Raw genomic sequence first — 133159 nt, 5'->3', positions numbered from 1 at the left:
TGAACTTGGCATTTCCCTCCAAAGTTCAGAAGTTCAGCCTTGTGTAGACCCTTGTCTGCTTCAGGAGCCAGTAACAAACCTGATGCCCAAAGTCAGTAGAAATGTTACAACCCATTTCCAAGACCTTAACTCCCATCCCTTCATCCATCAAATGATTTGTAAAGATATTAACACACATCTTTCCTCTCAGATTGATGTTTCCTGTGCTGGTGACAGTCTTTTAAACCCAGCCTTCAGCCTGACCTCTCTGCTGTTGTAGTTCCATGCACAGAGGTTGTTGTCTCTCAGCCCTTCCATGGGCAGGCCGGTGTTCAGCCGTCTCCAGGACAGCAGGGTCCCACCCCACTCGCTGTGCCCTGGGAAGACAAAAACCATCACTCCAAATGTCCCCCTTCCTCCTTCTTCCCAGGAATTTGGCCCTGCTAGTGGGGTTTGCTGCTGGGTGCTGTAGGAAAAAGAGACTGTGAGAATGCAGCTAGAGAGCAGAACTGTGAGCACTGCTCAGCTTGTCACAACCAACATGGATATGTTAGCCATAGTAGGCCGCAAGCCTTGGCAAGAGTAAGCGGGATTTTAAGAAGGAATGCAAGAGATAAGAAAGTGCTAGGTACAAGGTTCTGAACTTGCAATATTATGGAATATCACACAATGTACCTTGTCAACTTACAGCAAAGCATAGATTATTTAGTTACGAATAAGCAATATATCTTGGTAACGCAAATATTATTGGTGCGCTATTTTTAGCAATAGTTGAGAAAGGTATATAAACTTTGCTTTGTGTATCAATAAACAGCTTCATGCATGCAATTCATGAAGACCTTGTCTCTTCATTTCCACTGCTGTCAGGAGACCGCTGTCACACCGTGGGTCCCCATGGAACCAAACATCCATTGTGACACAGCAGGGCCACATGAAGCCAAGGAACCATTGTGACACTGCAGATCCAAGGAGACCATTGTGACACTGGGGTAACTCATGGAACCAAGTGTCTACTGTGACATTCTGGAGCCTCTTGAAACCTATGGGCCATTGTGACACTGCATGGCCTCTTGTAACCAAGGAGATCATGGTGACACTGTGGAGCCACATAGAACAAAGAATTCCATTTTGACACTGAAGAACCTCATAGTACCAAGGGTCCATTGTGACATTTGGAACTAAGGAGACCATTTTTGAGAGTACAGAACCTCATGGAACCAAAAGTCCATTGTGACAGATCAAGGCCTCATGGAACCAAAAAGAGCACTGTGACATTGTGGGGCCCCAGGGACCCAAATCTCCATTGTGACAGTACAGAACCTCATGGAACCAAGGGACCTTTGTAACACTGCAAGGCCTCAGGAAACCGAGGAGTCCAAAGGTCTCAAACATTCCTTGCAAGATTCTGCCTTTGGGAAGGGAAGCCTCCATGGTGGCACCTTATGCTGGCACACAATTAAGAAGTGTGTCTGTTTTCAATGGGGAAACTCAAGAATTTTAGATTGCTTCAAAAAAAAAAAAAAAAAAAAAAGAAAAGAAAAGAAAACCCCTGTTTGCCTGAGTGCAGCCAGTTCTCCAAGCAAAGCAGGTCCCAGGTGAGTGAGGACAGGCAGGATGGGGTTGGGGAATGTGGAGCAAGGCTGTCCATACCGGGTCAGACCTCAAGGCACAGCTTCTCTGAGCAGGCCGGATCTTCTGAGGAGAGACTCTGGATCAATATTGTTAAAAAACTGCAATATAATATTAGCTTTTGCATTTATGTATTAGCTTTTGCATGTTGGTATTGACCATGAATATCTGGATACAGTACAATGTATAACTCTATTTAGCTGTCTGTTAGTATAACATAATCAGTTTAAGTATGTAATGCCTAGCTTATAGAAGTGGTAGTATGATGAATATATCATACCATAGGCCTTAGCAAAACACTAAATTTTAAGATGCTTCCCCCACATCTGCTAACTGACCTCTCCAAGTGGTAACTGACACAAGCCACAGCACCAGAGGACAATTAGAAAATACCATGTTAAACTTGATGAGAACTTGTTAACTCTTTATCAGAGGATGTGGAACAACAGGATGGAGACACAAGAATAAATAAAACATCAACCTGATTCACAGGATGTCATGCAGATAAGTTAGAGTGTAAAAAAACAAACAAAAGAGTCCCTGAAACATTAAAAACTCACAAGAATGTTTGAATAATGTATAAAACACATGAATATGCATGTACCTCAGTAATATAACAGTATAGAGATAACACTAAATGTAGCCATCTATTCTTTGGCTAATCGCCAAAGGCACCTGTCCTAGTTTAGGGCAAATTTGGGAGGAAACCTCTGAATGAGGTCCCTCTAGGAAAAAATAAAAGATCTAAGCAGTCCCTCCCTGAGTTGTCTCGGGGAAAAAGAAATTCCTTGAAGAGAAGTGGAAAAAAGAAAAACTGTTTATTCAACAGGCAACACACCTCCCAGCACAAAAATGAACAATACCAAACAGCAAAACCTCTCACTGTTCTGAAGAGATGACAGATTTAGAAGAGTTCTTTCTGTGGGCTGCCCGGCTCACTCAGACTGTTCTCAGTCCCTCCGGTGCTGGGGAATGCCACGGCCCAGGCCAGGCCTGGTGGGCCACAGGTGTGAGCTCCCAGTGCTCTTCTGGGTTTTAGTCCAGAGCAGGTTCAAACAGTTCCAGGAAAAAAAAAAAAAAAGAGAAAAAGGAAATAAACAATCCAGGGGGCTTCTCTGCCTCAGCTAGCCAGAAAACTAACCAAGAGCAAAGGAGAGCTCTCTCCTGCTGTCCGCTGCAGACAACACAGTCTGTCTGCAGGAATGCGGGGGAGCCAGTGCAGTCTCTGATAACAAACTCTGTACTTCTTCTTTCCCCCCCTTCACTCCTGAAGCCAGTCTTAAAGTTGCAGAATTTAATATTCAACACCAACAGAACAGATGATTTGGGGATATAGGCATCATACAGTCACCCCAAGACATCACCCCAGAACTGGTTAATTGTTTTGTCCTTGTTTTATCCCTTATTAAACTTTTAAAAATTCCAAATTACGAATTTTCACAGCGGGAAAAGCCCCAGGCCAGCACCAACACAGGGAAGGCCTCGAGCATAAATGCAGAGTGCCATGGTGGGACCTGTGCCAGGGAGAGCCTGAGACATCCAAGACACTTTGGCGGCGGCAGCAGATCCCTGCAGGGCATGGCCAGAAGCCTCCCTTGGCAAGCCAGCCTGGTGGCCACCACTGCAGAGCTGCTGGGTCAGGGGATAATTTCTGGCTGGGCTCTGAAAAGCCACTTCTGCTCCAGGAGCCTGACTGGGAAGCAATTGGCCCCAGCACCTTGGGGACAAGTTATTAATGACAAAACTCTTCATCCCAGCAGAGACAGGACAGGGATAGAGGATGGGGGGAGCCAGGCCCAGGGTACAAGGCTGCAATGGTGATGGCTGTGAGGTCAGTGCCAATGCAGCAGCCTGGCTGGCCCTCAGCAGACATTCTGGCCAGAAGTGTTGTAAGGTCACCCAGCACATCAGAGAACCCACACAACAGGGATTCCATCCTTGGGGAGGGAAGGGGGTTTCACTATGTTGGGTTGCACAAAACTCCTGCTCTTGGAGCATTCCTAGCATGGGTCACCCACTTCCCTGGAAAAGCAGTTGCAGTTTTGTGTCACTCTCATTGTAAAATATTTCCTCCTTCTAACAAATCTAAATGCATCCTCATTCAATTTAAAGATATTGACCCTTGTTCTGTCACTGCAAGATTTGGGAGAAAAAAACTTTGACCAGTGTTTTCATTTTAACAGACCTTGGAGAGCACCCAAAAATCTCCCAAGATGGGGTTTGGAGGCCTCATCACATAAACAGCAGGCAGAGGCTGAGGGCCCTGGGCATGGTGGTTTGGAGATTGAGGACAGAACAGGAGTAGCCTGAGAGGGATTGAAGGGTGGTTCCAGAAAGGCTGGAGCTTTTCTTTATAGTGGGAATGAGCCTGAGGAAGAAATAATGGCACCAAGGGCAGCTGGGGATATCCAGAATGGACACAAGGAGAAAGGAATTTCCCTCCCAGGGCAGGGCTGGGGTGCGACACATCCCCCAGGAGGAGTCTGGAGCAGCCCAAGGCTCTGTGTGTCCAGGCAGAGGCAGGCAGGAGGCAGAGCTGTCAGCAAAGGAAGGGGCCAGCGAGGTGGGGCAGCCGGGGGATGATGACAGCCTGCAGGGACAGAGGCGCAGGGCATGGACACCGTAGGACAGCCTGGGCTGCAGAGGGCACAGGGATGGGCAGCAGCTGAAAGGCCCTGACAGAGACAACTCCTGCAGCACTTGGGCCATGCAGGCTGGCCCTGGGCCTGAGGCCAGCAGGGGACAAGTGAGCCTTGCTGTGCTGGGGCCTCATTGCCTCCTTGTCCCTGCTCAGCAGCCTGGCAGGGGCCGCCCCATGGTGCTGCCCTTGGCATTGCACATGCCCAGAGCCCAGTGGGCCGGGAAGAGCCCTGAGCAATGAGGGAGGGACAGGATCTGCCTTGCCAGGGGCTGGGGCTCAGGCCTTGGCCCTTTGCATTCCTGAAACACATCCAGGTTTGCTCAGCATCACAGACACCTTTACTTTGTTTGCCTCTCCCACCCTCACGCCCTCACTACATCCAATGTCCTGCTCTAACTGGAACGTGGGGCACTTTCTTAGTTTTGTCCCTCAGTGGGACACATTAAAACTTCAAGAAACTTCAGTGTTTCAATCTGACTTTGAGTTCTTGAGCAGTTTTTTTTTTGAAAACACTCTCTTAGGGACTCAGGGACTGAGTCTGACGTAAACAGCACCAAAGCCCTGAGAAGGTCATTAAAGTCCTTGTGCTGTGTCTGTGCTGCTGAGCTGGGCCGGGTTCCTGGTTCAGAGGCAGCTCCCAAGCTAAACCAAGAAGAGCTTCAAAAAGACATTTCTGCTGAGGAGCAGCTCCTGTCCCAGCCTAGCAGGGCTGAGAGCACTGTCTGCAGGCACTGAGGGGACAGGAGCCAGGCAGATTCAGGCTAAAGGCAATCAGAATTGGGAAGACATTGAGCTGAGAGTTCACTTGAGGAAAGATCTTCACAGTGCTTGACATGGTTGGGTGTGTGGGTGGGCCAGGCCAGGACATGTGCCACCTGGCAAGTGCAGCTCTCAGCCTGCCTAGGAGCTCCCCATGGATGATGGAGGGGAACTGTGGGTGTGACGAGTGACTCCTGCTAGGGCAGGTCCTGCTGCTATGCAGAGGGTGCTGTGTGGGCCAGGGCTGCTCACAGCTCCAGCTCATGCCCAGGTCATTTCCGAGAAGACTTTTCGTGGGGTCATTCAGGGCAGGGTTTTCCTGCTTGGGTCTCTGCTTTCCTGAATCTGTGCTCACACTTTTCCCAGGTTCAGCTTGGTGGCAATGGAAACTCCGCTATGCAGGGTAGAGCAGAGGCTGAAGCACTTAAACCATCACACTGTGATTTCCTGGGAACCTCAGCAGGTGCCTCCACCTCCCCAGCCTCCAGATCCATCCAGCATCACCTTTCCATGCTCTCTAGGCCTGGGGGAGCTGTTTTTTAATCTCTGAACACCGAGCAGCTGCAGGACAGAGCTGGCCCAGGGGCTGGGCTGGGCTCTGGCAGCTCTGGTAGGGACAGTTCCAGCAGCAGAGCCATGGGCAGGTGTAAGGGTCGGTCCGAAGTTCCCCTCGATTTTGCCTCCCGACCGTCGCAAGGAGACCTCGAGGACCCCCACCCAGGCTGACTCCCAACAATGGTTTACTGGCCGGGCCAGGTGGATGCTCATGACTGTGTGCTGGTGTATTGTGTTCACTGGACTGTGCTGTTGTGGCACCAACCAGAGGCTGTGTTGTATCAACTGAGGACTGCTTGTCCGTACCTGTGTCCTGCAGCACCACACAATGGTCCATAAATCTTCCCACCTTTTGGCCAGAAGCCACTTGCTTTGGAGAAGGACTATAAAAGAGCGACCCTCTGGAAAGAACCCTTTGAGATCTCTCCACTGATGAAGACCCCTGGAGAAGACCCCTGAGATCTCCCCACGGATGAAGACTCGTCTATCGGATGACCCGCTAGGACGCCCGTCTCGTCTGTTGGTAGCTATTCTCCCATCCCTTCCTTTCCTTCCCCTTTCCCTATCCTATACCTCTCCCCTTTACCGTAACTGAGTTGTTGGCATTTGATGAAATGCATTGCTGTTGTTGAATAAACTGATTTTCTGCTGTTGAATAAACTGATTTTGTCGCCTGCATTTTGCCTGTTTGCACCTTTGAGATCAAAAGAACCATCACAACCCCCGCTCTGCATTAATAGCGGATCGTGACAGCAGGGAAAGAGGGAAGCACTGCTGAGGGAAGCCCTGCTGCAGGGTAGATGTGGCACCTGCCGGCCCTGCCCTGCAGGGCTGACACTGCCTTGAGCAGCACAGCTCTTGTGTCCCCTCCCAGCCAGTACAGCCCTCAGCCCGGGGGCTCAGGCCCCTCAGTCCCCTCCTAGGCCAGCAGAGCAGCACCAGACATGAAGGGCATCTCTGCCATGTGCCCAATCCCTGCTGACCACGGCCTGAGGGCCTTTGTCTTGCCCTGGTGCTGCCTGGGAGGGGCTGGGCAGGGCTTTCAGGAAAAGGCTTTTCCTCAGGGCCCAGCTCTCTCTCCTTGCCTTGCCCAGATGCTCCTGGCATTGCTGACGGGCTCTCTGGGAATGGCAGTTTGAGCTGCAGGCTCAGGCCCAGCCCCTGGGCTCCTCCTGTACAGGCTGAGCACAGCAATGGGGTGTCCCAGCTCCGGGGAGCTCAGGGCAGGGCAGGCTGGGAGGCTGGGAATGAGCTGACTCTCTTCAAGCAGTGCCATGAACAGGACTCTTGGTGTGTCCTCGGGATGCCATCCAAACTGGGAGCTGCCTCCAGGGAACACTAGGGGACAGGAATGTCCTTGGACAGGAGTGGGGCTGAGATTCTGAGAAAGGCTGAGCCAGGTTGCTCTGCTGTGGGTCCTGCTCTCAGCTGTGTCAAGCTGATTTTCAGGGGAACACAGTGACTACCTGTTCTGGTTTTGGGCAAATTTGGGGGAAAACCTTTAGAAGGAGTCCCCAGACAGCAAATCTTACGACTTTTCCCCCCCCCACCCCACCGGGTTCGGGAAGAATTTCTTTGGAGAAGAGTGGGAGAAAAAACCTGTTTATTTAATAAGCAAGACACTTTTCAGCACAGGGAAAAAAGATAATACCAGCTGACAAAAAAACTTTTTTACCGTTTTGAAGGGATGATAAACTTAGTCTTTTTGGCGAGTGGTCGCTTAGTTATCAGTCTCTGGCGCTGGGGATGACTGCTGCCGGTGACAGAGTGTAGACTCCCGGTGTTTCTTGGGGTTTCTAGGTCCCCGTCCGTTCAGATGGTATCCAGGAGAGGGAGGGGACGGGGTGGAAGAGAAAACAGTTCAGGGAAAAAAGTTGGACTGCCTAGCTGAATTAACTAATAAGCAGAAAGCAAGGGTAAAGCGAAGGAAAGAAAAAGGCAGAAGCGAGCAAGCAGGCAAGCAAGCAGGCAAGCAAGCAAGCAAGCAAGCAAGCAAGCAAGCCGAGTTAAAACTTTTTTTAAACATAGACCATGGGGGAGGTGAGCCGGCTGATAACAAGACAAAACAAAGCTTTACTTTTAGACTTAGTCCTGGAAGCACAGGACATAATACAAAATATAATCAGGACACACGATTGGAGATAGAAACACCATAACATCACCTTAGGACATTTTACCCTTTATTTTCATATCGTGAACATACTAAACAGCATGTAAAAACTTCAGCAAGTAGAAATTTCTATTTTTCACTTATTTGGACACATTTCCTTTTGTTTCATGTTGTTTCACTTCACAATTAGATTTTCTTGAGGCACACATTGTGTTGTTTTATTTTTTTGCATTACTCACCATGTACAACTTGGTTTTTGAGTAAAGACAATTTTATGAATGGGTTTGTTTGTACTTGGGGCAGAATTGATTTAAACTGCTTTTCTTAACAAACTTTTGATATGTGCCACTGGGACTTTGTTTTTATTTACTATATTTAGGGACTCAGACTGGGCAGGGCCCGCTTGGTTGGTGGAATCTCGGGTGTTAACTAACTAAGTGGCCTTTGCTAAATGTTGTTCTCAGTTTTTGAATGATCCCCCACCCAATGCTTTTAAGGTGGTTTTTAACAGTTTATTGTACTTTTTTACCTTCCCTGCAGCACAGATACAGCAAAGATACAGGTATCTTTGTGCTACACTGTTTAGGACCTGTGCCCAGAGGCTGTGAGGGTTAGGCCTTTTTATCATTTTTTGGTCGATGACAGGATCATGTGACAGGGATCCCAAATGCCTGGCTTTAGTGCCATCCAGAATTGTAGCTTCGTCTGCAGCATCCCAAAGACGGACCAACCAACTAATTATAGACTTATCAGGTTGTCGGGTGTAATCCTTTCTTAGGCCACGGAGGTCTTTTAGGGAAAAAGACTTAATATTGGCCTCTGATTTTTTACCAGTTGCTTTGACTCCTGGTTTTATGTTAGGAGGCGTCGAGGGTTTTTCTCCTGCATCATTATCATCATCATTCACTGGTTGATCAGTCTTGTCTGTGTGCTTTCTACTTCTCGTGCTGGTAGCAACAGCCATTGGTTGAGGCTTACTGACAGGTTTAGCTGCTGGCTTAGGCTCACTGTCTGGTGTAGTTGTTGGCCTCGAGCCTGGGGTGTTGGCTGCAGCCTGAGTGACTGGGATAGTGGCTGATTTATCTGCCTGTTCCCCTTCCTTTGTCTGCTGCCCTACAGTATTTAGCAGGGTACGGTAAGCATATGCTAGGGCCTAGCTCACTGCAATGATTTTTTTCTCCTTAGAATTACCATGGCACTTCTCTTTTAGGTACTTTGCTACCTCAGCTGGGTTCTGAATTTGTTTACATGGAAAATCCCAGGATGTAGGGTCAGAAAATTCCTTTAAGATTTGGCCCATATCCTCCCATTTCCCACACCATTCAGGATTCCTCACGCCTGGCTTTACTCTGGGGTTAAGGGTCTCAGCCCCTCTAGAAATCTCAGCTCTCATTTTAGAGAAACTGCAGACTGTATAGAGAAAGCTTACTATATTAAACACCAGAAAGATGGTCTCTTTAACACTTAGGGGGAACTGAACATTCTTTAATAAGAATGTAACAAATTCAGAGGAGAAGAAGGAGAACAAAGGCTGAAAAGCCTCATCCCCTGCTTCTCTTTTAACAAACTGAGTGCACAACCACAACCAAGAACCATACATTCCTGGAACAGATTCCAGCACCTTTATAAATCTCCTGCAGGCCATTAAAACCAAGCCCAGCCCGATGGATATTTTGGTTAATGCTCCTTTGCTACAGAAACTACGCATTAGGGACAATACCGGAGCTATTTTTGGATAAGCAAATAAACCTAGGGACTACAAAGGTATTAAGACTTCAAAAAACCCTAGGGACCAAAATCCCATGCAGGCCTCCACCCTAAAAGACATGAATTCCAACAACATAGCCAATAACTGCTCTATACCAACGCAAAAGAATTTGAACCAAATTATTATTATTAGAACAGGGTTTTTTTTCCACTTTCTCGAGCCCCACGTTGGGCGCCAATTTATTTGTCCTGGTTTTGGGCAAATTTGGGGGAAAACCTTCAGAAGGAGCCCCCAGACAGCAAACCCCACGACTCCTCCCCCCCCCACCCCACCGGGTTCGGGAAGAATTTCCTTGGAGAAGAGTGGGAGAAAAAACCTGTTTATTTAATAAGCAAGACACTCCCCAGCACAGGGAAAAAAGACAACACCAGCTGACAAAAAAACTCTTTCACCGTTTTGAAGGGATGATAAACTCAGTCTCTCTGGATAGTGGTCGCGCAGTTATCAGTCTCTGGCGCTGGGGATGACTGCTGCCGGTGACAGAGTGTAGACTCCCGGTGTTTCTTGGGGTTCCCAGGTCCCCGTCCGTTCAGATGGTATCCAGGAGAGGGAGGGGACGGGGTGGAAGAGAAAACAGTCCAGGGAAAAAAGTTGGACTGCCTAGCTGAACTAACTAATAAGCAGAAAGCAAGGGCAAAGCGAAGGAAAGAAAAAGGCAGAAGCGAGCAAGCAGGCAAGCAAGCAGGCAAGCAAGCAAGCAAGCAAGCAAGCAAGCAAGCCGAGCTAAAACCTCTCCTAAACATAGACCATGGGGGAGGTGAGCCGGCTGATAACAAGACAAAACAAAGCTTCACTCTCAGACTCAGTCCTGGAAGCACAGGACTGTCGGAGAAGGGAGACGCGGACACCAATTCGGTCATCAGCAAAGTCTCGTTTATTGATACGCAGAGTGGCGATTAAATACAGTGCTTAATTAGCTCATGCATAGTGCAAAATCTGAGCTCATCATTGGTCTAGCTGTGCGGCTTAGCTAAGCACTTCGGCATTCATGTTTTTCTCAATTCTGCGTGTCTTCCTTATCTCAAGGACACTGTATCCGTGAGACTGAGGCCCACTTTGCTAGCTTTACTAAGTTGATCTGACTATGGCCTTTTTCTTCCAGCTATTCCTGCACCAGGCTCTCTACACTTCCCCCGTTTTCTTTTTGAGCTAGAAGAGTGGCATGCCAAGCTTTGCTGACAGTCTTTTGAATAAAATTTTGTAAGCAAGTTATCAAGCAAGGTAGCAATAAAGCTAAGCACAAGAATATATCTAACACCATAATAGCATACTTAATAACGGTTTGAATCCATCCCCTAAGACCTAGGCTTTTTAACCACTCGTCAATGCCTCAACCATCTTCTTCTTTTAGGTTGTGTAATTTCTGCTGCGTGTTTTGTATCTTTTTGTGGATGGACTCAGAGTGGTTAGATAAATTCATGCAGCACATTCCCTTGAACTTCTTGCAACCATACTGGCAACCTTACTAGGCAGGTTTTAAAAGGATTTTGTACTCCCCCTAGGCTTAAGCAGATTGATTCTTGTCTTGTTATGTTAGTGAATGTTACCCATACGTTTTCCCGAGGCGCATGCTGCATTGGAAAAGATTTTGTGTGAGCAAAGTTAGCAAGCATAAGCAGTGTAATGATCATCATTTTGATTTCTTTGGCGGCCTATTCTTTTTACGCCCTGTATTGCTCCCTGTTATCTGCAGTTGTTTTACCTCTTCTATACTTTGATTTAACACCTCCTCTGGGTCTGTACCGGGCCTAATTGGTCCTACCTGAGGCCAAGGCAGGTGTGGGACTTTATGTCTGCATCTTGCAGCGATAATGTACGAATTTGCATAGATGTGCTGCCTCTTAATCCAGTTGGTAAGTTCCCACCGGGCCCAAGCTAACAGGAGCTGTTCTGGTGTCTCGTATAGGTTTCGTACCTGGGCATATGGCACTCCTGCTTCTTTTTCTAGGGCCCGACCCCAATTTGAATTTCTTAGGTCGTCACTTTGACACCTCCAGCACCACAAATTAAACACTGTTCTCTGTTCCACCCACGAGCAGTCCCCACAGCCCCCGCACTTTAGGGCTACCCAGGCTTCACACCATGACCCCCCACACGCACAACAAGGACGGCTGCTGAGAGGCTGTTCTTTCTAGTACCCGTGTCTCCCGTGTTTTCTTTTGTAGCTGTGTGAGTGCACCGAGTAGGTGGTTGGCAGTACTCCAGATGGTAAGATCGATGGGCGAGGAGATATTTCGGCGGGAGACAAACCCCTCATCGATGCAGCGTATAATACCCTTGAGGGCTTCATGTTGTTGCAGGGTCACGGTTACGGGTGCGGTTGGGTCAGTTCCTTTAAGTAGTGGCCTGAGGGAGTCTAGCAAGGAGTTGGGTATCCCAACAATCGGCTTGAGCCATTGCAGATCTCCTAGCAGTCGCTGTGCCTCATTTAGAGTGGTGATCTTTGTTGCAAGCTGGAGCTCCTGCGGCCGTACGATTTGGCCTGTGATAGACCACCCCAAGTACCTCCATGGTGTGGATCGCTGTATTTTTTCTTGAGCTATTATGAGGGATGCCTTTGCTAGGGCACTTTGAATCTCCTGCATCTGAGTGTCTGTAAATGCTGATTCTTGAGCAAAGAGGATATCATCCATATAATGATAAATAATTGTGTTGGGCCACTGTATTCTTAATGGTTGTAATGCGGCATCAACATACAGTTGGCACAGGGTAGGCGAGTTTTTCATTCCTTGTGGAAGAACAGTCCATTCATACCGTTTATCAGGTTCTTCTTTGTTTATTGCTGGTAGGGTGAACGCAAATCTTTTAGTATCTTGAGGGTGTAAGGCTATAGTGAAGAAGCAGTCCTTTAGATCAATGATCAGAAGAGGCCAATGCTGTGGGAGCATTGCTGGGTTGGGGAGGCCTGGCTGTAATGCCTCCATCGCCTCTATTTGATCATTTACTGCTCTTAAATCGTGTAGAAGACGATATTTTCCTGACTTCTTTTTGATCACAAAAATTGGCGTGTTCCATGGGCTTGTCGAGAGTTTCAAATGTCCTTGTTGGAATTGTTCCTTTACGAGTTGATGTGCTTGTATTAGACTTTCCCTTTTTGGAGGCCATTGCTTAACCATTACCGGTTCATTGGTAGTCCAGGTGATTGGGGTTGGGAAAGTCCAAGCAATGGCAATTACCCCAAAGGGTGCTCGTTGGATAAAACGACCCCCATCTGAGCCAAGATGTCCCTTCCAATTAGGCAATGTACCGATGGTGGTAATGCAACTACGGACAACACAGTCACCAAATCTTGTCCATCTATAGTGACCCTTACTGGAGGAGTTTTTCTGGCAAGGGTGAATCCTCCGACGCCTGTCACGGTATCCGTGGTCTGCAGTGATGGCCAGTTGTGGGGCCATTTTTCTGGTGAGACAATGCTGGTATCTGCCCCAGTGTCTAGGAGTCCTATCATTTCTATTGTCTCTCCTGCATAGGTTAGTTTCACCTTCTTTTTGGGTCTGGTATGGAGATCCATTGTGAGCATAGCAATACCTGATGATCCGAATCTTTGGTCTCCGCGTGGGGTTTGTCTTTGTGGTTGAACACCCCGGCTCAACTGTGGAAGTGGAATAAATTGAGCAACACGCTGACCTGCTTTAATTGTCAGAGGAGGAAAAGGAGTATAAACCATTATTTGTATTTCTCCCGTGTAGTCTGCATCGATGACACCTGGTAGCACAAACAGTCCTACAATGGAGCTCGACGAGCGTCCCACTATTAGTCCCCCATGAGCTTGTCCTTTGATATTTATCGGGCCATAAACTCCAGTTGGGACTTTGACGGGGCGAGCTGTCATCAAAGATGTTTTTACTGCGGCTGCCAGGTCGAGTCCCAGGCTCTCTGTTGTGGCTGGTTGTAGACAGGAGATGGCGCTGATGTCACGGCGGCTACTTGTGACCGGGGCCAATATGGCGGCGGCCGGGGGCTGATCGGCGGCACCTGTCGGGCCGCGCCGCATCCACCCGCATCTGTAGCAGCGCGCCGAGGGAGGCCGGTGGTCGCTCGATGTGGCTGGGGCCGCCGTAGAAGCACGGAGCGGAGCAAGAGCGGCTAACACCTGTGACTGTGTGGACTCGGCTTGTTTCTGCAGCCCTAAGCCTAATTCTTTTAGTGCATTAACTAAGAAAACCTGCGCCCCTCTCATATACTCTGGGACTCCTGCCTTTTCAATAGCAGCAGCAGCCTTATCTACAAAGTCCCTAAAGGATTTATTTCTTCCCTGTTTTATCCCCATATACATGGGTATGCCTGAGCTATCTTTGACTTGATTGATGGCATTCCTTACTAGACGCATGGCTTCCCTAACTTTGTCGGGTCCCGAAATCATTTGAGCTTCTGTCCTGCGGTATTGTCTTAACCCCATTAGTTTGTCTATGGTAATTCCAGCTAACGGATCTCCCGGGCCCCTCTGTGTTGCAACTGACTCCTGAACAAGGGCTTGCCAGTGGGCGTTAAATAGCAACTGCTGATGTTGCGTGAAAATCAGTTTCACTATACTTCTCATATCATTTGGCAACAGCAGGTATGTATCGAACAAGAAATCTAGCATTTGCTTAGCTGGCTCACTCTGGAAACCAAACTGACTCACTGTCTGTCTTAGCTGGGCTAGCAGCTTCCAGTCGGGAGGCGAGTATGCTCCTACTTGGACGGCTTGTCCTTGCTGGTTTATTCCCTGTGTATACGTGACGGGGAAAGCCCAGGTTTTCGCTGCGTCAACAGCGCTCTCGTCCCCAGTCTCCAAGCCGTGTCTGGCTAGCATACTCCACGCCTCCCCCCGCCGTCTTGCCATCTCCTCCCACAGGTCGCTTTCCGCCCTAGGGACCGGAGCTGGCTCCACGGTGGGCTTAGGGGCGGTAGGCTCAGACTGGCAAGGGGATTTTTCGCCGCCGGTCTGGGGCCCTTCGCTGTCGGAAGGCGGGGTTACTCCGCCTTCTGCAATTGTCTCCGCCGCCGCGGCGGAATCCTCCTCGAGCTCTTCTAAGGGGGGTGCCGAGGGCCAAGCGCAGCTAGCCATGTCTGTCATTCCTGCCGCCTCCCCAGAGATAGGTATTTCTACTCTGGTCGTGCTGGGTGCTCGGGGCTCATTATCGCCATACTGAGCATTCCTTTTATATGCCTCTACTGCCTCCCGAGCCGCCCTTCTCTCTGCTTGCTGCTTTAGCAGCGCATTATGAACTACCCGCCAGATCTTTCCCAGCTTTTTTGCTGTTTTATCATCCTGTAATACCGCCTCCCACAGTGCATCCCCTAACTTACGCCACTCATTTAAATCATGCACGGTGTGAGGATTAGAGAATAAACCTTTAGCATAACCCCAGACTAACAACCCCGGTATATCCTTCCTGGGATTAATCTCTTTTAACCCTAACTTATCTATATGTGCTATAAATAAATCATATGCTGCTTGCCTGTCCATTTTTCGTCGTCAGCGCTGTTGCAACTCTCCGGCTTCGGCAGCACGTATGACCCAGGACCACCTTTATGGCTCCTGGGGGTGTCTTCCCTACGTCGTTTGACACCGACCCGGTTGCAGCAGGCCCCAACTCTACTTCACCGACCGTGGCGCGTTCTCCCCCGTTTTCTGAAACCGTTTTCTTTTCAGCGACGGAGGCACGTCGGGGTTCACCAAATGTCGGAGAAGGGAGACGCGGACACCAATTCGGTCATCAGCAAAGTCTCGTTTATTGATACGCAGAGTGGCGATTAAATACAGTGCTTAATTAGCTCATGCATAGTGCAAAATCTGAGCTCATCATTGGTCTAGCTGTGCGGCTTAGCTAAGCACTTCGGCATTCATGTTTTTCTCAATTCTGCGTGTCTTCCTTATCTCAAGGACACTGTATCCGTGAGACTGAGGCCCACTTTGCTAGCTTTACTAAGTTGATCTGACTATGGCCTTTTTCTTCCAGCTATTCCTGCACCAGGCTCTCTACACAGGACATAATACCAAACATAATCAGGACACACGATTGGAGATAGAAACACCATAACATCACCCTAGGACACTACCCTTGATCTCAGAAAGGGCAGCTGGGGAAAGATGGAGTGACAGAGCAGCTCCCATCACCCTCCACTGAGTTACAGCCAATGCTTCTGTATTGCACAGTTCTCTCTGTTCTCCCTGGGCAGAGCAAGAAATCCTCTCAAACTGCCTTTGGTCATCACCATTCCTTAGCCCTGGGACAGGAGATGCTGCCAAGCTCCTCTGCCTCAGGAGCAGTTTGGGCTGTTGAAGTCCAGCCCCAGGACTGGGCCCTGTCCCTGTTCCCATGACCCTACTGTGGCAGAGCAGAGCTGACCCCTTGGTGTCCATGGGCAGAGCCCCTGCTCGTCACAGCAACGGGGCCAGATCCCAGTAGAGCTCGAGGCACGGAGCTGAAGGAAAAGCTCAAAGAAAAGGAAAATGGAGTGGCACAGAGCAGCCGAGGCAGGGCTGGGAGAAGGGGTTTACATATTACTCAACAAAGTCTGCCCTGACTTTTCACTGTGCCCTCCTTCAACAGGACTCCTTGTCCATAGTGAAGAAATGTCCAACAGCAGCTCCATCAGCGACTTCCTCCTGCTGACATTGGCAGACACGCTGCAGCTGCAGCTCCTGCACTTCTGCCTCTTCCTGGCCATCTCCCTGGCTGCCCTCCTGGCCAACGGCCTCATCATCAGTGCCATAGCCTGTGGCCACCACCTGCACACCCCCATGTTCTTCTTCCTGCTCAACTTGGCCCTCAGTGACCTGGGCTCCATCTGCACCACTGTCCCCAAAGCCATGCACAATTCCCTCTGGGACACCAGGACCATCTCTTATGCAGGACGTGCTGCACAACTATTTTTGTTTCTGTTCTTCTTTCCTCCTGACCATCATGTACTGCAACAACTAAGTGTCCATTTGCAAACCCCTGCACTACAGGACCCTCCTGGGCAGCAGAGCTTGTTCCCACATGGCAGCAGCTGCCTGGGCCAGTGACTTTCTTAATGCTCTGCTGCTCACGGCCAGTACATTTTCCCTGCCTCTGTGCCAGGGCAATGCTCTGGGCCAGTTCTGTGAAATTCCACACATCCTCAAGTTCTCCTGCTCACACTCCAGCCTCAGGGAACTTGGACTTCTTGCTGTTGGTCTCTGCTTAACACTCGGCTGTTTTACGTTCATTGTTTTCTCCTATGTGCAGATCTTCAGGGCTGTGCTGAGGATCCCCTCTGAGCAGGGATGGCACAAAGCCTTTTCCACTTGCCTCCCTCACCTGGCCGTGCTCTCCCTGTTCCTTAGTAATGGTATACTTTCCTACATGAAGCCCCCTTCCATGTCCTCCTCATCCCTGGATCTGGCACTGTCAGTTCTGTACTCAATGGTGCCTCAAACCCTGAACCCCCTCATTACAGCCTGAGGAACCAGGAGCTCAAGGCTGCAGTGTGGATACCAATGACTGGATGGTTTCAGAAACATTAAATTGCTGGCAAATATCTACAAAACACTTACAATAAAAGTCATCTTTGATACTTCTTGTTGGTTTCATTTTGGAGCTTCTTTTACTTTGTTCTACTTTATTCATATTGTCCACAAAGAAACATCATTGTGAGGGGAAACCCCTAGAGTTTTGGCAGAGATCAGGCAGCACCCAGGGTTCCCTGGGCTGGGGGAAACGGAACCCACAGTGACCTCGGCTGGGGGTCCTGGGGGTTGGGGGGAATTTTGAGGGTCTTGTTTGGGCTCCAGGGGAATCCCTGGGTGGGCTTTGAGGAACATTGGGGTGGCACTGGGAGCTCCTGGAGGGTTTGAGGAGCTCTTGGACTGTCATGCGGGGATGTTGGGGGATCTTTTTGGGATCCTGGGGGAGTTTGGGGGGTGCCCCTCCCTGCAAGGCTTTGAGTTTTGTTGCTAAGACAGTCAGAGGCACGGGGGGGCGTTGGGGGCACTGTGGTGGTGCAGAAGTTCTGGGGAGTTCAGGGATGCTTGGAGTGTCTGGGGGGAAATCAGGGGTATGGTGGGAATTGGGGCTCCATGGGAATTTGGGGGTTTGATCTTTGGGTGGTTGGAGCTGCTTAGGTCCCAGGAAGGGTTCCCAGGGTCCCCACGGTCACCCCCTCCCCTTTTCCTTGCAGCTGCCAGGAAGCCCCGGGACAGGTCAGTGTGAGGCTCTGACTGGGACTCCCCTTTACCCCCTCCCCAGACACCATCCAGACCTCCCCTTATCCCTACAGGACCCCCTGGAGGAGGAGGCGGTGCTGGACCCCCATGCTGCTGGCTCCAAGTGGGCAGGGGGTGAGTACAGGGGGAGCAGGAACACATCACTCACGAGTGTCACCCCCACCCAGGTCCCCAACCCCAGAGTCTCTCTCAGGACCTCCCCCCGCCACATCCCCCCAGGTGACCACAAGGAGCTGCTGGGACCCCAGTGACAGCTACGAGAAACATGCTGTGACACTGGGAAAGAAGAGGCTGAAAAACACAATACCAAGATTGCAAGAACTAAGATAAAGAAGGGCTTGGAAGCACTGGACTGTAACCAATCCTATTTCCTACAAGGTGCAAGTAGAGCACGTGGACAAGATAGAGGCACCAATCATGTGGGGAATAAATTCCCAGATGCAAGTTTGTCTCTAGGAGGTTGTTGTCTTTTATGTTAACTGTTTGTTTGTTAATGCTTTATGTTTTTGTAAACTGTAAATGTCCCCAGCTGTCTGTCCTTTCCTTTTCCCGGTACCTACCTTGTATCCATGCCCAGCCATAATGCTCCTAGTTGTTTGTCCCTTCCCAGTTCCCGTACCTATACTTGGTATCCACGCCCACCTCCCCGAAACCAGTTAAACGAGATGCAACCGCACGTGTTCATGGGACACTATTCAGAGTTAAAAACCCCTAAAACAACGAGCCCAAATAACATCTGGAACTGAGAATACTGTTTCCAGGTCAGGAAATTAGTGCAGAGAACGAATTTACCATCCAAAGTTGTTTTGTTCCACCGCCATGACCTAAATAGCACCAACTAACATGACCTTCCTTGACTATGAGGGACACTTGTCTTCTTACAGACCCTGTGAGAATGGAAGGCCCAGCTCTGCCCAAAGACAAAGCTGCACTTCTGCTCCTTCGCGTCATCCGGGGGAAGAGCAGCGGTGTGCACAGCCCTTCGGGTTCCCCACCCAAACCTGACTTTTAATAAAGGCCTTAAAAAGGAGCAGGTCTCCTGCCCCATTCATTTCAAATCAAGTACTGGGTTTAGAATGTGTAAGTAATGCATAATGTAAACAATAAAGTGGCTTCTGCTTAATCCCACTGCTTAGCTGTTCAGAAGTCCTGAGTTCCTGCATGTTGGTGACTCCACGATGTGATTAACACGGTGATAATGAAGCAGAGCATCGGCCCCTTTGGACTCTGCAGGTGGCTCTGCAGGGTGAAAAGGCGGGGGCTCGGTCGGAGATCGCCGCTACAGGACCGTGCTGGGGGAGCCGGAGGGCGGCTCCAAGGAGTGCAGGAGAAAGAAGGCTCGGGAGAAAGGCTCCGGGAAAAATATGCACACTGCCCAGGGTACATCGGGAAAAGGTGAGCGGCAGGGGCTGGAAGGATGGGAAAGGCACTGTCAAAAGAAGAACAGGCCACGCTGAATGTCCTCCAGCTTATTCTCTCTAAGAGAGCAGTTAAGTATGACCCGCAGGTCTTCAAAAGACTGTTGTGATGGGCTCAGGAGAGAGGATTTTTTGCCACCCCAGGAGTGTTTTCGACAACCTCGAGTGGGAATTAACTGTGGGATGCATTAAGCGATGGGTCAAAAGAAAGCAAGGCACTCAGAAATGGAATATATAAAGTAGCGAAAGGCTACGGCTACAGCCAGCCACAGGACAGCAAGAAACAAGAAAAAGTCACGAACCGGAAAATATATCACGCCCTTGAGCGTGGGAGCACGGCCGAGCGAATCGTGGGGACAGCGGTCTCAAGAACCGTGGTGAGGGAACAGACGAGAGCCGGAAAAAAAAAAAATAAAAAGCGTCCAAGGCGACGCGAGGCACGGTCTGAAGAACCGGGGAACACATGAGCAAAGCAACCGCGGAGCCGCGATCTGGAATCGTGGGAGAGATAGGGCCAGCGAGCCGGGGAGACAGAGGCCATAGGGGATGACATGGCAGCCACAAAATCGCTACCTACATGGTATAAAAAAAGAAAAAATTACAGACGGCTTGCCGCTTGCCGCTGCGGCTCTCGACGCCCCCCCTAGGGTGCCGGGAAATTTTCGAACGGTGCCCCCCGTGTCTGTGGCTCTGTTTCTGTTCCCTTTGCCCACGAATGATGGAAAGATTACCTTCTAAGTCCCTTTGTCATGTTGAAAAAACTACTAGAAAATGTTATAGTCGCTTTTGAAACTGCTTTTAATCCAGCCACGTGAAGGTGCATGGAGAGGGACAAAGAAACCGGGATCCGAATTCCATTGCGTGCGCCTGCACAATAGCCGGGGCGCGGTTTAGTTGCCCCCGATAGCGCGGGGCAGCCGCTCCCGCCCTCTGGGGAGCCGCGGCCGTGGCGCAGCAGCGTCCGGGTGAGTCCTGTGCTCCAGAGCCCCCCGAAGCCCCGGCTGCGCCTGGCCGCGGCTTTGCGGGGAGTGTGCGGGCTCCGGAGCTGCGGGGGCCGGGCGGCATTTCCTGCGGCACGGCTCCTTTCCGGAGCTGGGGGCTCCGCTCGCATTCTCTCGTGGTCTCGGGGCGCGGCTTTTGGCGGAGCCGGCGGCTCTGCTGGGGCGGGGGGTGAGGGGTGGGGGGGCTTTGTGCCTTTTTAGCCTTGTTCTGCCTTCATTTCCCGGTGTTTTTCCCGCTCCTGTGTGCAGTTTTAGGGTTTGTTTTTACTGCCTTTTCCCCTCCTCTTTTTCCCCCGCGTGTCCTTGGGGGTGCAGCAGCCCCGGGGGGCTGTGCCGGGCTCGGTTCGGGCTCGGTGCCGTGGCGGGTCCGCACGGCTTCCAGCGCCACCTGCTCGTTCCAAATGTAGGGATGCAACCCCTACGAATATAGATGCCATACAGCAAAAGTTTTTTTTCCCTGTCCCCCTCTGCCCCCGCTCTCGGGGCGGCTCCGTTTTCCCCGCGGGGCCCGGAGCTGCCCCCCCGCCGTCTGCTGCCCGACTTCTGAGCTACCTCTCTTTACCACAGCCCACAGGCGACTGTGTCTGCAAATCCCTTCTATCAGAAAAAAAGAAAAAAAAAAAAGAAAAAAAAAAAGAAAAAAAAACCAAGAAAAAAAAACAAGAAAAAAAAGGGGGAAAGGAATTATTTTTATTGTTTTACTGGAGGAATTTAAAACTACGTGCACTGTGGCACATTATAATGGTATTGGCTTTTACTATAATAACTGGAAATTTATATACCCAACAATATTTACAGGCGGATAATGTTTCTGCCTCCTTAATTCGGGGGACTCTTTCTTCCCAAATGTTTTTAATTAAATGTTAGTAGAACAGCAATCAATATTTAAGCCCAGACTGAAAATCCTTATTGCCATAACAGATGTATCAACATTTTGATTATGTATACCTCTTCAGTAATTTACGAGTGATTAAAACTGTACTTGAAAAATCCTAATAAGAGCTATACCTAATAATTGCAATTATCATGATCCAAACGACATAGAATCACAAGATACTTATCACATCCATTTTAATCCCTCCAGTAAAATCATCCTGTTCGCAGATTGTTCGAACCTTTTAGTGCCTTTTTGTATTACTAGCATTAGAGTAAGTTATGTCTATAACTTGTAATAGATGTTGGTTTCTATTCCTGTCAAGGTCCAGTATTGTAATGTCCAGTTACGTTCTGTTAAGATTGACTAAGGCTAAGTTCTATTAGGTTCATTCTGTTAAGTTTCATTTCTGTAAGTTTCAGTATCACTAAATTTAGACATCGTTCTGTTCCAGTTTTATTTAGATTATGTTATGTTCGGTATTAATACTGATTCACTGAGTTGTCTTAAGTGTGCTTTTTGTTCTACTCAAGTGATAATTAAGAATAAACCGGGACCTTTTCATGTGTTAAACAAGAGTCTGTGTCTTGATTCATTTCTATCTCAAATCTAAGGTCTGCTGCAACACTATTGATTGCATGGTGTGAATTTACCGATTTTGTAAAAGGCATAATTCCTAAGATATTAATATCGGATTTATAGCTGGCTTTTTCATATGTTTTAACATCTCATGGTGTAATTCTCTATGAGACACGTGTCATTGTCAGGATCTTTTCTTTTTCTCCTCTAGTTGCATATGCATCTCCTTTATCCAGGCTACCTCTCTCTTGTCTCATGGTTGTCAGTCTTTTAAGAGTTCCAAGAAACAGTATCTGAGCTTTGTTGAAAACCTCCTCTAAACTGATGATCTTGTGGTTATTGTGAGAGAGGACAGAGCACAGATGCAATCCCAATTATTTCTTACAGAAGCACTCCAGCAGTTTGCTGCTTTTCTCATCTCTAGCCTGAGGAAATCTTTGGAGGGAACCACCTATTGGATGGGTTTGATTAGTCTTTCACCCCAAGACCTTTACTCAAAAATTCTCATCTTTTCAATTTGTTCTCAATTTTCAATATTCTGAATATTCTCATATTCTCAATGTACTCATAACTTCTACTCTTAAGAGTCCTGTTTTTTAAATTATATCAGGGAATTCTTTTCCAATTAGAGCCAGGACTCTGGCCATGCCCTGGCTCTACCTGGATGGGAAACTGCCAACACACTCAGATGTTTTCTGTATCAAAACAACACTCGAGTCACTTTGACTTGGCAATTTGACCCTATCAATATGAGAGCTGGACCTATTTTTCAAGTGAGCTTGGGAATCGTTTTCCAGAGATGATTATCCAGTTCTTCACTGATTTGAGGTTGTCCTGGTTTTGGGCAAATTTGGGGGAAAACCTCCAGAAGGAGCCCCCAGACAGCAAACCCCACGACTCCTCCCCCCCCCCACCCCACCGGGTTCGGGAAGAATTTCCTCGGAGAAGAGTGGGAGAAAAAACCTGTTTATTTAACAAGCAAGACACTCCCCAGCACAGGGAAAAAAGACAACACCAGCTGACAAAAAACTCTTTCACCGTTCTGAAGGGATGACAAACTCAGTCTCTCTGGCGAGTGGTCGCTCAGTTATCAGTCTCTGGCGCTGGGGATGACTGCTGCAGGTGACAAAGTGTAGCCTCCCGGTGTTTCTTGGGGTTCCCAGGTCCCCGTCCGTTCAGATGGTATCCAGGAGAGGGAGGGGACGGGGTGGAAGAGAAAACAGTCCAGGGAAAAAGTTGGACTGCCTAGCTGAACTAACTAATAAGCAGAAAGCAAGGGCAAAGCGAAGGAAAGAAAAAGGCAGAAGCGAGCAAGCAGGCAAGCAAGCAGGCAAGCAAGCAAGCAAGCAAGCAAGCAAGCCGAGCTAAAACCTCTCCTAAACATAGACCATGGGGGAGGTGAGCCGGCTGATAACAAGACAAAACAAAGCTTCACTCTCAGACTCAGTCCTGGAAGCACAGGACATAATACCAAACATAATCAGGACACACGATTGGAGATAGAAACACCATAACATCACCCTAGGACAGAGGTTTATCAGTTCTTGCAGACACTGGGATGATAGCACAATGTTTTAGTGCTTGGTAATCATCTAATTTCACATGTGTTATTAATTATGTCTGTTATTGGAAATGTTTTGGATTGTTATATCTGAATTATTCCTGACTGCTGTAAGTTTCTGGTCTCACTAGACATATTGCTTTGTTATTCTCTTCATGTTCTTAGCAAGAGTCATGCATACCGCTTTTAAAACAAAAAGAAAGGGGAATTAGCTTCTAAAGAAGTCTGAGTAATGCAAAATTTATATATAAAAAATTGTTAAACGATTTTTAGATAAATCCCCTCAATTGAATGTACAATGACAGGGCATAATTGATTCACTAATTTAAAGAGAAGATATGCATGTGTTTTCATCATCAGCAGGTTCAAAGTAGGGATCTATTCAATTGACGAGACATCACTTGGCACCAGGAAAATGAGGCCCAGTCAGAAGAGAAATTACCAAACCACCGTGCAGCTTTCATGACCTGAACAGGGGCAGGAGTGCCAAAACAGCCCTGTCTGGAAACTTACAAAAGGACTTATCAAGAAGCCTGCACGCACCCACCGCCTCTGCCGTGATTCCCGTGTTGCCCACAGCCAGGAGCTGCACAAGCCCTGCAGCACCAACCTGCAGCAGCCAGCCCATAGCCACCAGTGCTGCAGCAGCCAGCCCATGGCCACCCGTCCTGCATCACCAGCCCATGGCCACCAGTGCTGCATCACCAGCCCATGGCCACCCGTGCTGCATCACCAGCTCATGGCCACCAGTGCTGCATCACCAGCCCATGGCCACCAGTGCTGCATCACCAGCCCATGGCCACCCGTGCTGCATCACCAGCCCATAGCCACTAGTGCTGCATCACCAGCCCATGGCCACCAGTGCTGCATCACCAGCCCATAGCCACCCGTGCTGCATCACCAGCCCATAGCCACCCGTGCTGCATCACCAGCCCATGGCCTTCGTTGGCCAAACCACAGACACGCAGGTGCCACCGCTTGGAAATCGCACCCAGGCACTCACAAAAGCCACGTGGGCTCGCTGTGGATTTCAGCACTCACACTGCACCTGCCGAGCTGATGCCAACAGAGCACCTGGGGTTCTTGCAGTAACACTGTCCCCGTCTTCTGTTTCTCTCTCTGTCTCGCTTTTTCCCTCTCTGCTCTCTCATCTGTGCCCGTTGGTGAGAACACTTCCCCTCCTTTATCAATAAACACTTCTCAGATATGATATTGCCGCATTTGTGCTTCATTTTCATCTGAGAAATCGATCAGAAAGAATCCTCGCGACTCCCCCTTTGAGAGCGGGATGGGACAGGGGGTGTGGGAGGGGGGATGGGGAACCCCTGGGTGTACTGCGAGCACTGTGGCCAGAGAATGGGGAAGTCACTGAGGGTACTTGGAGCGCTCGGATGGGGGGTGGGGAGTCCCTGCAGGTACGGGCAAGGGGATGGGGGAGCCCCTGGGGGTACTGGGAGAGGAAATGGGGAGCACAGGGTGCCCTGTGTAGCCTCCTCCTGACTCATGACCACCTCCCTTGGAAGGACGGGCAACCACAGGAGCCATGGAGGGAGCACCCCGTGTCACCCAGTGCCTCTGGCTTCCCAGAGTGTCACAACTTTTGTTGTAGATTGTCATAGATGTCACTGGGATCCCATGGTTGCCCATGTGGCCCCTGTAGCTCCATGTAGGTCGCCTGAGGATCCTTCAGCGGGGGGCCCTGTGGGAGCAAGGGGGTGTGTGGAAGGGAATGGGAGGTCCTGGGGGTTTGGGGAAAACCCAAATCACGGTTGGAGCCTGCACTCACCTTTGCTGGTGCTTCCTGGCAGCTGCAAAGGAAAACTGGAGGGGTGACTTTGATTCCCCATCCACCCTCAGGAATCCTGAACTGCCACCAGAACCTCAATTCCCTTCAGGTCACCTCAGAATCCCTGAACCACACCACTTCCCCAACATCCTGAACTCCCAGAACCCCAAGCCTGGCAGGGAAGGGCACTCTGTGAATTCCCCAAAAAGCCCTGATAGGACCCCCAACATCCCTGTACGACCCTTCAGCACCTCCCCACACACCCCAGGGCCCTCAGCCAAGGTCACTGGGAGCTCAGCCCCTCCCAAGTGAGGGGCTGTGGGTGCCAACCCCCCCTTCTCTGAGCGCCTTCCCACCACTCTCCAGGACCCATGTCCCCCATTGTCACCCACGCATGTGGATCCACCAGTGAAAGGCCACAATGATGCCCATGAGCAGGACCAGGAACAACAAGGACCCAAGAACCACTGCAGCCACTGCAGGAAATAGAGGGGGACAGACTGGGGTCACCCCAGAGGTTTTTTACCAATCCCAGTGACCTCAGGAGTTCCCTTCCTGTGCCCTGTTCCATTTGTGTCACTGGCAGGGACAGAGCGAGGGGTGAACCTGGGTCATCAATGATCCGAGGGTCTCAGACCCAATTAGGACCCGTGTGACCCCACCTGTGTTCCGGTGCTGTCCAGTGGTTCCCTGTGGTGTCACCTCCAGGGCCAGCTCTGGGCTGAGTGCCCGGAACACGCGGTGCCCGTCCTGTCCCAGCTGGTTGGTGGCCACGCACTGGTAGGTGCCCGAATGTCCCACATCGACGGCCCCAAGCTCCAGGAGGGGACCCCGGGCCACCTCCTGCCCGTCACGCAGCCAGGTGAAGGTGACAGGGGCTGAGCCCACCTGCACCGAGCAGCGCAGGGTCACGGGGTCACCTGGGCGCACCTGGAGTGCCGGGGGACCGGGGGTGATGGTGGCATTGGCCACGGGCACTGCGGGGACACAGACAGGGCTGAGGCCGGGGGAGGGGCTGGCACCCACTAGGGGAGAGGACCCGAGGGGGGAATAAGGGTGGGATGGGTGGGATGTGAATGCTGTGGATGAGGTCACGCCCAGCCCGAGGGTCCTGCTCACCCAGGATGGTGACATTCAGGGGGACACTCTTGGCCATGTTGTCTCCACTGGTAGTGGCCACTGTCATTGTCCCCAACGTGCCACACCTCCACGTGGGAGCCAGTGCCCAGTGGTGTCCCCGAACCCCCCCGGTGCCAGGAGAAGAACAGGGGACCTGTCCCCATGGCCACCGCACAGCTCAGCACCAGGCAGTCCCCCAGTGCCACCTGTGCCCCGGGGGGCTGCACCGACAGCGACACCCCCGAGGGCGGGACCCCTGCGAGGGGACACAGGTGGGATTGGGGACATGGGAGGGGTGAAACATATGGGGAGTGGACCCCATTGAGGGAGAAGTGAACCCAGGGACGGGTGGAGTTGAGGCAGGCAGGGATGAGGGACACGAGATAGGACAGATGAGACCCCGGGGGGGATGTGGGGTGGCTCAGAGAGGGGCGGGAGGAGCCCAGGGAGGGACTGGAGGGAAGCAGGGAGGGGTGGAAGCAAGCTGGGTAGGGAAGGGAGAGTAGAGGATGGAGCTGGGAATTCGGGAGGGGTATAGGATGCCAGGTAGGGATGGGGGGTCCTGGAGAAGGACCCGGACAGAGATGGAGGGACCCGAGACAGACATGGGAAGGTCTGGGTGAGCCAGGGAGGGATGAGAGGAAGGCTGAGGGACCCAGGCACTGGTGCGTGAAAGCTGGGAGGATTTGGGGGTTTCCCGTCCCCATTCCCACATTCACCATGTACTGTCACTGTCACTGGGGCTGACTTCTCCCAGCACGGTGATGGCCCAGAGTTCACCCAGCCCCCACAGCGGTAGCGGCCACTGTGGTGCAGCTGCAGGGGGGACAGGGACAGCTGGGTCCCGCAGAGGGTCCTCCCCAGATCCCTGTCCCCATGGTAAAATCGTACTCCAGTGACTGTGCCATCGTGCCAGCCCCGGCAGCGCAGTGTCACCGTGTCCCCCTCCAGCAGCGCCCGTGCCGGCAGCTGCAGCACAAGACGCTCTGTGGGACAGGAAGGACCTGCCACATCTGGGGAGTCTGGGGGTTCCCAAAGGCCTTGGGAGGCACCAGGGGTCCCCCATTGCATTGAGGGGGTCTCAGTGCACTGGGATGCTCTGGGATGTCCCCCCATTGCATTGAGGGGGTCTCAGTGCACTGGGATGCTCTGGGATGTCTTCCCGGCCATCCCGCTGTCCCCGGCCATGGGCACTGGCTGTCACTCGCTGCTGTGGCCACCTGTCCCCTGGCTGGCGGCTCCTCTCATGAAGGGGAAGGAAGCGAGGTCAGGTCTCATCTCATTGTGTAGGTGGCCTGTGGTGGGGGCAGGGTGGCCACAAGCTGGGGACAGGCTGTGGGCAGAATGGGGACAAGGCTGGGTGGCACAAGGTGGGAGATGGAGTTCCCAGGAGTGGAGGCTCAGAGGGAGTGGGGAGCCAGGAATGGGTGTCTAGGGGAATGGGGGTCCTGAGGAGGGGGAGTCACCAGGGCCAGGGAGACTCAGGGATCAGAGTCCCAGGGGAATTTGGGCTCCAGGGATTTGGGGTCATGGATGGGGGTTCGAGGGATGATGGTGCTGGGAGAATGAGGGGGCCCCAGTGAAATGGAGGGTCCTGGGATAATCAAGGTTCTGCAGGAAGGGGGGTTGTAGGGGATGGAATTTTGGGGAGAGGGTTCCTTGGGAACGGGGAGTCCTGGGCCATGGAGATCCTGGGAAATGGCAGTCCTGGGATGGGGTCCCAGGGAGAAAGGACATAATGAAGGGGGTCCCTTGATTGGAGTGCCAGGGGAATGGAAGTGCCAGGGATGGGCAGTTGCTGGGCAGGCCCGTGGGTCACAGTTCCTTCCCTGGATGCCTCAGAGTTTGGGGTGACCCAAGCCCAGTGCTGTCTCCCGGGGTGCCCCTGGTTTGGGGGGTCACCTAAACCCCAACGGTGGATTCCATGGGTCTCTGGGTCTGTGCCTCCTTACCACCCAGGTGCCCCTCCCACCACTCAGGGGCTTCTTCCTGTCTTCAATTGAATTTCCTTATTTTAATTCCTCAATTTCACAACCCTCCAGTTCGTGACTTGATGATCTTGGAGGGCACCTCAGCAGGAAATGGGTTGGGGAAACCCCAGGCTGGGACAAAAGGGGGTAGGGGGTCTGCAGGGAGGGGTTGGGGGCTCTGGGGGATGGGGGTGTCCAGCTTTGTCCCCCAACACTTTCATTTTCTCTCTCCTGAAGCAGAAGGAAGTGATGCTGTCCTGGGGGATGGTGGCTCTGGGGGATTCCAGACTTCTCCATTCTTGCTCCTTCCCTGCAGGATCTGTGCCTGCAAGAGCAGCTGCCACCCCCAGAACTAGGACCTCCCTGGGACAAGACCCTGGGACAAGACCCAGGCATCCACCCCAGAGGAGCCCTTTTCTGTCAGAGCAGGATCCCTCTCTGGATGTGCCCTCCCAGGACAGAATCCATGTCCTGGCCTCAGCATAAACGGCCTCTTCCTTCTGCTCAGGAAAGAGAAAATTAATATATTGGGGGAACACAGCCAGAGAGCCCCAACCCTCACAGCCCCCCAGTCTCTGCTTGCACCCCCCAGCCCTCTTTTCCCCTTCCTGGGATCCCCCACCTGTTTTCTGCTCCGGTTTTCCCTGGGATGGCTGAGCCACGAAATGAGGGGATGGGAAAAAGCCCAGGGGTGTGTGAGGCAGAGAGCCACAGCCTCCCATGAAAAGCCTGGTGTTCCCTCCTGGCCATGAGCACCCTGTGGGAGCTATGCTGGGTTCTGAGTCCCCTCAAAATCTGAGACACCCCATGAAGGAGCTGTGACCTTGCTGCCCACCCAGCCACTGCCCATTGCTGGGATCCTCATTTCCCTGGGAACCCAACTATGGCACCCCCATTCCCCTGGGAGCCCAACCCTGGCATCCCTGGCATCCCCATTCCCATGGTCGCTCCTCCCTGGGGACCCCCATCTCAGCACTCCCATTGCCCAGCACCACCATTGCCTTGATCCCATCCCATGGGATGCTTCTACCCCAGAACCCCCATTCCTGAGGGTGCCTTTTTCCCCCCTGCACTCCCTACCCTGGGACCCACATGGCATGATCACAAATCCCTGGGCACCATGTTCCCAGAGGACCCCCATCCCTGAATCCCTGCTGGCATGGAGCTCTCAATTCCCCTGGACCCCCACTGTCCTGGACACCCATCCTTGGTTCCCCACATGCCCTGAGCCCCCAACTCCTGGGAACTCCATCCCCCACCATGTTGCCAGACTATCCCATCATGTCCCCAGCCTGTCCCCTGCTCCTTTCCTGTCTCCACCTTTCCCTCACCCTGACCCCACCAAGGGCCACCTACACGTGGGGACGAGACGTGACCTCGCTTCCTGTCCCTTCATGGGAAGAGCCGCCAGCCAGGGGACAGGTGGCCACAGCAGCGAGTGACAGCCAGTGCCCATGGCCGGGGACAGCGGGATGGCCGGGAAGGTGGCGCTGCTCCTGTGGGGTGAGTGCCCCGGGCACGGGCCTGACGGCCCGGGGATGGGCCCCGGTGAGGCAGAGAGCGGTGGGGAGGGGGCACAGGGGGGCTGCGGGGTCCCCTGAGGTCCCCAAGGCCAGCAGAGCCAGGGCATGGGCATGGACCCCAGTGTGACCAGAGTCGTGGCGTGGCCCTGGGGACAGGAAGAGGGGAACTGGGATGTGGGGATGGGAACAGGGGAATAGAGATGTGGGGATAAGGACGTGTCAAAAGGAACCTTGGGGCTGGGGCAGCTGTAGGGACAGGGACAGGGAGACAGGGATGCAGGGACAGGGACAAGGGCCACGTCCCATGCAGATGGGCCATGGGGACAGGGGCCATGGGAATGGGATCACGGGCACAGGGCCATGGGGATGTGGCCATGGGGACAGGTGCTGTAGTGCTGGGGGAGGTGACCTGTGCACACATGGGGTGTCCACAGTGTCCCCATGCCCTGCCTCAGGCCAGGGTGTCCGAGGTGACCTGTTCTTCAAAACCTGTGTGCTAGACCAGTGTTCCTGTGGGGACGGTGTCTTGGTTTGAAAGACAGGTGTCTGCCAAGAAAGGCAGGAGCCTCTTTTTTTAAAACAGAGAATGTAAATCCCCTCCCTCCAAATTATTTTGAAATTAAGGTGCTCTCATGCAAAGATATGGGAATAGGAATAACATTTCTTTACTAGGAAAATTAAAATAGAAATACAGTATTACAGGGAACAAACCCAAAACACTGACAGTCAGAATATAACTCTGACACCCCGTCAGTCAGGGTGTTGGTAGCAGTCCTATTAAATGGTGGCTGCAGCCCTGCTGGATGACAGATGTGGCTCAGTTGAAGCAGTGGTCCTGTAGAAGGTGCAGTTTTCCTCCGAAGGTCCAGTGATGATGTGGAAAGGACTGGTTTCTCCTCTGGGTTCCAGGGGAAGAAGGTTGCCTTGGTGTTCCAAATCTCAGTTTGTATCTAGGTAGGAAAGGCTTGGCTCCTGCCACTGGCTGGATCATCTCTCAATGGGATGATGTAATTTGATCAGTCATACAGTGGGACCCAATGGCCCATTAACAGACAATATTTTTTGGAAAAAGAATGAGTTGTGGAAAAGAAAAAGATGACAGTTCTACTGGGTTTTATGAGATGGCCTCTTAGCAAAGATTATCTCCCAGAGACATAAGGATACTACCTCAGCTGATTTTATCAGATGGTGATAGAATGCATACTTTTGGTTACATCCTGTATTGCAACCTAAGACAGACAGTTTGGGGACAAAGACCACACCTGGTTCCACAGCCAGTCCTGTCCCTTCTCCCTTCCAGCCCAGACCCTCCGGGGATGCCATGTCCCCAGCCCCGTGGTGGCCCTGGCAGGCTGGTGTCCCCTGTCACCCACTGGTGCCCAGACCCCCCAGCTCCTCGTGCAGCCCCCCTGGAGGCCGGCGGTGCTGTGGGACCGGGTGACACTGACCTGCCAGGGCTCGGGGACCGCCGGTGTCAGCATCTGGTACAAGGACGGGCAGTAGTGGGGACTGGAGCCACGGGACCACTTCCTTGTCACCGAGAGTGGCACCTAGCAGTGTCAGAGACCCGGCAGTGGGCTCAGACCCCCGTGATGGTGTCAGATGGTGAGGGGGATCTGAAATGCTCAGGGTGGCTCCCTGATAGGTCTGCGTGGGCTCCACTCCGTGGGTGGCCTCACAGCCCTCGTGTGGCCAGAGCCTGTTCCGTGGACACAGGGACATCCCAGTGCATCCCAGTGCATCCCAGTGTGGTGGGACTCCCGTGGGGGCAGCTGTGCCACGGGGCTGCTCCTGGTGTCCCTGGGATCCTCCCTCGCAGTGGACACTCCAGCCAGATGTCCCCGCTGCCATGGGCACCCACTTTGGAGCTGTCTCGGGACCCTCAGTGTGACGGGACCCTCCTGTCCCACAGAGCCGCTGGTGCTGCAGGTGCCAGCACGGGCGCTGCTGGAGGGGGACACGGTGACACTGCGCTGTCGGGGCTGGTAGAAGGAGCCAGTCCCTGCAGTGCGCTTCTACCGCGATGGGGAGCGTCTGTGGCGGCAGCACCGTGGGACCGAGCTGTCCCTGTCCCCCTGTGGCTTCAGAACAGCGGCCGCTACCTCTGAGAGGGCTGGGTGGGTTCAGGAGCGACACATTCAGCACCGGTGACAGTGACAGTGCACGGTGAGCACCCCCACGGCTGCAACTCCAATATCCTGACACCCCCAAAGCCTCTTCTCAGTGGACTCAGAGTCACAGTCCCCACCCCCATCTCCTTCCCAGAGCTCTTCTCGGTGCCGCTGCTGGAGGGTCCCCCCGAGCTCCCCGAGGGGTCCCCCCTCAATCTCAGCTGCCTCAGCACCCCCAGCCCCCTGCGGACCCCAGCCCCCCTCCTGTACCGCTTCTACCGGCACGGGCAGTTGGTGGGGGGCCCGCAGGGGTCCCCGCAGCTCCTGGTGCCCGCCGTGGGGGTCTCCCACTCGGGGAATTACAGCTGCGAGGTGCGCTCCGAGGGGGGGGCCGTGTGGAAGAGCAGCGCCCGGCTCGGCGTCACGGTGCGCAGTGAGTGCGGGGATGGGCACGGGGAGCCCCCACGGGACCCCCACCTGGCTACATCCCTGACCCCCAGAAATCTCTCCTGTGTCCCCCGCCTCTGCCCTGTGTCTCCTCATCGCTCTCTGTGTCCCTTCACCCCTCCATGGAGTGTCCCCATCCACCACATTTCCCCATCAAAACCATCTCTCCCGTCCCCCCCTCCCCCCATACCGGGTGCCAGCCCCTCCCCCCGGCCTCAGCCCTGTCTGTGTCCCCGCAGTGCCCGTGGCCAATGCCACCATCACCCCCGGTCCCCCGGCACTCCAGGTGCGCCCAGGTGACCCCGTGACCCTGAGCTGCTCGGTGCAGGTGGGCTCAGCCCCTGTCACCTTCACCTGACTGCGTGACGGGCAGGAGGTGGCCCGGGGTCCCCTCCTGGAGCTTGGGGCCGTCGATGTGGGACATTCGGGCACCTACCAGTGCGTGGCCACCAACCAGCTGGGACAGGACGGGCACCGCGTGTTCCGGGCACTCAGCCCAGAGCTGGCCCTGGAGGTGACACCACAGGGACACTGGATCACAGGTGGGGTCACACGGGCTCACCGGGCTGTTCAGGACCCCCGGGGCTCAGGGTGACCCCGCTGTGTCCCCCTCTGTCCCCGGCAGTGGCTGTGAATGTCGGCAGGACCCTCCTGTACCTGCTCCTGCTCCTGGCTGTCATCGGGGGCTGTCGCTGGTGGCACCGCCGGGGTGGGTGACAATGGGGGGACCTGGGGGTCCCAGGAATTGGGGTGAAGTCACCAGAGTGGGGGGGCCATTGGGTGTCAGCAACAGCTCCTGACTTGGGTGAAGCTGAGCCCCCAGACACCTCAGCTGGGGCTCCTGGGGGATTTGGGGATGTCCTGGAGGGTCGTGCAGGGATGGTGGGGGTTCTGTCAGGGGTTTTGGGGGAGTTTGGGGGCTCAGGGGGCAGTCAGGGGTCCCGAGGGTGTTCAAGGGCCCTGAGGTCCCCACAGTCACCCCTCCCCCCTTTCCTTTGCAGCCCTCAGGAAGGAGCAGGAAAGGTGAGTGGGGGTCTCCAGGTCTGACCCCCCATTTTACCCTCAGCGCAGGAAGCCCCGCACCCCCACAGACCCCCCCTTTTCCCCGCAGGCCTCCCCAGGAGCCCTCGGCCCCCCCGGAGGAGGGGGCGGTGCTGGACCCGCACATCGTGGGCACCGAGAGGGCAGGGGGTGAGTACAGGGGGGCACAGGGACACGTCACCCACGGGTGTCACCCCCACCCAGGTCCCCAACCCCGGAGCCTCACTCAGGACACTCCACAGCCCCAGGGGACCACGAGGAGCTGCCGGGACCCCACGGGCGACAGCGGCACCGCAGGGACAGCTACGAGAACGTGCAGTGACACTGGGGACACTGGGGACACTGGGGACACTGGGGACACTGGGGACAATGGAGTTCCCTAACCGAGGGCACACCCCTTGTGTCCCCACCCCCTCGGCTCCTGTGGTTGCCCACCGTGCCCGGGAGGTGGCCACGACTGGGGGGTCCCATGTGGGGCTGCCCAGAGCTCCCCGTTCCAGTGCTCCCAGTGCTCCCAGTACCCCCCCAGGGCTCCCCATTCCCTCCCCCAGTGCCAGGGGGCACAGGACCCTTGTCCCTCTTACTGGACACAAACGCAGCTTTTGGATTAAAGCGGCAGAAATGGTTTTGGTTTGTTCAGCTCTGCCTGCTCAGCTCAGGAAGGAGGAGGGTCCCGGTCAGGTCGTTGAGCAGATCCTTGTGGCATTTGCAGCAGTTCTGGGGCTCTCTCAGTGCCTCGGGCACAGGCACCAAATGATCAATTGCTGCATTTCCGCACTGGTTCCCTCGCAGCTGCCCCCGCAGAGGGGAAGGAGCTGCCGCTCGCTGTTTGTCCCCTCTCGGTGACACCGGCCAAGGGCTCGGGGACCTCGGGATGGCCGCGGGCACCGATCCCGCAGCTGCCGAGCCCCTGGGCCGATCTGGAGCCCCGAGCGCCCCGAAAGCCCCGGCACGGAGCCGGGGGTGGCCCCAAATCACCCCCAAGGCCGGGCCAGCTCCAGCCCTGCCCGGTGCCCGCCGGTGCCCAAAGCCCCGCATTCGGCGCTCCCCGAGCGGCGTCTGAGCCCCGGAGCTGCTGCGGAGCCTCCGCCGGGCGCGGCCCCGGGGCGCCGGGAGGGAGGTGCCGGGAGGGCGGAGGGGACCCGGGAGCCCGGGGAGGAGCCCCCGGCGCTGCGGGAGCGGAGTCCCGGGCTCGGGGCTCTGTCGCGATCGCGGCTGCCAGGGCCGGGACTGTCGCGGGCTGCGGGGACAGAGGGTGGCTGCGACGGCGTGTCCGAGGCCACTGTGGCCATCCAGCCGGGGTCACCTCCGCCAGCCCCGGCACGGCCGCGGGGCAGAGCCGCTGCTCGAGCTTTTCCGGCTCGTCCCCAGGACAGGAACCCCAGGATGTGTCACCCCGAGGACAGGGACACCCCAGAGAAGGGGGACAGGACCCCAGGATGTGTCACCCCGAGCACAGGGACACCCCAGAGAACGGGGACAGGACCCGAAGATGTGTCAGCTCCAGGACAGGGAGACCCAAGAGAACGGGGAGAGGAACCCCAGGATGTGTCACCCCGGGATTTCTCACCCGTGGATGTGTCAGCCCTGGATGTGTCACCACTGGATGTGCCATCCCCAGGACAGAACGAGCCCCCGTTTGACTCTCACGGGAGAATCAAAGTGAAAGAAGTTTCCTCTTTTCAGAGAAGGTGAAAGTGTTGGGGGGACACAGCCGGGCATCCCCATCCCCTGCAGCCCCCGTATTCCAACCCTGGGGTTCCCCCAACCCGTTCCCTGCTCAGGAGCCCCCAGGATCATCAAGGCACGAAATCGGGGGAGATGTGAAATTGAGGAATTAAAGGAAGGAAATGGAAAATGAAGAGAGGAAAAAGCCCAGGGGGAGGGGGAGGCACAGAGCCAGAGCCCCCCGGAATCAGCCAGGGGTGTCCCCCCGAACCAGCGGCAGAAATGGTTTTGGTTTGTTCAGCTCTGCCTGCTCAGCTCGGGAAGGAGGAGGGTCCTGGTCAGGTCGTTGAGCAGATCCTTGTGGCATTTGCAGCAGTTCTGGGGCTCTCTCAGTGCCTCGGGCACAGGCACCAAATGATCAATTGCTGCATTTCCGCACTGGTTCCCTCGCAGCTGCCCCTGCAGGGGGGGTTTCCAGCCAGCCCTGCTCTGAAAACCATCAAAGGCCCTCGCAGAGCCACTGCTTGGGCTCACCCTGGATTTTGTGCTTCTTGCAGGGCTGAGCAAACCACAGCCACGCCTTTTCCCCCCTTAGAATTCTCACCTTTGCAGCAGCTCGAGAGCTGCGAGAATCAAAGCCAAGGGGGCGGGGGGAGCCTCAGGTCCTGGCTGCCAGCTGGGGCTGGCCAGAGCAGGGCTGGCCAATGCCCATCCCTGTGCAGTGGCCAAGGTGAGAAGCTCCACAATACCTTGCCGGCAACCAAAAAAATTCTTGTTGGCAGAGCTGGGACCCTGTCATCCCCTAAATGTGTCCAGTGCTGCCACAGAAGCCCAAAATCCCCGGGAGGGGCAGCAGAGCCGAGTGTTTGTGCACAGGGATGGTTTAGCAGCACAGCTGAACTTCAGGACCCCCGGCCCAAATTCCAACAGCTCGTTAAGAGTCTGCTCCACCTCCCTCTCCTGGGGCTGCTGTATCGGGACCAGCAGTGGCCCAGGAAGAGCAGCAGCTCCAAACGAGCTCTGGAGCCCCTGAGGAGCCCTGGCAGTGTCAGCAAGGAGCACCTGCTTTCCTCAGCATCCCAGGGCAATTCAGCATTCCCAAAGCTGCTGTGCCAGGGCTGGAGGAGGAAAAGGCAGTGAAAGGCTGAGGGTTTTCAGGAGTTGTGCTGGAAAGGCCCGAGAGGTGCTGTTGTGGAGCTGAGAGCTGCCTGGGGTTGGGTGGTGCCTTCCTTGCGTTGGGGATCAGGGAGAGCGGTGGCGGGTGTTGCGCAGGGTGTGTGCCTGGCCCCGGGACACTGCTCCGCTGCCCCTGGGCACTGGGATCCAAGCTGCTGCCTTGGTCTCTTCTGCCCGGGCGCTGCCGGTGCTGGTGCCGGGAGCGATTGGTGCAAAGCGTGAGTTTGCAAAAGGAGCGATTTCCCCTGGTCCCTCCCGCCCGAGGCCGCCATGGCCCCTGAGGGGTTCGAGCGGCACCGGGGCGCCCCCTGCTGGCCGGGATTGCTCCCTGCAGCGCCCCCTGCTGGCCGGGATTGCTCCCTGCAGCGCCCCCTGCTGGCCGGGAGTGCTCCCTGCAGCGCCCCCTGCTGGCCGGGAGTGCTCCCTGCACCGCCCCCTGCTGGCCGGGAGTGCTCCCTGCACCGCCCCCTGCTGGCCGTGGCCAGAACTGCACCAAGGATGAACAAACAGCCCTGAGCGGGTTGGAAATTTCTGTTCTCGTGTTGTTTGCTCTGTTCTGTTCTATAAATTTCTAAGCAATGAACTGTTATTCCTTTTCTTACATTTTTGCCTGCAAGCCCCATAATTTTCACAGTTATAACAATTTGGAGGGACGGCTCCTATTTCCATTCCAGGAAGGTTCCTGCTTTCCTTGGCAGACGTTTCTCTTTTAAACCAAGACAGTTTCCAGCTCCTGGGATCCAGCGTGGATGGGGCAGACACTCCAAGAGCAGACAGGCTCAGACACTTGGCCACCTCATGCTCTGCCTTAGAAGCCCTTGGGCCACCAAGGTCCCTCTGCCAAGGTGGGACTCCTGGTCCCTCGGCCACTCAGGAGCTGGGTTTGGCAGAGCGTCACTCTGTCCCCAGAGTGCCATGGTTGACAGACTGACTGACACACGGGGCCCTGTGTCACCAACAGCAAGGCCTGACCCAGCCCTGCCACACACAGGTGTCCCAAAATGTCTCGAGACATCCAACTTTTCCTGTCCCTGACACCCCACCCTGTGCCATGGCCTGATCCCCAGTGCCCTGGGAAAGGGGGAGGCTGCGGAACCCCCCCAGGGCCTTTGTGACCTCATGGTGTGGGGAACAGGGCACAGGAGGGGTTTGAGACAGGGCAGGAGGGAATCCAGAGCTCTGGTTTTTAGTGGCAGCCCAAAATTGGAGAATCCCATTCCTAAAGCGCCACAGAGCTGAACAAAGAAACACCATCTCTGCCAGTTGAACCAAAAAGCTGCATTTTGGTGCCAAAAAGAGGGAAACGAGTCCTGTGTTCCCCGGGCAGTGGGAGGAGGGATGAGGAGCCGTGGGTGTACTGGGAGTGCTGAGAGGGGCATTGCAGAGGCACTGGGACTACAGGGAAACTGGGAGAGAGAATGGGAACCACCTGGATCGACTGGGAGCAATGGAGAGGCACTGGGAGGGGAAACAGGGAACCCTTGGGGGTACTGGGAGCACGGTGGGGAGGGAATGGGGAAATCTCTGAGGGTACTGGGAGCACTTGGATGTGGAATGGGGAGGCACTGGGGGCAGTGGAAGGGGGGTGGGGAGGCCCTTGGGGGTTCAGGGGCCATGGGGAGCTCTGGGTGCCCTGGTGACCCCTCACTTGTGCCCACCTACCCGTGAATGTTGGGAACCCACGGGAGCCGTGGGGGGGACACACACGGGTGGTTGCCCATGGGTGGGGTCCCCCAGTTCCCCCAGTTCCCCCAGTTCCCCCAGTTCCCCCAGTTCCCAGCCGTGCCCCGAGTGTCACAGCACATTCCCGTAGACGTCCCCGCATTCCCCAGGTCGCCCATGGGTGGCTGCCAGCTCTGCGTAGGTCACCTCGGGATCCTGGAGTGTGGTGGCACAGGGGGACACTGCGAGAGACACTGGCTGTGGCATCTGGGCACGGGGACACCCATGGGTGACGTGTCCCTGTGTCCCAGCCCGGACTCACCCCCCGTCTGCTTGGTGATCACGACGTGGGTGTACAGCACCTCCCCCTCCTCTGGGGGGGCCGGGGGCTCCGGGGGGGCCCTGAGGGAATCAAGGGGATGTGTGGGGGGGATGGGAGGTCTTGGGGGTTGGGGTGAAAGGGGAGAGTGTGGTTTGAGCCCCCCACTCACCTTTCCTGCTGCTTCCTGGAGGCTGCAAAGGAAAGAGGGGAGGGGTAACTGTGGGGTCCCCATGGCCCCGACCCCTCTCAGGAGTCCTCAAACCCCACTGCACCCTCAATTTCCCCCAGGACCCGTGAGCACCCCTGGAGCCCCCCAGAACCCCTGAACCACCCCAGTGCTCTGCACACCCTGAGCTCCCAGAAGCTCAAGCCTGACAGGGAGGGGGACCCTCCAAATTCCCCTGGGATCACTGAAGGAACCCCCAAAGTCCCTGCAAGACCCCCCAAACACCACCCCAAATCCTTCAGGACCCTGAGCAAAGGTCCTGAGCTCTCAGCACTGCCCAAGTCAGGAGCTCTGGGTGCCGCCCCATCACCCCCACATTTAGGTGTCCCCCCAGCTCCCGGGGTCCCCATTGTCCCCATTGTCCCCATTGTCACCCACCCCTGTTGTGGCACCGGTGCCAGCCCACAGCCCCAGCCAGGAGCAGGAGCAGGAAGAGGAGGGACCCGCCAAGGCCTGCGGCCACTGCTGGGGACAGAAGGGACACATCAGGGTCACCTGTCACTGCAGGGCTCCTGCAATCCCAGTGAGCCCGTGTGACCCCACCTGTGATCCAGTGTCCCTGTGGTGTCACCTCCAGGGCCAGCTCTGGGCTGAGTGCCCGGAACACGCGGTGCCCGTCCTGTCCCAGCTGGTTGGTGGCCACGCACTGGTAGGTGCCCGAATGTCCCACATCGACGGCCCCAAGCTCCAAGAGGGGACCCCGGGCCACCTCGTGCCCGTCACGCAGCCAGGTGAAGGTGACAGGGGCTGAGCCCACCTGCACCGAGCAGCGCAGGGTCACGGGGTCACCTGGGCGCACCTGGAGTGCCGGGGGACCGGGGGTGATGGTGGCATTGGCCACGGGCACTGCGGGGACACAGACAGGGCTGAGGCCGGGGGGAGGGGCCGGCACCCGGTGTGGGGGGAGGGGGGACGGGAGGGATGGGTTTGATGGGGAAATGTGGTGGATGGGGACACCCCATGGAGGGGTGAGGGGACACAGAGAGCGATGAGGGGACACAGGGCAGAGGCGGGGGGCACAGGAGAGATTTCTGGGGTCAGGGATGTAGCCAGGTGGGGGTCCCGTGGGGGCTGTGGGGGCTCCCCGTGCCCATCCCCGCACTCACTGCGCACCGTGACGCCGAGCCGGGCGCTGCTCTTCCACACGGCCCCCCCCCTCGGAGCGCACCTCGCAGCTGTAATTCCCCGAGTGGGAGACCCCCACGGCGGGCACCAGGAGCTGCGGGGACCCCTGCGGGCCCCCCACCAACTGCCCGTCCTGGTAGAAGCGGTACAGGAGGGGGGCTGGGGGCCGCAGGGGGCTGGGGGTGCTGAGACAGCTGAGATTGAGGGGGGACCCCTCGGGGAGCTCGGGGGGACCCTCCAGCATGGGCACCGAGAAGAGCTCTGGGAAGGAGATGGGAGGGGGATTTGTGACCCCGAGTGCCTGGGGAGGGGCTGTGCGGGTGTCGGGGTGGGGCTGTGGGGTGCTCACCCTGCACTGTCACTGTCACCTGCGCAGATTCCGTCCACCCCCAGCTTCCCACCCAGCCCCCGCAGTGGTAGCGGCCGCTGTGGTGCAGCTGCAGAGGGGACAGGGACAGCTCGGTGCCATCGCCGATAGTCCCCAGTTTGATCCGGTCGCGGTAGAAGGACACCGAGATGACCGAATTGTCCCGCCAGCCCCGGCAGCGCAGTGTCACCGTGTCCCCCTCCAGTAGCGCCGGCGCCGGCACCTGCAGCACCAGCCAGTCTGTGGGACAGGGGGGACCTGTCACAGCCGGTGTCACCCGGACCCCCCATTGGGTCACAGCTGGGGTCCCCCAATTCCAGCACGGGGATCCCCCTGCACTGGGATGCTCTGGGATGTCCCCAGAGCAGGGGACAGGCTCTGGTCACACCAGGGGTGACCCATGGAGCTGAGCCCACCCTGAGCCTTCGGAGTCCCCGCGGGTGCCAGGCTGGGGACACCCAACCCCCCCTCACCATTTGAGACTGTCACGGGGGGGCTGAGCCTCGTCCCGGGTCTCTCACACTGGTAGGTGCCACTCTCGGTGACACGGAAGCTGTCGCGTCTCTCCTGTCCCCATCTCTGCCCGTTCCTGTACCAGGTGGTGTCACCGGCGGTCCCCGAGCCCTGGCAGGTCAGTGTCACCCGGTCCCACAGCACCGCCGGCCTCCAGGGGGGCTCCACCAGGAGCTGGGGGCTCTGGGCACCTGCGGGTGACAGGGGACACCAGCCTGGCAGGGCCACCACGGGGCTGGGGACAGCGGGGCAGGGACATGGCATCCCCCGAGGACTCACCAGCGAGGCCGAGGGTCTGGGCTGGAAGGGAGAAGGGACAGGGCTGGCTGGGGGTGGCACCGTGGCGACAGCAGCACCTGGGGCACCTGGTGTGGTGTCTGTCCCCAAAGTGTCCCCACGGGAACACTGGTGTAGCACGGAGGGTTTGAGCACAGGGACACCTCGGTCACCCTGGCCTGAGGCAGGACATGGGGACACTGTGGACACCCCATGTGTGCACAGGTCACCTCTCCCAGCCCTACAGCACCTGTCCCCACGGCCACATCCCCATGGCCCTGTGCCCGTGACCCCATTCCCATGGCCCCTGTCCCCATGGCCCATCTGCATGGGACGTGGCCCTTGTCCCTGGCCCTGCATCCCTGTCTCCCTGTCCCTGTCCCCACAGCTGCCCCAGCCCCAAGGTTCCTTTTGCCACATCCTTGTCCCCCCATCTCGATCCCCCTGTTCCCATCCCCACATCCCAGTTCCCCTCTTCCTGTCCCCAGGGCCACCCCACGACTCTGCTCACACTGGGGTCCATGCCCATGCCCTGGCTCTGCTGGCCTTGGGGACCTCAGGGGACCCCGCAGCCCCCCTGTGCCCCCTCCCCACCGCTCTCTGCCTCACCGGGGCCCATCCCCGGGGCGTCAGGCCCGTGCCCGGGGCACTCACCCCACAGGAGCAGCGCCACCTTCCCGGCCATCCCGCTGTCCCCGGCCATGGGCACTGGCTGTCACTCGCTGCTGTGGCCACCTGTCCCCTCGCTGGTGGCTCTTCATATAAAGGGGAAGGAAGCGAGCTCAGATTTTATCTCATGGTGTTGCTGTCCCTGTGTGGGGGCAGGGTGGCCCCAAGCTGGGGACAGGCTGTGGGCAGGGTGGGGACAAGGCTGGGTGGCACAAGGTGGAGATGGAGCTCCCAGGAGTGGGGAGTCTCAGAGGGTTTGGGGAGTCAGGGATGGGGTCCAGGGGAATGGGGTTCCTGAGGAGGGGGAGTCACCAGGACTGGGGGGATTCAGGGATGGGAGTCCCAGGGCAATGGGGGCTCCTGGTATTTGGGTCAGGGATGTGGGTCCCAGGGATGAGGTTACCATGGGGGTCCTGGGACAATCAGGGTTCTGGGGGCAGGGGGTTGAAGGGAAGGGAATTTGGGGGAGAGGGTTCCTTGGGAATTGGGGTCCCGGGCCATGGAGATCCTGAGGAATGGCAGTCCTGGGATGCGGGTCCCAAAGAGGGGGGACATAAGGAATGGGGGTCCCATGGCTGGGTTCCCAGGGGAATGTGGGTCCCAGGGATGGGCAGTGTCTGGGCAGGCCCGTGGGTCACAGCTCCTTCCCTTGGTGCCTCCGATTTTGGGGAGACCCAGGGCCCAGCCCTGCCCGCCCAATGTGTTGGTGGCCTGGGGTCAGCCCAGGCAGATTCCGAGGGGTTCTGGGTCTGTGTCCCCCACACTGGGGAGGCTCTGGGGATCCTCGGAGCCCCTCCAGCCCTGGGACTCCCCCTCCTCAGGACCCCCATTGCCCTGGACCCCATCCCTGGCTCCCCACACCCTCTGAGACCCCACTGCTGGAAACTCCATGTCCCACCTTGTGCCACCCAGCCTTGTGGCCACCCTGCACACACCCTGTCCCGAGCTTGGGGCCACCCTGCCCTCACCGTGTGTCACCACCACAGTGCAATGAGATCTGAGCTCGCTTCCTTCCCCTTTTTCCACAGAGCCGCCAGCCAGGGGACAGGTGGCCACAGCAGCGAGTGACAGCCAGTGCCCATGGCCGGGGACAGCGGGATGGCCGGGAAGGTGGCGCTGCTCCTGTGGGGTGAGTGCCCCGGGCACGGGCCTGACGCCCCGGGGATGGGCCCCGGTGAGGCAGAGAGCGGTGGGGAGGGGGCACAGGGGGGCTGCGGGGTCCCCTGAGGTCCCCAAGGCCAGCAGAGCCAGGAGGGGACAGAGGCAGTGGCCCTCAGTGTGAGCGGGGTTGTGGGGTGGCCCTGGGGACAGGGACAAGGGAAAGGGATGGAACTGGGATGTGGGACAGGAATGTGGGGACGGCAACGACGGACAAGGGACGGGGAACTGGAATGGGGGACAGAAAGGAAGGACAGGAATGCGGGAATAGAGATTTGGGGACAAGGATGAGTACGGAGTTGTGGGACAGGAACAGGGACAGGGGGGCAGCGATTTGGGGACAGCGATGTGGGCTTTGGTCCCTCGGAGCTGGGAAAGCTGTGGGGACAGGGACATAGGGATAGGGATTTGGGGACAGGGACACGGGGACAAGCACCATGGGGATGAGGCCACGGAGACAGTGACATCAAAAGGGGACCGTGAGGACAGGGCCAGGGGGATGTGGCCGTGGGGTTGGCAGGGGTGAGGGCTCACAGCAGGAGACAGCCCCACTCCCTGCCCCGGGTCCCGCTGTCCCCATGGTGCCACCCCCAGCCAGCCCTGTCCCTTCTCCCTTCCAGCCCAGACCCTCGGCCTCGCTGGTGAGTCCTCGGGGGATGCCATGTCCCTGCCCCGCTGTCCCCAGCCCCGTGGTGGCCCTGCCAGGCTGGTGTCCCCTGTCACCCGCAGGTGCCCAGAGCCCCCAGCTCCTGGTGGAGCCCCCCTGGAGGCCGGCGGTGCTGTGGGACGGGGTGACACTGACCTGCCAGGGCTCGGGGACCGCCGGTGTCACCACCTGGTACAGGAACGGGCAGAGATGGGGACAGGACAGAGGCGACAGCTTCCGTGTCACCGAGAGTGGGAACTACACGTGTGACACATTCTGCAGTGGGCTCAGCCCCCCCGTGACAGTCTCAAATTGTGAGGGGGGTTTGGGTGTCCCCACCCTGGCACCCGCGGGGACCCCGAAGGCTCAGGGTGGGCTCAGCTCCATGGGTCACCCCTGGTGTGACCAGAGCCTGTCCCCTGCTCTGGGGACATCCCAGAGCATCCCAGTGCAGGGGGATCCCCGTGCTGGAATTGGGGACCCCTGCTGTGACCCAATGGGGGGTCCGGGACAGGTCCCCCCTGTCCCACAGACTGGCTGGTGCTGCAGGTGCCGGCGCGGGCGCTGCTGGAGGGGGACACGGTGACACTGCGCTGCCGGGGCTGGCGGGACAATTCGGTCACCTGGGTGTCCTTCTACCGCGACGGGAACAAACTGGGGACGCTCCGCGATGGCACCGAGCTCTCCCTGTCCCCTCTGCAGCTGAACCACAGCGGCCGCTACCACTGCGGGGGCCGGGTGGGAACCTGGGGGTGGATGGAATCTACGCAGGTGACAGTGACAGTGCAGGGTGAGCACCCCACAGCCCCACCCCGACACACCCACAGCCCCCACGGGACCCCTCAGCCCTCCCTGGGAACCCCCCTGCCAGTGCCGGGTCAGCGATGGTGACAGCGTGGCCGAGAGCCCCGCATTGAACGTCACTGTCCTGGGTGAGCGGGACCCTCGGGCTGAGGGTGACCCCACCCACGGCATCCCCAATTCCACACATTCCCATCCCACCTCATCCCCCCACTCCATCCCCAGCCCAGCCCAGCTCACAGCCCCCACCACTGGGTGTCACAGACCAGGGCAACTGGGACCGTCTGGCTCCAGGGATCCCCACCCAGCACATCCAAGCCCTGCATCCCTAAGCCCAGCTGTCACATCCCCCACTGCACACCAGGTCACATTCACCCTGCTGAGTGTGACCCTCCCAGGGCACGGGGACCCTTGGCATCGGGGTGACGCCCCCGTTGATGGCCTCATGGCACCCATCACATCCCACCCACGCCATTCCGGGCCCCCACCAGGTGACGGCCATCCCTGCCCTTGGACACAGCATCCCTCATCCCACCCTCACCTCACCCTCATCCCATCCTCATCCCCCACCCCTCACCCATCACATGCCCTCATCCCACACCACACGATGACCCCCAGCACCATGGGGTCACTGTCCTGGGTGAAGGAGACCCTCTGTCCCCAGGTGCCACCATGCAGACTCCCTCATCCCCCCACACCGGGTGCCAGCCCCTCCCCCCGGCCTCAGCCCTGTCTGTGTCCCCTCAGTGCCCGTGGCCAATGCCACCATCACCCCCGGTCCCCCGGCACTCCAGGTGCACCCAGGTGACCCCGTGACCCTGCGCTGCTCGGTGCAGGTGGGCTCAGCCCCTGTCACCTTCACCTGGCTGCGTGACGGGCACGAGGTGGCCCGGGGTCCCCTCCTGGAGCTTGGGGCCGTCGATGTGGGACATTCGGGCACCTACCAGTGCGTGGCCACCAACCAGCTGGGACAGGACGGGCACCGCGTGTTCCGGGCACTCAGCCCAGAGCTGGCCCTGGAGGTGACACCACAGGGACACTGGATCACAGGTGGGGTCACACGGGCTCACCGGGCTGTTCGGGACCCCCGGGGCTCAGGGTGACCCCGGTGTGTCCCCCTCTGTCCCCGGCAGTGGCTGTGAATGTCGGCAGGGCCCTCCTGTACCTGCTCCTGCTCCTGGCTGTCATCGGGGGCTGTCGCTGGTGGAACCGCCGGGGTGGGTGACAATGGGGGAACATGGGGGTCCCAGGGATTGGGGTGAAGCCCCCAGAGTGGGGGGGCCATAGGGTGTCACCAACAGCTCCTGACTTGGGTGAAGCTGAGCCCCCAGAGACCTCAGCTGGGGCTCCTGGGGGATTTGGGGAGGTCCTGGAGGGTCGTGCAGGGATGTTGGGGGTTCTGTCAGGGGTTTTGGGGAGTTTGGGGGCTCAGGGGGCAGTCAGGGGTCCCGAGGGTGTTCAAGGGCCCTGAGGCCCCCACAGTCACCCCTCCCCCCTCTTTCCTTTGCAGCCCTCAGGAAGGAGCAGGAAATGTGAGTGGGGGGGCTCCAGGTCTGACCCCCCATTTTACCCTCAGCGCAGGAAGCCCCGCACCCCCACAGACCCCCCCTTATCCCCGCAGGCCTCCCCAGGAGCCCTCGGCCCCCCCGGAGGAGGGGGCGGTGCTGGACCCGCACATCGTGGGCACCGAGAGGGCAGGGGGTGAGTACAGGGGGGCACAGGGACACGTCACCCACGGGTGTCACCCCCACCCAGGTCCCCAACCCCGGAGCCTCACTCAGGACACTCCACAGCCCCAGGGGACCACGAGGAGCTGCCGGGACCCCACGGGCGACAGCGGCACCGCAGGGACAGCTACGAGAACGAGCAGTGACACTGGGGACACTGGGGACACTGGGGACACTGGGGTCACTGGAGTTCCCTGCCCCAGGACACCCTACGTGTGCCCCCCGCACCCTCGGCTCCCATGGTTGCCCACCGTGCCCGGGAGGTGGCCACCACTGGGGGTCCCATGTGGGGCTGCCCAGAGCTCCCCGTTCCAGTGCTCCCAGTGCTCCCAGTACCCCCAGGGCTCCCCATTCCCTCCCCCAGTGCCAGGGGGCACAGGACCCTTGTCCCTCTTATTGGACACAAACGCAGCTTTTGGATTAAAGCAGCAGAAATGGTTTTGGTTTGTTCAGCTCTGCCTGCTCAGCTCAGGAAGGAGAAGGGTCCCGCTCAGGTCGTTGAGCAGATCCTTGTGGCATTTGCAGCAGTTCTGGGGCTCTCTCAGTACCTCGGGCACAGGCACCAAATGATCAATTGCTGCATTTCCGCACTGGTTCCCTCGCAGCTGCCCCTGCAGGGGGGGTTTCCAGCCAGCCCTGCTCTGAAAACCATCAAAGGCCCTCGCAGAGCCACTGCTTGGGCTCACCCTGGGTTTTGTGCTTCTTGCAGAGCTGAGCAAACCACAGCCACGCCTTTTTCCCCCCCAGAATTGTCACCTTTGCAGCAGCTCGAGAGCTGCGAGAATCAAAGCCAAGGGGGCGGGGGGAGCCTCAGGTCCTGGCTGCCAGCTGGGGCTGGCCAGAGCAGGGCTGGCCAATGCCCATCCCTGTGCAGTGGCCAAGGTGAGGAGCTCCACAAAACCTTCTCGGCAGCCAGAAAAACTTCTTGTGGGCAGAGCTGGGGGCATCTGACCCCTGAATGTGTCCAGTGCTGGCACAGCAGCTGGAGAGGCATCCCTGGGAGAGGCAGCTGAGCCGAGTGTTTGTGCACAGGGATGATTTAGCAGCACAGCTGAACTTCAGGACCCCCGGCCCAAATTCCAACAGCTCGTTAAGAGTCTGCTCCACCTCCCTCTCCTGGGGCTGCTGTATCGGGACCAGCAGTGGCCCAGGAAGAGCAGCAGCTCCAAACGAGCTGTGGAGCCCCTGAGGAGCCCTGGCAGTGTCAGCAAGGAGCACCTGCTTTCCTCAGCATCCCAGGGGAATTCAGCATTCCCAAAGCTGCTGTGCCAGGGCTGAAGGAGGAAAAGGCAGGGAAAGGCTGAGGGTTTTCAGGAGTTGTGCTGGAAAGGCCCGAGAGGTGCTGTTGTGGAGCTGAGAGCTGCCTGGGGTTGGGTGGTGCCTTCCTTGCGTTGGGGATCAGGGAGAGCGGTGGCGGGTGTTGCGCAGGGTGTGTGCCTGGCCCCGGGACACTGCTCCGCTGCCCCTGGGCACTGGGATCCAAGCTGCTGCCTTGGTCTCTTCTGCCCGGGCGCTGCCGGTGCTGGTGCCGGGAGCGATTGGTGCAAAGCGTGAGTTTGCAAAAGGAGCGATTTCCCCTGGTCCCTCCCGCCCGAGGCCGCCATGGCCCCTGAGGGGTTCGAGCGGCACCGGGGCGCCCCCTGCTGGCCGGGATTGCTCCCTGCAGCGCCCCCTGCTGGCCGTGGCCAGAACTGCACCAAGGATGAACAAACAGCCCTGAGCGGGTTGGAAATTTCTGTTCTCGTGTTGTTTGCTCTGTTCTGTTCTATAAATTTCCCAGCAATGAACTGTTATTCCTTTTCTTACAGTTTTGCCTGCAAGCCCCATCATTTTCACAGTTATAACAATTTGGAGGGATGGCTCCCCTTTCCATTCCAGGAAGGTTCCTGCTTTCCTTGGCAGACGTTTCTCTTTTAAACCAAGACAGTTTCCAGCTCCTGGGATCCAGCGTGGATGGGGCAGACACTCCAAGAGCAGACAGGCTCAGACACTTGGCCACCTCATGCTCTGCCTTTGAAGCCCTTGGGCCACCAAGGTCCCTCTGCCAAGCTGGGACTCCTGGTTCCTCGGCCACTCAGGAGCTGGGTTTGGCAGAGCGTCACTCTGTCCCCAGAGTGCCATGGCTGACAGACTGACTGACACACGGGGCCCTGTGTCACCAACAGCAAGGCCTGACCCAGCCCTGCCACACACAGGTGTCCCAAAATGTCTCGAGACATCCAACTTTTCCTGTCCCTGACACCCCACCCTGTGCCATGGCCTGATCCCCAGTGCCCTGGGAAAGGGGGAGGCTGCGGAACACCCCCAGGGCCTTTGTGACCTCATGGTGTGGGGAACACGGCACAGGAGGGGATTGAGACAGGGCAGAAGGGAATCCAGAGCTCTGGTTTTTAGTGGCAGCCCAAAATTGGAGAATCCCATTCCTAAAGCGCCACAGAGCTGAACAAAGAAACACCATCTCTGCCAGTTGAACCAAAAAGCTGCATTTTGGTGCCAAAAAGAGGGAAACGAGTCCTGTGTTCCCCTGGCACTGGGAGGAGGGATGAGGAGCCGTGGGTGTACTGGGAGTGCTGAGAGGGGCATTGCAGAGGCACTGGGACTACAGGGAAACTGGGAGAGAGAATGGGAACCACCTGGATCGACTGGGAGCAATGGAGAGGCACTGGGAGGGGAAACAGGGAGCTCTTGGGGGTACTGGGAGCACGGTGGGGAGGGAATGGGGAAATCTCTGAGGGTACTGGGAGCACTTGGATGTGGAATGGGGAGGCACTGGGGGCAGTGGAAGGGGGGTGGGGAGGCCCTTGGGGGTTCAGGGGCCATGGGGAGCTCTGGGTGCCCTGGTGACCCCTCACTTGTGCCCACCTACCCGTGAATGTTGGGAACCCACGGGAGCCGTGGGGGGGACACACACGGGTGGTTGCCCATGGGTGGGGTCCCCCAGTTCCCCCAGTTCCCCCAGTTCCCCCAGTTCCCCCAGTTCCCCCAGTTCCCAGCCGTGCCCCGAGTGTCACAGCACATTCCCGTAGATGTCCCCGCATTCCCGAGGTCGCCCATGGGTGGCTGCCACCTCTGCGTAGGTCACCTCGGGATCCTGGAGTGTGGTGGCACAGGGGGACACTGCGAGAGACACTGGCTGTGGCATCTGGGCACGGGGACACCCATGGGTGACGTGTCCCTGTGTCCCAGCCCGGACTCACCCCCCGTCTGCTTGGTGACCACGACGTGGGTGTACAGCACCTCCCCCTCCTCTGGGGGGGCCGGGGGCTCCGGGGGGGCCCTGAGGGAATCAAGGGGATGTGTGGGGGGGATGGGAGGTCTTGGGGGTTGGGGTGAAAGGGAGAGTGTGGTTTGAGCCCCCCACTCACCTTTCCTGCTGCTTCCTGGCAGCTGCAAAGGAAAGAGGGGAGGGGTAACTGTGGGGTCCCCATGGCCCCGACCCCTCTCAGGAATCCTCAACCCCACTGCACCCTCAATTTCCCCCAGGACCCCTGAGCATCCCTGGAGCCCCCCAGAACCCCTGAACCACCCCAGTGCTCTGCACACCCTGAGCTCCCAGAAGCTCAAGCCTGACAGGAAGGGGGACCCTCCAAATTCCCCTGGGATCACTGAAAGAACCCCCAAAATCCCTGCAAGACCCCCAAACACCACCCCAAATCCTTCAGGACCCTGAGCAAAGGTCCTGAGCTCTCAGCACTGCCCAAGTCAGGAGCTCTGGGTGCCGCCCCATCACCCCCACATTTAGGTGTCCCCCAGCCTCCCGGGGTCCCCATTGTCCCCATTGTCCCCATTGTCCCCATTGTCACCCACCCCTGTTGTGGCACCGGTGCCAGCCCACAGCTCCAGCCAGGAGCAGGAGCAGGAAGAGGAGGGACCCGCCAAGGCCTGCGGCCACTGCTGGGGACAGAAGGGACACATCAGGGTCACCTGTCACTGCAGGGCTCCTGCAATCCCAGTGAGCCCGTGTGACCCCACCTGTGATCCAGTGTCCCTGTGGTGTCACCTCCAGGGCCAGCTCTGGGCTGAGTGCCCGGAACACGCGGTGCCCGTCCTGTCCCAGCTGGTTGGTGGCCACGCACTGGTAGGTGCCCGAATGTCCCACATCGACGGCCCCAAGCTCCAGGAGGGGACCCCGGGCCACCTCGTGCCCGTCACGCAGCCAGGTGAAGGTGACAGGGGCTGAGCCCACCTGCACCGAGCAGCGCAGGGTCACGGGGTCACCTGGGCGCACCTGGAGTGCCGGGGGACCGGGGGTGATGGTGGCATTGGCCACGGGCACTGCGGGGACACAGACAGGGCTGAGGCCGGGGGGAGGGGCTGGCACCCGGTGTGGGGGGAGGGGGACGGGAGGGATGGGTTTGATGGGGAAATGTGGTGGATGGGGACACCCCATGGAGGGGTGAGGGGACACAGAGAGCGATGAGGGGACACAGGGCAGAGGCGGGGGGCACAGGAGAGATTTCTGGGGTCAGGGATGTAGCCAGGTGGGGGTCCCGTGGGGGCTGTGGGGGCTCCCCGTGCCCATCCCCGCACTCACTGCGCACCGTGACGCCGAGCCGGGCGCTGCTCTTCCACACGGCCCCCCCCTCGGAGCGCACCTCGCAGCTGTAATTCCCCGAGTGGGAGACCCCCACGGCGGGCACCAGGAGCTGCGGGGACCCCTGCGGGCCCCCCACCAACTGCCCGTGCCGGTAGAAGCGGTACAGGAGGGGGGCTGGGGGCCGCAGGGGGCTGGGGGTGCTGAGGCAGCTGAGATTGAGGGGGGACCCCTCGGGGAGCTCGGGGGGACCCTCCAGCATGGGCACCGAGAAGAGCTCTGGGAAGGAGATGGGAGGGGGATTTGTGACCCCGAGTGCCTGGGGAGGGGCTGTGCGGGTGTCGGGGTGGGGCTGTGGGGTGCTCACCCTGCACTGTCACTGTCACCTGCGCAGATTCAATCCACCCATAGATTCCCACCCGGCCCCGGCAGTGGTAGCGGCCGCTGTGGTTCAGCTGCAGAGGGGACAGGGACAGCTCGGTGCCATCGCGGAGCGTCCCCAGTTTGTTCCCATTGCGGTAGAAGGACACCGAGGTGACCGAATTGTCCCGCCAGCCCCGGCAGCGCAGTGTCACCGTGTCCCCCTCCAGCAGCGCCCGCGCCGGCACCTGCAGCACCAGCCAGTCTGTGGGACAGGGGGGACCTGTCACACCCGGTGTCACCCGGACCCCCCATTGGGTCACAGCAGGGGTCCCCAATTCCAGCACGGGGATCCCCCTGCACTGGGATGCTCTGGGATGTCCCCAGAGCAGGGGACAGGCTCTGGTCACACCAGGGGTGACCCATGGAGCTGAGCCCACCCTGAGCCTTCGGGGTCCCCGCGGGTGCCAGGCTGGGGACACCCAAACCCCCCTCACCATCTGAGACTGTCACGGGGGGGCTGAGACCACTGCCGAATGTGTCACACGTGTAGTTGCCACTCTCGGTGACACGGAAGCTGTCGCGTCTCTCCTGTCCCCAGCGCTGCCCGTCCTTGTACCAGGAGGTGTCACCGGCGGTCCCCGAGCCCTGGCAGGTCAGTGTCACCGGGTCCCACAGCACCGCCGGCCTCCAGGGGGGCTCCACCAGGAGCTGGGGGCTCTGGGCACCTGCGGGTGACAGGGGACACCAGCCTGGCAGGGCCACCACGGGGCTGGGGACAGCGGGGCAGGGACATGGCATCCCCCGAGGACTCACCAGCGAGGCCGAGGGTCTGGGCTGGAAGGGAGAAGGGACAGGGCTGGCTGGGGGTGGCACCGTGGGGACAGCAGCACCTGGGGCACCTGGTGTGGTGTCTGTCCCCAAAGTGTCCCCACGGGAACACTGGTGTAGCACGGAGGGTTTGAGCACAGGGACACCTCGGTCACCCTGGGCTGGGGCAGGACATGGGGACACTGTGGACACCCCATGTGTGCACAGGTCACCTCCCCCAGCCCTACTGCACCTGTCCCCACGGCCACATCCTCATGGCCCTGTGCCCGTGATCCCATTCCCATGGCCCCTGTCCCCATGGCCCATCTGCATGGGACGTGGCCCTTGTCCCTGGCCCTGCATCCCTGTCTCCCTGTCCCTGTCCCCACAGCTGCCCCAGCCCCAAGGTTCCTTTTGCCACATCCTTGTCCCCCCATCTCGATCCCCCTGTTCCCATCCCCACATCCCAGTTCCCCTCTTCCTGTCCCCAGGGCCACCCCACGACTCTGCTCACACTGGGGTCCCTGCCCATGCCCTGGCTCTGCTGGCCTTGGGGACCTCAGGGGACCCCGCAGCCCCCCTGTGCCCCCTCCCCACCGCTCTCTGCCTCACCGGGGCCCATCCCCGGGCCGTCAGGCCCGTGCCCGGGGCACTCACCCCACAGGAGCAGCGCCACCTTCCCGGCCATCCCGCTGTCCCCGGCCATGGGCACTGGCTGTCACTCGCTGCTCTGGCCACCTGTCCCCTGGCTGGCGGCTCTGTGGAAAAAGGGGAAGGAAGCGAGCTCAGATTTTATCTCATGGTGTTGCTGTCCCTGTGTGGGGGCAGGGTGGCCCCAAGCTGGGGACAGGGTGGGGACAGGCTGGGGACAAGGCTGGGTGGCACAATGTGGGACTCTGGGTTCCCAGGAGTGGGGGTCTCAGAGGGTTTGAGGAGTCAGGGATGGGGTCCAGGGGAATGGGGTTCCTGAGGAGGGGGAGTCACCAGGACTGGGGGGATTCAGGGATGGGAGTCCCAGGGCAATGGGGGCTCCTGGTATTTGGGTCAGGGATGTGGGTCCCAGGGATGAGGTTACCATGGGGGTCCTGGGACAATCAGGGTTCTGGGGGCAGGGGGTTGAAGGGAAGGGAATTTGGGGGAGAGGGTTCCTTGGGAATTGGGGTCCCAGGCCATGGAGATCCTGAGGAATGGCCGTCCTGAGATGGGGGTCCCAAAGAGGGGGGACATAAGGAATGGGGGTCCCATGTTCGGGTTCCCAGGGGAATGTGGGTCCCAGGGATGGGCAGTGTCTGGGCAGGCCCGTGGGTCACAGCTCCTTCCCTTGGTGCCTCCGATTTTGGGGTGACCCAGGGCCCAGCCCTGCCCGCCCAATGTGTTGGTGGCCTGGGGTCAGCCCAGGCAGATTCCGAGGGGCTCTGGGTCTGTGTCCCCCACACTGGGGAGGCTCTGGGGATCCTCTGAGGCCCCCCAGCCCTGGGACTCCCCCTCCTCAGGACCCCCATTACCCTGGACCCCATCCCTGGCTCCCCACACCCTCTGAGACCCCACTGCTGGAAACTCCATGTCCCACCTTGTGCCACCCAGTCTTGTGGCCACCCTGCACACACCCTGTCCCCGGCTTGGGGCCACCCTGCCCTCACCGTGTGCCACCACCACAGTGCAATGAGATCTGAGCTCGCTTCCTTCCCCTTTTTCCACAGAGCCGCCAGCCAGGGGACAGGTGGCCACAGCAGCGAGTGACAGCCAGTGCCCATGGCCGGGGACAGCGGGATGGCCGGGAAGGTGGCGCTGCTCCTGTGGGGTGAGTGCCCCGGGCACGGGCCTGACGGCCCGGGGATGGGCCCCGGTGAGGCAGAGAGCGGTGGGGAGGGGGCACAGGGGGGCTGCGGGGTCCCCTGAGGTCCCCAAGGCCAGCAGAGCCAGGAGGGGACAGAGGCAGTGGCCCTCAGTGTGAGCGGGGTTGTGGGGTGGCCCTGGGGACAGGGACAAGGGAAAGGGATGGAACTGGGATGTGGGACAGGAATGTGGGGACGGCAACGACGGACAAGGGACGGGGAACTGGAATGGGGGACAGAAAGGAAGGACAGGAATGCGGGAATAGAGATTTGGGGACAAGGATGAGTACGGAGCTGTGGGACAGGAACAGGGACAGGGGGGCAGCGATTTGGGGACAGCGATGTGGGCTTTGGTCCCTCGGAGCTGGGAAAGCTGTGGGGACTGGGACATAGGGATAGGGATTTGGGGACAGGGACACGGGGACAAGCACCATGGGGATGAGGACACGGAGACAGTGACATCAAAAGGGAACCGTGAGGACAGGGCCAGGGGGATGTGGCCGTGGGGTTGGCAGGGGTGAGGGCTCACAGCAGGAGACAGCCCCACTCCCGGCCCCGGGTCCCGCTGTCCCCATGGTGCCACCCCCAGCCAGCCCTGTCCCTTCTCCCTTCCAGCCCAGACCCTCGGCCTCGCTGGTGAGTCCTCGGGGGATGCCATGTCCCTGCCCCGCTGTCCCCAGCCCCGTGGTGGCCCTGCCAGGCTGGTGTCCCCTGTCACCCGCAGGTGCCCAGAGCCCCCAGCTCCTGGTGGAGCCCCCCTGGACGCCGGCGGTGCTGTGGGACCGGGTGACACTGACCTGCCAGGGCTCGGGGACCGCCGGTGTCACCACCTGGTACAGGAACGGGCAGAGATGGGGACAGGAGAGACGCAACAGCTTCCGTGTCACCGAGAGTGGCAACTACACGTGTGACACATTCTGCAGTGGGCTCAGCCCCCCCGTGACAGTCTCAAATTGTGAGGGGGGTTTGGGTGTCCCCACCCTGGCACCCGCGGGGACCCCGAGGGCTCAGGGTGGGCTCAGCTCCATGGGTCACCCCTGGTGTGACCAGAGCCTGTCCCCTGCTCTGGGGACATCCCAGAGCATCCCAGTGCAGGGGGATCCCCGTGCTGGAATTGGGGACCGCTGCTGTGACCCAATGGGGGTCCGGGTGACACCGGGTGTGACAGGTCCCCCCTGTCCCACAGACTGGCTGGTGCTGCAGGTGCCGGCGCGGGCGCTGCTGGAGGGGGACACGGTGACACTGCGCTGCCGGGGCTGGCGGGACAATTCGGTCACCTGGGTGTCCTTCTACCGCGACGGGAACAAACTGGGGACGCTCCGCGATGGCACCGAGCTGTCCCTGTCCCCTCTGCAGCTGCACCACAGCGGCCGCTACCACTGCGGGGGCTGGGTGGGAACCTGGGGGTGGATGGAATCTACGCAGGTGACAGTGACAGTGCAGGGTGAGCACCCCACAGCCCCACCCCGACACACCCACAGCCCCCACGGGACCCCTCAGCCCTCCCTGGGAACCCCCCTGCCAGTGCCGGGTCAGCGATGGTGACAGCGTGGCCGAGAGCCCCGCATTGAACGTCACTGTCCTGGGTGAGCGGGACCCTCGGGCTGAGGGTGACCCCACCCACGGCATCCCCAATTCCACACATTCCCATCCCACCTCATCCCCCCACACCATCCCCAGCCCAGCCCAGCTCACAGCCCCCACCACTGGGTGTCACAGACCAGGGCAACTGGGACCGTCTGGCTCCAGGGATCCCCACCCAGCACATCCAAGCCCTGCATCCCTAAGCCCAGCTGTCACATCCCCCACTGCACACCAGGTCACATTCACCCTGCTGAGCGTGACCCTCCCAAGGCACTGAGACCCTTGGCATTGGGGTGATGTCCACGTTGATGGCCTCATGGCACCCATCACATCCCACCCATGCCATTCCACACCCCCTGCCGTTGGACACAGCATCCCTCATCCCACCCTCACCTCACCCTCATCCCATCCTCATCCCCCACCCCTCACCCATCACATGCCCTCATCCCACACCACATGATGACCCCCAGCACCACGGGGTCACTGTCCTGGGTGAAGGAGACCCTCTGTCCCCAGGTGCCACCATGCAGACTCCCTCATCCCCCCACACCGGGTGCCAGCCCCTCCCCCAGCCTCAGCCCTGTCTGTGTCCCCGCAGTGCCCGTGGCCAATGCCACCATCACCCCCGGTCCCCCGGCACTCCAGGTGCGCCCAGGTGACCCCGTGACCCTGCGCTGCTCGGTGCAGGTGGGCTCAGCCCCTGTCACCTTCACCTGGCTGCGTGACGGGCAGGAGGTGGCCCGGGGTCCCCTCCTGGAGCTTGGGGCCGTCGATGTGGGACATTCGGGCACCTACCAGTGCGTGGCCACCAACCACCTGGGACAGGACGGGCACCGCGTGTTCCGGGCACTCAGCCCAGAGCTGGCCCTGGAGGTGACACCACAGGGACACTGGATCACAGGTGGGCTCACACGGGCTCACGGGGCTGTTCAGGACCCCCGGGGCTCAGGGTGACCCCGCTGTGTCCCCCTCTGTCCCCGGCAGTGGCTGTGAATGTCGGCAGGGCCCTCCTGTACCTGCTCCTGCTCCTGGCTGTCATCGGGGGCTGTCGCTGGTGGCACCGCCGGGGTGGGTGACAATGGGGGGACATGGGGGTCCCAGGGATTGGGGTGAAGCCCCCCATAGTGGGGGGGCCATAGGGTGTCACCAACAGCTCCTGACTTGGGTGAAGCTGAGCCCCCAGAGACCTCAGCTGGGGCTCCTGGGGGATTTGGGGAGGCCCTGGAGGGTCGTGCAGGGATGTTGGGGGTTCTGTCAGGGGTTTTGGGGGAGTTTGGGGGCTCACGGGGCAGTCAGGGGTCCCGAGGGTGTTCAAGGGCCCTGAGGCCCCCACAGTCACCCCTCCCCCCTCTTTCCTTTGCAGCCCTCAGGAAGGAGCAGGAAAGGTGAGTGGGGGGCTCCAGGTCTGACCCCCCATTTTACCCTCAGCGCAGGAAGCCCCGCACCCCCACAGACCCCCCCTTATCCCCGCAGGCCTCCCCAGGAGCCCTCGGCCCCCCCGGAGGAGGGGGCGGTGCTGGACCCGCACATCGTGGGCACCGAGAGGGCAGGGGGTGAGTACAGGGGGGCACAGGGACACGTCACCCACGGGTGTCACCCCCACCCAGGTCCCCAACCCCGGAGCCTCACTCAGGACACTCCACAGCCCCAGGGGACCACGAGGAGCTGCCGGGACCCCACGGGCGACAGCGGCACCGCAGGGACAGCTACGAGAACGAGCAGTGACACTGGGGACACTGGGGACACTGGGGACACTGGGGACACTGGGGACACTGGGGCACTGGGGACAATGGGGACAATGGGGACAATGGGGACAATGGGGACACTGGGGGCACTGGGGACACTGGAGTTCCCTAACCGAGGGCACACCCCTTGTGTCCCCACCCCCTCGGCACCTGTGGTTGCCCACCGTGCCCGGGAGGTGGCCACGACTGGGGGTCCCATGTGGGGCTGCCCAGAGCTCCCCGTTCCAGTACTCCCAGTGCTCCCAGTACCCCCCCCAGGGCTCCCCATTCCCTCCCCCAGTGCCAGGGGGCACAGGACCCTTATCCCTCTTATTGGACACAAACGCAGCTTTTGGATTAAAGCGGCAGAAATGGTTTTGGTTTGTTCAGCTCTGCCTGCTCAGCTCAGGAAGGAGGAGGGTCCCGGTCAGGTCGTTGAGCAGATCCTTGTGGCATTTGCAGCAGTTCTGGGGCTCTCTCAGTGCCTCGGGCACAGGCACCAAATGATCAATTGCTGCATTTCCGCACTGGTTCCCTCGCAGCTGCCCCTGCAGGGGAAGGAGCTGCCGCTCGCTGTTTGTCCCCTCTCGGTGACACCGGCCAAGGGCTCGGGGACCTCGGGATGGCCGCGGGCACCGATCCCGCAGCTGCCGAGCCCCTGGGCCGATCTGGAGCCCCGAGCGCCCCGAGAGCCCCGGCACGGAGCCGGGGGTCTCCCCAAATCGCCCCCCAAGGCCGGGCCAGCTCCAGCCCTGCCCCGTGCCCGCCGGTGCCCAAAGCCCCGCATTCGGCGCTCCCCGAGCGGCGTCTGAGCCCCGGAGCTGCTGCGGAGCCTCCGCCGGGCGCGGCCCCGGGGCGCCGGGAGGGAGGTGCCGGGAGGGCGGAGGGGACCCGGGAGCCCGGGGAGGAGCCCCCGGCGCTGCGGGAGCGGAGTCCCGGGCTCGGGGCTCTGTCGCGATCGCGGCTGCCAGGGCCGGGACTGTCGCGGGCTGCGGGGACAGAGGGTGGCTGCGACAGCGTGTCCGAGGCCACTGTCGCCATCCAGCCGGGGTCACCTCCGCCAGCCCCGGCACGGCCGCGGGGCAGAGCCGCTGCTCGAGCTTTTCCGGCTCGTCCCCAGGACAGGAACCCCAGGATGTGTCACCCCGAGGACAGGGAGACCCCAGAGAACGGGGACAGGACCCCAAGATGTGTCACCCCTGGATGTGTCACCCCTGTTGTGCCATCCCCAGGACAGAACGCGACCCCGTGTGACTCTCACGGGAAAATGAAAGTGAAAGAAGATTTTTCAGAGAAAGTGAAAGTGTGAAAGCGGACAAGCCCATCCCCCACAGCCTCCCCACCCCTGCCTGCAGACCCCTCACCCACTTCTTTCCCAACCCTGGGGTTCCCCCAACCCGTTCCCTGCTCAGGAGCCCCCCAGGATCATCAAGGCACGAACTGGGGGCAGTTGTGAAATTGAGGAATTAAAGGAAGGAAATGGAAAATGAAGAGAGGAAAAAGCCCCAGGGGGATGGGGGAGGCACAGACCCAGAGCCCCCCGGAATCAGCCTGGGGAGACCCCCGAACAAGCAGCACTTTTGGGGGCTGTGCTGGGCCCGGGGTCACCCCAAAATTTGAGGCACCCAGGGAAGGAGCTGTGACCCTGGGGCCTGCCCAGCCACTGCCCATTCCTGACATCCCCATTCCCCTGGGAACCCGAACATGGGACCCCCATTCCTTATGTCCCCCCCTCTTAGGGACCCCCATCCCAGGACTGCCATTGCCCAGGATCTCCATGGCCTGGGACCCCAATTCCCAAGGAACCCTCTCCCCGAAATTCCATCCCCGACCATCTCCCTTCCCCCAGAACTTTGATTCTCCCAGGACCCCTCAAAGCGCCCTCACCCCTGGGACCCCCATCCATGACCCCAAATCCCTGGAGTCCCCATTGCCCTGGACCCCATCCCTGGCTCCCCAAACCCTCTGAGACCCCCACTCCTGGCAACTCCATGTCCCACCTTGTGCCACCCAGCCTTGTCCCCGGCCTGTCCCCACCTTGCCCACAGCCTGTACCCAGCATGGGGCCACCCTGCCCCAACCAAGGGACAGCAACACGATGAGGTCAGGTCTGAGCTCACTTCCTTCCCCTTTATCTGAAGAGCCACCAGCGAGCGGACAGGGGGACAGAGCAGCGAGTGACAGCCAGTGCCCATGGCCGGGGACAGCGGGATGGCCGGGAAGGTGGCGCTGCTCCTGTGGGGTGAGTGCCCCGGGCACGGGCCTGACGGCCCGGGGATGGGCCCCGGTGAGGCAGAGAGCGGTGGGGAGGGGGCACAGGGGGGCTGCGGGGTCCCCTGAGGTCCCCAAGGCCAGCAGAGCCAGGGCATGGGCATGGAGCCCAGTGTGAGCAGAGTCGTGGGGTGGCCCTGGGGACAGGAAGAGGGGAACTGGGATGTGGGGATGGGAACAGGGGGATCGAGATGTGGGGACAAGGATGTGGCAAAAGGAACCTTGGGGCTGGGGCAGCTGTGGGGACAGGGACAGGGAGACAGGGATGCAGGGCCAGGGACAAGGGCCACGTCCCATGCAGATGGGCCATGGGGACAGGGGCCATGGGAATGGGATCACGGGCACAGGGCCATGGGGATGTGGCCGTGGGGACAGGTGCAGTAGGGCTGGGGGAGGTGACCTGTGCACACATGGGGTGTCCACAGTGTCCCCATGTCCTGCCCCAGCCCAGGGTGACCGAGGTGTCCCTGCGCTCAAACCCTCCGTGCTACACCAGTGTTCCCGTGGGGACACTTTGGGGACAGACACCACACCAGGTGCCCCAGGTGCTGCTGTCCCCACGGTGCCACCCCCAGCCAGCCCTGTCCCTTCTCCCTTCCAGCCCAGACCCTCGGCCTCGCTGGTGAGTCCTCGGGGGATGCCATGTCCCTGCCCCGCTGTCCCCAGCCCCGTGGTGGCCCTGCCAGGCTGGTGTCCCCTGTCACCCGCAGGTGCCCAGAGCCCCCAGCTCCTGGTGGAGCCCCTCTGGAGGCCGGCGGTGCTGTGGGACCGGGTGACACTGACCTGCCAGGGCTCGGGGACCGCCGGTGACACCACCTGGTACAGGAACGGGCAGAGATGGGGACAGGAGAGACGCGACAGCTTCCGTGTCACCGAGAGTGGCACCTACCAGTGTGAGAGACCCGGGACCAGGCTCAGCCCCCCCGAGGGCTCAGGGTGGGCTCAGCTCCATGGGTCACCCCTGGTGTGACCAGAGCCTGTCCCCTGCTCTGGGGACATCCCAGAGCATCCCAGTGCAGGGGGATCCCCGTGCTGGAATTGGGGACCCCTGCTGTGACCCAATGGGGGGTCCGGGTGACACCGGGTGTGACAGGTCCCCCCTGTCCCACAGACTGGCTGGTGCTGCAGGTGCCGGCGCGGGCGCTGCTGGAGGGGGACACGGTGACACTGCGCTGCTGGGGCTGGCGGGACGATTCGGTCACCTGGGTGTCCTTCTACCGCGACGGGAAGGAACTGGGGACGATCGGCGATGGCACCGAGCTGTCCCTGTCCCGTCTGCAGCTGAACCACAGCGGCCGCTACCACTGCAGGGGCTGGATGGGAACCTGGGGGTGGAAGGAATCTGCGCAGGTGACAGTGACAGTGCAGGGTGAGCACCCCACAGCCCCACCCCGACACCCCCACAGCCCCTCCCCAGGCACTCGGGCTCACAAATCCCCCTCCCATCTCCTTCCCAGAGCTCTTCTCGGTGCCGCTGCTGGAGGGTCCCCCCGAGCTCCCCGAGGGGTCCCCCCTCAATCTCAGCTGCCTCAGCACCCCCAGCCCCCTGCGGCCACCAGCCCCCCTCCTGTACCGGTTCTACCGGCACGGGCAGTTGATGGGGGGCCCGCAGGGGTCCCCGCAGCTCCTGGTGCCCGCCGTGGGGGTCTCCCACTCGGGGAATTACAGCTGCGAGGTGCGCTCCGAGGGGGGGGCCGTGTGGAAGAGCAGCGCCCGGCTCGGCGTCACGGTGCGCAGTGAGTGCGGGGATGGGCACGGGGAGCCCCCACAGCCCCCACGGGACCCCCACCTGGCTACATCCCTGACCCCAGAAATCTCTCCTGTGCCCCCCGCCTCTGCCCTGTGTCCCCTCATCGCTCTCTGTGTCCCGTCACCCCCCCATGGGGTGTCCCCATCCACCACATTTCCCCATCAAACCCATCCCTCCCGTCCCCCCTTCCCCCCACACCGGGTGCCAGCCCCTCCCCCCGGCCTCAGCCCTGTCTGTGTCCCCGCAGTGCCCGTGGCCAATGCCACCATCACCCCCGGTCCCCCGGCACTCCAGGTGCGCCCAGGTGACCCCATGACCCTGCGCTGCTCGGTGCAGGTGGGCTCAGCCCCTGTCACCTTCACCTGGCTGCACGATGGGCAGGAGGTGGCCCGGGGTCCCCTCCTGAAGCTTGGGGCCGTCGATGTGGGACATTCGGGCACCTACCAGTGCGTGGCCACCAACCAGCTGGGACAGGACGGGCACCGCGTGTTCCAGGCACTCAGCCCAGAGCTGGCCCTGGAGGTGACACCACAGGGACACTGGATCACAGGTGGGCTCACACGGGCTCACCGGGCTGTTCAGGACCTCCGGGGCTCAGGGTGACCCCGGTGTGTCCCCCTCTGTCCCCGGCAGTGGCTGTGAATGTCGGCAGGGCCCTCCTGTACCTGCTCCTGCTCCTGGCTGTCATCGGGGGCTGTCGCTGGTGGAACCGCCGGGGTGGGTGACAATGGGGGGACATGGGGGTCCCAGGGATTGGGGTGAAGCCCCCCAGAGTGGGGGGGGCCATTGGGTGTCACCAACAGCTCCTGGCTTGGGTGAAGCTGAGCCCCCAGAGACCTCAGCTGGGGCTCCTGGGGGATTTGGGGAGGTCCTGGAGGGTCGTGCAGGGATGTTGGGGGTTCTGTCAGGGGTTTTGGGGAGTTTGGGGGCTCAGGGGGCAGTCAGGGGTCCCGAGGGTGTTCAAGGGCCCTGAGGCCCCCTCAGTCACCCCTCCCCCCTCTTTCCTTTGCAGCCCTCAGGAAGGTGCAGGAAAGGTGAGTGGGGGTCTCCAGGTCTGACCCCCCATTTTACCCTCAGCGCAGGAAGCCCCGCACCCCCACAGACCCCCCCTTATCCCCGCAGGCCTCCCCAGGAGCCCTCGGCCCCCCCGGAGGAGGGGGCGGTGCTGGACCCGCACATCGTGGGCACCGAGAGGGCAGGGGGTGAGTACAGGGGGGCACAGGGACACGTCACCCACGGGTGTCACCCCCACCCAGGTCCCCAACCCCGCAGCCTCACTCAGGACACTCCACAGCCCCAGGGGACCACGAGGAGCTGCCGGGACCCCACGGGCGACAGCGGCAACGCAGGGACAGCTACGAGAACGAGCAGGGACACTGGGGGCACTGGGGACACTGGTGACAATGGGGACACTGGGGACACTGGGGACAATGGGGACAATGGGGACACTGGGGATACTGGGGACAATGGGGACAATGGGGGCACTGGAGTTCCCTAACCGAGGGCACACCCCTTGTGTCCCCACCCCCTCGGCTCCTGTGGTTGCCCACCGTGCCCGGGAGGTGGCCACGACTGGGGGGTCCCATGTGGGGCTGCCCAGAGCTCCTCGTTCCAATGCTCCCAGTGCTCCCAGTACCCCCCCAGGGCTCCCCATTCCCTCCCCCAGTGCCAGGGGGCACAGGACCCTTGTCCCTCTTACTGGACACAAACGCAGCTTTTGGATTAAAGCAGCAGAAATGGTTTTGGTTTGTTCAGCTCTGCCTGCTCAGCTCAGGAAGGAGGAGGGTCCTGGTCAGGTCGTTGAGCAGATCCTTGTGGCATTTGCAGCAGTTCTGGGGCTCTCTCAGTGCCTCGGGCACAGGCACCAAATGATCAATTGCTGCATTTCCGCACTGGTTCCCTCGCAGCTGCCCCTGCAGGGGGGGTTTCCAGCCAGCCCTGCTCTGAAAACCATCAAAGGCCCTCGCAGAGCCACTGCTTGGGCTCACCCTGGGTTTTGTGCTTCTTGCAGGCCTGAGCAAACCACAGCCACGCCTTTTTCCCCCCCAGAATTGTCACCTTTGCAGCAGCTCGAGAGCTGCGAGAATCAAAGCCAAGGGGGCGGGGGGAGCCTCAGGTCCTGGCTGCCAGCTGGGGCTGGCCAGAGCAGGGCTGGCCAATGCCCATCCCTGTGCAGTGGTGTCCTGGTTTCGGCCAAATTTGGGGGAAAACCTCCAGGAGGAGCCCCCAGACAGCAAACCCCACGACTCCTCCCCCCTCCCACCCCACCGGGTTCGGGAAGAATTTCCTTGGAGAAGAGTGGGAGAAAAAACCTGTTTATTTAACAAGCAAGACACTCCCCAGCACAGGGAAAAAAACAACACCAGCTGACAAAAAACTCTTTCACCGTTCTGAAGGGATGACAAGTTCAGTCTCTCTGGCGAGTGGTTGCGCAGTTATCAGTCTCTGGCGCTGGGGATGACTGCTGCAGGTGACAGAGTGTAGACTCCCGGTGTTTCTTGGGGTTCCCAGGTCCCCGTCCGTTCAGATGGTATCCAGGAGAGGGAGGGGACGGGGTGGAAGAGAAAACAGTCCAGGGAAAAAGTTGGACTGCCTAGCTGAACTAACTAATAAGCAGAAAGCAAGGGCAAAGCGAAGGAAAGAAAAAGGCAGAAGCGAGCAAGCAGGCAAGCAAGCAGGCAAGCAAGCAAGCAAGCCGAGCTAAAACCTCTCCTAAACATAGACCATGGGGGAGGTGAGCCGGCTGATAACAAGACAAAACAAAGCTTCACTCTCAGACTCAGTCCTGGAAGCACAGGACATAATACCAAACATAATCAGGACACACGATTGGAGATAGAAACACCATAACATCACCCTAGGACATTCCACCCCTTATCTCCATATCGTGAACATACTAAACAGCATGTAAAAACTTCAGCAAGTAGAAATTTCCATCTTTCACTTATTCGGACACATTTTCTTCCTTCTCACTTGCTCAGACCTTTGACACTTACATATTTCCTTCTGTCTCATGCTGCCTCACCCCACAATCAGATCTCCCTGAGGCACACATCGTGTTGTTCCATCTCTCTGCATTACCCACCATGTACAACCTGGTCCTTGAGCAAAGACAATCCCACGAATGGGTTTGTCTGTACTCGGGGCAGAATTGATCCAAACTGCCTTCCCTAGCAAACCTCTGACATGTGCCACTGGGACTTTGTCTCCATCTACTATATTCAGGGACTCAGACTGGGCAGGGCCCGCTCGGTTGGTGGAACCCCGGGTGTTAACTAACCAAGTGGCCTTTGCTAAATGCTGCTCCCAGTTTTTGAATGATCCCCCACCCAATGCTCTCAAGGTGGTTTTTAACAGTCCATTGTACCTTTCCACTTTCCCTGCAGCTGGTGCATGGTAGGGGATATGGTACACCCACTCAATGCCATGTTCCCTAGCCCAAGTGTTGATAAGGCTATTCTTGAAATGAGTCCCATTGTCTGACTCAATCCTCTCAGGGGTGCCATGCCTCCAAAGGACCTGCTTTTCCAGGCCCAGGATGGTGTTACGGGCTGTAGCGTGAGACACAGGGTAGGTCTCCAACCATCCAGTGGTGGCTTCCACCATGGTCAGTACATAGCACTTGCCCTGGCGGGTTTGAGGCAGTGTGATGTAGTCAATCTGCCAGGCCTCTCCATACTTGTACTTGGACCACCGCCCCCCATACCAGAGGGGCTTCACCCGCTTGGCTTGCTTGATGGCAGCGCACGTCTCACAGTCATGGATAACTTGAGAAATACTGTCCATGGTTAGATCCACCCCTCGGTCTCGTGCCCACTTATATGTGGCATCTCTGCCCTGATGACCTGAGGCATCATGGGCCCATCGAGCCAGGAACAACTCTCCCTTGTGTTCCCAATCAAGGTCTATCTTCGACACCCCTATCTTTGCAGCCTGATCTACCTGCTGATTGTTTTTCTGCTCTTCATTAGCCCTACTTCTGGGAACATGGGCATCTACATGGCGAACCTTCACAGGTAATTTCTCTAACCGGGTAGCGATATCTTTCCACTCTTCAGCAGCCCAAATTGGTTTTCCTCTACGCTGCCAGTTAGCCTCTTTCCATCTCTCCAACCATCCCCACAGAGCATTGGCTACCATCCATGAATCGGTATAAAGGTAAAGCTTTGGCCACTTCTCTCTTTCAGCAATGTCTAAGGCCAGTTGAACCGCTTTGAGTTCAGCAAGTTGACTGGATCCACCCTCTCCTTCAGTGGCCTCTGCTACCCGTCGCGTGGGGCTCCATACGGCTGCTTTCCACCTCCGATTCATCCCCACAATGCGACAGGAACCGTCGGTGAATAGAGCATAGCGTGTTTCCTCTGCTGGCAGTTGGTTATATGGTGGAGCTTCTTCAGCCCGTGTCACTGGTTCTTGTTCCTCATCTGTGACACCAAAACTTTCACCTTCAGGCCAATTTGTAATTACTTCCAAAATCCCAGGGCGATTCAGTTTTCCAATCCGGGTGCGCTGTGTAATGAGGGCAATCCACTTGCTCCATGTAGCACTGGTGGCATGGTGGGTTGAGGGAACCTTTCCTCTGAACATCCACCCCAGCACTGGTAGTCGGGGTGCCAGAAGGAGTTGTGCTTCTGTGCCAACCACCTCTGAGGCTGCTTGGACCCCTTCGTAGGCGGCCAAGATCTCCTTCTCTGTTGGGGTGTAGTTGGCTTCAGATCCTCTGTAGCTCCGACTCCAAAATCCTAATGGTCGGCCTCGAGTCTCACCAGGCACCTTCTGCCACAGGCTCCAGGACAGACCATGGTTCCCGGCTGCAGAGTAGAGCACGTTCTTCACATCTGGTCCCGTCCTGACTGGGCCAAGGGCTACTGCATGAGCAATCTCCTGCTTGATCTGGGCAAAAGCTTGTTGCTGCTCAGGGCCCCAATGGAAATCGTTCTTCTTGCGGGTGACCAGGTAAAGAGGGCTCATGATCTGACTGTACTCAGGAATGTGCATCCTCCAAAAACCTATGGCGCCTAAGAAAGCTTGTGTCTCCTTCTTGTTGGTTGGTGGGGACATAGCTGTGATTTTGTTGATGACATCAGTAGGAATCTGACGCCGTCCATCTTGCCACTTCACTCCCAGGAACTGGATCTCTCGAGCAGGTCCCTTAACTTTACTCTTCTTGATGGCGAAGCCGGCTTCCAGGAGGATTTGGATGATTCTCTCTCCTTTCTTGAACACTTCTGCTGCTGTGTTCCCCCACACAATGATATCATCAATATATTGTAAATGTTCTGGAGCCTCACCTTTTTCTAGTGTAGTCTGGATCAGTCCATGGCAGATAGTAGGACTGTGCTTCCACCCTTGGGGCAGTCGATTCCAGGTGTACTGCACGCCCCTCCAGGTGAAAGCGAACTGAGGCCTGCACTCTGCTGCCAGAGGAATGGAGAAAAATGCATTGGCAATATCGATAGTGGCGTACCACTTTGCTGCCTTGGACTCCAGCTCGTACTGCAGTTCCAGCATGTCCGGCACGGCAGGGCTCAGTGGTGGAGTCACCTCATTCAATGCACGATAGTCTACGGTCAATCTCCATTCTCCTTCAGATTTACGCACAGGCCAGATGGGGCTGTTGAAGGGTGAGTGGGTTTTGCTGACCACCCCTTGGCTCTCCAGCTCACGGATCATTTTATGGATGGGAACCACAGCATCTCGAGTTGTTCTGTATTGTCGGCGATGCACTATGGAAGTGGCAATTGGTACCTTTTGCTCTTCTCCTTTCAGAAGTCCTACAGTACTTGGATTCTCAGACAGTCCAGACAAGGTGTTCAATTGCTGGATGCCCTCTGTCACCACAGCTGCTATCCCAAATGCCCACCTGAATCCTTTTGGATCTTTAAAATACCCCCTTCGGAGGTAATCTATGCCCAAAATGCATGGTGCCTCTGGGCCAGTCACAATAGGATGTTTTTTCCATTCATGTCCAGTCAAGCTCACATCAGCTTCCACCAAGGTAAAGTCCTGTGATCCACCTGTCACACCAGCAATAGAAACAGATTCTGCCCCCACATATCTTGATGGGACTAATGTGCATTGGGCACCAGTATCAACCAAAGCTTTATACTTTTGTGGTTCCGATGTGCCAGGCCAACGAATCCACACAGTCCAGAAGACACGATTTTCCCTCGCCTCTCCCTGGCTAGAGGCAGGGCCCCTCTAAGCCTGTTTATCCTTCTTTCCTTGGGCATATGTCTTAGAGGTTCCTTCAAGGGGATCAGACATCTCATCATCATCATACTTGGCAGCTTGGCTACGGGCAACTGGAGCTGCTCTCCTTTTGGTGGAACTTCCTCTTTGGGTCTTGCCTTCCTTCAATTCACGCACCCGTTGTGCCAGAGCAGCAGTAGATTTTCCATCCCATCTCCTCATGTTTTCTCCGCAATCACGTAGGAAGAACCACAGCTCAGCTCGTGGGGTGTACCTCCTCTCCCCATCAGGGGAACGTCTGCGTTGGATACCAGGGCCTCTAATTTGTACTGCTGAGATTTGGAGAAGGTCCTCTTTAATCTCCTCCCTGAGTCTTTTATGATTCTCCTCTATCTTGTCTTCTAATTTCTGCAGACGTGTTTCCACAGCTGCAATTCTGGCATGTGTTGGGCCATGCACAGCATCTGCATATGCTCGGAGCTTCTTTGCCATATCAAGCACGGTCTCATCCCTCTCGTCCCGCTTCATTATTGCTAAAGCAGAAGCGTATTCATGGGGCCCAAGTCGTACAAGTTTTCGCCACATCACAGATGTACACGGTACCAAGTCCGGATTCCTAGTTGTTATGTCATCTGAGAAGATAATCTCTGCCACTGCCATTTCTCTCAGGCGTTGGATCCCTTGTTCTATCGTCTTCCAGTGGGTCTGCTGCATATAAAGATCATCTGCACACAGGTATGTTTGTGCTACACTGTCCAGGACCCGTGCCCAGAGGCTGTGAGGGTTAGGCCCTCTCATCATTCCTTGGTCGATGACAGGATCATGTGACAGGGATCCCAAATGCCTGGCTTCAGTGCCATCCAGAATTGTAGCCTCGCCTGCAGCATCCCAAAGACGGACCAACCAACTAATTATAGACTCATCAGGTCGTCGGGTGTAATCCTTTCTTAGGCCAAGGAGGTCCTTTAGGGAAAAAGACTCAATATTGGCCTCTGATCTTTTACCAGTTGCTTTGACTCCTGGTTTTATGTCAGGAGGCGTCGAGGGTCCTTCTCCTGCATCATCATCATCATCATCATCATCCACTGGTCGATCAGTCTTGTCTGTGCACTTTCCACTTCTCGTGCTGGTAGCAACAGCCATTGGTTGAGGCTTACTGACAGGTTTAGCTGCTGGCTTAGGCTCACTGTCTGGTGTAGTTGTTGGCCTCGAGCCTGGGGTGTTGGCTGCAGCCTGAGTGACTGGGATAGTGGCTGATTTATCTGCCTGTCCCCCTTCCTCTGTCTGCTGCCCTACAGTATCTAGCAGGGTACGGTAAGCATATGCCAGGGCCCAGCTCACTGCAATGATCTTCTTCTCCTTAGAATTACCATGGCACTTCTCTTTCAGGTACTTTGCCACCTCAGCTGGGTTCTGAATTTGTTCACATGGAAAATCCCAGGATGTAGGGTCAGAAAATTCCTTTAAGATTTGGCCCATATCCTCCCATTTCCCACACCATTCAGGATTCCTCACGCCTGGCTCTACTCTGGGGTCAGGGGTCTCAGCCCCTCTAGAAATCTCAGCTCTCATTCTAGAGAAACTGCAGACTGTATAGAGAAAGCTTACTATATTAAACACCAGAAAGATGGTCTCTTTAACACTCAGGGGGAACTGAACATTCTCTAATAAGGATGTAACAAATTCAGAGGAGAAGAAGGAGAACAAAGGCTGAAAAGCCTCATCCCCTGCTTCTCCTCTAACAAACTGAGTACACAACCACAACCAAGAACCATACATTCCTGGAACAGACTCCAGCACCTTTATAAATCTCCTGCAGGCCATTAAAACCAAGCCCAGCCCGATGGATATTTTGGTCAATGCCCCTCTACTACAGAAACTACGCATTAGGGACAATACTGGAGCTATTTCTGGATAAGCAAATAAACCCAGGGACCACAGAGGTATTAAGACCTCAAAAAACCCTAGGGACCAAAAACCCATGCAGGCCTCCACCCCAAAAGACATGAATTCCAACAACATAGCCAATAACTGCTCTATACCAACACAAAATAATTTGAACCAAATTATTATTATTAGAACAGGGTTTTTTCCCACTTTCTCAAGCCCCACGTTGGGCGCCAATATATTTGTCCTGGTTTCGGCCAAATTTGGGGGAAAACCTCCAGGAGGAGCCCCCAGACAGCAAACCCCACGACTCCTCCCCCCTCCCACCCCACCGGGTTCGGGAAGAATTTCCTTGGAGAAGAGTGGGAGAAAAAACCTGTTTATTTAACAAGCAAGACACTCCCCAGCACAGGGAAAAAAACAACACCAGCTGACAAAAAACTCTTTCACCGTTCTGAAGGGATGACAAGTTCAATCTCTCTGGCGAGTGGTCGCCCAGTTATCAGTCTCTGGCGCTGGGGATGACTGCTGCAGGTGACAAAGTGTAGCCTCCCGGTGTTTCTTGGGGTTCCCAGGTCCCCGTCCGTTCAGATGGTATCCAGGAGAGGGAGGGGACGGGGTGGAAGAGAAAACAGTCCAGGGAAAAAGTTGGACTGCCTAGCTGAACTAACTAATAAGCAGAAAGCAAGGGCAAAGCGAAGGAAAGAAAAAGGCAGAAGCGAGCAAGCAGGCAAGCAAGCAGGCAAGCAAGCAAGCAAGCCGAGCTAAAACCTCTCCTAAACATAGACCATGGGGGAGGTGAGCCGGCTGATAACAAGACAAAACAAAGCTTCACTCTCAGACTCAGTCCTGGAAGCACAGGACATAATACCAAACATAATCAGGACACACGATTGGAGATAGAAACACCATAACATCACCCTAGGACAAGTGGCCAAGGTGAGAAGTTCCACAAAACCTTGCCGCCAACCAAAAAAACTTCTTGTGGGCAGAGCTGGGGGCATCTGATCCCCTAAATGTGTCCAATGCTGCCACAGTGGCCCAAAATCCCTGGGAGAGGCAGCTGAGCCGAGTGTTTGTGCACAGCGATGGTTCAGCAGCAGAGCTGAACTTCAGGACCCCCGGCCCAAATTCCAACAGCTCGTTAAGAGTCTGCTCCACCTCCCTCTCCTGGGGCTGCTGTATCGGGACCAGCAGTGGCCCAGGAAGAGCAGCAGCTCCAAACGAGCTGTGGAGCCCCTGAGGAGCCCTGGCAGTGTCAGCAAGGAGCACCTGCTTTCCTCAGCATCCCAGGGGAATTCAGCATTCCCAAAGCTGCTGTGCCAGGGCTGGAGGAGGAAAAGGCAGTGAAAGGCTGAGGGTTTTCAGGAGTTGTGCTGGAAAGGCCCGAGAGGTGCTGTTGTGGAGCTGAGAGCTGCCTGGGGTTGGGTGGTGCCTTCCTTGCGTTGGGGATCAGGGAGAGCGGTGGCGGGTGTTGCGCAGGGTGTGTGCCTGGCCCCGGGACACTGCTCCGCTGCCCCTGGGCACTGGGATCCAAGCTGCTGCCTTGGTCTCTTCTGCCCGGGCGCTGCCGGTGCTGGTGCCGGGAGCGATTGGTGCAAAGCGTGAGTTTGCAAAAGGAGCGATTTCCCCTGGTCCCTCCCGCCCGAGGCCGCCATGGCCCCTGAGGGGTTCGAGCGGCACCGGGGCGCCCCCTGCTGGCCGGGATTGCTCCCTGCAGCGCCCCCTGCTGGCCGGGATTGCTCCCTGCAGCGCTCCCTGCTGGCCGGGATTGCTCCCTGCAGCGCCCCCTGCTGGCCGGGAGTGCTCCCTGCAGCGCCCCCTGCTGGCCGGGATTGCTCCCTGCAGCGCCCCCTGCTGGCCGGGAGTGCTCCCTGCACTGCCCCCTGCTGGCCGTGGCCAGACCTGCACCAAAGATGAACAAACAGCCCTGAGCGGGTTGGAAATTTCTGTTCTCGTGTTGTTTGCTCTGTTCTGTTCTATAAATTTCCCAGCAATGAACTGTTATTCCTTTTCTTACATTTTTGCCTGCAAGCCCCATAATTTTCACAGTTATAACAATTTGGGGGGACGGCTCCCCTTCCCATTCCAGGAAGGTTCCTGCTTTCCTTGGCAGACGTTTCTCTTTTAAACCAAGACAGTTTCCAGCTCCTGGGATCCAGCGTGGATGGGGCAGACACTCCAAGAGCAGACAGGCTCAGACACTGGGCCACCTCATGCTCTGCCTTTGAAGCCCTTGGGCCACCAAGATCCTTCTGCCAAGGGGGGACTCCTGGTCCCTCGGCCCCTCAGGAGCTGGGTTTGGCAGAGCGTCACTCTGTCCCCAGAGTGCCATGGCTGACAGACTGACTGACACACGGGGCCCTGTGTCACCAACAGCAAGGCCTGACCCAGCCCTGCCACACACAGGTGTCCCAAAATGTCTCGAGACATCCAACTTTTCCTGTCCCTGACACCCCACCCTGTGCCATGGCCTGATCCCCAGTGCCCTGGGAAAGGGGGAGGCTGCGGAACCCCCCCAGGGCCTTTGTGACCTCATGGTGTGGGGAACAGGGCACAGGAGGGGTTTGAGACAGGGCAGAAGGGAATCCAGAGCTCTGGTTTAGAGTGGCAGCCCAAAATTGGAGAATCCCATTCCTAAAGCGTGACAGAGCTGAACAAAGAAACACCATCTCTGCCAGTTGAACCAAAAAGCTGCATTTTGGTGCCAAAAAGAGGGAAACGAGTCCTGTGTTCCCCTGGCACTGGGAGGAGGGATGAGGAGCCGTGGGTGTACTGGGAGTGCTGAGAGGGGCATTGCAGAGGCACTGGGAGTACAGGGGAACTGGGAGAGAGAATGGGAACCACCTGGATCGACTGGGAGCAATGGAGAGGCACTGGGAGAGGAAACAGGGAGCCCTTGGGGGTACTGGGAGCACGGTGGGGAGGGAATGGGGAAATCTCTGAGGGTACTGGGAGCACTTGGATGTGGAATGGGGAGGCACTGGGGGCAGTGGAAGGAGGGTGGGGAGACCCTTGGGGGTTCAGGGGCCATGGGGAGCTCTGGGTGCCCTGGTGACCCCTCAGTTGTGCCCACCTACCCGTGAATGTTGGGCACCCACGGGAGCCGTGAGGGGGACACACACGGGTGGTTGCCCATGGGTGGGGTCCCCCAGTTCCCCCAGTGTCCCCAGTTCCCCCAGTTCCCAGCCGTGCCGCGAGTGTCACAGCACATTCCCGTAGATATTCCCACATTCCTGTGGTCGCCCATGGGTGGCTGCCAGCTCTGCGTAGGTCACCTCAGGATCCTGGAGTGTGGTGGCACAGGGGGACACTGCGAGAGACACTGGCTGTGGCATCTGGGCACGGGGACACCCATGGGTGACGTGTCCCTGTGTCCCAGCCCGGACTCACCCCCCGTCTGCTTGGTGATCACGACGTGGGTGTACAGCACCTCCCCCTCCTCTGGGGGGGCCGGGGGCTCCGGGGGGGCCCTGAGGGAATCAAGGGGATGTGTGGGGGGGATGGGAGGTCTTGGGGGTTGGGGTGAAAGGGGAGAGTGTGGTTTGAGCCCCCCACTCACCTTTCCTGCTGCTTCCTGGCAGCTGCAAAGGAAAGAGGGGAGGGGTAACTGTGGGGTCCCCATGGCCCCGACCCCTCCCAGGAATCCTCAAACCCCACTGCACCCTCAATTTCCCCCAGGACCCCTGAGCACCCCTGGAGCCCCTCAGAACCCCTGAACCACCCCAGTGCTCTGCACACCCTGAGCTCCCAGAAGCTCAAGCCTGACAGGAAGGGGGACCCTCCAAATTCCCCTGGGATCACTGAAGGAACCCCCAAAATCCCTGCAAGTCCCCCCAACACCACCCCAAATCCTTCAGGACCCTGAGCAAAGGTCCTGAGCTCTCAGCACTGCCCAAGTCAGGAGCTCTGGGTGCCGCCCCATCACCCCCACATTTAGGTGTCCCCCCAGCTCCCCGGGGTCCCCATTGTCCCCATTGTCCCCCCATTGTCACCCACCCCTGTTGTGGCACCGGTGCCAGCCCACAGCTCCAGCCAGGAGCAGGAGCAGGAAGAGGAGGGACCCGCCAAGGCCTGCGGCCACTGCTGGGGACAGAAGGGACACATCAGGGTCACCTGTCACTGCAGGGCTCCTGCAATCCCAGTGAGCCCGTGTGACCCCACCTGTGATCCAGTGTCCCTGTGGTGTCACCTCCAGGGCCAGCTCTGGGCTGAGTGCCCGGAACACGCGGTGCCCGTCCTGTCCCAGCTGGTTGGTGGCCACGCACTGGTAGGTGCCCGAATGTCCCACATCGACGGCCCCAAGCTCCAGGAGGGGACCCCGGGCCACCTCGTGCCCGTCACGCAGCCAGGTGAAGGTGACAGGGGCTGAGCCCACCTGCACCGAGCAGCGCAGGGTCACGGGGTCACCTGGGCGCACCTGGAGTGCCGGGGGACCGGGGGTGATGGTGGCATTGGCCACGGGCACTGCGGGGACACAGACAGGGCTGAGGCCGGGGGGAGGGGCCGGCACCCGGTGTGGGGGAGGGGGGGACGGTAGGGATGGGTTTGATGGGGAAATGTGGTGGATGGGGACACCCCATGGGGGGGTGAGGGGACACAGAGAGCGATGAGGGGACACGGGGCAGAGGCGGGGGCACAGGAGAGATTTCTGGGGTCAGGGATGTAGCCAGGTGGGGGGTCCCGTGGGGGCTGTGGGTGCTCTCCGTGCCCATCCCCGCACTCGCTGCGCACCGCCCCCCCCCCTCGGAGCGCACCTCGCAGCTGTAATTCCCCGAGTGGGAGACCCCCACGGCGGGCACCAGGAGCTGCGGGGACCCCTGCGGGCCCCCCACCAACTGCCCGTGCCTGTAGAAACGGTACAGGAGGGGGGCTGGGGGCCGCAGGGGGCTGGGGGTGCTGAGGCAGCTGAGATTGAGGGGGGACCCCTCGGGGAGCTCGGGGGGACCCTCCAGCAGCGGCACCGAGAAGAGCTCTGGGAAGGAGATGGGAGGGGGATTTGTGATCCCGAGTGCCTGGGGAGGGGCTGTGGGGGTGTCGGGGTGGGGCTGTGGGGTGCTCACCCTGCACTGTCACTGTCACCTGCGCTGATTCCTTCCACCCCCAGCTTCCCACCCGGCCCCCGCAGTGGTAGCGGCCGCTGTGGTGCAGCCGCAGAGGGGACAGGGACAGCTCGGTGCCATCCCCGATCGTCCCCAGTTTGTTCCCGTCGCGGTAGAAGGACACCGAGGTGACCGAATCGTTCCGCCAGCTCCGGCAGCGCAGTGTCACCGTGTCCCCCTCCAGCAGCGCCCGCGCCGGCACCTGCAGCACCAGCGGGTCTGTGGGACAGGGAGGACCTGTCACAGCCGGTGTCACCCGGACCCCCCATTGGGTCACAGCAGGGGTCCCCAATTCCAGCACGGGGATCCCCCTGCACTGGGATGCTCTGGGATGTCCCCAGAGCAGGGGACAGGCTCTGGTCACACCAGGGGTGACCCATGGAGCTGAGCCCACCCTGAGCCCTCGGAGTCCCCGCGGGTGCCAGGCTGGGGACACCCAAACCCCCCTCACAATTTGAGACTGTCACTCGGGGGCTGAGCCTGGTCCTGGGTCTCTCACACTGGTAGGTGCCACTCGCGGTGACACGGAAGCTGTCGCGTCTCTCCTGTCCCCATCTCTGCCTGTTCCTGTACCAGGTGGTGTCACCGGCGGTCCCCGAGCCCTGGCAGGTCAGTGTCACCCGGTCCCACAGCACCGCGGGAGTCCAGGGGGGCTCCACCAGGAGCTGGGGGCTCTGGGCACCTGCGGGTGACAGGGGACACCAGCCTGGCAGGGCCACCACGGGGCTGGGGACAGCGGGGCAGGGACATGGCATCCCCCGAGGACTCACCAGCGAGGTCGAGGGTCTGGGCTGGAAGAGAGAAGGGACAGGGCTGGCTGGGGGTGGCACCGTGGGGACAGCAGCCCCTGGGGCACCTGGTGTGGTGTCTGTCCCCAAAGTGTCCCCACGGGAACACTGGTCTAGCACGGAGGGTTTGAGCACAGGGACACCTCGGTCACCCTGGCCTGAGGCAGGACATGGGGACACTGTGGACACCCCATGTGTGCACAGGTCACCTCCCCCAGCCCTACAGCACCTGTCCCCACGGCCACATCCCCATGGCCCTATGCCCGTGATCCCATTCCCATGGCCCCTGTCCCCATGGCCCATCTGCATGGGACGTGGCCCTTGTCCCTGGCCCTGCATCCCTGTCTCCCTGTCCCTGTCCCCACAGCTGCCCCAGCCCCAAGGTTCCTTTTGCCACATCCTTGTCCCCCCATCTCGATCCCCCTGTTCCCATCCCCACATCCCAGTTCCCCTCTTCCTGTCCCCAGGGCCACCCCACGACTCTGCTCACACTGGGCTCCATGCCCATGCCCTGGCTCTGCTGGCCTTGGGGACCTCAGGGGACCCCGCAGCCCCCCTGTGCCCCCTCCCCACCGCTCTCTGCCTCACCGGGGCCCATCCCCGGGCCGTCAGGCCCGTGCCCGGGGCACTCACCCCACAGGAGCAGTGCCACCTTCCCGGCCATCCCGCTGTCCCCGGCCATGGGCACTGGCTGTCACTCGCTGCTGTGGCCACCTGTCCCCTGGCTGGCGGCTCTTCCCATGAAGGGACAGGAAGCGAGGTCACGTCTCGTCCCCACGTGTTGGTGGCCTCCGGTGGGGGCAGGGTGGGGACAGGATGGGGACCTAGTGACACATGAGGCTGAGTGGGATGTTGAATTTTTCTTTACAAATGAGTTGTGGATCAGCCTGTAGATAAGGTTAAGCACTGAGAGATAAAAGAAACAATGGGATGGATTCCACTGATTGATGAATGGAAAGAGATATTTGCCTTTACAAACAAACTGTAGGGCTGCTGATAAATGAAACTGGATATCGAAAGATGAAAGAAGCAACGGGGGAAAACTATGAATTCTATAAGAATTAAAAATTAAAAGGGAGGGTTATACATTAGAGGGGAATTTCAGGTATCAGGCGTTCCGGGAAGTCTGTGCCTCTCAAGTACCTCAGCCAATGGGGAAAGAGAGAGGGAAATGCGGCCGGGAAAATAGGATAAAAAGGAGGCTGCGTCCTCCAAAAATTGGAGAGATCCCAGGGGAATGTCCCATGGCCTCTCCCTTTATTCGAATAAAGCAAAAAGGACTCCTCTGTCTCCTTTTTGGACATAAACCTCTGGTGTTTGTGGATTAATTTTCCTGACCATTTGGGCGCTCGTCCGGGATCTTTCCACCCTCCGGGGCGGCGAGCGGCGAGCGGAGCTGAAGGCGCCTCACCCAGTTTGGGTGATCAGCTCCCCTTGGTGCCGGCCGGTACCGGGTGATCCATTGGGTTCCCGAGGCTGTCCAGGAGACAGACGAGTGGCAGACCAGGGGGGTCCGTGAAGAGTCCGCAGGGAAGGACCACTGAAAATCTCACCGGTGAGTAAAATGGGATCTTCGGGGAGCAAACCTGGGAGGGCACCCATGGAGGGTAGCACAGGTAAACCTGGGAGGGCACCCATGGAGGGTAGCACAGGTAAAACGGGGCACCCAGAGAGGGTTGGAAAGGTGAAGCCGCGAAGGGGCCCCGGCAAATGGGATGACGATCCCATAATACCCCCGGAGAGTCCCTTGGGGAGAATGCTGAGGTCTTGGGACAGATTGTATATTCACCCAGAAGTAACTATGAAAATTATGGTAAAATATTGTTATTTTGTGTGGCCAGAGTATAAGTTGGCAAGGGGACTTATATGGCTACTTATGGAACAGATAAAATTCATTTGTGTCGAATTTTGTGAAGGTATTTAGAGGAAAGTGGTGAGGATTGGGATGTTTTTCAGCACCTTCCCCCGTCTTGTTCTACAGTGTTGCCAGCTGCAGGTCGTCTGTATCCTCAACTTTCAGAGCAAGGGGATCAGGGAAATGTTTTTCCTACAGCCTCACCTGAGAAGGCTAATGGTGTAGGGGGAGGGGAGCAGCATGTTGTATCACCCCCCAGAACTAGAAGAGGAACTCAGTTTAGGGCATCAGAAGCCCCCCAAGAGACAGGGGTACACCAGATGCCACTCTGTCAAGTTCCTTTGGGGGGTCAAGGGGGAGGATTTGGGTTTGTAATTGTACCACTCACTACCCAGGATATAAGAGGGTTGAAAAAAGAATTACCCCCATATTTGGATGATCCCATAGGGGTGGGGGAAAAGATAGAGGAATATTTGGGAAATGCGGATTATACATGGAAGGATTGGGATTTTCTTTTGGGAATTTTGTTTGGGTCATCAGAGAAACGAATGATTTTGCAGAAAGCTCGGCAGCTGTGGGAGGATGAACACCCACAAGCAGCAGGGGGGGCTGGACCCAATGCACCTGTGGTGGGTGATGCCATCCCCCAGGCAGACCCCCAGTGGGACCCAAATAACCAGGCCAGTCTGGCTCACCGTGATTGCCGTGCTTATTTGATCAGGGCAATCAAGTCAGCGGCTCCCAGAACGAACAACAGAGCTAAGGCTCTGTCGTTAGAGCAGGAGAAACAGGAAAGCCCTCATTGGTTGGAGAGGATTAGGGATGCCTTGAGGAAGCACGGGGGGATGGATCCTGAAGGGCCAGCCTTCAACACATTGCTTGAGGTGCAATTTGTTACTAAGGCCTGGCCTGATATAAGGAAAGGAGTACAGAAAGATGAAAAGTGGCAAAATAAGCCTCTAGAGGAATTGGTTAGAAAAACACAGCAGATATGTGTAAGAAGGGATGAGGAAAAGGCAGAAGCTAAAGCAAGGATGATGGCAGAGTTTTTGCAGCCCCGGAGGAATAAACCGCAGGGTCCAAGGGGTCCCCAGGGACAGAGGGGACGGGGTCGGCCACAAGGAAGGGGCAGAGGGATTCCCTCCTCGGCAGGGGACAGCCGACCCAAACAGCGGCTGGGGAAGAACCAGTGTGCTGTCTGCAGGGCAGAAGGGCATTGGAAAAACGAGTGTCCGCAGAAACAACTGGACCCTCAGGAGGAGGAAGTCCAGAGGATAATGGAAATGGATTGTTAGGGGTGTCAGGGGCTCCTATTATACCAAGGACCCACCACTCAGGAGCCCTTGATAACTTTTAAGGTGGGTCCGGATCGAGAGGAGGTGTGTTTTCTGGTAGACACGGGGGCCTCTCGGTCCAACTTAAATTTTATACCTAAGGGGGGGAAATTGTCAAAAAGATCCTTGGTTATTCAAGGAGTAAGCGGGAAGGATGAGCGAGTGCATTTTATTCAACCGCTGTTAATAGATGTGGGGGACAGATTTGAACTGCATGAATTCTTGTTTGTTCCTAATTGTGATTGTAATTTACTGGGAAGAGATTTGATGGCTAGAATGGGAATGCAAATTAGCATTGTAAGAAGTGACACGGAGTCCGAAACTGTGATATCTTTGTGTAAAATGTCTGAAAAGACTTATGCTAAAATAAATCCGGAAATATGGGCAGCTCCAGGGAAATATGGGAAGCTGGACATAGAGCCTCTCCAAATTACTTTGAAGCAACCAGGACAAGTGGTGTCTAAAAAGCAATGCCCTCTTTCAAGGGAGGGAAAGAAGGGGTTACAGCCTGTTATTGAGTCCCTGCTAAAAGCAGGTCTTTTAGAGCCGTGTATGTCTCCCTATAACACTCCTATCCTGCCGGTTAAGAAACCAGATGGAACCTACAGAATGGTGCAGGATTTAAGAATAATAAATGAGATTGTCAAACCAAGGCATCCCACAGTGCCAGATCCATACACAATCCTGAATCAAATCCCTTCTTCACATCAGTATTATTCTGTACTGGATTTGAAGGATGCTTTCTGGGGGTGTCCAATCACAGAAGATAGTAAACAGTATTTTGCTTTTGAGTGGGAACAAGAGAAAGGAGCGAAAATGATAAAACAACAATTGCCATGGACAATACTCCCTCAAGGATATACAGAGTCACCAGTTCTGTTTGGGCAAGCTTTACAGAAAATATTAAGAGAGTTTACTCCACCCTTAGGAGTCAAGTTGTTGCAGTATGTAGATGATTTGCTCTTGTCAGGGGAACAGGAAAAGGTGGTTGAAGAGGCTACTGTAAAGCTGCTTAATTTTCTTGCAAAAAAGGGATTTTACAGGTACCGTTACCCCAGACTAAAAAGGAGTTACAGCGGTTTTTAGGGTTGGTGGGGTACTGTAGAGCATGAATCAAGGATTTTTCTGTGGTGGCCAGACCTTTATATAACTTTTTAACTCAAAACAGTCCTAATCGTGGTCTGGTGTCGTGGTATGGACACCAGAAGGAGAGAAAAGCTTTAAGAAATTAAAAGACAAATTGGTTAAGGCCCCAGTCTTGGCTCTTCCAGACGCAGAAAAAGAATTTCAGCTATATGTGGATGTCAAACAGGGTCATGCTAAAGGAATTTTGGTACAAGAGCATGGGGGAACACGGAGGCCTGTTGCCTGTTTTTCTAAGTTGTTAGACCCGGTGCCAGAGGCGGCCCCATTGTCTGCAGAACTGTGCAGCCACAGCTCTGATGGTGGCTGAGGCCCGAAAGCTGACAAGGGGAGGGGATCTCATTGTTAAAGTCCCACATCAGATTAAAGCTTTGTTAACTGAGAGAGCCTCTAAGTGGATGACGAGTGCTCGATTATTACAGTATGGATCTTGTTTAATGGAACAGGAGGATTTAGAATTTAAAGGTGGGGAAATTTTTAATCCAGCCTCTTATTTAAATGGCCCTGGAGAAAAGGGGGGCCAGGAAGAAATCCATGATTGTATCCAGGTTATAGACCTCCAGACACGGGCTAGGGAAGATCTACGGGATATTCCCTGGCCTGAGGGAGAGAATGTGTTCATTGATGGGTCCTCCAAGGTGGTAGAAGGGAAACGATTTACAGGATACTCTATCGTGAATGGGAAGCAATTAAAGGAAGGGGGGAGGTTACCACACACCTGGTCAGCTCAGACAGCAGAGCTGTACGGGCTTGTGAGAGCCTGTGAATTATACCAGGACAAGACAGTAAATATATTTACTGATTCTAAATATGCATATGGGGTAATACATGCATTTGGAAAACTATGGGAAGAAAGAGGTTTATTAAGCTGCAAAGGAACGACATTAGCTCACGAGAACTTAATCTCTTGCCTATTGGAGGCAGTGAATTTACCAAAAAAGGTGGCGATAATCCACATTAAGGGGCATCAGGCAGGATGGTCGGAGGAGGCAATAGGAAACCGACTGGCTGATGAAGAAGCTCGCAAAGCTGCATTGTTGCCAGAAGTCTCTAAGATCCTGCCTTTGCTCCCAGTAACTGCACCGCTGCCAGAGAAACTCTCTTTTCCAGCAGAAAAACTTAAGATAATTAAAAAGAGTGGGGCAGAGGAAAGAGAAAATAATTGGTTTACAAGGGATGGTAAGCAGTGGATACCAAAAGCTCTAGCCTTACAATTGTTAAAACAACTTCATGAAGGGAGTCATTGGGGCTCCCGAGGACTGGCAGAAGCCTTCCTCAAAATGAACGCTGCTGTTGGTCTCTTTAGCCTGGCAAAGCGAGCCACTGAAGGCTGTTTGACTTGTGCTAAAACCAACAACAAAGTTACAAAGAAACTGGCCAGGGGAGGGAGGCGTTGGGCAGTACGTCCCTTCCAGAGATGCCAGGTGGATTTCACTGAAATGCCTCGAGTGGCAAGATTTAAATATCTTCTGGTAATAGTATGTCAATTAACCGGGTGGCCAGAAGCATTTCCAACTGTGTCAGCAACTACAGGATCAGTTGTTAAAATATTTTTGGAACAAAAAATTCCAAGATATGGGATGGTGGAAGCGATAGATTCAGATAAGGAAACTCATTTTACAGGAAAAATTCTTCAAGGAGTTATGACTGCTTTAGGGATACAGTGGAACCTCCATACCCCCTGGAACCCACAGAGTTCGGGCCAGGTTGAGAGGATGAATGGAGAAATAAAGAAACATCTCCTGAAGCTGGTGATAGAAACTAAAATGCCGTGGGTACGGCTCCTGGCCCTGGCTTTAGCAAGGATAAGAGCCAGACCCAGGGGAGATATTCAATTATCTCCCTTTGAATTGATCTTTGGAATTCCTTACCCTTGTAATTCTCAGCCGAGTGCGGGGATAGAGATAAGTAATGTGTTTGTGAAATCTCTTCGACAGGAAGCTCAGCTGGCACAGACCCTGCCTTTGGACTTTGCTGTTCACAACATCCAACCGGGACACTGGGTCCTGGTTAAGGAGTGGGAAGAAGCACCACTGGTGGCCAAGTGGCGTGGACCTTTCCAGGTGTTGCTGAGCACAGACACAGCCGTCAAGACAGCTGAACACGGCTGGACCCATCACACTCGGGTCAAGGTCTCTGCAGCCCCAGAGATTTGGACATCTCAGCTGGAGGAGAAGGACGGGAAGCCGCGACTGACACTCGGCAGGAGTGGACTGGAGCAGCAGCCAGGGCGTCGACATCGGGGGAAGCCTCGTGTGCCCACCCACAGAGTGCCTGCTGAAATAGTCTGTGTGGGCATCCCTCCTCTCAGATCTCCAGGCATTGGGGGCCAACCCTTGCTGTCATTGTTTTCTTCATGTTGAGCTGTTTCTGTGCCTTCACTCGCCACAAGTGGTGTGAAAGACAACGTGAAAGTAAAAATTAAGTTAGGAGATTAGATTACACAATTAGAATGTTTCTCTTAATAATGTTACCTTTATATTATTGGTTAGGTTGGAGCCAAGAATGGGAAAATAATTGTTTTGACCTTAGGAGAAAAAGTAGCAAAAACCTTTATGGGAATGGGACATGTTTTCTTGGCTACCTGGTGGACTATAGGTTAAACAATTACTTTTTTTCCTCTTATGTGCTGTAGCAACTCTAATCTTTTTACCATGCACGATCCCTTGCTTAGTACAACTTATTCAACATGTGATCAAAGGGATGCAGGTAATAGCCACGCCTACTGATCCAGAAATGGTTACAAAAGGATAGAAATTGATGTCACTCCAAATAATTACAAAACCAAAAAAAAAAGAAAAGACTCAGGAACAAAATATTAAGTAAATGATAGCTAAAGTTTGTAAAGACAATTATTAAAAATAAAAGAGGAGGGATTGAGAGGGATGTTGAATTTGTCTTTACAAATGAGTTGTGGATCAGCCTGTAGATAAGGTTAAGCACTGAGAGATAAAAGAAACAATGGGATGGATTCCACTGATTGATGAATGGAAAGAGATATTTGCCTTTACAAAGAAACTGTAGGGCTGCTGATAAATAAAATTGGATATCGAAAGATGAAAGAAGCAACGGGGGGGAAACTATGAATTCTATAAGAATTAAAAATTAAAAGGGAGGGTTATACATTAGAGGGGAATTTCAGGTATCAGGCGTTCCGGGAAGTCTGTGCCTCTCAAGTACCTCAGCCAATGGGGAAAGAGAGAGGGAAATGCGGCCGGGAAAATAGGATAAAAAGGAGGCTGCGTCCTCCAAAAATTGGAGAGATCCCAGGGGAATGTCCCATGGCCTCTCCCTTTATTTGAATAAAGCAAAAAGTGTTCGTCTGTCTCCTTTTTGGACATAAACCGCTGGTGTTTGTGGATTAATTTTCCTGACAAGGCTGATGGTGGGGACAGGATATTTCCAGAATTTGGAGGCTGAGGTGGTGCAGGGGAACAAGGATTGGGTGTCCAGGGGATTGGGGTGCCAGGGATGGGGTCCCATGGGAATGGGGGTCCCAAGGGTTGGGTGGGTTCAGACTCAGGGATGAGGGTCCCAGAACAACGTGGCCTCCTGGGATTTGTGATCATGGGAGGGATCCCAGGGATGGGGGTACCAAGGAAGGGATGACATGACGGATGGGGATTCCCATGTTTGGGTTCCCAGGGGAATTGGGGTGCCCTGTCCTTAGGGATTCCTGTCCCAGAGGTGGCACATCCATCCTGGGCGCCTCTGTCCTGGGGGACCCTGAGCATTCCTGCTGTCCCCAGTGGGGCCCTGGAACCTCTGGGGGGCCCAAACTTAAGGGGACGCTGGGTACGACCTTGCCTTGATGATGGGAAATCCCAGGATACATTTGCTTCAATTCCCTGATGCCCAGTTCTTGGAGACAAAATTATAAATCCATCGAAAAAAGGCAAAAATCTTTTCCCTCAACAATTTTTCCTCAGTCAAAAATGAACTCAGCAAAAATCAATTGGACAAGCTATAAAATGATCTGGTTTATAGAAACCTGTAAATCATTGCTCTCCCAACAAGTTGCTCACAAAACAAACACAAACAAATCACAAAGCAATGAGATTTGTTGGTTCCCTTTAGGAGCCCATTGGTGCCATCCCACAGCAGCATTTCCTTGTGGATAACACAGAGGGTGGAATGTCCCTGAGTGTCCAACAGCTCCATGGGATTGTTCCCTGCCTGCTGGGCACCAACCCAGCCCTAAGGAAGGCTTTCCTTGGGCCATAGTCAGGAACTCTTCCCATTTTCCTCATTCCCACTCTCAAACTTGATTGACTTCCCATGGATTCTGCTCCCAAGCAGGGAGGAACTCTGTCCATCCTTGGAGCAGGGCACAGCAATCTGTGGCAATGCCCGTGTGTCCCTCAGGGTCTGATTCCCTGGTAAATCCACTGCAGCCTGCCCTCAATTCCCCTGCCTGGGCACTCCCTGCTCCTGCTGTGACACCCCTGTGCCCCAGAGCCACGGGTGGAGCCCCTGCTCGATATTTCCACACTTTTCCCTCTCTTCTGCTGTCCACATCCAGAACACAAACATTCTTTCTGGCAGCTTCCAGAGGGCTGCAGGTTTTGTTCAAGGAGGAGGGTCCCGGTCAGGTCGTTGAGCAGATCCTTGTGGCATTTGCAGCAGTTCTGGGGCTCTCTCAGTGCCTCGGGCACAGGCACCAAATGATCAATTGCTGCATTTCCGCACTGGTTCCCTCGCAGCTGCCCCTGCAGGGGGGGTTTCCAGCCAGCCCAGCTTTGAAAACCATCAAAGGCCCTCGCAGAGCCACTGCTTGGGCTCACCCTGGGTTTTGTGCTTCTTGCAGAGCTGAGCAAACCACAGCCACGCTTTTTTCCCCGCCAGAATTGTCACCTTTGCAGCAGCTCGAGAGCTGCGAGAATCAAAGCCAAGGGGGCGGGGGGAGCCTCAGGTCCTGGCTGCCAGCTGGGGCTGGCCAGAGCAGGGCTGGCCAATGCCCATCCCTGTGCAGTGGGGCTGGGCCATGGCTGGGCCCCACACTTGGATGGCCACTGGCTTCAAGGAGGAGCACTTTGGGAGCTCCTTCCTGCCTGGGGCTCCATTCCCGAGCTGCTCTTGCCAGCTCAGATCCTGCAGGGGATGAGGGAAAATGGAGAAGTGTGGAACAGGATTTCTCCCAAACCCAATAAACCAAAGTGTCCCGACCCCTCAGGACAGAAACCCCGTGGGGGGATTGTGGGGAGCAGGAGGGAGAGGGGGAAGCCCCCCAAGAGCTTCTCAGGTGTTTCATGTGCAGGGTCTCATCCATCTCCTGGTTGCCAGCACTGAGGCCCTGCAGGGCTTTTGGGTGTTTTTGGGGTGTCTGTGCCCTCCCTGACTGACACCAGCCCATGTCCATCCCCCTCCCCAGTCAGCCCCGCTGGGGTTTTTCCCCCACAGAATGATCCTGGTGGGCTGTGCAATGGGGCCGAGGGGCTGCACCTGTGAGGGTTCCCAAATGGGGATGGAGGGCTCCCAGATGGGCGGGGGCAGCCAATGAGGGGGTGTAGAGTGGGCGGGTCACACCCCAAATTGGGGCACCCCAGAGGTCACAGAGGTCACAGTGCCCCACTGAGGACAGAGGGGGTCGCCAGGGCCCCCCACCCACCCGGGACAGGGGTGTGCAGGATGTGCCCTACCCTGGACAGGGACTTCCTCAGGGAATGTGTCCAGGGACCCTGCCCAGAACCCCCATCCCCCAGGACAGGATCTCCCCTGCTGGGATGTGTCACCACTGGGACAAAATCCACCCAGAACGTGTCACCCCCAGAACAGGATCCCCTCAGGCAGGACCCCCTGGATGTGCCCCCCAGGACAGAACCCGCCCCCGTGTGACTCTCAGCACAAACGGCCTCTTCCTTCTGCTGCAGGAGAGAGAAAGGGAAAGTGTTGGGGGGGCTCAGCCGGACACCCCCAGCCCCCACAGCCTCCCCATCCCTCCCTGCAGACCCCCCACCCCCTTTTCTCCTTCCCTGGGCTCCCCCCAACCCGTTCCCTGCCCAGGTGCTCCCCAGGGTTTCTGAGCCAGGAACTGGGGATGAGGGAGCATGGCACAGAAGGGAGGAAAATGAGGAAAACAGAGAAATAAAGAGAGGAAAAGTCAAGGGCAGGGGAGGACACAGAGGCAGCGCTACCCAGGACCCCCATGTGATGCCAGCCCAGGAAATGAGCACCCCAGGGGGTCAGGACGGGGTCACCCCAAAATCGGAGGCACCCAGGGAAGGAGCTGTGACCCACTGGCCTGCCCAGCCATTGCCCATCCCTGGCACCCCCATTCCCCTGGGAACCAAACCATGGGACCCCAATTCCTTATGTCCCCCCTCTCTGGGATTCCAATCCCAGGAATGCTTTTCCCCAGGATCTCCATTCCCAAGGACCCCCAGCCCGGTAGATCCATTCCTGAGACCCCCATTCCCTTGGGGCCAGGATTCCCCCCTGACCCCCATTCCCCTGGCACCCCAATCCCTGGGATCCATCCAATGATCACAAATCCCAGGAGGCCACGTTGTTCTGGGACCCTCATCCCTGAGTCTGAACCCACCCAACCCTTGGGACCCCCCATTCCCATGGGACCCCATCCCTGGCACCCCAATCCCCTGGACACCCAATCCTTGTTCCCCTGCACCACCTCAGCCTCCAAATTCTGGAAACATCCTGTCCCCACCATCAGCCTCATGTGTCACTGGGTCCCCATCCTGTCCACACCCTGCCCACACCAAGGGCCACCTACACATGAGGACGAGACGTGACCTCGCTTCCTGTCCCTTCATGGGAAGAGCCGCCAGCCAGGGGACAGGTGGCCACAGCAGCGAGTGACAGCCAGTGCCCATGGCCGGGGACAGCGGGATGGCCGGGAAGGTGGCGCTGCTCCTGTGGGGTGAGTGCCCCGGGCACGGGCCTGACGGCCCGGGGATGGGCCCCGGTGAGGCAGAGAGCGGTGGGGAGGGGGCACAGGGGGGCTGCGGGGTCCCCTGAGGTCCCCAAGGCCAGCAGAGCCAGGGCATGGGCATGGACCCCAGTGTGAGCAGAGTCGTGGGGTGGCCCTGGGGACAGGAAGAGGGGAACTGGGATGTGGGGATGGCAACAGGGGGATCGAGATGGGGGGACAAGGATGTGGCAAAAGGAACCTTGGGGCTGGGGCAGCTGTGGGGACAGGGACAGGGAGACAGGGATGCAGGGCCAGGGACAAGGGCCACGTCCCATGCAGATGGGCCATGGGGACAGGGGCCATGGGAATGGGATCACGGGCATAGGGCCATGGGGATGTGGCCGTGGGGACAGGTGCTGTAGGGCTGGGGGAGGTGACCTGTGCACACATGGGGTGTCCACAGTGTCCCCATGTCCTGCCCCAGCCCAGGGTGACCGAGGTGTCCCTGTGCTCAAACCCTCCGTGCTACACCAGTGTTCCCGTGGGGACACTTTGGGGACAGACACCACACCAGGTGCCCCAGGTGCTGCTGTCCCCACGGTGCCACCCCCAGCCAGCCCTGTCCCTTCTCCCTTCCAGCCCAGACCCTCGGCCTCGCTGGTGAGTCCTCGGGGGATGCCATGTCCCTGCCCCGCTGTCCCCAGCCCCGTGGTGGCCCTGCCAGGCTGGTGTCCCCTGTCACCCGCAGGTGCCCAGAGCACCCAGCTCCTGGTGGAGCCCCCCTGGATGCCGGCGGTGCTGTGGGACCCGGTGACACTGACCTGCCAGGGCTCGGGGACCGCCGGTGACACCACCTGGTACAGGAACGGGCAGAGATGGGGACAGGAGAGAGGCGACAGCTTCCGTGTCACCGAGAGTGGCACCTACCAGTGTGAGAGACCCGGGACCAGGCTCAGCCCCCGAGTGACAGTCTCAAATTGTGAGGGGGGTTTGGGTGTCCCCAGCCTGGCACCCGCGGGGACCCCGAGGGCTCAGGGTGGGCTCAGCTCCATGGGTCACCCCTGGTGTGACCAGAGCCTGTCCCCTGCTCTGGGGACATCCCAGAGCATCCCAGTGCAGGGGGATCCCCGTGCTGGAATTGGGGACCCCTGCTGTGACCCAATGGGGTTCCGGGTGGCATCGGGTGTGACAGGTCCCCCCTGTCCCACAGACTGGCTGGTGCTGCAGGTGCCGGCGCGGGCGCTGCTGGAGGGGGACACGGTGACACTGCGCTGCCGGGGCCGGCGGGACAATTCGGTCACCTCGGTCTCCTTCTACCGCAATGGGAACAAACTGGGGACGCTCCGCGATGGCACCGAGCTGTCCCTGTCCCCTCTGCAGCTGAACCACAGCGGCCGCTACCACTGCAGGGGCCGGGTGGGAAGCTGGGGGTGGACGGAATCTGCGCAGGTGACAGTGACAGTGCAGGGTGAGCACCCCACAGCCCCACCCCGACACCCCCACAGCCCCTCCCCAGGCACTCGGGCTCACAAATCCCCCTCCCATCTCCTTCCCAGAGCTCTTCTCGGTGCCAATGCTGGAGGGTCCCCCCGAGCTCCCCGAGGGGTCCCCCCTCAATCTCAGCTGCCTCAGCACCCCCAGCCCCCTGCGGCCCCCAGCCCCCCTCCTGTACCGCTTCTACCGGCACGGGCAGTTGGTGGGGGGCCCGCAGGGGTCCCCGCAGCTCCCGGTGCCCGCCGTGGGGGTCTCCCACTCGGGGAATTACAGCTGCGAGGTGCGCTCCGAGGGGGGGGCCGTGCGGAAGAGCAGCGCCCGGCTCGGCGTCACGGTGCGCAGTGAGTGCGGGGATGGGCACGGGGAGCCCCCACAGCCCCCACGGGACCCCCACCTGGCTACATCCCTGACCCCCAGAAATTTTTCTTCTGCCCCCTTGCCTCTGCCCTGTGTCCCCTCATCGCTCTCTGTGTCCCCTCACCCCTCCATGAGGTGACCCCATCCACCACATTTCCCCATCAAACCCATCCCTCCCGTCCCCCCCTCCCCTCACACCGGGTGCCAGCCCCTCCCCCCGGCCTCAGCCCTGTCTGTGTCCCCGCAGTGCCCGTGGCCAATGCCACCATCACCCCCGGTCCCCCGGCACTCCAGGTGCGCCCAGGTGACCCCGTGACCCTGCGCTGCTCGGTGCAGGTGGGCTCAGCCCCTGTCACCTTCACCTGGCTGCGTGACGGGCACGAGGTGGCCCGGGGTCCCCTCCTGGAGCTTGGGGCCGTCGATGTGGGACATTCGGGCACCTACCAGTGCGTGGCCACCAACCAGCTGGGACAGGACGGGCACCGCGTGTTCCGGGCACTCAGCCCAGAGCTGGCCCTGGAGGTGACACCACAGGGACACTGGATCACAGGTGGGGTCACACGGGCTCACCGGGCTGTTCAGGACCCCCGGGGCTCAGGGTGACCCCGCTGTGTCCCCCTCTGTCCCCGGCAGTGGCTGTGAATGTCGGCAGGGCCCTCCTGTACCTGCTCCTGCTCCTGGCTGTCATCGGGGGCTGTCGCTGGTGGAACCGCCGGGGTGGGTGACAATGGGGGGACATGGGGGTCCCAGGAATTGGGGTGAAGCCCCCATAGTGGGGGGGCCATAGGGTGTCACCAACAGCTCCTGGCTTGGGTGAAGCTGAGCCCCCAGAGACCTCAGCTGGGGCTCCTGGGGGATTTGGGGAGGCCCTGGAGGGTCGTGCAGGGATGTTGGGGGTTCTGTCAGGGGTTTTGGGGAGTTTGGGGGCTCAGGGGGCAGTCAGGGGTCCCGAGGGTGTTCAAGGGCCCTGAGGCCCCCACAGTCACCCCTCCCCCCTCTTTCCTTTGCAGCCCTCAGGAAGGTGCAGGAAAGGTGAGTGGGGGGCTCCAGGTCTGACCCCCCATTTTACCCTCAGCGCAGGAAGCCCCGCACCCCCACAGACCCCCCCTTATCCCCGCAGGCCTCCCCAGGAGCCCTCGGCCCCCCCGGAGGAGGGGGCGGTGCTGGACCCGCACATCGTGGGCACCGAGAGGGCAGGGGGTGAGTACAGGGGGGCACAGGGACACGTCACCCACGGGTGTCACCCCCACCCAGGTCCCCAGCCCCGGAGCCTCACTCAGGACACTCCACAGCCCCAGGGGACCACGAGGAGCTGCCGGGACCCCACGGGCGACAGCGGCACCGCAGGGACAGCTACGAGAACGAGCAGTGACACTGGGGACACTGGGGACACTGGGGACACTGGGGACACTGGGGACAATGGGGACACTGGGGACACTGGGGACACTGGGGACACTGGGGACACTGGGGACAATGGGGACACTGGGGACACTGGGGGCATTGGAGCACCCTAACCGAGGGCACACCTCTTGTGTCCCCACCCCCTCGGGTCCCATGGTTGCCCACCGTGCCCGGGAGGTGGCTACGACTGGGGGGTCCCATGTGGGGCTGCCCAGAGCTCCCCGTTCCAGTGCTCCCAGTGCTCCCAGCACCCCCCCCAGGGCTCCCCATTCCCTCCCCCAGTGCCAGGGGGCACAGGACCCTTGTCCCTCTTACTGGACACAAACGCAGCTTTTGGATTAAAGCGGCAGAAATGGTTTTGGTTTGTTCAGCTCTGCCTGCTCAGCTCAGGATGGAGGAGGGTCCCGGTCAGCTCGTTGAGCAGATCCTTGTGGCATTTGCAGCAGTTCTGGGGCTCTCTCAGTGCCTCGGGCACAGGCACCAAATGATCAATTGCTGCATTTCCGCACTGGTTCCCTCGCAGCTGCCCCTGCAGGGGGGGTTTCCAGCCAGCCCTGCTCTGAAAACCATCAAAGGCCCTCGCAGAGCCACTGCTTGGGCTCACCCTGGGTTTTGTGCTTCTTGCAGAGCTGAGCAAACCACAGCCACGCCTTTTTCCCCGCCAGAATTGTCACCTTTGCAGCAGCTCGAGAGCTGCGAGAATCAAAGCCAAGGGGGCGGGGGGAGCCTCAGGTCCTGGCTGCCAGCTGGGGCTGGCCAGAGCAGGGCTGGCCAATGCCCATCCCTGTGCAGTGGCCAAGGTGAGAAGCTCCACCAAACCTTGCCGGCAACCAAAAAAATTCTTGTTGGCAGAGCTGGGACCCTGTCATCCCCTAAATGTGTCCAGTGCTGCCACAGTGGCCCAAAATCCCTGGGAGAGGCAGCAGAGCCGAGTGTTTGTGCACAGCAATGGTTTAGCAGCACAACTGAACTTCAGGACCCCCGGCCCAAATTCCAACAGCTCGTTAAGAGTCTGCTCCACCTCCCTCTCCTGGGGCTGCTGTATCGGGACCAGCAGTGGCCCAGGAAGAGCAGCAGCTCCAAACGAGCTGTGGAGCCCCTGAGGAGCCCTGGCAGTGTCAGCAAGGAGCACCTGCTTTCCTCAGCATCCCAGGGGAATTCAGCATTCCCAAAGCTGCTGTGCCAGGGCTGGAGGAGGAAAAGGCAGTGAAAGGCTGAGGGTTTTCAGGAGTTGTGCTGGAAAGGCCCGAGAGGTGCTGTTGTGGAGCTGAGAGCTGCCTGGGGTTGGGTGGTGCCTTCCTTGCGTTGGGGATCAGGGAGAGCGGTGGCGGGTGTTGCGCAGGGTGTGTGCCTGGCCCCGGGACACTGCTCCGCTGCCCCTGGGCACTGGGATCCAAGCTGCTGCCTTGGTCTCTTCTGCCCGGGCGCTGCCGGTGCTGGTGCCGGGAGCGATTGGTGCAAAGCGTGAGTTTGCAAAAGGAGCGATTTCCCCTGGTCCCTCCCGCCCGAGGCCGCCATGGCCCCTGAGGGGTTCGAGCGGCACCGGGGCGCCCCCTGCTGGCCGGGATTGCTCCCTGCAGCGCCCCCTGCTGGCCGGGATTGCTCCCTGCACCGCCCCCTGCTGGCCGGGATTGCTCCCTGTACCGCCCCCTGCTGGCCGTGGCCAGAACTGCACCAAGGATGAACAAACAGCCCTGAGCGGGTTGGAAATTTCTGTTCTTGTGTTGCTCTTTGTTCTGTTCTGTTCTATAAATTTCCCAGCAATGAGCTGTTATTCCTTTTCTTACATTTTTGCCTGCAAGCCCCATAATTTTCACAGTTATAACAATTTGGAGGGATGGCTCCTCTTTCCATTCCAGGAAGGTTCCTTGGCAGACGTTTCTCTTTTAAACCAAGACAGTTTCCAGCTCCTGGGATCCAGCGGGGATGGGGCAGACACTCCAAGAGCAGACAGGCTCAGACACTTGGCCACCTCACGCTCTGCCCTTTAAGCCCTTGGGCCACCAAGGTCCCTCTGCCAAGGTGGGACTCCTGGTCCCTCGGCCATTCAGGAGCTGGGTTTGGCAGAGCGTCACTCTGTCCCCAGAGTGCCATGGCTGACAGACTGACTGACACACGGGGCCCTGTGTCACCAACAGCAAGGCCTGACCCAGCTCTGCCACACACAGGTGTCCCAAAATGTCTCGAGACATCCAACTTTTCCTATCCCTGACACCCCACCCTGTGCCATGGCCTGATCCCCAGTGCCCTGGGAAAGGGGGAGGCTGCGGAACACCCCCAGGGCCTTTGTGACCTCATGGTGTGGGGAACAGGGCACAGGAGGGGTTTGAGACAGGGCAGAAGGGAATCCAGAGCTCTGGTTTTTAGTGGCAGCCCAAAATTGGAGAATCCCATTTCTAAAGCGCGACAGAGCTGAACAAAGAAACACCATCTCTGCCAGTTGAACCAAAAAGCTGCATTTTGGTGCCAAAAAGAGGGAAACGAGTCCTGTGTTCCCCTGGCACTGGGAGGAGGGATGAGGAGCCGTGGGTGTACTGGGAGTGCTGAGAGGGGCATTGCAGAGGCACTGGGAGTACAGGGGAACTGGGAGAGAGAATGGGAACCACCTGGATCGACTGGGAGCAATGGAGAGGCACTGGGAGGGGAAACAGGGAGCTCTTGGGGGTACTGGGAGCACGGTGGGGAGGGAATGGGGAAATCTCTGAAGGTACTGGGAGCACTTGGATGTGGAATGGGGAGGCACTGGGGGGAGTGGAAGGGGGGTGGGGAGGCCCTTGGGGGTTCAGGGGCCATGGGGAGCTCTGGGTGTCCTGGTGACCCCTCAGTTGTGCCCACCTAGCCGTGAATGATGGGCACCCATGGGAGCAGTGGGGGGACACCCACGGGTGGTTGCCCATGGGTGGGGTCCCCCAGTTCCCCCAGTTCTCCCCAGTTCCCAGTCATGCCCCGAGTGTCACAGCACATTCCCGTAGATGTTCCCACATTCCCGAGGTCGCCCATGGGTTGCTGCCAGCTCTGCGTAGGTCACCTGGGGATCCTGGAGTGTGGTGGCACAGGGGGACACTGCGAGAGACACTGGCTGTGGCATCTGGGCACGGGGACACCCATGGGAGACGTGTCCCTGTGTCCCAGCCCGGACTCACCCCCCGTCTGCTTGGTGACCACGACGTGGGTGTACAGCACCTCCCCCTCCTCTGGGGGGGTCGGGGGCTCCGGGGGGGCCCTGAGGGAATCAAGGGGATGTGTGGGGGGGAATGGGAGGTCTTGGGGGTTGGGGTGAAAGGGGAGAGTGTGCTTTGAGCCCCCCACTCACCTTTCCTGCTGCTTCCTGGCAGCTGCAAAGGAAAGAGGGGAGGGGTAACTGTGGGGTCCCCATGGCCCCGACCCCTGTCAGGAATCCTCAAACCCCACTGCTCCCTCAATTTCCCCCAGGACCCCTAAGCAGCCATGGTGCCCCCCAGAACCCCTGAACCACCCCAGTGCTCTGCACACCCTGAGCTCCCAGAAGCTCAAGCCTGACAGGGAGGGGGACCCTCTAAATTCTCCTTGGATCACTTAAAGAACCCCCAAAATCCCTGCAAGTCCCTCCAACACCACCCCAAATCCTTCAGGACCCTGAGCAAAGGTCCTGAGCTCTCAGCACTGCCCAATTCAGGAGCTCTGGGTGCCGCCCCATCACCCCCACATTTAGGTGTCCCCCCAGCTCCCCGGGGTCCCCGGGGTCCCCATTGTCCCCATTGTCACCCACCCCTGTTGTAGCACCGGTGCCAGCCCACAGCTCGAGCCACGAGCAGGAGCAGGAAGAGCAGGGACCCGCCAAGGCCTGCGGCCACTGCTGGGGACAGAAGGGACACATCAGGGTCACCTGTCACTGCAGGGCTCCTGCAATCCCAGTGAGCCCGTGTGACCCCACCTGTGATCCAGTGTCCCTGTGGTGTCACCTCCAGGGCCAGCTCTGGGCTGAGTGCCCGGAACACGCGGTGCCCGTCCTGTCCCAGCTGGTTGGTGGCCACGCACTGGTAGGTGCCCGAATGTCCCACATCGACGGCCCCAAGCTCCAGGAGGGGACCCCGGGCCACCTCCTGCCCGTCACGCAGCCAGGTGAAGGTGACAGGGGCTGAGCCCACCTGCACCGAGCAGCGCAGGGTCACGGGGTCACCTGGGCGCACCTGGAGTGCCGGGGGACCGGGGGTGATGGTGGCATTGGCCACGGGCACTGCGGGGACACAGACAGGGCTGAGGCCGGGGGGAGGGGCTGGCACCCGGTGTGAGGGGAGGGGGGGACGGGAGGGATGGGTTTGATGGGGAAATGTGGTGGATGGGGTCACCTCATGGAGGGGTGAGGGGACACAGAGAGCGATGAGGGGACACAGGGCAGAGGCAAGGGGGCAGAAGAAAAATTTCTGGGGGTCAGGGATGTAGCCAGGTGGGGGTCCCGTGGGGGCTGTGGGGGCTCCCCGTGCCCATCCCCGCACTCACTGCGCACCGTGACGCCGAGCCGGGCGCTGCTCTTCCACACGGCCCCCCCCCTCGGAGCGCACCTCGCAGCTGTAATTCCCCGAGTGGGAGACCCCCACGGCGGGCACCAGGAGCTGCGGGGACCCCTGCGGGCCCCCCACCAACTGCCCGTGCCGGTAGAAGCGGTACAGGAGGGGGGCTGGGGGCCGCAGGGGGCTGGGGGTGCTGAGGCAGCTGAGATTGAGGGGGGATCCTTCGGGGAGATCGGGGGAACCCTCCAGCACCAAGACAGGCTTGAGCTCTGTGGAGATGGGAGGGGGATTTGTGAGCCCGAGTGCCTGGGGAGGGGCTGTGGGGGTGTCGGGGTGGGGCTGTGGGGTGCTCACCCTGCACTGTCACTGTCACCGGTGCTGACACTGACATTCCTGAGCTCACCCAACCCCCACAGCGGTAGCGGCCGCTCTTGTGCATCCGCAGGGGGGACAGGGACAACTCGGTACCCTTGAGGGACTCTCCCAGCTCCTTCTCGTCCTTGTAAAATCGGACCATGGTGACAGGCATGGCCGGCCGGCCCCGGCAGCGCAGTGTCACCGTGTCCCCCTCCAGCAGCGCCCGTGCTGGCACCTGCAGCACCAGCAGGTCTGTGGGACAGGAGGGTCCCGTCACACTGAGGAGCCCGAGACAGCTCCAAAGTGGGTGCCCATGGCAGCGGGGACATGTGGCTGGAGTGTCCACTGCGAGGGAGGGTCCCAGGGACACCAGGAGCAGCCCCGTGATAGAGCTGCCCCACAGGGGTCCCACCACACTGGGATGCACTGGGATGCACTGGGATGTCCCTGTGTGTAGGGGACAGGCTCTGACCACACGAGGGCTGTGAGGCCACCCACGGAGTGGAGCCCACGCAGACCTATCAGGGAGCCACCCTGAGCATTTCAGATCCCCCCTCACCATTTAACACCCTCACGGCGAGGCTGAGTCCACTGCCTGGTCTCTGACAGTGGTACGTGCCATTCCCGGTGACAGTGAAGCTGTCGCTTCTCTCCTGTCCCCATCTCTCCCCGTCCTTGTACCAGGTGGTGTCACCGGCGGTCCCCGAGCCCTGGCAGGTCAGTGTCACCCGGTCCCACAGCACCGCCGGAGTCCAGGGGGGCTCCACCAGGAGCTGGGGGCTCTGGGCACCTGCGGGTGACAGGGGACACCAGCCTGGCAGGGCCACCACGGGGCTGGGGACAGCGGGGCAGGGACATGGCATCCCCCGAGGACTCACCAGCGAGGCCGAGGGTCTGGGCTGGAAGGGAGAAGGGACAGGGCTGGCTGGGGGTGGCACCGTGGGGACAGCAGCACCTGGGGCACCTGGTGTGGTGTCTGTCCCCAAAGTGTCCCCACGGGAACACTGGTGTAGCACGGAGGGTTTGAGCACAGGGACACCTCGGTCACCCTGGCCTGAGGCAGGACATGGGGACACTGTGGACACCCCATGTGTGCACAGGTCACCTCCCCCAGCCCTACAGCACCTGTCCCCACGGCCGCATCCCCATGGCCCTGTGCCCGTGACCCCATTCCCATGGCCCCTGTCCCCATGGCCCATCTGCATGGGACGTGGCCCTTGTCCCTGTCCCTGCATCCCTGTCTCCCTGTCCCTGTCCCCACAGCTGCCCCAGCCCCAAGGTTCCTTTTGCCACATCCTTGTCCCCCCATCTCGATCCCCCTGTTCCCATCCCCACATCCCAGTTCCCCTCTTCCTGTCCCCAGGGCCACCCCACGACTCTGCTCACACTGGGCTCCATGCCCATGCCCTGGCTCTGCTGGCCTTGGGGACCTCAGGGGACCCCGCAGCCCCCCTGTGCCCCCTCCCCACCGCTCTCTGCCTCACCGGGGCCCATCCCCGGGCCGTCAGGCCCGTGCCCGGGGCACTCACCCCACAGGAGCAGCGCCACCTTCCCGGCCATCCCGCTGTCCCCGGCCATGGGCTGTCACTCGCTGCTGTGGCCACCTGTCCCCTGGCTGGCGGCTCTTCCCATGAAGGGACAGGAAGTGAGGTCACGTCTCGTCCTCATGTGTAGGTGGCCCTTGGTGGGGGCAGGGTGGTAACATGGGGGTGATAGTGTGACATGACGGGAACTGGATGTTTCCAGAGTTTGGAGGCTGAGGTGGTGCAGGGGGCCAAGGATGGGTGTCCAGGGCACTGGAGTACCATGGATGGGGTCCCATGAGAATGGGGGTCCCAAGGGTTGGGTGGGTTCAGACTCAGGGATGAAGGTCCCAGAACAACGTGGCCTCCAGGGATTTGTGATCATGGGATGGGTCCCAGGAATGGAAGTCCCAGGGAAGGTGGGACATATGGAATGGGAGTCCCGTGGTTGGGCTCCCAGGGGAATGAGTGTGCTGGGATACGCAGTGGCTGGGCAGCCCCTGGGTCACAGCTCCTTCCCTGGGTGTCTCAGATTTTGGTGTGACCCAGGGACCAGCGCTGCCCCCCTGGGCTTCTCGTTTCCTGGGCCAGCATCACATGGGGCTTCTGGGTCGCTCTGCTTTTGTGACCTCCCCTGCCCTTGACTTTTCCTCTCTTTATTTCTCTGTTTTCCTCATTTTCCTCAGTTTTGTGCCATGCTCCCTCATCCCCAGTTCCTGGGTCAGAAATCCTGGGGAGCACCTGAGCAAGGAATGGGTTGGGGAGGCCCCAGGGAAGGAGAAAAGGGGGTGGGGGGTCTGTATGGAGGGATGGGGTGGCTGTGGGGGCTGGGGGTGTCCGGCTGAGCCCCCCCAACACTTTCCCTTTCTCTCTCCTGCAGCAGAAGGAAGAGGCCGTTTGTGCTGAGAGTCACACGGGGGCGGGTTCTGTCCTGGGGGGCACATCCAGGGGGTCCTGCCTGAGGGGATCCTGTTCTGGGGGTGACACGTTCTGGGTGGATTTTGTCCCAGTGGTGACACATCCCAGCAGGGGAGATCCTGTCCTGGGGGATGGGGGTGCTGGGCAGGGTCCCTGGACACATTCCCTGAGGAAGTCCCTGTCCAGGGTAGGGCACATCCTGCACACCCCTGTCCCGGGTGGGTGGGGGGCCCTGGCCACTCCCTCTGTCCTCAGTGGGGCACTGTGACCTCTGTGACCTCTGGGGTGCCCCAATTTGGGGTGTGACCCGCCCACTCTACACCCCCTCATTGGCTGCCCCCGCCCATCTGGGAGCCCTCCATCCCCATTTGGGAACCCTTACAGGTGCAGCCCCTCGGCCCCATTGCACAGCCCACCAGGATCATTCTGTGGGGGAAAAACCCCAGCGGGGCTGACTGGGGAGGGGGATGGACATGGGCTGGTGTCAGTCAGGGAGGGCACAGACACCCCAAAAACACCCAAAGCCACCCCAAAAACACCCAAAAGCCCTGCAGGGCCTCAGTGCTGGCAACCAGGAGATGGATGAGACCCTGCACATGAAACACTTGAGAAGCTCTTGGGGGGCTTCCCCCTCTCCCTCCTGCTCCCCACAATCCCCTCACGGGGTTTCTGTCCTGAGGGGTTGGGACATTTTGGTTTTATTTGGTTTTGGGAGAAATCCTGTTCCACACTTCTCCATTTTCCCTCATCCCCTGCAGGATCTGAGCTGGCAAGAGCAGCTCGGGAATGGAGCCCCAGGCAGGAAGGAGCTCCCAAAGTGCTCCTCCTTGAAGCCAGTGGCCATCCAAGTGTGGGGCCCAGCCATGGCCCAGCCCCACTGCACAGGGATGGGCATTGGCCAGCCCTGCTCTGGCCAGCCCCAGCTGGCAGCCAGGACCTGAGGCTCCCCCCGCCCCCTTGGCTTTGATTCTCGCAGCTCTCGAGCTGCTGCAAAGGTGACAATTCTGGGGGGGAAAAGGCGTGGCTGTGGTTTGCTCAGCTCTGCAAGAAGCACAAAACCCAGGGGGAGCCCAAGCAGTGGCTCTGCGAGGGCCTTTGATGGTTTTCAGAGCAGGGCTGGCTGGAAACCCCCCCTGCAGGGGCAGCTGCGAGGGAACCAGTGCGGAAATGCAGCAATTGATCATTTGGTGCCTGTGCCCGAGGCACTGAGAGAGCCCCAGAACTGCTGCAAATGCCACAAGGATCTGCTCAACGACCTCACCAGGACCCTCCTCCTTGAACAAAACCTGCAGCCCTCTGGAACCTGCCAGAAAGAATGTTTGTGTTCTGGATGTGGACAGCAGAAGAGAGGGAAAAGTGTGGAAATATCGAGCAGGGGCTCCACCCGTGGCTCTGGGGCACAGGGGTGTCACAGCAGGAGCAGGGAGTGCCCAGGCAGGGGAATTGAGGGCAGGCTGCAGTGGATTTACCAGGGAATCAGACCCTGAGGGACACACGGGCATTGCCACAGATTGCTGTGCCCTGCTCCAAGGATGGACAGAGTTCCTCCCTGCTTGGGAGCAGAATCCATGGGAAGTCAATCAAGTTTGAGAGTGGGAATGAGAAAAATGGGAAGAGTTCCTGACTATGGCCCAAGGAAAGCCTTCCTTAGGGCTGGGTTGGTGCCCAGCAGGCAGGGAACAATCCCATGGAGCTGTTGGACACTCAGGGACATTCCACCCTCTGTGCTATCCACAAGGAAATGCTGCTGTGGGATGGCACCAATGGGCTCCTAAAGGGAACCAACAAATCTCATTGCTTTGTGATTTGTTTGTGTTTGTATTGTGAGCAACTTGTTGGGAGAGCAATGATTCAAAGGTTTCTATACATCAGATCATTTAATATCCTGTCAGACTGATTTTTGCTGAGTTCATTTTTGATTGGGGAAAAAAATGGTAGGGGCAAAGATTTTTGCCTTTTTTCTACGGATTTATAATTTTGTCTCAAAGAATTGGGCATCAGGGAATTCAAGCAAATGTTTCCTGGGATTTCCCATCATCAAGGCAAGGTTGTAACCGGTGTCCCCTTAACTTTGGACACCCCAGAGGTTCCAGGGCCCCACTGGGGACAGCAGGAATGCTCAGGACCCTCAGGACAAAGGCGTCCAGCATGTGCCACCTCTGGGACAGAAATCCCCAAGGACGGGGCACCCCAATTCGCCTGGACCCCCACTGTCCTGGACACACATCCTTGGTTCCCACATGTCCTGAGCCCCCTACACCTGGGAACAACATCCCCCACCATGTGCCCAGACTATCCCATCATGTCCCCAGCCTGTCCCCTACTCCTTTCCTGTCTTCACCTTTCCCCAACCCTGACCCCAACAAGGGCCACCTACACGTGGGGACGAGATGTGACCTCGCTTCCTGTCCCTTTATGGGAAGAGCCGCCAGCCAGGGGACAGGTGGCCACAGCAGCGAGTGACAGCCCGTGCCCATGGCCGGGGACAGCGGGATGGCCGGGAAGGTGGCGCTGCTCCTGTGGGGTGAGTGCCCCGGGCACGGGCCTGACGGCCCGGGGATGGGCCCCGGTGAGGCAGAGAGCGGTGGGGAGGGGGCACAGGGGGGCTGCGGGGTCCCCTGAGGTCCCCAAGGCCAGCAGAGCCAGGGCATGGGCATGGACCCCAGTGTGAGCAGAGTCGTGGGGTGGCCCTGGGGACAGGAAGAGGGGAACTGGGATGTGGGGATGGGAACAGGGGGATCGAGATGTGGGGACAAGGATGTGGCAAAAGGAACCTTAGGGCTGGGGCAGGTGTGGGTACAGGGACAGGGAGACAGGGATGCAGGGCCAGGGACAAGGGCCACGTCCCATGCAGATGGGCCATGGGGACAGGGGCCATGGGAATGGGATCACGGGCACAGGGCCATGGGGATGTGGCCATGGGGACAGGTGCTGTAGGGCTGGGAGTGGTGACCTGTGCACACATGGGGTGTCCACAGTGTCCCCATGTCCTGCCACAGCCCAGGGTGACCGAGGTGTCCCTGTGCTCAAACCCTCCGTGCTACACCAGTGTTCCCGTGGGGACACTTTGGGGACAGACACCACACCGGGTGTCCCAGGTGCTGCTGTCCCCACGGTGCCACCCCCAGCCAGCCCTGTCCCTTCTCCCTTCCAGCCCAGACCCTCGGCCTCGCTGGTGAGTCCTCGGGGGATGCCATGTCCCTGCCCCGCTGTCCCCAGCCCCGTGGTGTCCCTTGCAGGCTGGTGTCCCCTGTCACCCGCAGGTGCCCAGAGCCCCCAGCTCCTGGTGGAGCCCCCCTGGACGTCGGCGGTGCTGTGGGACCGGGTGACACTGACCTGCCAGGGCTCGGAGACCGCCGGTGACACCTCCTTGTACACGGACGGGCGGCGCTGGGGGCAGGAGGGACGCGACAGCTTCCTTGTCACTTAGAGTGGCACTTACACATGACAGAGATCGGGAAGTGGACTCAGCCTCGCCGTGATGGTGTCAAACGGTGAGGGGGGATCTGAAATGCTCAGGGTGGCTCCCTGATAGGTCTGCGTGGCCTCACACCTCTCGTGTGATGAGAGCCTGTCCCCTGCACACAGGGACATCCCAGTGCATCCCAGTGTGGTGGGACCCCTGTAGGGCAGCTCTATCACGGGGCTGCTCCTGGTGTCCCTGGGACCCTCCCTCGCAGTGGACACTCCAGCCACATGTCCCCGCTGCCATGGGCACCCACTTTGGAGCTGTCTCGGGCTCCTCAGTGTGACGGGACCCTCCTGTCCCACAGAGCCGCTGGTGCTGCAGGTGCCAGCACGGGCGCTGCTGGAGGGGGACACGGTGACACTGCGCTGCCGGGGCCGGCCGGACAAGCCTGTCACCATGGTCCGATTTTACCAGGACGAGAAGGATCTGGGAGAGTCCCTCCAGGGTACCGAGTTGTCCCTGTCCCCCCTGCGGCTGCACAACAGCGGCCGCTACCGCTGTGGGGGTTGGGTGAGCTCAGGACCGTCACTGTCAGCACCGGTGACAGTGACAGTGCACGGTGAGCACCCCCAAGGCTGCAACTCCAATATCCTGACACCCCCAAAGCCACTTCTCAATGGACTCAGAGTCACAGTCCCCACCCCCATCTCCTTCCCAGAGCTCTTCTCGGTGCCGCTGCTGGAGGGTCCCCCCGAGCTCCCCGAGGGGTCCCCCCTCAATCTCAGCTGCCTCAGCACCCCCAGCCCCCTGCGGCCCCCAGCCCCCCTCCTGTACCGCTTCTACCGGCACGGGCAGTTGGTGGGGGGCCCGCAGGGGTCCCCGCAGCTCCTGGTGCCCGCCGTGGGGGTCTCCCACTCGGGGAATTACAGCTGCGAGGTGCGCTCCGAGGGGGGGGCCGTGTGGAAGAGCAGCGCCCGGCTCGGCGTCACGGTGCGCAGTGAGTGCGGGGATGGGCACGGGGAGCCCCCACAGCCCCCACGGGACCCCCACCTGGCTACATCCCTGACCCCCAGAAATTTTTCTTCTGCCCCCCGCCTCTGCCCTGTATCCCCTCATCGCTCTCTGTGTCCCCTCACCCCTCCATGGGGTGTCCCCCTCCACCACATTTCCCCATCAAACCCATCCCTCCCGTGCCCCCCTCCCCTCACACCGGGTGCCAGCCCCTCCCCCGGCCTCAGCCGTGTCTGTGTCCCCGCAGTGCCCGTGGCCAATGCCACCATCACCCCCGGTCCCCCGGCACTCCAGGTGCGCCCAGGTGACCCCGTAACCCTGCGCTGCTCGGTGCAGGTGGGCTCAGCCCCTGTCACCTTCACCTGGCTGCGTGACGGGCACGAGGTGGCCCGGGGTCCCCTCCTGGAGCTTGGGGCCGTCGATGTGGGACATTCGGGCACCTACCAGTGCGTGGCCACCAACCAGCTGGGACAGGACGGGCACCGCGTGTTCCGGGCACTCAGCCCAGAGCTGGCCCTGGAGGTGACACCACAGGGACACTGGATCACAGGTGGGGTCACACGGGCTCACTGGGATTGCAGGAGCCCTGCAGTGACAGGTGACCCTGATGTGTCCCTTCTGTCCCCAGCAGTGGCCGCAGGCCTTGGCGGGTCCCTCCTCTTCCTGCTCCTGCTCGTGGATGGAGCTGTGGGCTGGCACCGGAGCCACAACAGGGCTGGGTGACAATGAGGATCCTGGGGAGCCACCTAAATGTGGGATGATGGGGCAGCCTTGGACTTTGGCAGTGCTGAGAGCTCAGGACCTTTGCTCAGGGTCTTGAAGGATTTGGGGTGGTGTTGGAGGGACTTGCAGGGATTTTGGGGGTTCCTTCAGCGAGCCAGGCGGAATTTGGATGCTCCCCTTCCCTGCCAGGCTTGAGCTTCCAGGGGCTTAGGGGTTCCAGAGCACTGGGGTGGTTCAGGGTTTCTGAGGGACACCATGGATGCTCAGGGGTCCTTCGGGAAATTGAGGGAGCAGTGGGGTTTGAGGATTCCTGAGAGGGGTCAGGGCCCTGGGGACCCCACAGTTACCCCTCCCCTCTTTCCTTTGCAGCTGCCAGGAAGCCGCAGGAAAGGTGAGTGGGGGGCTCAAACCACACTCTCCCCTTTCACCCCAACCCCCAAGACCTCCCATCCCCCCCACACATCCCCTTGATTCCCTCAGGGCCCCCCCGGAGCCCCCGGCCCCCCCAGAGGAGGGGGAGGTGCTGTACACCCACGTCGTGGTCACCAAGCAGACGGGGGGTGAGTCCGGGCTGGGACACAGGGACACGTCACCCATGGGTGTCCCCGTGCCCAGATGCCACAGCCAGTGTCTCTCGCAGTGTCCCCCAGTGCCACCACACTCCAGGATCCCGAGGTGACCTACGCAGAGCTGGCAGCAACCCATGGGCGACCTCGGGAATGTGGGGGCATCTCTGGGAATGTGCTGTGACACTCGGGGCACGGCTGGGAACTGGGGGGCTCTGGGGGCACTGGGGGTCCCTGCCCGAGGGCAGCCCCCCTGTGTCCCTACCCCTCTTGTTCCCATGGGTGCCCACTGTACCAATGTATTTGAACAGCTTAGGCCACAGTGTGCTCAGGCCAAACCATTTTTAGATATTCTTATCAAAGAGTCTGGAATTTGTCACGGCTACTGAAACACAAATTATGCTAAATTGGGAAAGAAGAGGCTGAAAAACAGAATACCAAGATTGCAAGAACTCAGATAAAGAAGGGCCGTGAAGCACTGGACTGTAACCAATCCTTTTTCCTGCAAGGTGTGAGTAGAGCGTGTGGACAAGATCAAGTACAGTGTGATCGTGTGAACAGGAGTTCTAGAATGTATAAGTAGTGCATAATGTAAACAATGAAGTGGCTTCTGCTTAATCCCATTGCTTAGCTGTTCAGAAGTCCTGAGTTCCTGCATGTTGGTGACTCCACGATGTGATTAACACGGTGATAATGAAGCAGAGCATCGGCCCCTTTGGACTCTGCAGGTGGCTCTGCAGGGTGAAAAGGCGGGGGCTCGGTCGGAGATCGCCGCTACAGGACCGTGCTGGGGGAGCCGGAGGGCGGCTCCAAGGAGTGCAGGAGAAAGAAGGCTCGGGAGAAAGGCTCCGGGAAAAATATGCACACTGCCCAGGGTACATCGGGAAAAGGTGAGCGGCAGGGGCTGGAAGGATGGGAAAGGCACTGTCAAAAGAAGAACAGGCCACGCTGAATGTCCTCCAGCTTATTCTCTCTAAGAGAGCAGTTAAGTATGACCCGCAGGTCTTCAAAAGACTGTTGTGATGGGCTCAGGAGAGAGGATTTTTTGCCACCCCAGGAGTGTTTTCGACAACCTCGAGTGGGAATTAACTGTGGGATGCATTAAGCGATGGGTCAAAAGAAAGCAAGGCACTCAGAAATGGAATATATAAAGTAGCGAAAGGCTACGGCTACAGCCAGCCACAGGACAGCAAGAAACAAGAAAAAGTCACGAACCGGAAAATGTATCAAGCCCTTGAGCGTGGGAGCACGGCCGAGCGAGTCGTGGGGACAGCGGTCTCAAGAACCGTGGTGAGGGAACAGACGAGAGCCGGAAAAAAAAAAAAATAAAAAGCGTCCAAGGCGACGCGAGGCACGGTCTGAAGAACCGGGGAACACATGAGCAAAGCAACCGCGGAGCCGCGATCTGGAATCGTGGGAGAGATAGGGCCAGCGAGCCGGGGAGACAGAGGCCATAGGGGATCACATGGCAGCCACAAAATCGCTACCTACATGGTATAAAAAAAGAAAAAATTACAGACGGCTTGCCGCTTGCCGCTGCGGCTCTCGACGCCCCCCCTAGGGTGCCGGAAAACTTTCGAACGGTGCCCCCCGTGTCTGTGGCTCTGTTTCTGTTCCCTTTGCCCACGAATGATGGAAAGATTACCTTCTAAGTCCGTTTGTCATGTTGAAAAAACTACTAGAAAATGTTATAGTCGCTTTTGAAACTGCTTTTAATCCAGCCACGTGAAGATGCATGGAGAGGGACAAAGAAACCGGGATCCGGAATTCCATTGCGTGCGCCTGCACAATAGCCGGGGCGCGGTTTAGTTGCCCCCGATAGCGCGGGGCAGCCGCTCCCGCCCTCTGGGGAGCCGCGGCCGTGGCGCAGCAGCGTCCGGGTGAGTCCTGTGCTCCAGAGCCCCCCGAAGCCCCGGCTGCGCCTGGCCGCGGCTTTGCGGGGAGTGTGCGGGCTCCGGAGCTGCGGGGGCCGGGCGGCATTTCCTGCGGCACGGCTCCTTTCCGGAGCTGGGGGCTCCGCTCGCATTCTCTCGTGGTCTCGGGGCGCGGCTTTTGGCGGAGCCGGCGGCTCTGCTGGGGCGGGGGGTGAGGGGTGGGGGGGCTTTGTGCCTTTTTAGCCTTGTTCTGCCTTCATTTCCCGGTGTTTTTTCCCGCTCCTGTGTGCAGTTTTAGGGTTTGTTTTTACTGCCTTTTCCCCTCCTCTTTTTCCCCCGCGTGTCCTTGGGGGTGCAGCAGCCCCGGGGGGCTGTGCCGGGCTCGCTTCGGGCTCGGTGCCGTGGCGGGTCCGCACGGCTTCCAGCGCCACCTGCTCGTTCCAAATGTAGGGATGCAACCCCTACGAATATAGATGCCATACAGCAAAAGTTTTTTTTCCCTGTCCCCCTCTGCCCCCGCTCTCGGGGCGGCTCCGTTTTCCCCGCGGGGCCCGGAGCTGCCCCCCCGCCGTCTGCTGCCCGACTTCTGAGCTACCTCTCTTTACCACAGCCCACAGGCGACTGTGTCTGCAAATCCCTTCTATCAGAAAAAAGAAAAAAAAAAAAAAGAAAAAAAAAAAAGAAAAAAAAGGGGGAAAGGAATTATTTTTATTGTTTTACTGGAGGAATTTAAAACTACGTGCACTGTGGCACATTATAATGGTATTGGCTTTTACTATAATAACTGGAAATTTATATACCCAACAATATTTACAGGCGGATAATGTTTCTGCCTCCTTAATTCGGGGGACTCTTTCTTCCCAAATGTTTTTAATTAAATGTTAGTAGAACAGCAATCAATATTTAAGCCCAGACTGAAAATCCTTATTGCCATAACAGATGTATCAACATTTTGATTATGTATACCTCTTCAGTAATTTACGAATGATTAAAACTGTACTTTGAAAAATCCTAATAAGAGCTATACTTAATAATTGCAATTATCATGATCCAAACGACATAGAATCACAAGATACTTATCACATCCATTTTAATCCCTCCAGTAAAATCATCCTGGTCACAGATTGTTCGAACCTTTTAGTGCCTTTTTATATTACTAGCATTAGAGTAAGTTATGTCTATAACTTGTAATAGATGTTGGTTTCTATTCCTGTCAAGGTCCAGTATTGTAATGTCCAGTTACGTTCTGTTAAGATTGACTAAGGCTAAGTTCTATTAGGTTCATTCTGTTAAGTTTCATTTCTGTAAGTTTCAGTACCACTAAATTTAGACATCGTTCTGTTCCAGTTTTATTTAGATCATGTTATGTTCGGTTTTAATACTGATTCACTGAGTTCTCTTAAGTGTGCTTTTTGTTCTACTCAAGTGATAATGAAGAATAAACCGGGACCTTTTCATGTGTTAAACAAGAGTCTGTGTCTTGATTCATTTCTATCTCAAATCTAAGGTCTGCTGCAACACTATTGATTGCATGGTGTGAATTTACCGATTTTGTAAAAGGCATAATTCCTAAGATATTAATATCGGATTTATAGCTGGCTTTTTCATATGTTTTAACATCTCATGGTGTAATTCTCTATGAGACACGTGTCATTGTCAGGATCTTTTCTTTTTCTCCTCTAGTTGCATATGCATCTCCTTTATCCAGGCTACCTCTCTCTTGTCTCCTGATTGTCAGTCTTTTAAGAGTTCCAAGAAACAGTATCTGAGCTTTGTTGAAAACCTCCTCTAAACTGATGATCTTGTGGTTATTGTGAGAGAGGACAGAGCACAGATGCAATCCCAATTATTTCTTACAGAAGCACTCCAGCAGTTTGCTGCTTTTCTCATCTCTATCCTGAGGAAATCTTTGGAGGGAACCACCTATTGGATGGGTTTGATTAGTCTTTTACCCCAAGACCTTTACTCAAAAATTCTCATCTTTTCAATTTGTTCTCAATTTTCAATATTCTGAATATTCTCATATTCTCAATGTACTCATAACTTCTACTCTTAAGAGTCCTGTTTTTTAAATTATATCAGGGAATTCTTTTCCAATTAGAGCCAGGACTCTGGCCATGCCCTGGCTCTACCTGGATGGGAAACTGCCAACACCCTCAGATGTTTTCTGTATCAAAACAACACTCGAGTCACTTTGACTTGGCAATTTGACCCTATCAATATGAGAGCTGGACCTATTTTTCAAGTGAGCTTGGGAATCGTTTTCCAGAGATGATTATCCAGTTCTTCACTGATTTGAGGTTTATCAGTTCTTGCAGACACTGGGATGATAGCACAATGTTTTAGTGCTTGGTAATCATCTAATTTCACATGTGTTATTAATTATGTCTGTTATTGGAAATGTTTTGGATTGTTATATCTGAATTATTCCTGACTGCTGTAAGTTTCTGGTCTCACTAGACATATTGCTTTGTTATTCTCTTCATGTTCTTAGCAAGAGTCATGCATACCGCTTTTAAAACAAAAAGCAAGGGGAATTAGCTTCTAAAGAAGTCTGAGTAATGCAAAATTTATATATAAAAAATTGTTAAACGATTTTTAGATAAATCCCCTCAATTGAATGTACAATGACAGCGCATAATTGATTCACTAAGTTAAAGAGAAGATATGCATGTGTTTTCATCATCAGCAGGTTCAAAGTAGGATCTATTCAATTGACCAGACATCACTTGGCGCCAGGAAAATGAGGCCCAGTCAGAAGAGAAATTACCAAACCACCGTGCAGCTTTCATGACCTGAACAGGGGCAGGAGTGCCAAAACAGCCCTGTCTGGAAACTTACAAAAGGACTTATCAAGAAGCCTGCACGCACCCACCGCCTCTGCCGTGATTCCCGTGTTGCCCACAGCCAGGAGCTGCACAAGCCCTGCAGCACCAACCTGCAGCAGCCAGCCCATAGCCACCAGTGCTGCATCACCAGCCCATGGCCACCAGTGCTGCATCACCAGCCCATGGCCACCCGTGCTGCATCACCAGCTCATGGCCACCAGTGCTGCATCACCACCCCATAGCCACCAGTGCTGCATCACCAGCCCATGGCCACCAGTGCTGCATCACCAGCTCATGGCCACCAGTGCTGCATCACCAGCCCATGGCCACCAGTGCTGCATCACCAGCCCATGGCCACCCGTGCTGCAGCACCAGCCCATGGCCACCCGTGCTGCATCACCAGCCCATGGCCATCGTTGGCCAAACCACAGACACGCAGGTGCCACCGCTTGGAAATCGCACCCAGGCACTCACAAAAGCCACGTGGGCTCGCTGTGGATTTCAACACTCACACTGCACCTGCCGAGCTGATGCCAACAGAGCACCTGGGGTTCTTGCAGTAACACTGTCCCCGTCTTCTGTTTCTCTCTCTGTCTCGCTTTTTCCCTCTCTGCTCTCTCATCTGTGCCCGTTGGTGAGAACACTTCCCCTCCTTTATCAATAAACACTTCTCAGATATGATATTGCCGCATTTGTGCTTCATTTTCATCTGAGAAATCGATCAGAAAGAATCCTCGCGACTCCCCCTTTGAGAGCGGGATGGGACAGGGGGTGTGGGAGGGGGGATGGGGAACCCCTGGGTGTACTGCGAGCACTGTGGCCAGAGAATGGGGAAGTCACTGAGGGTACTTGGAGCGCTCGGATGGGGGGTGGGGAGTCCCTGCAGGTACGGGCAAGGGGATGGGGGAGCCCCTGGGGGTACTGGGAGAGGAAATGGGGAGCACAGGGTGCCCTGTGTAGCCTCCTCCTGACTCATGACCACCTCCCTTGGAAGGACGGGCAACCACAGGAGCCATGGAGGGAGCACCCCGTGTCACCCAGTGCCTCTGGCTTCCCAGAGTGTCACAACTTTTGTTGTAGATTGTCATAGATGTCACTGGGATCCCATGGTTGCCCATGTGGCCCCTGTAGCTCCATGTAGGTCGCCTGAGGATCCTTCAGCGGGGGGGCCCTGTGGGAACAAGGGGGTGTGTGGAAGGGAATGGGAGGTCCTGGGGGTTTGGGGAAAACCCAAATCACGGTTGGAGCCTGCACTCACCTTTGCTGGTGCTTCCTGGCAGCTGCAAAGGAAAACTGGAGGGGTGACTTTGATTCCCCATCCACCCTCAGGAATCCTGAACTGCCACCAGAACCTCAATTCCCTTCAGGTCACCTCAGAATCCCTGAACCACACCACTTCCCCAACATCCTGAACTCCCAGAACCCCAAGCCTGGCAGGGAAGGGCACTCTCTGAATTCCCCAAAAAGCCCTGATAGGACCCCCAACATCCCTGCACGACCCTTCAGCACCTCCCCACACACCCCAGGGCCCTCAGCCAAGGTCACTGGGAGCTCAGCCCCTCCTAAATGAGGGGCTGTGGGTGCCAACCCCCCCTTCTCTGAGCGCCTTCCCACCACTCTCCAGGACCCATGTCCCCCATTGTCACCCACGCATGTGGATCCACCAGTGAAAGGCCACAATGATGCCCATGAGCAGGACTAGGAACAACAAGGACCCAAGGACCACTGCAGCCACTGCAGGAAATAGAGGGGGACAGACTGGGGTCACTGGGGTCACCCCAGAGGTTTTTTACCAATCCCAGTGACCTCAGGAGTTCCCTTCCTGTGCCCTGTTCCGTTTGTGTCACTGGCAGGGACAGAGCGAGGGGTGAACCTGGGTCATCAATGATCCGAGGGTCTCAGACCCAATTAGGACCCGTGTGACCCCACCTGTGATCCAGTGTCCCTGTGGTGTCACCTCCAGGGCCAGCTCTGGGCTGAGTGCCCGGAACACGCGGTGCCCGTCCTGTCCCAGCTGGTTGGTGGCCACGCACTGGTAGGTGCCCGAATGTCCCACATCGACGGCCCCAAGCTCCAGGAGGGGACCCCGGGCCACCTCGTGCCCGTCACGCAGCCAGGTGAAGGTGACAGGGGCTGAGCCCACCTGCACCGAGCAGCGCAGGGTCACGGGGTCACCTGGGCGCACCTGGAGTGCCGGGGGACCGGGGGTGATGGTGGCATTGGCCACGGGCACTGCGGGGACACAGACAGGGCTGAGGCCGGGGGAGGGGCTGGCACCCACTAGGGGAGAGGACCCGAGGGGGGAATAAGGGTGGGATGGGTGGGATGTGAATGCTGTGGATGAGGTCACGCCCAGCCCGAGGGTCCTGCTCACCCAGGATGGTGACATTCAGGGGGACACTCTTGGCCATGTTGTCTCCAGTGGTAGTGGCCACTGTCATTGTCCCCAACGTGCCACACCTCCACGTGGGAGCCAGTGCCCAGTGGTGTCCCCGAACCCCCCCGGTGCCAGGAGAAGAACAGGGGACCTGTCCCCATGGCCACCGCACAGCTCAGCACCAGGCAGTCCCCCAGTGCCACCTGTGCCCCGGGGGGCTGCACCGACAGCGACACCCCCGAGGGCGGGACCCCTGCGAGGGGACACAGGAGGAATTGGGGACATGGGAGGGGTGAAACATATGGGGAGTGGACCCCATTGAGGGAGAAGTGAACCCAGGGACGGGTGGAGTTGAGGCAGGCAGGGATGAGGGACACGAGATAGGACAGATGAGACCCCGGGGGGGATGTGGGGTGGCTCAGAGAGGGGCGGGAGGAGCCCAGGGAGGGACTGGAGGGAAGCAGGGAGGGGTGGAAGCAAGCTGGGTAGGGAAGGGAGAGTAGAGGATGGAGCTGGGAATTCGGGAGGGGTATAGGATGCCAGGTAGGGATGGGGGAACCTGGAGAGGGACCCGGACAGAGATGGAGGGACCCGAGACGGACATGGGAAGGTCTGGGTGAGCCAGGGAGGGATGAAAGGAAGGCTGAGGGACCCAGGCACTGGTGCGTGAAAGCTGGGAGGATTTGGGGGTTTCCCGTCCCCATTCCCACATTCACCATGTACTGTCACTGTCACTGGGGCTGACTTCTCCCAGCACGGTGATGGCCCAGAGTTCACCCAGCCCCCACAGCGGTAGCGGCCACTGTGGTGCAGCTGCAGGGGGGACAGGGACAGCTGGGTCCCGCAGAGGGTCCTCCCCAGATCCCTGTCCCCATGGTAAAATCGTACTCCAGTGACTGTGCCATCGTGCCAGCCCCGGCAGCGCAGTGTCACCGTGTCCCCCTCCAGCAGCGCCCGTGCCGGCAGCTGCAGCACAAGACGCTCTGTGGGACAGGAAGGACCTGTCACATCTGGGGAGTCTGGGGGTTCCCAAAGGCCTTGGGAGGCACCAGGGGTCCCCCCTTGCATTGAGGGGGTCTCAGCGCACTGGGATGCTCTGGGATGTCCCCGTGAGCAGGGGACAGGCTCTCAGCACATGGGGGGTGTGACCCAGGAAAGGAGCTCACCCAGAGCTGTCGGGGACCCCAAGGGTGCCAGGGCACACATCCCCCCTCACCATTTAACACCCTCACGGGGAGGCTGAGCCCACTGCCGGGTCTGCCACACGTGTAGGTGCCACTCTCGTTGACAACGAAGCGTTTGGGTCCCTTTTGCCACCAGAGCCACCCGCCCTTGTACCAGGTGGTGTCACCGGTGGTCCCCGAGCCCTGGCAGGTCAGTGTCACCCGGTCCCACAGCACCGCCGGCCTCCAGGGGGGCTCCACCAGGAGCTGGGGGCTCTGGGCACCTGCGGGTGACAGGGGACACCAGCCTGGCAGGGCCACCACGGGGCTGGGGAGAGCGGGGCAGGGACATGGCATCCCCCGAGGACTCACCAGCGAGGCCGAGGGTCTGGGCTGGAAGGGAGAAGGGACAGGGCTGGCTGGGGATAGCAATGTGGGGACAGGCGCACGGGGACACAGAGTTTGGTGTCTGTCCCCAAACTGTGCTTGTGTGGCATGGGTCCCTCAAGGACAGGGACGCTGAATGCACCCCATGCTCCAGCAGGACACGGGGGCAGTGTGGACAGCCTGGAATTGGGGATGCCATGGGCACATCCTGCTGGCACAGGTCATGTCCATCAGCCCCATAATGCCTCCCTAAATCCCTGTCCCACCATTATTGTCTCCACGTTCTTGTCCCCCTCTCCTGTCCCCAGGGCCACCCCATTACCCCGGTCACCTCATAGATTGGCTCTGCTGGCCTTGGGGACCTCAGGGGACCCCGCAGCCCCCCTGTGCCCCCTCCCCACCGCTCTCTGCCTCACCGGGGCCCATCCCCGGGGCGTCAGGCCCGTGCCCGGGGCACTCACCCCACAGGAGCAGCGCCACCTTCCCGGCCATCCCGCTGTCCCCGGCCATGGGCACGGGCTGTCACTCGCTGCTGTGGCCACCTGTCCCCTGGCTGGCGGCTCCTCTCATGAAGGGGAAGGAAGCGAGGTCAGGTCTCATCTCATTGTGTAGGTGGCCTTTGGTGGGGGCAGGGTGGCCACAAGATGGGGACAGGCTGTGGGCAGAATGGGGACAAGGCTGGGTGGCACAAGGTGGGAGATGGAGTTCCCAGGAGTGGAGGGCTCAGAGGGAGTGGGGAGGCAGGAATGGGTGTCTAGGGGAATGGGGGTCCTGAGGAGGGGGAGTCACCAGGGCCAGGGAGACTCAGGGATCAGAGTCCCAGGGGAATTTGGGCTCCAGGGATTTGGGGTCATGGATGGGATGATGGTGCTGGGAGAATGAGGGGGCCCCAGTGAAATGGAGGGTCCTGGGATAATCAAGGTTCTGCAGGAAGGGGGGTTGTAGGGGCTGGAATTTTGGGGACAGGGTTCCTTGGGAACGGGGGGTCCTGGGCCATGGAGATCCTGGGAAATGGCAGTCCTGGGATGGGGTCCCAGGGAGAAAGGACATAATGAAGGGGGTCCCTTGATTCGAGTGCCAGGGGAATGGAAGTGCCAGGGATGGGCAGTTGCTGGGCAGGCCCGTGGGTCACAGTTCCTTCCCTGGATGCCTCAGAGTTTGGGGTGACCCAAGCCCAGTGCTGTCTCCCGGGGTGCCCCTGGTTTGGGGGGTCACCTAAACCCCAACGGTGGATTCCATGGGTCTCTGGGTCTGTGCCTCCTTACCACCCAGGTGCCCCTCCCACCACTCAGGGGCTTCTTCCTGTCTTCAATTGAATTTCCTTATTTTAATTCCTCAATTTTACAACCCTCCAGTTCGTGACTTGATGATCCTGGGGGGCACCTCAGCAGGAAATGGGTTGGGGAAACCCCAGACTGGGACAAAAGGGGGTAGGGGGTCTGCAGGGAGGGGTTGGGGGCTCTGGGGGATGGGGGTGTCCAGCTTTGTCCCCCAACACTTTCATTTTCTCTCTCCTGAAGCAGAAGGAAGTGATGCTGTCCTGGGGGATGGTGGCTCTGGGGGATTCCAGACTTCTCCATTCTTGCTCCTTCCCTGCAGGATCTGTGCCTGCAAGAGCAGCTGCCACCCCTAGAACTAGGACCTCCCTGGGACAAGACCCTGGGACAAGACCCAGGCATCCACCCCAGAGGAGCCCTTTTCTGTCAGGGCAGGATCCCTCTCTGGATGTGCCCTCCCAGGACAGAATCCATGTCCTGGCCTCAGCATAAACGGCCTCTTCCTTCTGCTCAGGAAAGAGAAAATTAATATATTGGGGGAACACAGCCAGAGAGCCCCAACCCTCACAGCCCCCCAGTCTCTGCTTGCACCCCCCAGCCCTCTTTTCCCCTTCCTGGGATCCCCACCTGTTTTCTGCTCCGGTTTTCCCTGGGATGGCTGAGCCACGAAATGAGGGGATGGGAAAAAGCCCAGGGGTGTGTGAGGCAGAGAGCCACAGCCTCCCATGAAAAGCCTGGTGTTCCCTCCTGGCCATGAGCACCCTGTGGGAGCTATGCTGGGTTCTGAGTCCCCTCAAAATCTGAGACACCCCATGAAGGAGCTGTGACCTTGCTGCCCACCCAGCCACTGCCCATTGCTGGGATCCTCATTTCCCTGGGAACCCAACTATGGCACCCCCATTCCCCTGGGAGCCCAACCCTGGCATCCCTGGCATCCCCATTCCCATGGTCGCTCCTCCCTGGGGACCCCCATCTCAGCACTCCCATTGCCCAGCACCACCATTGCCTTGATCCCATCCCATGGGATGCTTCTACCCCAGAACCCCCATTCCTGAGGGTGCCTTTTTCCCCCCTGTACTCCCTACCCTGGGACCCACATGGCATGATCACAAATCCCTGGGCACCATGTTCCCAGAGGACCCCCATCCCTGAATCCCTGCTGGCATGGAGCTCTCAATTCCCCTGGACCCCCACTGTCCTGGACACCCATCCTTGGTTCCCCACATGCCCTGAGCCCCCAACTCCTGGGAACTCCATCCCCCACCATGTTGCCAGACTATCCCATCATGTCCCCAGCCTGTCCCCTGCTCCTTTCCTGTCTCCACCTTTCCCTCACCCTGACCCCAACAAGGGCCACCTACACGTGGGGACGAGACGTGACCTCGCTTCCTGTCCCTTCATGGGAAGAGCCGCCAGCCAGGGGACAGGTGGCCACAGCAGCGAGTGACAGCCAGTGCCCATGGCCGGGGACAGCGGGATGGCCGGGAAGGTGGCGCTGCTCCTGTGGGGTGAGTGCCCCGGGCACGGGCCTGACGGCCCGGGGATGGGCCCCGGTGAGGCAGAGAGCGGTGGGGAGGGGGCACAGGGGGGCTGCGGGGTCCCCTGAGGTCCCCAAGGCCAGCAGAGCCAGGGCATGGGCATGGACCCCAGTGTGAGCAGAGTCGTGGGGTGGCCCTGGGGACAGGAAGAGGGGAACTGGGATGTGGGGATGGGAACAGGGGAATAGAGATGTGGGGATAAGGACGTGTCAAAAGGAACCTTGGGGCTGGGGCAGCTGTAGGGACAGGGACAGGGAGACAGGGATGCAGGGACAGGGACAAGGGCCACGTCCCATGCAGATGGGCCATGGGGACAGGGGCCATGGGAATGGGATCACGGGCACAGGGCCATGGGGATGTGGCCATGGGGACAGGTGCTGTAGTGCTGGGGGAGGTGACCTGTGCACACATGGGGTGTCCACAGTGTCCCCATGCCCTGCCTCAGGCCAGGGTGTCCGAGGTGACCTGTTCTTCAAAACCTGTGTGCTACACCAGTGTTCCTGTGGGGACGGTGTCTTGGTTTGAAAGACAGGTGTCTGCCAAGAAAGGCAGGAGCCTCTTTTTTTAAAACAGAGAATGTAAATCCCCTCCCTCCAAATTATTATAATTTTGAAATTAAGGTGCTCTCATGCAAAGATATGGGAATAGGAATAACAGTTCTTTACTAGGAAAATTAAAATAGAAATACAGTATTACAGGGAACAAACCCAAAACACTGACAGTCAGAATATAACTCTGACACCCCGTCAGTCAGGCTGTTGGTAGCAGTCCTATTAAATGGTGGCTGCAGCCCTGCTGGATGACAGATGTGGCTCAGTTGAAGCAGTGGTCCTGTAGAAGGTGCAGTTTTCCTCCGAAGGTCCAGTGATGATGTGGAAAGGACTGGTTTCTCCTCTGGGTTCCAGGGGAAGAAGGTTGCCTTGGTGTTCCAAATCTCAGTTTGTATCTAGGTAGGAAAGGCTTGGCTCCTGCCACTGGCTGGATCATCTCCCAGTGGGATGATGTAATTTGATCAGTCATACAGTGGGACCCAATGGCCCATTAACAGACAATATTTTTTGGAAAAAGAATGAGTTGTGGAAAAGAAAAAGATGACAGTTCTACTGGGTTTTATGAGATGGCCTCTTAGCAAAGATTATCTCCCAGAGACATAAGGATACTACCTCAGCTGATTTTATCAGATGGTGATAGAATGCATACTTTTGGTTACATCCTGTATTGCAACCTAAGACAGACAGTTTGGGGACAAAGACCACACCTGGTTCCACAGCCAGTCCTGTCCCTTCTCCCTTCCAGCCCAGACCCTCGGAGGATGCCATGTCCCCAGCCCCGTGGTGGCCCTGGCAGGCTGGTGTCCCCTGTCACCCACTGGTGCCCAGACCCCCCAGCTCCTCGTGCAGCCCCCCTGGAGGCCGGCGGTGCTGTGGGACCGGGTGACACTGACCTGCCAGGGCTCGGGGACCACCGGTGTCAGCATCTGGTACAAGGACGGGCAGTAGTGGGGACTGGAGCCACGGGACCACTTCCTTGTCACCGAGAGTGGCACCTAGCAGTGTCAGAGACCCGGCAGTGGGCTCAGACCCCCGTGATGGTGTCAGATGGTGAGGGGGATCTGAAATGCTCAGGGTGGCTCCCTGATAGGTCTGCGTGGGCTCCACTCCGTGGGTGGCCTCACAGCCCTCGTGTGGCCAGAGCCTGTTCCGTGGACACAGGGACATCCCAGTGCATCCCAGTGCATCCCAGTGTGGTGGGACTCCCGTGGGGGCAGCTGTGCCACGGGGCTGCTCCTGGTGTCCCTGGGACCCTCCCGCGCAGTGGACACTCCAGCCAGATGTCCCCGCTGCCATGGGCACCCACTTTGGAGCTGTCTCGGGACCCTCAGTGTGACGGGACCCTCCTGTCCCACAGAGCAGCTGGTGCTGCAGGTGCCAGCACGGGCGCTGCTGGAGGGGGACACGGTGACACTGCGCTGTCGGGGCTGGTAGAAGGAGCCAGTCCCTGCAGTGCGCTTCTACCGCGATGGGGAGCGTCTGTGGCGGCAGCACCGTGGGACCGAGCTGTCCCTGTCCCCCTGTGGCTTCAGAACAGCGGCCGCTACCTCTGAGAGGGCTGGGTGGGTTCAGGAGCGACACAGTCAGCACCGGTGACAGTGACAGTGCACGGTGAGCACCCCCAAGGCTGCAACTCCAATATCCTGACACCCTCAAAGCCACTTCTCAATGGACTCAGAGTCACAGTCCCCACCCCCATCTCCTTCCCAGAGCTCTTCTCGGTGCCGCTGCTGGAGGGTCCCCCCGAGCTCCCCGAGGGGTCCCCCCTCAATCTCAGCTGCCTCAGCACCCCCAGCCCCCTGCGGCCCCCAGCCCCCCTCCTGTACCGCTTCTAACGGCACGGGCAGTTGGTGGGGGGCCCGCAGGGGTCCCCGCAGCTCCTGGTGCCCGCCGTGGGGGTCTCCCACTCGGGGAATTACAGCTGCGAGGTGCGCTCCGAGGGGGGGGCCGTGCGGAAGAGCAGCGCCCGGCTCGGCGTCACGGTGCGCAGTGAGTGCGGGGATGGGCACGGGGAGCCCCCACAGCCCCCACGGGACCCCCACCTGGCTACATCCCTGACCCCCAGAAATCTCTCCTGTGCCCCCCACCTCTGCCCTGTGTCTCCTCATCGCTCTCTGTGTCCCTTCACCCCTCCATGGAGTGTCCCCACCCACCACATTTCCCCATCCAAACCATCTCTCCCGTCCCCCCCTCCCCCCATACCGGGTGCCAGCCCCTCCCCCCGGCCTCAGCCCTGTCTGTGTCCCCGCAGTGCCCGTGGCCAATGCCACCATCACCCCCGGTCCCCCGGCACTCCAGGTGCGCCCAGGTGACCCCGTGACCCTGCGCTGCTCGGTGCAGGTGGGCTCAGCCCCTGTCACCTTCACCTGACTGCGTGACGAGCACGAGGTGGCCCGGGGTCCCCTCCTGGAGCTTGGGGCCGTCGATGTGGGACATTCGAGCACCTACCAGTGCGTGGCCACCAACCAGCTGGGACAGGACGGGCACCGCGTGTTCCGGGCACTCAGCCCAGAGCTGGCCCTGGAGGTGACACCACAGGGACACTGGATCACAGGTGGGGTCACACGGGCTCACCGGGCTGTTCAGGACCCCCGGGGCTCAGGGTGACCCCGGTGTGTCCCCCTCTGTCCCCGGCAGTGGCTGTGAATGTCGGCAGGACCCTCCTGTACCTGCTCCTGCTCCTGGCTGTCATCGGGGGCTGTCGCTGGTGGCACCGCCGGGGTGGGTGACAATGGGGGGACCTGGGGGTCCCAGGAATTGGGGTGAAGTCACCAGAGTGGGGGGGCCATTGGGTGTCAGCAACAGCTCCTGACTTGGGTGAAGCTGAGCCCCCAGACACCTCAGCTGGGGCTCCTGGGGGATTTGGGGATGTCCTGGAGGGTCGTGCAGGGATGGTGGGGGTTCTGTCAGGGGTTTTGGGGGAGTTTGGGGGCTCAGGGGGCAGTCAGGGGTCCCGAGGGTGTTCAAGGGCCCTGAGGTCCCCACAGTCACCCCTCCCCCCTCTTTCCTTTGCAGCCCTCAGGAAGGAGCAGGAAAGGTGAGTGGGGGTCTCCACGTCTGACCCCCCATTTTACCGTCAGCGCAGGAAGCCCCGCACCCCCACAGACCCCCCCTTATCCCCGCAGGCCTCCCCAGGAGCCCTCGGCCCCCCCGGAGGAGGGGGCGGTGCTGGACCCGCACATCGTGGGCACCGAGAGGGCAGGGGGTGAGTACAGGGGGGCACAGGGACACGTCACCCACGGGTGTCACCCCCACCCAGGTCCCCAACCCCGGAGCCTCACTCAGGACACTCCACAGCCCCAGGGGACCACGAGGAGCTGCCGGGACCCCACGGGCGACAGTGGCACCGCAGGGACAGCTACGAGAACGGGCAGTGACACTGGGGACACTGGGGACACTGGGGACACTGGGGGCACTGGGGACACTGGGGACACTGGGGACAATGGAGTTCCCTAACCGAGGGCACACCCCTTTTCCCCACCCCCTCGGCTCCTCTGGTTGCCCACCGTGCCCGGGAGGTGGCCACGAGTGGGGGGTCCCATGTGGGGCTGCCCAGAGCTCCCCGTTCCAGTGCTCCCAGTGCTCCCAGTACGCCCCCAGGGCTCCCCATTCCCTCCCCCAGTGCCAGGGGGCACAGGACCCTTGTCCCTCTTACTGGACACAAACGCAGCTTTTGGATTAAAGCGGCAGAAATGGTTTTGGTTTGTTCAGCTCTGCCTGCTCAGCTCAGGAAGGAGGAGGGTCCCGGACAGGTCGTTGAGCAGATCCTTGTGGCATTTGCAGCAGTTCTGGGGCTCTCTCAGTGCCTCGGGCACAGGGACCAAATGATCAATTGCTGCATTTCCGCACTGGTTCCCTCGCAGCTGCCCCCGCAGAGGGGAAGGAGCTGCCGCTCGCTGTTTGTCCCCTCTCGGTGACACCGGCCAAGGGCTCGGGGACCTCGGGATGGCCGCGGGCACCGATCCCGCAGCTGCCGAGCCCCTGGGCCGATCTGGAGCCCCGAGCGCCCCGAAAGCCCCGGCACGGAGCCGGGGGTGGCCCCAAATCACCCCCAAGGCCGGGCCAGCTCCAGCCCTGCCCGGTGCCCGCCGGTGCCCAAAGCCCCGCATTCGGCGCTCCCCGAGCGGCGTCTGAGCCCCGGAGCTGCTGCGGAGCCTCCGCCGGGCGCGGCCCCGGGGCGCCGGGAGGGAGGTGCCGGGAGGGCGGAGGGGTCCCGGGAGCCCGGGGAGGAGCCCCCGGCGCTGCGGGAGCGGAGTCCCGGGCTCGGGGCTCTGTCGCGATCGCGGCTGCCAGGGCCGGGACTGTCGCGGGCTGCGGGGACAGAGGGTGGCTGCGACGGCGTGTCCGAGGCCACTGTCGCCATCCAGCCGGGGTCACCTCCGCCAGCCCCGGCACGGCCGCGGGGCAGAGCCGCTGCTCGAGCTTTTCCGGCTCGTCCCCAGGACAGGAACCCCAGGATGTGTCACCCCGAGGACAGGGACACCCCAGAGAAGGGGGACAGGACCCCAGGATGTGTCACCCCGAGCACAGGGACACCCCAGAGAACGGGGACAGGACCCGAAGATGTGTCAGCTCCAGGACAGGGAGACCCAAGAGAACGGGGAGAGGAACCCCAGGATGTGTCACCCCGGGATTTCTCACCCGTGGATGTGTCAGCCCTGGATGTGTCACCACTGGATGTGCCATCCCCAGGACAGAACGAGCCCCCGTTTGACTCTCACGGGAGAATCAAAGTGAAAGAAGTTTCCTCTTTTCAGAGAAGGTGAAAGTGTTGGGGGGACACAGCCGGGCATCCCCATCCCCTGCAGCCCCCGTATTCCAACCCTGGGGTTCCCCCAACCCGTTCCCTGCTCAGGAGCCCCCCAGGATCATCAAGGCACGAAATCGGGGGAGATGTGAAATTGAGGAATTAAAGGAAGGAAATGGAAAATGAAGAGAGGAAAAAGCCCAGGGGGAGGGGGAGGCACAGACCCAGAGCCCCCCGGAATCAGCCTGGGGTGTCCCCCCGAACCAGCGGCAGAAATGGTTTTGGTTTGTTCAGCTCTGCCTGCTCAACTCGGGAAGGAGGAGTGTCCTGGTCAGGTCGTTGAGCAGATCCTTGTGGCATTTGCAGCAGTTCTGGGGCTCTCTCAGTGCCTTGGGCACAGGGACCAAATGATCAATTGCTGCATTTCCGCACTGGTTCCCTCGCAGCTGCCCCTGCAGGGGGGGTTTCCAGCCAGCCCTGCTCTGAAAACCATCAAAGGCCCTCGCAGAGCCACGGCTTGGGCTCAACCTGGGTTTTGTGCTTCTTGCAGAGCTGAGCAAACCACAGCCACGCCTTTTCCCCCCTTAGAATTGTCACCTTTGCAGCAGCTCGAGAGCTGCGAGAATCAAAGCCAAGGGGGCGGGGGGAGCCTCAGGTCCTGGCTGCCAGCTGGGGCTGGCCAGAGCAGGGCTGGCCAATGCCCATCCCTGCGCAGTGGCCAAGGTGACAAACTCCACCAAACCTTGCCGGCAACCAAAAAAATTCTTGTTGGCAGAGCTGGGACCTGTCATCCCCTAAATGTGTCCAGTGCTGCCACAGTAGCCCAAAATCCCTGGGAGAGGCAGCAGAGCCGAGTGTTTGTGCACAGGGATGGTTTAGCAGCAGAGCTGAACTTCAGGACCCCCGGCCCAAATTCCAACAGCTCGTTAAGAGTCTGCTCCACCTCCCTCTCCTGGGGCTGCTGTATCGGGACCAGCAGTGGCCCAGGAAGAGCAGCAGCTCCAAACGAGCTGTGGAGCCCCTGAGGAGCCCTGGCAGTGTCAGCAAGGAGCACCTGCTTTCCTCAGCATCCCAGGGGAATTCAGCATTCCCAAAGCTGCTGTGCCAGGGCTGGAGGAGGAAAAGGCAGTGAAAGGCTGAGGGTTTTCAGGAGTTGTGCTGGAAAGGCCCGAGAGGTGCTGTTGTGGAGCTGAGAGCTGCCTGGGGTTGGGTGGTGCCTTCCTTGCGTTGGGGATCAGGGAGAGCGGTGGCGGGTGTTGCGCAGGGTGTGTGCCTGGCCCCGGGACACTGCTCCGCTGCCCCTGGGCACTGGGATCCAAGCTGCTGCCTTGGTCTCTTCTGCCCGGGCGCTGCCGGTGCTGGTGCCGGGAGCGATTGGTGCAAAGCGTGAGTTTGCAAAAGGAGCGATTTCCCCTGGTCCCTCCCGCCCGAGGCCGCCATGGCCCCTGAGGGGTTCGAGCGGCACCGGGGCGCCCCCTGCTGGCCGGGATTGCTCCCTGCAGCGCCCCCTGCTGGCCGGGATTGCTCCCTGCACCGCCCCCTGCTGGCCGGGATTGCTCCCTGCACCGCCCCCTGCTGGCCGGGATTGCTCCCTGCACCGCCCCCTGCTGGCCGTGGCCAGAACTGCACCAAGGATGAACAAACAGCCCTGAGCGGGTTGGAAATTTCTGTTCTTGTGTTGCTCTTTGTTCTGTTCTGTTCTATAAATTTCCCAGCAATGAGCTGTTATTCCTTTTCTTTCATTTTTGCCTGCAAGCCCCATAATTTTCACAGTTATAACAATTTGGAGGGACGGCTCCTATTTCCATTCCAGGAAGGTTCCTGCTTTCCTTGGCAGACGTTTCTCTTTTAAACCAAGACAGTTTCCAGCTCCTGGGATCCAGCGTGGATGGGGCAGACACTCCAAGAAGAGACAGGCTCAGACACTTGGCCACCTCATGCTCTGCCTTTGAAGCCCTTGGGCCACCATGATCCTTCTGCCAAGGTGGGACTCCTGGTCCCTCGGCCCCTCAGGAGCTGGGTTTGGCAGAGCGTCACTCTGTCCCCAGAGTGCCATGGCTGACAGACTGACTGACACATGGGGCCCTGTGTCACCAACAGCAAGGCCTGACCCATCCCTGTCACACACAGGTGTCCCAAAATGTCTCGAGACTTCCAACTTTTCCTGTCCCTGACACCCCACCCTGTGCCATGGCCTGATCCCCAGTGCCCTGGGAAAGGGGGAGGCTGCGGAACCCCCCCAGGGCCTTTGTGACCTCATGGTGTGGGGAACACGGCACAGGAGGGGTTTGAGACAGGGCAGAAGGGAATCCAGAGCTCTGGTTTTTAGTGGCAGCCCAAAATTGGAGAATCCCATTCCTAAAGCGCCACAGAGCTGAACAAAGAAACACCATCTCTGCCAGTTGAACCAAAAAGCTGCATTTTGGTGCCAAAAAGAGGGAAACGAGTCCTGTGTTCCCCTGGCACTGGGAGGAGGGATGAGGAGCCGTGGGTGTACTGGGAGTGCTGAGAGGGGCATTGCAGAGGCACTGGGAGTACAGGGGAACTGGGAGAGAGAATGGGAACCACCTGGATCTACTGGGAGTAATGGAGAGGCACTGGGAGGGGAAACAGGGAGCTCTTGGGGGTACTGGGAGCACGGTGGGGAGGGAATGGGGAAATCTCTGAGGGTACTGGGAGCACTTGGATGTGGAATGGGGAGGCACTGGGGGGAGTGGAAGGGGGGTGGGGAGGCCCTTGGGGGTTCAGAGGCCATGGGGAGCTCTGGGTGCCCTGGTGACCCCTCACTTGTACCCACCTACCCGTGAATGTTGGGCACCCATGGGAGCAGTGGGGGGGACACCCACGGGTGGTTGCCCATGGGTGGGGTCCCCCAGTGCCCCCAGTTCCCCTAGTTCCCCCAGTTCCCCCAGTTCCCCGCTGTGCCCCGAGTGTCACAGCACATTCCCGTAGATGTCCCCACATTCCCGTGGTCGCCCATGGGTTGCTGCCAGCTCTGCGTAGGTCACCTCGGGATCCTGGAGTGTGGTGGCACAGGGGGACACTGCGAGAGACACTGGCTGTGGCATCTGGGCACAGGGACACCCATGGGTGACGTGTCCCTGTGTCCCAGCCCGGACTCACCCCCCGTCTGCTTGGTGATCACGACGTGGGTGTACAGCACCTCCCCCTCCTCTGGGGGGGCCGGGGGCTCCGGGGGGGCCCTGAGGGAATCAAGGGGATGTGTGGGGGGGATGGGAGGTCTTGGGGGTGGGGGTGAAAGGGGAGAGTGTGGTTTGAGCCCCCCACTCACCTTTCCTGCTGCTTCCTGGCAGCTGCAAAGGAAAGAGGGGAGGGGTAACTGTGGGGTCCCCATGGCCCCGACCCCTCTCAGGAATCATCAAACCCCACTGCACCCTCAGTTTTCCCCAGGACCCCTGAGCATCCCTGGAGGTCCCCAGAACCCCTGAACCACCCCAGTGCTCTGCACACCCTGAGCTCCTAGAAGCTCAAGCCTGACATGAAGGGGGACTTTCCAAATTCCCCTGGGATCACTGAAAGAACCCCCAAAATCCCTGCAAGTCCCACCAACATGACCCCAAATCCTTCCGGACCCTGAGTAAAGGTCATGAGCTCTCAGCACTGCCCAAGTCAGGAGCTCTGGGTGCCGCCCCATCACCCCCACATTTAGGTGTCCCCCCAGCCCCGGGGGTCCCCATTGTCCCCATTGTCACCCACCCCTGTTGTGGCACCGGTGCCAGCCCACAGCCCCAGCCAGGAGCAGGAGCAGGAAGAGGAGGGACCCGCCAAGGCCTGCGGCCACTGCTGGGGACAGAAGGACACATCAGGGTCACCTGTCACTGCAGGGCTCCTGCAATCCCAGTGAGCCCGTGTGACCCCACCTGTGATCCAGTGTCCCTGTGGTGTCACCTCCAGGGCCAGCTCTGGGCTGAGTGCCCGGAACACGCGGTGCCCGTCCTGTCCCAGCTGGTTGGTGGCCACGCACTGGTAGGTGCCCGAATGTCCCACATCGACGGCCCCAAGCTCCAGGAGGGGACCCCGGGCCACCTCGTGCCCGTCACGCAGCCAGGTGAAGGTGACAGGGGCTGAGCCCACCTGCACCGAGCAGCGCAGGGTCACGGGGTCACCTGGGCGCACCTGGAGTGCCGGGGGACCGGGGGTGATGGTGGCATTGGCCACGGGCACTGCGGGGACACAGACAGGGCTGAGGCCGGGGGGAGGGGCCGGCACCCGGTGTGGGGGGATGAGGGAGTCTGCATGGTGGCACCTGGGGACAGAGGGTCTCCTTCACCCAGGACAGTGACCCCATGGTGCTGGGGGTCATCATGTGGTGTGGGATGAGGACATGTGATGGGTGAGAGGTGGGGGATGAGGATGGGATGAGGGTGAGGTGAGGGCGGGATGAGTGATGCTGTGTCCAAGGGCAGGGATGGCCGTCACCTGGTGGGGGGCACGGAATGGCGTGGGTGGGATGTGATGGGGTCCATGGGGCACATCAACGGGGCGTCACCCCAATGCCAAGGGTCTCAGTGCCCTGGGAGGGTCACGCTCAGCAGGGTGAATGTGACCTGGTGTGCAGTGGGGGATGTGACAGCTGGGCTTAGGGATGCAGGGCTTGGTTATCCTGGGTGGGGATCCCTGGAGCCAGACGGTCCCAGATGCCCTGGTCTGTGACACCCAGTGTTGGGGGCTGTGAGCTGGGCTGGGGATGGTGTGGGGGGATGAGGTGGGATGGGAATGTGTGGAATTGGGGATGCCGTGGGTGGGGTCACCCTCAGCCCGAGGGTCCCGCTCACCCAGGACAGTGACGTTCAATGCGGGGCTCTCGGCCAGGCTGTCACCATCGCTGACCTGGAACTGGCAGGGGGGTTCCCAGGGAGGGCTGAGGGTTCCCGTAAAGGCTGTGGGGGTGTCGGGGTAGGGCTGTGGGGTGCTCACCCTGCACTGTCACTGTCACCTGCACAGATTCCTTCCACCCCCAGATTCCCATCCAGCCCCTGCAGTGGTAGCGGCCGCTGTGGTTCAGCTGCAGAGAGGACAGGGACAGCTCGGTGCCATCGCGGAGCGTCCCCAGTTTGTTCCCGTCCCGGTAGAAGGACACCCAGGTGACCGAATTGTCCCGCCAGCCCCGGCAGCGCAGTGTCACCGTGTCCCCCTCCAGCAGCGCCCGCGCCGGCACCTGTAGCACCAGATCGTCTGTGGGACAGGGGGGACCTGTCACAGCCGATGTCACCAGAACCCCCCATTGGGTCACAGCAGGGGTCCCCAGTTCCAGCACGGGGATCCCCCTGCACTGGGATGCTCTGGGATGTCCCCAGAGCAGGGGACAGGCTCTGGTCACACCAGGGGTGACCCATGGAGCTGAGCCCACCCTGAGCCCTCGGGGTCCCCGCGGGTGCCAGGCTGGGGACACCCAAATCCCTCTCACCAATTGAGACTGTCAGTCGGCGGCTGAACCTGGTCCCGGGTCTCTCACACTGGTAGGTGCCACTCTCGGTGACACGGAATCTGTCGCGTCTTTCCTGTCCCCAGCGCTGCCCGTCCTTGTACCAGGTGGTGTCACCGGCGGTCCCCGAGCCCTGGCAGGTCAGTGTCACCCGGTCCCACAGCACCGCCGGCCTCCAGGGGGGCTCCACCAGGAGCTGGGGGCTCTGGGCACCTGCGGGTGACAGGGGACACCAGCCTGGCAGGGCCACCACGGGGCTGGGGACAGCGGGGCAGGGACATGGCATCCCCCGAGGACTCACCAGCGAGGCCGAGGGTCTGGGCTGGAAGGGAGAAGCGACAGGGCTGGCTGGGGGTGGCACCGTGGGGACAGCAGCACCTGGGGCACCTGGTGTGGTGTCTGTCCCCAAAGTGTCCCCACGGGAACACTGGTGTAGCACGGAGGGTTTGAGCACAGGGACACCTCGGTCACCCTGGCCTGAGGCAGGACATGGGGACACTGTGGACACCCCATGTGTGCACAGGTCACCTCCCCCAGCCCTACAGCTCCTGTCCCCACGGCCACATCCCCATGGCCCTGTGCCCGTGACCCCATTCCCATGGCACCTGTCCCCATGGCCCATCTGCATGGGACGTGGCCCTTGTCCCTGGCCCTGCATCCCTGTCTCCCTGTCCCCACAGCTGCTCCAGCCCCAAGGTTCCTTTTGCCACATCCTTGTCCCCCCATCTCGATCCCCCTGTTCCCATCCCCACATCCCAGTTCCCCTCTTCCTGTCCCCAGGGCCACCCCACGACTCTGCTCACACTGGGCTCCATGCCCATGCCCTGGCTCTGCTGGCCTTGGGGACCTCAGGGGACCCCGCAGCCCCCCTGTGCCCCCTCCCCACCGCTCTCTGCCTCACCGGGGCCCATCCCCGGGCCGTCAGGCCCGTGCCCGGGGCACTCACCCCACAGGAGCAGCGCCACCTTCCCGGCCATCCCGCTGTCCCCGGCCATGGGCACTGGCTGTCACTCGCTGCTGTGGCCACCTGTCCCCTGGGTGGCGGCTCTGTGGAAAAAGGGGAAGGAAGCGAGCTCAGATCTCATTGCACTGTGGTGGTGACACACGGTGAGGGCAGGGTGGCCCCACGCCGGGGACAGGGTGTGTGCAGGGTGGCCACAAGGCTGGGTGGCACAAGGTGGGACATGGAGTTTCCAGGAGTGGGGGTCTCAGAGCCTGTGGGGAGCCAGGGATGGGGTCCAGGGCAATGGGGGTCCTGAGGAGGGGGAGTCCCAGGGCTGGAGGGGCTCCGAGGATCCCCAGAGCCTCCCCAGTGTGGGGGACACAGACCCAGAGCCCCTCGGAATCTGCCTGGGCTGACCCCAGGCCACCAACACATTGGGCGGGCAGGGCTGGGCCCTGGGTCACCCCAAAATCTGAGGCACCCAGGGAAGGAGCTGTGACCCACGGGCCTGCCCAGACACTGCCCATCCCTGGGACCCACATTCCCCTGGGAACTCAGCCATGGAACCCCCATTCCTTATGTCCCCCCTCTTTGGGACCCCCATCCCAGGGCTGCCATTCCTCAGGATCTCCATGGCCGGGGACCCCAATTCCCAAGGAACCCTCTCCCCCAAATTCCCACGGAACCCTCTCCCCCAAATGCCCTTCCCTACAACCCCTGCGCCCAGAACCCTGATTGTCCCAGGACCCTCCATGGTACCCTGATCCCTGGGACCCACAGCCCTTGTGACTCCCCCTCCTCAGGACCCCCATTCCCCTGGTACTCCCATCCCTGGCTCCCCAAACCCTCTGAGCCCCCCACTCCTGGGAACCCCATGTCCCACCTTGTGCCACCCAGCCTTGTCCCCAGGCTGTCCCCACCCCGCCCACAGCCTGTCCCAAGCTTGGGGCCACCCTGTCCCCCCCAAGGGACAACAACACGATGAGATAAAATCTGAGCTCGCTTCCTTCCCTTTTTCCCGCGAAGCCGCCACCCAGGGGACAGGTGGCCAGAGCAGCGAGTGACAGCCAGTGCCCATGGCCGGGGACAGCGGGATGGCCGGGAAGGTGGCGCTGCTCCTGTGGGGTGAGTGCCCCGGGCACGGGCCTGACGGCCCGGGGATGGGCCCCGGTGAGGCAGAGAGCGGTGGGGAGGGGGCACAGGGGGGCTGCGGGGTCCCCTGAGGTCCCCAAGGCCAGCAGAGCCAGGGCATGGGCATGGAGCCCAGTGTGAGCAGAGTCGTGGGGTGGCCCTGGGGACAGGAAGAGGGGAACTGGGATGTGGGGATGGGAACAGGGGGATCGAGATGGGGGGACAAGGATGTGGCAAAAGGAACCTTGGGGCTGGAGCAGCTGTGGGGACAGGGAGACAGGGATGCAGGGCCAGGGACAAGGGCCACGTCCCATGCAGATGGGCCATGGGGACAGGTGCCATGGGAATGGGGTCACGGGCACAGGGCCATGGGGATGTGGCCGTGGGGACAGGTGCTGTAGGGCTGGGGGAGGTGACCTGTGCACACATCGGGTGTCCACAGTGTCCCCATGTCCTGCCCCAGCCCAGGGTGACCGAGGTGTCCCTGTGCTCAAACCCTCCGTGCTACACCAGTGTTCCCGTGGGGACACTTTGGGGACAGACACCACACCAGGTGCCCCAGGTGCTGCTGTCCCCACGGTGCCACCCCCAGCCAGCCCTGTCGCTTCTCCCTTCCAGCCCAGACCCTCGGCCTCGCTGGTGAGTCCTCGGGGGATGCCATGTCCCTGCCCCGCTGTCCCCAGCCCCGTGGTGGCCCTGCCAGGCTGGTGTCCCCTGTCACCCGCAGGTGCCCAGAGCCCCCAGCTCCTGGTGGAGCCCCCCTGGAGGCCGGCGGTGCTGTGGGACCGGGTGACACTGACCTGCCAGGGCTCGGGGACCGCCGGTGACACCACCTGGTACAAGGACGGGCAGAGATGGGGACAGGAGAGAAGCGACAGCTTCACTGTCACCGAGAATGGCACCTACCGGTGTGAGAGACCCGGGACCAGGTTCAGCCGCCGACTGACAGTCTCAATTGGTGAGAGAGATTTGGGTGTCCCCAGCCTGGCACCCGCGGGGACCCCGAGGGCTCAGGGTGGGCTCAGCTCCATGGGTCACCCCTGGTGTGACCAGAGCCTGTCCCCTGCTCTGGGGACATCCCAGAGCATCCCAGTGCAGGGGGATCCCCGTGCTGGAATTGGAGACCCCTGCTGTGACCCAATGGGGGGTTCTGGTGACATCGGCTGTGACAGGTCCCCCCTGTCCCACAGACTGGCTGGTGCTGCAGGTGCCGGCGCGGGCGCTGCTGGAGAGGGACACGGTGACACTGCGCTGCCGGGGCTGGCGTGAAAATTCGGTCACCTGGGTGTCCTTCTACCGCGACGGGAACAAACTGGGGACGAGCGGCGATGGCCCCGAGCTGTCCCTGTCCCCTCTGGGGCTGAACCACAGCGGCCGCTACCACTGCAGGGGCTGGATGGGAATCTGGGGGTGGAAGGAATCTGCGCAGGTGACAGTGACAGTGCAGGGTGAGCACCCCACAGCCCCACCCCGACACCCCCACAGCCCCTCCCCAGGCACTCGGGGTCACAAATCCCCCTCCCATCTCCACTGAGCTCACGCCTGTCTTGGTGCTGGAGGGTCCCCCCGAGCTCCCCGAGGGGTCCCCCCTCAATCTCAGCTGCCTCAGCACCCCCAGCCCCCTGCGGCCCCCAGCCCCCCTCCTGTACCGCTTCTACCGGCACGGGCAGTTGGTGGGGGGCCCGCAGGGGTCCCCGCAGCTCCTGGTGCCCGCCGTGGGGGTCTCCCACTCGGGGAATTACAGCTGCGAGGTGCGCTCCGAGGGTGGGTCCGGTGCGCAGCGAGTGCGGGGATGGGCACGGGGAGCCCCCACAGCCCCCACGGGACCCCCACCTGGCTACATCCCTGACCCCCAGAAATCTCTCCTGTGCCCCCCACCTCTGCCCTGTGTCCCCTCATCGCTCTCTGTGTCCCCTCACCCCTCCATGGGGTGTCCCCATCCACCACATTTCCCCATCAAACCCATCCCTCCCGTCCCCCCTTCCCCCCACACCGGGTGCCGGCCCCTCCCTCGGCCTCAGCCCTGTCTGTGTCCCCGCAGTGCCCGTGGCCAATGCCACCATCACCCCCGGTCCCCCGGCACTCCAGGTGCGCCCAGGTGACCCCGTGACCCTGCGCTGCTCGGTGCAGGTGGGCTCAGCCCCTGTCACCTTCACCTGGCTGCGTGACGGGCACGAGGTGGCCCGGGGTCCCCTCCTGGAGCTTGGGGCCGTCGATGTGGGACATTCGGGCACCTACCAGTGCGTGGCCACCAACCAGCTGGGACAGGACGGGCACCGCGTGTTCCGGGCACTCAGCCCAGAGCTGGCCCTGGAGGTGACACCACAGGGACACTGGATCACAGGTGGGGTCACACGGGCTCACCGGGCTGTTCGGGACCCCCGGGGCTCAGGGTGACCCCGGTGTGTCCCCCTCTGTCCCCGGCAGTGGCTGTGAATGTCGGCAGGACCCTCCTGTACCTGCTCCTGCTCCTGGCTGTCATCGGGGGCTGTCGCTGGTGGCACCGCCGGGGTGGGTGACAATGGGGGGACATGGGGGTCCCAGGGATTGGGGTGAAGTCACCAGAGTGGGGGGGCCATAGGGTGGCACCAACAGCTCCTGACTTGGGTGAAGCTGAGCCCCCAGAGACCTCAGCTGGGGCTCCTGGGGGATTTGGGGAGACCCTGGAGGGTCGTGCAGGGATGTTGGGGGTTCTGTCAGGGGTTTTGGGGGAGTTTGGGGGCTCAGGGGGCAGTCAGGGGTCCCGAGGGTGTTCAAGGACCCTGAGGCCCCCTCAGTCACCCCTCCCCCCTCTTTCCTTTGCAGCCCTCAGGAAGGAGCAGGAAAGGTGAGTGGGGGTCTCCACGTCTGACCCCCCATTTTACCGTCAGCGCAGGAAGCCCCGCACCCCCACAGACCCCCCCTTATCCCCGCAGGCCTCCCCAGGAGCCCTCGGCCCCCCCGGAGGAGGGGGCGGTGCTGGACCCGCACATCGTGGGCACCGAGAGGGCAGGGGGTGAGTACAGGGGGGCACAGGGACACGTCACCCACGGGTGTCACCCCCACCCAGGTCCCCAACCCCGGAGTCTCTCTCAGTGACCCCCCATCACCTTCCCCCAGGTGACTACGAGGAGCTCCCACCACTCCACGGGCGACAGCAGAACCCCAGTAACATCTACGAGAACGTGCTGTGACACTGGGGGCACTGGAGGTCCCTACCCGAGGGCACTTCCATTGCGTCCCCCCTCGAGGCTCCCGTGGGTGCCCATCCTTCCCTGAAGGTGGCCATGAGTGGGAAGTCCCATGTGCGGCTGCCCAGAGCTCCCCGTTCCAGTGCTCCCAGTGCTCCCAGTACTCCCAGGGCTCCCCATTCCCTCCCCCAGTGCCAGTGGGCACAGGACCCTTGTCCCTCTTATTGGACACAAACGCAGCTTTTGGATTAAAGCGGCAGAAATGGTTTTGGTTTGTTCAGCTCTGCCTGCTCAGCTCAGGAAGGAGGAGGGTCCCGGACAGGTCGTTGAGCAGATCCTTGTGGCATTTGCAGCAGTTCTGGGGCTCTCTCAGTGCCTTGGGCACAGGGACCAGATGATCAATTGCTGCATTTCCGCACTGGTTCCCTCGCAGCTGCCCCTGCAGGGGGGGTTTCCAGCCAGCCCTGCTCTGAAAACCATCAAAGGCCCTCGCAGAGCCACGGCTTGGGCTCAACCTGGGTTTTGTGCTTCTTGCAGAGCTGAGCAAACCACAGCCACGCCTTTTCCCCCCCAGAATTGTCACCTTTGCAGCAGCTCGAGAGCTGCGAGAATCAAAGCCAAGGGGGCGGGGGGAGCCTCAGGTCCTGGCTGCCAGCTGGGGCTGGCCAGAGCAGGGCTGGCCAATGCCCATCCCTGTGCAGTGGCCAAGGTGAGAAGCTCCACAAAACCTTGCCGGCAACCAAAAAAATTCTTGTTGACAGAGCTGGGACCTGTCATCCCCTAAATGTGTCCAGTGCTGCCACAGTAGCCCAAAATCCCCGGGAGGGGCAGCAGAGCCGAGTGTTTGTGCACAGGGATGGTTTAGCAGCAGAGCTGAACTTCAGGACCCCCGGCCCAAATTCCAACAGCTCGTTAAGAGTCTGCTCCACCTCCCTCTCCTGGGGCTGCTGTATCGGGACCAGCAGTGGCCCAGGAAGAGCAGCAGCTCCAAACGAGCTGTGGAGCCCCTGAGGAGCCCTGGCAGTGTCAGCAAGGAGCACCTGCTTTCCTCAGCATCCCAGGGGAATTCAGCATTCCCAAAGCTGCTGTGCCAGGGCTGGAGGAGGAAAAGGCAGTGAAAGGCTGAGGGTTTTCAGGAGTTGTGCTGGAAAGGCCCGAGAGGTGCTGTTGTGGAGCTGAGAGCTGCCTGGGGTTGGGTGGTGCCTTCCTTGCGTTGGGGATCAGGGAGAGCGGTGGCGGGTGTTGCGCAGGGTGTGTGCCTGGCCCCGGGACACTGCTCCGCTGCCCCTGGGCACTGGGATCCAAGCTGCTGCCTTGGTCTCTTCTGCCCGGGCGCTGCCGGTGCTGGTGCCGGGAGCGATTGGTGCAAAGCGTGAGTTTGCAAAAGGAGCGATTTCCCCTGGTCCCTCCCGCCCGAGGCCGCCATGGCCCCTGAGGGGTTCGAGCGGCACCGGGGCGCCCCCTGCTGGCCGGGATTGCTCCCTGCAGCGCCCCCTGCTGGCCGGGATTGCTCCCTGCACCGCCCCCTGCTGGCCGGGAGTGCTCCCTGCACCGCCCCCTGCTGGCCGGGATTGCTCCCTGCACCGCCCCCTGCTGGCCGTGGCCAGAACTGCACCAAGGATGAACAAACAGCCCTGAGCGGGTTGGAAATTTCTGTTCTCGTGTTGTTTGTTCTGTTCTGTTCTATAAATTTCCCAGCAATGAGCTGTTATTCCTTTTCTTACAGTTTTGCCTGCAAGCCCCATAATTTTCACAGTTATAACAATTTGGAGGGACGGCTCCTATTTCCATTCCAGGAAGGTTCCTGCTTTCCTTGGCAGACGTTTCTCTTTTAAACCAAGACAGTTTCCAGCTCCTGGGATCCAGCGTGGATGGGGCAGACACTCCAAGAAGAGACAGGCTCAGACACTTGGCCACCTCATGCTCTGCCTTTGAAGCCCTTGGGCCACCATGATCCTTCTGCCAAGGTGGGACTCCTGGTCCCTCGGCCCCTCAGGAGCTGGGTTTGGCAGAGCGTCACTCTGTCCCCAGAGTGCCATGGCTGACAGACTGACTGACACATGGGGGCCTGTGTCACCAACAGCAAGGCCTGACCCATCCCTGTCACACACAGGTGTCCCAAAATGTCTCGAGACTTCCAACTTTTCCTGTCCCTGACACCCCACCCTGTGCCATGGCCTGATCCCCAGTGCCCTGGGAAAGGGGGAGGCTGCGGAACCCCCCCAGGGCCTTTGTGACCTCATGGTGTGGGGAACACGGCACAGGAGGGGTTTGAGACAGGGCAGAAGGGAATCCAGAGCTCTGGTTTTTAGTGGCAGCCCAAAATTGGAGAATCCCATTCCTAAAGCGCCACAGAGCTGAACAAAGAAACACCATCTCTGCCAGTTGAACCAAAAAGCTGCATTTTGGTGCCAAAAAGAGGGAAACGAGTCCTGTGTTCCCCGGGCACTGGGAGGAGGGATGAGGAGCCGTGGGTGTACTGGGAGTGCTGAGAGGGGCATTGCAGAGGCACTGGGAGTACAGGGGAACTGGGAGAGAGAATGGGAACCACCTGGATCTACTGGGAGTAATGGAGAGGCACTGGGAGGGGAAACAGGGAGCTCTTGGGGGTACTGGGAGCACGGTGGGGAGGGAATGGGGAAATCTCTGAGGGTACTGGGAGCACTTGGATGTGGAATGGGGAGGCACTGGGGGGAGTGGAAGGGGGGTGGGGAGGCCCTTGGGGGTTCAGAGGCCATGGGGAGCTCTGGGTGCCCTGGTGACCCCTCACTTGTACCCACCTACCCGTGAATGTTGGGCACCCATGGGAGCAGTGGGGGGGACACCCACGGGTGGTTGCCCATGGGTGGGGTCCCCCAGTGCCCCCAGTTCCCCTAGTTCCCCCAGTTCCCCCAGTTCCCCGCTGTGCCCCGAGTGTCACAGCACATTCCCGTAGATGTCCCCACATTCCCGTGGTCGCCCATGGGTTGCTGCCAGCTCTGCGTAGGTCACCTCGGGATCCTGGAGTGTGGTGGCACAGGGGGACACTGCGAGAGACACTGGCTGTGGCATCTGGGCACAGGGACACCCATGGGTGACGTGTCCCTGTGTCCCAGCCCGGACTCACCCCCCGTCTGCTTGGTGATCACGACGTGGGTGTACAGCACCTCCCCCTCCTCTGGGGGGGCCGGGGGCTCCGGGGGGGCCCTGAGGGAATCAAGGGGATGTGGGGGGGGGATGGGAGGTCTTGGGGGTGGGGGTGAAAGGGGAGAGTGTGGTTTGAGCCCCCCACTCACCTTTCCTGCTGCTTCCTGGCAGCTGCAAAGGAAAGAGGGGAGGGGTAACTGTGGGGTCCCCATGGCCCCGACCCCTCTCAGGAATCATCAAACCCCACTGCACCCTCAGTTTTCCCCAGGACCCCTGAGCATCCCTGGAGGTCCCCAGAACCCCTGAACCACCCCAGTGCTCTGCACACCCTGAGCTCCTAGAAGCTCAAGCCTGACATGAAGGGGGACTTTCCAAATTCCCCTGGGATCACTGAAAGAACCCCCAAAATCCCTGCAAGTCCCACCAACATGACCCCAAATCCTTCCGGACCCTGAGTAAAGGTCATGAGCTCTCAGCACTGCCCAAGTCAGGAGCTCTGGGTGCCGCCCCATCACCCCCACATTTAGGTGTCCCCCCAGCCCCGGGGGTCCCCATTGTCCCCATTGTCACCCACCCCTGTTGTGGCACCGGTGCCAGCCCACAGCCCCAGCCAGGAGCAGGAGCAGGAAGAGGAGGGACCCGCCAAGGCCTGCGGCCACTGCTGGGGACAGAAGGACACATCAGGGTCACCTGTCACTGCAGGGCTCCTGCAATCCCAGTGAGCCCGTGTGACCCCACCTGTGATCCAGTGTCCCTGTGGTGTCACCTCCAGGGCCAGCTCTGGGCTGAGTGCCCGGAACACGCGGTGCCCGTCCTGTCCCAGCTGGTTGGTGGCCACGCACTGGTAGGTGCCCGAATGTCCCACATCGACGGCCCCAAGCTCCAGGAGGGGACCCCGGGCCACCTCGTGCCCGTCACGCAGCCAGGTG

General features: G+C 59.1%; 1 protein-coding gene across 1 annotated transcript; it reads right to left on the bottom strand.

Moving 5' to 3' along the window:
- Positions 1-26673: 26673 nt before the first annotated feature.
- LOC148220719 (Fc receptor-like protein 4) lies at positions 26674-95100 on the bottom strand. Its single transcript, XM_088180993.1, has 9 exons — positions 95052-95100; positions 94401-94421; positions 94082-94312; positions 93520-93774; positions 92589-92891; positions 92424-92507; positions 91989-92010; positions 91819-91898; positions 26674-26774 (listed from the first exon to the last, which is right to left on the bottom strand). The coding sequence occupies exons 1-9, from the start codon at positions 95098-95100 to the stop codon at positions 26674-26676; spliced, it is 1146 nt and encodes a 381-aa protein (XP_088037119.1).
- Between the last annotated feature and the right edge of the window lie 38059 nt (positions 95101-133159).

Source organism: Sturnus vulgaris, chromosome 31, assembly GCF_052056855.1.
Source record: "Sturnus vulgaris isolate bStuVul1 chromosome 31, bStuVul1.hap1, whole genome shotgun sequence".
Taxonomy (NCBI): Eukaryota; Metazoa; Chordata; class Aves; order Passeriformes; family Sturnidae; genus Sturnus; species Sturnus vulgaris.
Note: the sequence above shows the minus strand (reverse complement) of the source record. Positions and strands in the feature narration are given on the sequence as shown.

Coding starts and splice junctions, on each gene's coding strand:
- LOC148220719 (XM_088180993.1), bottom strand. CDS start 95,100: ATGGCCGGGGACAGCGGGATGGCCGGGAAGGTGGCGCTGCTCCTGTGG. Junction 92,892..93,519: donor GGTGACAGTGACAGTGCAGG/GTGAGCACCCCA, acceptor GTGTCCCCGCAG/TGCCCGTGGCCAATGCCACC. Junction 26,775..91,818: donor GGTCACCAAGCAGACGGGGG/GTGAGTCCGGGC, acceptor TCCCCCCTGCAG/CTGCACCACAGTGGCCGCTA.